The sequence below is a fragment of the Ylistrum balloti genome, unplaced genomic scaffold (genome assembly GCF_031769215.1).
Source record: "Ylistrum balloti isolate Yb309-2 unplaced genomic scaffold, AGI_CSIRO_Ybal_v1 Utg369858, whole genome shotgun sequence".
NCBI classification, from domain to species: Eukaryota; Metazoa; Mollusca; class Bivalvia; order Pectinida; family Pectinidae; genus Ylistrum; species Ylistrum balloti.
Window position 1 is genome coordinate 274,748 of NW_026782007.1, and position 121,896 is coordinate 396,643.

At 35.5% G+C, this 121,896-nt stretch overlaps 5 protein-coding genes and 1 long non-coding RNA gene across 6 annotated transcripts; 3 read left to right on the top strand and 3 right to left on the bottom strand.

The window, feature by feature from the left end:
- Positions 1-28,157: 28,157 nt before the first annotated feature.
- LOC132545829 (glutathione reductase, mitochondrial-like) lies at positions 28,158-38,170 on the bottom strand. The gene is made up of 11 exons (XM_060209497.1): positions 37,996-38,170; positions 36,378-36,493; positions 35,825-35,894; positions 35,278-35,410; positions 34,557-34,611; positions 34,139-34,238; positions 33,073-33,294; positions 31,579-31,690; positions 30,613-30,744; positions 29,714-29,847; positions 28,158-29,401 (listed from the first exon to the last, which is right to left on the bottom strand). The coding sequence occupies exons 1-11, from the start codon at positions 38,161-38,163 to the stop codon at positions 29,252-29,254; spliced, it is 1,392 nt and encodes a 463-aa protein (XP_060065480.1). The 5' UTR covers positions 38,164-38,170; the 3' UTR covers positions 28,158-29,251.
- Positions 38,171-51,040: 12,870 nt separating this feature from the next.
- LOC132545843 (uncharacterized) lies at positions 51,041-60,342 on the top strand. The gene is made up of 8 exons (XM_060209513.1): positions 51,041-51,170; positions 53,347-53,434; positions 53,559-53,704; positions 54,373-54,682; positions 55,055-55,153; positions 57,217-57,317; positions 58,613-59,205; positions 60,232-60,342. Exons 1-8 carry the CDS (start codon positions 51,041-51,043, stop codon positions 60,286-60,288), a joined length of 1,524 nt encoding a protein of 507 aa, XP_060065496.1. The 3' UTR covers positions 60,289-60,342.
- A 3,280-nt stretch (positions 60,343-63,622) lies between these two features.
- Positions 63,623-91,812, bottom strand: LOC132545850 (uncharacterized). The gene is made up of 11 exons (XM_060209521.1): positions 91,780-91,812; positions 88,112-89,510; positions 84,713-85,133; positions 84,205-84,511; positions 83,549-84,063; positions 82,914-83,279; positions 82,298-82,526; positions 80,086-82,041; positions 70,748-72,137; positions 67,740-67,765; positions 63,623-65,023 (listed from the first exon to the last, which is right to left on the bottom strand). The coding sequence occupies exons 1-11, from the start codon at positions 91,810-91,812 to the stop codon at positions 63,623-63,625; spliced, it is 8,043 nt and encodes a 2,680-aa protein (XP_060065504.1).
- Positions 91,813-94,447: 2,635 nt separating this feature from the next.
- LOC132545852 (uncharacterized) lies at positions 94,448-96,163 on the top strand. Its single transcript, XM_060209523.1, has 2 exons — positions 94,448-94,462; positions 94,751-96,163. The coding sequence occupies exons 1-2, from the start codon at positions 94,448-94,450 to the stop codon at positions 96,161-96,163; spliced, it is 1,428 nt and encodes a 475-aa protein (XP_060065506.1).
- A 7,450-nt stretch (positions 96,164-103,613) lies between these two features.
- On the top strand, positions 103,614-104,673 carry LOC132545828 (uncharacterized). The gene is made up of 3 exons (XR_009554050.1): positions 103,614-103,676; positions 103,969-104,066; positions 104,547-104,673. It is a non-coding gene; the product is annotated as an uncharacterized LOC132545828 (long non-coding RNA).
- A 10,565-nt stretch (positions 104,674-115,238) lies between these two features.
- Positions 115,239-117,521, bottom strand: LOC132545853 (uncharacterized). Its single transcript, XM_060209524.1, has 2 exons — positions 115,502-117,521; positions 115,239-115,342 (listed from the first exon to the last, which is right to left on the bottom strand). Exons 1-2 carry the CDS (start codon positions 117,519-117,521, stop codon positions 115,239-115,241), a joined length of 2,124 nt encoding a protein of 707 aa, XP_060065507.1.
- Between the last annotated feature and the right edge of the window lie 4,375 nt (positions 117,522-121,896).

Genomic DNA, 121,896 nt, shown 5'->3' on the forward strand with positions numbered 1-121,896 from the left:
CATACATACTTTGAAAAAATATCTATATCATGCATTTCGATGAAACAGAATTAGGGTATACATGTAATGCCATGTACACGTACATTGTCTAGTAATATTAAGAATGTGTAACGATATGTAGAACTGCCCCCCTTCCGCCACAATTTTTACAATATCCATGCTCAATATATAGTTTGAAGAAAAATACTGAAAACTTTCTGAATTTGGAAAATCTATCTATATGAGATTGTTTATAGTTAAAATAAATAGTGACTAGGATTTGGTTTCGGACTCTCAGCTTTACATATGATTTTCATGTCCTTATGTACTCTAGTTTAATCAGACCCAATAATTTCATATCGATCATTGTCAAACACGCACATCAAACAAAAAAGTTCGTGGATTAAGCACATGCCAGCCCTAGTGTCATGTTTGAAGGTCGATCCTCCCATTGATCAATAGAACGTGCTAACGTAATATTAGTGGCTCTTTTTAGTCCGGGTAAACGTTTTACCCTGACTATGATGGTGATGACTTTTAACCATGTTAACGCTTCAAATTACATTACAACGATGAGACGACAAATGTCACTGACTGAAGAGATTAAATGGTATTCATTATCGACACTTAACAGAGACCTAGAGACATAAAAATGAAACAATCTGTAATACGTTACCTATCACACATAGGTTACACAAGGCTCATCATTCTTCTACGCAGTCAGAAATGAACATGATATATCCTGTCATTCTAGATTAGAAATGATCTAATTACACGCCTATCACCAGTTAACATCTAACATTACAGTTATGGCGTTTTATGGCTGGTATCAATACTGCTTTCGTTTTTCAGAAGTGAAAAATAATACGACTATTGCTCTGACTGGTAAAAAAGCATGCATGTATTTTTTTTTTAGAAGGAAGGCTCGGAACAGAGCAAAGGAAACGGTATAATGGTTAATTCATGTATGTGTATTTAGACATTTTACGTTAATTTTCAAAGATTGTTTTTCTAACATGAAATAATAGTCAGCTGCACAGTATGTACATGTACTAATACAACCCCTAAATCAATAGGATGTTATAATACTTTGTATTGATCTCTGTTCCAGAAAGCTTCAGATCTGATCGGTAGTGATCATCTCATGCCATGTCGCTCATTCTGTTACTCTATCGATATTCGTGTGATGAAATTGAATTGTTGAATTATTCCAATTATAGAATGAATTGAGCTTAACATATTATCAAGGTTAATTCAATATAATCGACTGGCAATGCCTACATACAATGATTCCCTTAGTTCAATATTCAGTGTATATAAATATTGTATCTATGTGGTGATAGGACATGCTGGTACTAAAGAAAGAGTCGATTTCAGTGTAATTGCTTTGGGAGGCGTAGTATCATCCTGATAAAACAGAGGAAAAATGATTATATATACATGCACCTATTCATAGGCGCAGATGGATTGCTATGAATTTCTGTAGATGTTGAATGGTTTCTAGCAAAGGTCAGGATTGTCTCAATGATGTCATAATTATCCCTACACGGAGAATAAATGTGAACAGCATTTCAATGCAAAAATGTATAAAAAAAATATCTACAAATGTACACACTGTATATTGTCTTGTGAGTATTGAAAAGCGGTTCATGTTAGGCATATTGATACGTCAAAACCAGATCTAATCATACATATTTTCCTCTCTAAAAACTATGGGTTCGAGACGACACTGAAGTCAACAAACTCGACCTATCTTTATTGTGCAAATAGAAAAAGAATACAGTAAGCGAAATACTGCTAAACCAATACGGTATACATCTTTAATTTTGTATTCATCATCTTAAGATAAAATGTTACTTATCTTAATAACCTTTAGCTGCAGTCACATTTCGGATCGCCGATTTCTCGCATTCGTTATCATAGTGTGATGTTAAGTATGTTTCTGTAAGTATTTGTCTCGAGAAAGAAGCAGATCGTTATAAAACTTTAACAATGAACTATATCCGCACAGTTATTATTTTCACCCGTTACTATTGGTGAAGAATTAAATTATCATTTGATAGTATAACTATAGTTGAATCAATGCATACTAGTCCCATTTACATCATACATGCTTATTTCTTTGAGAACTGATATAGCAAGGCCTCATTGTCTTACTAGATCAGCAGAACAAGTTCCTGCTATTATTCAATACCCTATAAATCAACTATAGATCTGCTTATTTACATATATACTGTATAACATAAAATGTTCGTGTTTATTTTCTTTCGTGGTTGGAAGCTATTCTGGCATTTCATGGATAGAAACTTTCGTGGTTGGTCCATATGACGAAAACTTTCGTGGTCAGCCAAGGCCAAAGAAATATCATATGCTTTGAGCTTCCAAGAGGGGCACGGCGTGCTTAAATAGCATTGACCTGTTCTAATGACAATGTGTTTACGATCGTGATGTAATTTTGATTCCAATAAAGTGTATAAATTTCCAATGTTTGTCGTTTAGTTTCTTTCGTGTGACAAATACTTATTATATTTATATTCATGGTTCCAACCTTACCACGAAAACAACGAAAATCTCTTCACAACGAACACTTCAGGTTATCCAGTATGCAACAATAATAATAAAACGTTTTCCACTTCAGTCTCCGCAATTCTGTTTGTATCATAGTCTATGATCTTGATATAGTATATTATGTCACAGGTTGTATGAAAATCATGTGTTGTCATCAATAACATGACAATATTTATTATATAGAGAAGATTGTACAAAAAGACGCACAATTGAATAACACCTTTTAATATAACTTTAGAGTAAGATACGATAGAGCCATACAAAGAAATAAACTACATCATACAGCTGTTTCGTCTTTCTAGGACTTGTCAGTAATGCTACATCATACAGCTGTTTCGTCCTTCTAGGACTCGTCAGTGATGCTACATCATACAGCTGTTTCGTCTTTCTAGGACTTGTCAGTAATGCTACATCATACAGCTGTTTCGTCTTTCAAGGACTTGTCAGTAATGCTACATCATACAGCTGTTTCGTCTTTCTAGGACTTGTCAGTAATGCTACATCATACAGCTGTTTCGTCTTTCTAGGACTTGTCAGTAATGCTACATCATACAGCTGTTTCGTCTTTCTAGGACTTGTCAGTAATACCATTGGCCAAAATGATGAAACTTAGGAGGCGAGTAAGGAAAATTCAAAGTGATCGAAAAAAGTTAAACCCCAGATAAGGAGATACAGTCGCCCCATAATTAATATATTACGAACAGGTGTTTCGTTCTTTTAGGACTCGTTCGTGATGCTAATGGCCTTATTATATATTATACACTTACTATCTCTTTAAAATGAAATTTAATATTTTCATATATGTTTAACGTTATTCTTTAGACTTGGCTGGAGGTCTATCTAAAAAAGATTACCATGGCTGTCAACCTAACTAGGGTCTGACACCTGAGTCAATTGTTATAAGAGAAGACGATGTGTTGTTCGATAAACTGGCTCCACTGAAAAAGAAATCAATTGATGAGTGAAAGCCTACATAAATATATCTGGGTATTAGATTTACTCTGGTAGTGTCTTGTGATATCCTAGCATCAATATTAATCTTTGACAAACATGATAGATGGTCTTTCACTTTAACAACACACATTACAAGATTACTTTAAAATACCAAAGGTTGTTTTGCCGTCTCTACAGCTTTGTCGAAAGTCAACAAATGTGTATTGATTTTATTAAAGATGCCTCCGCCGTGAAATCCCACGGAAATCCCCCTCATGTTACTGACTGACCCCCAAATAATATATCAGCTTAAACCATTGTATAGTATTTGTGTACCCGTGTTGACACATATTGATGTAAGATTATGTTGTCAATCGACGAAAGACAGCTTAAAGTTGAAATGATCACATTGTTGAAAGTGAAGATCAAGTTCTTAAAGGAACATTTTGATAAATACTTAATTTATGGTCACACTGAATGTCTATATCCATTGTCTGCTGTTTATACCTAGCAAACTTCTAAGTGAAATTGAAGAGTTATAATTATAGGTATTCCAGTTCTCGTTGGATCTTTGATGTGCCTTTCTATGAACTTTTGATTTATAATGAATGGTATACATACGAAAACTAGGCAATGGTTTGCAATTTTCTCCTATGTTTATACATTGATATTAAGGTGAGATTTATGGTTCACAAACAAAATGCAATCGTCACCATGAATGTACCGACAGTGTATGAATAATTTCAGCCTTAATCTTAATTTTGATAGTGATCTTTTTTTTTTAATTAGAGTTTTTATATATTGACGTTAACCAACAGAAAAATTAATTGCTGGCTTAAAAGTTCCTACGATAAACTGTACAGAAATAAATATATTAATATATAACTTTGGTGGTTTTATCGAGATTTTTACTTGCAAAAGCTCTGATACAGTACAAATATGATTACAGAAAGCAACTAAACGTTTGATAAATAAATTGCCTTATGTAAAATTGTGTGTTGACTCAAAATGAATTTCGTTGTTCCATTATACATTCGAATACTTTTTGAATATCACAAACTGAAGGTCTCGTTTGTCAAACAATTACAGTCACATGTTTTGTAAAGATTTACATTCCAATTTGTCATTCTTACAATTTAGCAAAATCGATATTACCATTAACGTTTTGAAGACATATCTGTTGAGCAACACTTTTTTGTTTAACATTTAACTAAACCACTCCATATCATGTTATAACGAGTGACTACCATTACTGACTGGATGATTCTCACGTCCCTCCGTGTGGCATATCACGACAATCATTTGAGGAAAACCATTAAATGATGTGAGAATTAAAGTCTTCCTCACTTTTTCATCAATGTAAGGAATTAAAAATGATCGGCACTAAAGTGTAAAATTTAAGAAGATTGTGAAACATAAAAAAACTCATATCTTTCATGAAAAGTGGTGTATCCGAATATAGAATAATATTCTGGTTCATAAAAGATTTTACAATAGACACACTAGTGAAAAACATATATTAATAATTTAGAGTAGAGCCAAACAAATTATAAAGTACATATTTTGCTGACTAATACATTCTAAGATATCTTAAGTCCTCTAAATTATATCTAACGTTTCTTTACCAATCATTAACATACGTGCAGACATGAAAAGCAGAATTTATAACATTGTGAAACACTGTCAACTAAAAGATTTCTGTCGAAAATTTATTGAACTGGACCGAACAACTCATGTAAACGAATCAAACAGGGCTTTGATTTCCGCAAAGTGGAGTGTAAATAAATCGTGAAATGTATTTTCCTATATCGGTAGTTGAAGAGAGCTATTTGTCATTTCTCAGGTACAGTTTTATATCAGTCTTCTATTTTATTGTCAAAGCAAACGAAACGGTATTATTTGCTTTAAGATATTTGAACAAGCAGCGAATAGTAATACGTACTGACACTGAAGGGGTTTACCAAACATTGTATATTATATATCAAGACATCGCGTACCTACAGTCCTGGTTATATTATTTTATGGCATATAAGTGTGAAAACGCAGGGCAATAAAGTATGAACCAATCCAGCGATAGATTGTCGCCGGGACACAGGTTATGTAAAGATAATTTTGCTCTTTCTTAATGGGTTTTTTCTCTACCAAGATCAACACGAATACACAATACACATCTCCATGTTCTTGTTTCCTGAGTGAAAGTTATCAGTGTAGATCTGACAATCTTCAAAGAAAGTTTACATAAATAAGCAATCTTTATATGGAGTTGAACCATTGGATATTTATCTCTAATACTTTATTTCGTACTAATACCGATAAGTATATTTTTCTTCATCGTATACGATGAGAATGATTCATTTTTAAAATATTCAGTAATAATTCGTACGTCTTTTAAACCGGCCACGACATTTTGGGCAAACTCTAGACGAAATGATGTCATGAAATAATCATGGCAATGACCTTGACGTTACCACAAAGAAAATGAAAAAATAAATCATTTAGTTCTGGATGAAGCTCCAAAACATGTCATCATTACAATTTGTCTTACAGAGGACAGTCATCGTTATGAGTTAAACGTTACACTTTTCTGTAGGAACTACGCATTGTTTGCCTATTTAATGGGGTTATTGCCCCTTGAGCAGCCAGTCATTTTAAGAGGCCATGGACTAGGCCTTCCACATGTTGACCAAAGCAAATGTTATAGAGTATATCGCCCGGGAACACCTCCACGAAAGAGTAGAACGATTCATAATCTCGCCTTCCTCTGGCTAAGGATCAAACCATACACTTTGGATCTTCACCACAGATTGCAAAGTCTGATTCACTAGCAATTGGATTATTGTTGTCTGCTTGTGGTTTTCATACAGCCCTTGACTCTACATTACCGTATCATAACACGTCTCGTGATTCCCACAAGCAAATACAATTTGATATGTTTATACTTTGTAGACCAAATTTCGATACATCAACGACTTGAACAACTACTCTATTTTCATTCTAATAGAAAATGAACTTTAAAATGACGTGATCATTACGCGATTTTGAATAATTTCCCGATTTGAACGCATAGGTATGATATTCATTATACGTATTTTGTTAAAACCCACACATGTTAATGAATAAATTTATAACTTGGGCTGTGACTTGAAAGGAAGCATTAATGAGATATTCTAATCACTTACTGATTATTAATTAAGTCTTTAGAATAGAATAAGCTCTCGTCCGACCCTTTCACCACGAAGCCGATATTTCCTTTTCATATTCTAACAGTAAAGAAAACTACCCAATAATCGGTCGAATAGAACCATATTAAACCAGATATAAAAATATCGAAAATCATTATATAACAAAATAACAAATTTCTTTTACTACTTTTCAATCGTCTCACTTCTTTCAGTGAAAATCTGAGCAGAGTAGAATTGGAACGCCTATGAATATTTTTGATCTAATTCGAAATGTTCTTTGAAGAATCCAATTAATGTTACAACATGAAATGACACGAACAGATCCATATACAAAAAAAAAATCTTTAAAAGAAAAAATTATATATAAATTTTGCAACTGAAGTGGACTTCGGTCATACGACTACTGGCCAGGACTGACAAAGCGTATCTATGGACTTGATACCTGTATAAATGATGAACAAGGTAAATGAATTGGAAAACTATACTGCTGTATGTTTATTGAATTGTCGCGTATAATTGTTTCTAATTTACCACAGTTTAAGGATAGAATTAAATCGCGGAAACTATAGATATTATGAAAATAAGATATCTAACAAAACATTTGGGTATCAGAATATGTTTAAAGTTTGGTAAACATGCACAAATTTGAACCATTTAAACAGCGTTTACAGTGAAATTCTGGTTAATAAATATCAGAAGATGTGCTTCGTAAGGCAGAGAAACAATGAGATGATTGAAAATCTTCCCGAAATATCTGTTCTCGCTAATGTTCCTTAAATGGGAAATTAACAATACAGATCATTAGTGAAGATCGTACGTCAGCACAAAGTTAGAATCTAATAGGATTGTTCAATCATGTGCTCATTATATTCAGGAGAGTTTTAAATGATATCAAAAGTACGTTATATACCTAAGCATTGAAGTACTTATTTTCTAACGCATGGTTAGCTTAGCAATATTTTTATCTTGATCTGCGTTATATTATTTGGAGGATAATAACGTAAATTTCCCATTAAATAGTAAACGTGCACATCTGTAGAAGCCCATTAATACCGCAAGTTAATTAATGTAAATGAGCATTTGTATTTTTTAAAGACGTTGATAGTCGTGAGCAATAACAATTTAACATTTCTTTGTAAGCCTTGCTCGAATAAATCTGATGGACTTGGGCCTGGCGAAGAAACTTATTTGCACACTACCTTGTCAGCTTAACGTACGCCCATTTGTATGTGTAAACTCTGTTCCTACCAAGAAATGTTAAACATAATTCCTTAAAAAATATTTGTAAATTCAAAATTATGATCGTGTCAGTTTAATCATACTCTATGATTTCATTTTCGTTATAATTAAGGATTATATTAATCAAAGTAAGTTACTTGACAAATAATTCATGGACTGACCTTACTTGGAATTATTTGTCCTAAACGACGGACATGGGCAGGTAGGAATGTAAGTTATTCAATGTAAATATATAAGAAAGCTTTCACACGTAATGTTGAAAGAGATTTTATAAACAGTTTGTTCGGAGGTAAAATCGACACCTTTCCCACTTAGCGAAGGTAAACATAGTTCATACATAAGATGTGGTATGTGTAAGAATAGTCTCAGTCTTCGACACAACAGCGGAAATCGTCATACCTCCATATAAAAGTTTCTGTTTTGAAGTTTTCAGCTAAAACTCCCAATTACCCCTCTTCCATAAATATATATTTTACACATCTAAGAGTATAAAACTATCAACAATAAATTCAATATTTCAAATAACTTTATGTTTTTCTGTTATTTCGGATACCATTCACCATATGACGTCAGAACTAAACTAACGACAGAACTCTCACGTGACGTTCGTATCGCCAGACAGAAGTAGTAGCCACAGACCACGCATCCCTTTGATGAAACTATGTTAACTACCATCATAATACATATTGGACGGGTCCTTTAAAGTCACGTTCCTTCTCTTGACAGAAAAAAACACTTAAAGACCTACATCGAAAATATCATTAGGAATCAATTTATGACCAGTCATGATAAATGCCATGTTGCCTCACTTTAAGTACGCACAGGTCACGTTTTATAGCCATTTTGAACGTTAATTTGAGTTCATATATCTCAGTGCACCTGAAATGAGTCGACAAATTGAATTAGAATACAAAATGTATTGACACATGTTTGTATACCTCAAACATCATTATCATAGATGTTACGCCCTCGAAATTGCAGAGTTATGATCACTACCTGTCTCTTCAACTCTAGAGCATGTCATGTACAGATGATTAGTAATCGTAACCCCTGGAGTTTGGAAATAAGTTGTTACATTGTAGGTAAACCGTAGTTATGGCTTGATAACACTGAGACCACTTAAATTAAAAACGGAATTCTTGTTTCTCATAGAATAACTTTATATATGTATTAAAGACACGTATTTGATATTCTATATTTAATTTAATGTACGATTAACTCACTGTCATCAGATTTTTTCATGTACAAATCGTTTTTACAATATTCATTTTCCTATGCTGAAAAGCTATTATCACGTGACCAAGATGTTTAAAACGGATACGTCTACAATAAAAATCACTGATCAAAAAGAAGACAAATAAATAATTACTTTCATTTAGTTGTAATTACTGTATTTGAAGTTCTGAAATTTTGTTATTTGTAAAAAAAAAAAAAAAACATCTTATAAAGAACTTCAATCTACTACTAAAAGAGGAAATAAATTCGGTTCCGGAAGAGTGAGAAATAAGAGGTTCTCAAGCATTCCAAATCAAACCCGTACACACGTATGCATGCCTTTAATATGTAGACATCAGACTCACTGAAAAATACACCGTATTAGAAAGATATAGAAACACAAAGATAACACACCGGTAGGCATGCAGAATGAAATGTGGATGAAAGGGAGATACAAGCAACAAAGACAGTAATGTATATCAAAAAGAAATTGCTTAGAGAACCAGCAACAAAAAATTTTAAAAAGTTGAATTCTTAGAAAGGTAGGAAAATAAAACTTATATTTTCCTAATCTAACACAACTTGTCAAGTTTTAAATAAAGTTTGAGACGTTTTAGGTTTGCAAAAGATTATTTTTTTTAAAAAAAATGTACATGTGAATTATTTTGTATTATCTTAAAATGTGACATTCTGATGAAATACTCGCGCTTTCTTGAAAATATCCCGAAAGATAGTAGAATCTTGCGCCTTTCTCAGCAAGTAGATCGGTATGAAATGTGTGTCAAACTAAACAGTATAACTGTACATTATAATGTAATTACTATACCAGTCTCGTTAAATTCCACATGATAATTTACCTTAATTGACAGGACGCGTGTTTATCTAATTAAGCGTGGTAGTAATAAATCCAATAAAACGGTTAAAGGGATTTTAAAACTCCAATGCTTCGTGATAGGTCGATACGAGTGACTTACTAATCTTGCTTTAAAAATCTATGGCCATCTATCATTGATTTCATGTAAGTGTTTTGGGGATTTACCAACACATATATTCATATTATTAAATATGAGGTTACACAACAATTATAAGAATAGCTTCGATATATGACTTACTACCATTATATACCAATGTAAGTTATCAGGTTTAATGGGCAAAGTGATATGAAGTGTGTTTCTATGAATAGATACAAATGAAAATATAAGTACATATGTAACGCAAACGAACAGCAATGTTGATCTTTCGAAGGTCAAGAGAAGTTGGATTTTAAAATTTTGCCGTCATGACAAAAATAAATAAAAAAAAATGGTAATGTTGTTTTATCAATGAAATTTCAGAATTGCCATCTTTTTCGAATTTAAGGAATTCATTTTTACAACTCAAGAAAATGATTTGTATAGAATTTTCCTGTTACAAAATCACTGATGTATTTGAAATGGATACAGAAAAATATAATTGAATCTAACAGTCAAATACAGATACCCTTGGAGATATCACAGAGTATCGTATTATAATACTTTAAGTGGGATAGATAAACCTGGGATAAAAATATCGAATGTACGATAAGATACGAGATAAAAGGGGTCTGGGTTTTCCGAAGTGTGCATGGCAGAAATGTGTGACACATTAGATACAATCAGGTGTCAAGTCCAGAGCCGCTAAAATAACCGAGTGATTGAATCAGGAATGACTCGCGCAATATTTCTTTAAAACATATACCGAAATGTCAAGGTGGGTGGGTAGGGTTAAGTGCAATGATTAACCCAGGTTAGCGATTAGATATGAAAATGATAATAGAAGTTTTAAAGTGATATGTGTAGGTTACAAATACATTTCTATTATAATAACGTTCATTCATGTATGAACGCGCCCTTTAAGGGCCAGTCATGTTTCGTAAAATGAAAAGAAATTGGTGACCAATTTTATTAGTGACAGAAAATGTTTAATGTATCTAGAGGAATTACAACTTGTTGAAACATTGCTATCTACGAAGTTTTTTAAAATAATGTCATCAAAAACTTTGGACACGATCAGTCTTATTCTGTATAATCCTACAATTAAGTAGGGGTCGATACGGTGTCGTATTATGAGAACATTAGCGGTATTGCGTGTTTTGTCTTCAAAATAGGACTGTAGATCTTTTTTGTTCTATCCGGTTATTCAAATGAATGTACATCCTGTTCATGGGTGTTTACGTTACGTTGTAAATTGTACAACCACAAATGAAGGAAACATGTGTGGTGTGATGTGGTGTGGTGAGTGATGGGTGGTAATTATTATATCCTACAAAGGTGCTGCCATTGTCGAAATAAACCTACCACATATAGTTTTGTTGTATTCAGGAGTGACGGAAAACAACTGTAATGTAGCACATGCATTAATTCTACGGAATTACTTTATGATTTACTTCGCTAAAAGATTTTAAATATAAATAACTGTTAAAATAAGCGACTTTATTTGTTGTAAGAAAACAGTTTATTTATGAAACTTCATAAAATTGCTTCTTATAACTATTTGAGTGTGGAACTATATTCCCGCGCGGAATAATTAATTTTGACGTGCGTCATCAACCGCAATCAACGTCAGGTAAACAAAGATTGATAAGAACTAACAAGCTGTTGAAATTTCGATAGTCCGAATTTCATTAAGGATAAACAGAAAACATGGCCAGTGTCTTAAATTATAAGCTACATTTTGGCTCGGGACAAAAAGACAAAATGGCTCGCCAAAGACTCGCCACGTTTGTGTTCTTCGCCCTCGCCAAAGTACATATTATATCTTAAGACATTGACCATTTATTCACAATGTGTGAGACTAAACCAAAGGCCCCAACTCTGACAGTTCTCTTACTTTCAGGAAAGAAAGTGATATATATTTCTGTGGGGAAGAAAAGATGTGTACATGTAAAGTAGGTACGACCTCAGAAATTGAACCATATTACATTGCATATAGATTACCTAAACATTTGATTTTCTCCTTGACATCAAACAAACAGAATTGGCTATGTTAGACAAGTATTCGGGGTTTCTTGAGTATGAACATGAGTAATAGGTGCAGTGATAGAAACGGAAAGGAAAAGAAAACGAGACATATCAAAATAAAAAAAGTGTGCAGACTAAAATAAACTTACCATTGTGTTGTAGAATATCAATCTGTGTCCTAGAAAAACATGCAAGTGAAATATTATAATTGTAAACCTACCACAGAAGGCTAATCTACAAAACAGCAGCTTTGTCTATAAGTACCACATATAGTGAATACATTCCTGAAATACATGTAATTCTCTAGGTTGTAAATACTCTATATCAACATCTTGTCGAGGTTGAGCACTGAAGGCAATACGGTTAAATCACTTCTATTGGGCATGCAAAATGTATCTTACCAGCATTCCTTCTTAGCTGAAAATTGTCAATGCTGTCATTTTCAATAGGTTTATATTTTTTTTTCTTGGGATATAGAAGAAAATTTCGAAAAAAACTACTGTTTTAACACGCAAAAAATTGAACCGTCGATAAATTAAGATATTGTGTTTAATGACAGATTCATCTATACATATGTACAAGTCATATTGGATAATATATCAAACACTTTGCGATGTAGAACCGACTATTGGTAAATCAGCAGGCCAGAAACAACTGCGTGTCACAGTTGATTCGATATTCAAGCGCCTCTTCCCATTATCACGATTTTCGTGCAGGTAGTCGTTAATTGGCGGGAAAATTCGTAACACGTGGTTTCCAAAGATACAGGTTATGGGGAAGTTACGTTGCTTACTTGGATTGACCAAGGTTTACATGGCGGGTGTCGTCGATGAAGCAGAAGACGCTTACTCTTCCGGAAAACCTGGTCTTATTCTCCTGGTACTTTTTCAGGAGTCTCCGGGAAATCCTTTCTTTTGTTCACATTAGGCGCTAATGTTTTGAATTTGAGTTTGTATAATGATTTTATTGACAATCGGTATGTTTATTTTATTTTTTAAACCTTGCTTCCTCTTGTATGAGTTGAATATCAGACTTTCTATAAAATAAAGACTCGTACTCGTCAAGTGTGTTTTATAGGCTTGATGCCTATAATCTGTCTTATTGACGGTTATATCTGTATTGTGACGTGTCCAGCAGTTTACATTGATATATTGTAGTACACGGGTACGTTCCTATTATATGTTAGTGGGAGGACCTTGGTATACCAATATTCTTATAAATAGACTCTGATTCACGATAACTGAATTATCTATTTGTAAAAAACTAGCAAACTTAATTATCATATACAAAAATAGATGTAATGAAAGAGATAAATATCGTTTGTACGCATTAAGACCCCTACGTTCTGACGCCAGACAATATCTTCTCATCAAACTGTTAACTAAATTTGACTGCATTATATACATAGTTCTATCACATAAACGTGAAGTGGACTCACTATTCTGAAGAAAAAAAACTATAAGAAAAAATGAAAAAAATCACTTTATTCAGTTTTTCAACTTAACTCTACTCAATAAGAAATATTCATCCTGGTGGTGATTACATGCAAATGTTTTTAGTCATCTACCTTCAAGTAAGAAGCCATGCGTAAACTAAAACAACAGACCTTGAACCTGTTTAACTTTAAAGAAGAATTTTCGACCTGTTAAAAGGAAGAACATGATGACAATAGTCTCTCTAGAAAGGAGGCCTTCAAACAGATCAATTTGATAGATTGGATAGTTTGTTAATGTTTAACCAATCGCAACATTGTTGTTAAAATAATTACACTCCAATTACAAATTATGTCCTTTTAAATCGATTATGTCTGACAATATCCTGAAACCCATAGCGTTCTAGACAGTCCGATCACCATTTGTGTAGACCTGTAAGTTTTGATACTTTATTAGGTTAGACTATCCTGACCCCCCGGGTAGATGTCTTCTCATAGAACACACAGCGGTAGATTCTATAGTGTTGATGAAATAACGGAGTATTTTGAAATTGAATGAGAAAAATACTATCAATTAAATAAAGAATTAGACCAAAGTGTCGTAAAATGGACAGATATGTAGATATACGTAGATAAAAAAACAATGTACAAATGTTGAGAGAGGACACCGATATAGATGGAAATTTAAAGCAGAAGTTTTGATTGTAGTCGATGTTTTGTCAATCACATATCGAAGATATCAATGGATATGTGTAAGAAAAACAACAGTGATGTCAATCGATTTCCTTGATTCTTACATTGAGAGGAAAATGTCTTCTGACTCTTGAAAAAATGTTAATATGCTTGTTAGTTATCTGTTTATCATTTACATATATGTCTCGATAGAGAGATAAAGCATGCGTATCATACATGTAGGAACACCCCCCCCCAAAAAAAAAAAAAACAACAAAAAAAACAAAAACAAAAAACAAAAAAAAACAAAAAAAACATAAATTGTTGACAGAAGTGGCAAAACTTGATAAATGAGGCAATTTATATGTTATCTAAATAGATAAGAAAAGACTTTTTTTTCTTGAATGTCAAGATGTCCACATGGGTAGTTTTGTCACAAAAATTATATAATTCGATACGACCTATAAACAGTAATGTTTGTATATATCTACACGTCTTTTTTCTATTTTATATACAGTTACTGATAAGATCATAGTTATTATAAAAAAAATACACATAATTAAAAAGGGGATATATATATATAAGTATTGTATAGACATAATGACCTACTCCTTAGACCCAGAGAGCAGGGGACGATTAGAAAACAACAGTACAATGTATAGAATCTTAAAACATGCCAAGACTGTAGAAGAAATAGCAAACTGGGTATTATTTCTTATGAAAACTAATTGGTGTGCCTGGAGTCGAGTTTAAGAAGGCATACCTAGCTCATGTTCTAGACATTTAACACAGCTGTTGAGGCGTGAAATACGACTCAATTGGGATCATTTAACATAAACGATATCATAATTGGAGCGGCTATATTTAACACACTATGGAGTTATCATACCGATAGAATGAATATATATCTACTTAATAAAATATCTATCTATCTCTACCAGTTAGATCGGTACATGTTTACTGAACCCGATATTGAATGGTGCGGTATTTCTGAAGCCTCTTGTGTTTAGTTAGTTTTGTGAATGTATGAAAAAACTCATTTTATACTGAAAACCTTTTGACTCCCTGACAACTAGATATTTCACAGGTACTTCTATCAATAACATCATTATTCATACAAAAGACACAAAAGTGAATACCATCTTTCAACCCAAAATAAAAGTTATATACAGTAAAAGTCACTAATGAATTAAACATTTAAACCGTTTTCGTCCTTCTAGGACTCGGTGGCCTAAAGTGTTGAAACCAAAGTCGGTCAAAATCAAGGTTGAGATACTGTAGATGCACTAACACCATGGTCATAATTCAATACTATTTTCACAATATTTATAATTTGAATGTCATAATAAATCAATACTATCAAAGAACAAAAATTTACTTTTTGCGACAGAAGAATACTTCATTCTCTCATACTATATAAGCATCTCGATGTTGACACAAATTTATACATATTTGTCTGATTTTTTTTTCAATAACGCTAGGGTTCAAATCTGAAATTCAAGAGGACTTGATATATAAGAAAGACACATGTATAACCTAAGTTAAGTTAAAGAACACGCTTTTGTTTTTCGAGTTGTGTTATTATCAAGAATTAACTTATATTTTGCATATAAAACGGGATGAGGTATGTACCAACAACTGAGGCGACATCAAAACAAGAGAAAACTATTTCACGAATTAAGGAAACACCAAAACAAAAGGGAAAACTACATCACGAACTAAGGAAACACCAAAACAAAAGGGAAAACTACATCACGAACTAAGGAAACACCAAAACAAAAGGGAAAACTACATTACGAACTAAGGAAACACCAAAACAAAAGGTAAAACCAAATCATGAACTAAGGAAACACCAAAACAAAAGGTAAAACTATATCATGAACTAAGGAAACACCAAAACAAAAGGGAAAACTACATCCATCACGAACTAAGGAAACACCAAAACAAAAGGTAAAACCAAATCATGAACTAAGGAAACACCAAAATAAAAGGGAAAACTAAAACACGAACTAAGGAAACACCAAAACAAAAGGGAAAACTACATCACGAACTAAGGAAACACCAAAACAAAAGGGAAAACTAAAACACGAACTAAGGAAACACCAAAACAAAAGGTAAAACTACATCACGAACTAAGGAAACACCAAAACAAAAGGGAAAACTAAAACACGAACTAAGGTAACACCAAAACAAAAGGGAAAACTAAAACACGAACTAAGGAAACACCAAAACAAAAGGGAAAACTAAAACACGAACTAAGGAAACACCAAAACAAAAGGTAAAACTACATCACGAACTAAGGAAACACCAAAACAAAAGGGAAAACTAAAACACGAACTAAGGTAACACCAAAACAAAAGGGAAAACTAAAACACGAACTATTGAAACACCAAAACAAAAGGGAAAACTAAAACACGAACTAAGGAAACACCAAAACAAAAGGGAAGATATCAACCGGAACTGAGGTGATCCTAAAAACGAAAATACAAAACCGAAATCACGAAAACAGACTCCGATCTCAGGAGAGATATGACGTCAGGTCCCCAGCATGTTGATCAGATTAGAGTATACAGAGATGGCCAATGATAATAGAATGCATTCAAATCAGAATGAAAATTAGCTGATAGGGTCAAACACATTAAGACCATGTGTAAACATTGATGTAGCCATTTTCCTGTCCATAGAACCACTGATCGCGCCCATATAAACAAATTATTTCCGCGAGCTGTACAATGATCATTAGTATTGTATCTTTAACGACAAACAGTGGTTCGACAACGGAAATATACTTCTTATCTATATGTTTAATATTCTGTCGATAAGGAAATATTAAAGAAACACTTATATATATCCTTCCTAAATGTCCGTTTTTGACTGCGCTGTACTTGAATTCAGCACATATCTATAAACAATAACACAAGTTTACTTGATGATGAAGTTGTCGACGCCCTTCATTTTCTCTAAATATCCCTTTCACAAATACACTAAACAAACTATGAATGTATATCTAGTTTTAAATATTTAGATAATTTGTTCTCTGACCATGGACGAGTGTATCCTTGCCTTTACTCGGGAGGGGTAGAAGTGGGTTTTCCCTGTCAGGACAATAAAAGGACGTCATGACAACGATTCAATGACGTCACGTCAATCTTACAGAAACCCAGAAGAGTAACGGAAAATAATCTTCCCCTTCAGTGTGAGATTGGGTGATCTCAACCCATAGGAAAAGGCAGTCAAAACGCCATGTTTTTACCACTTTAAGAATATTGACACTCAAACTTGAGAACCTACCTCGACCTAAAGGAGGTGAAAGTCAAATGATTTTCATCAATTCAGTGAAAAACTATAACTACCGAGCTCATGTGCTAACCCAGGTGACTAAAGATAAGTCCTTTAAATCTTCCTATAACTTCAACAGGTTCAATTGTGTATAGCAGATTTTAGTATACAAATGTACCTTACACTTGGAATGAAAAATTAATAAGAATGACTATGGAAAATAAGTCACTTTGTTATCGCTTGTAAGCACTAAAATGAAGGGAAACTCCCACCAACCTAGACTACCGATGTGATCTGCAATCCGAGTTTCTGCAATAAACATACAGGTAGTTTTCAAAGTTCTGTGTATTTGTTCCCAACACTGCGATATAGAACAAGTATACACACACTAATTCCAAACTTAATTTCAATACGGCTGATTAACGGATGATAAATTTTCAAAGCAGGCTCTTTCAAGGGCTCTATTCGCGACGATAAACCATCGTAAAATTTTATTTACCTTTATCTAACCTTTTAAGTGGATTATTTCGAATTCCACAAAATCTACGGACAACGAACATGTATGTTATCGTCCGAATAATATGGTCCGTATACTTACTGCCTTTACTACTTCTACAATGGCGATTTAGATTGTACATACTGACCAAAATGATAGCGGAATTCGAGAACAAGTTCTCGATAGATTATCGTAAAAGTAATATACATTCTTACTAACTGTTTAGTTATTCATTGATATTAATGAGGCTCCGCCCTTTTTAAACGTCACAATCATTCGATAATTTAACCTATTTTAGTGGAACAGTCTAGGTAAAACTTTTCGTTCCTAATAACACCTCTCTGAATTTTGAAGTTATTTGAACATAATGTTTTGTCATGTCATATCGGGTGTTTCATAAGCGCAAAAAACAAACGTGAAACTTCTAAAAGTAAAATGTTATGGTACTGATAATTTCTTCAGTGTTGTTTGAATGAAAATAACTTTATAATCACGTATTTGATAAAAGAACAGAAATATACATGACCATGGATTCGACCATATATGTTTAAGGAAGTCTATACATATACAACATTTTATTGGATGCGTCACATTAGCAATAAAAACGTGGCTCAGATGGACAATGTACATGATTTCTTTCTTTCTTTTTTTTTTTTTAAACAGCCGTTGCTCCATTATAGTCAGTAAATAAACATTGCACTACATCGATATTACGCACGTGTATGTCAATATCAACTTCATTTTTAAACCTGTCGATTGATTTCTCCCACATTGCACTAATCCACTAGTATTGACTATGTACATGTATAATCAGGCCCACAGGGACGTCCTTAAGTCTCCGATACATGTACCACAGGCCAGGATTTCCTGGTGACCCCAATTCATTGTCATTTTTATCAATATCAGTATTACCGCAGCGATCACACGAATATTACGAGAATATCGGTGTGAGCTTAAAATTGGTCATCTACTTTCTGGTTTAACAGGAGCCAAGAGCATTGTCTTGAAAATTTACTGTATATATTTACTGTATCTACAATTTAATTCCATTCCACTCATTTTGTTATTGTAACCCTTCGACCAGGACGTGAACACAAACTCGTGTGTAAACAGTTTTCACAGTGGCAAAACTGCACTTGCTTAAAACATATAACAAATATATAGCCACTCTGAAGATGGACCCAAGTCTGAAGTAAATATCGAGGATATTGCGTCGACATGCAGAAAAGTTTAAGCATGTATTGTTAGTCAAGACATGATATCTGTACAGTTTTACATAATGAAGACACGTAAAGGTTTAAAATACGTAAACACATGTCTGACAATCTGCCGTACAAAGATATTTAATTTAAATGTCCTGTGCATTGTCCATTTCTCTTACTAGCAACAATATAATGGTACGAAGGTATATACTATAGTACAATATATGTACAACCACTGTACTAGGCCTGTTAAGGATTAACAGATAACATACATGTAATTGATTACAATACGTAAAAATGTCTTACCTGTTAAAGATGAAACTGGTGTTTATCCAGGTAAACTTCCATACACTGTCCAAAACTTATTTCAGCATTTCATTAACAGTACAAATTGACACTGGTATAAATTTCCACCGGTATGATTCGGTATAGCTTGTCGTAACTAAGGCAGGTAATATCGAGTTCTATTTATAGATCGTAATACGAGTATAGTATTTATGTGTACCTAGCTCAGGTAAGACTTCTGGACGCGTAAATAATGATATACAAAACTATCAAAAGTCTACAGGACGATAAGTATTCAATATCTACACACTTACCTATACAGGTGTATGAAGTGGCTTCGACGTATAGGTTTTCTTTAACTTTGTGATTCGTTTCTTGAAAAAGAAAGATCGTATCGTCTGTTTAATTACACTCTTCAAGTTTACTTGGTTTAAACATACTGAGTTCATTTATTACTTTAAATTTGTTATTTAGTATCTTTAAATATGTTTTCAACACTGAAGTTATAATACATATCAATAAATATTCTTTCGAAATCAAACTTCGAAATTTATTTCAAATTCGAAAAGATATTTAATGGTTAACATTGTTTTTTAAGTTAATGAGCGAGCCCTACTACCAAAAGCGGCGTGTACTCTATCAGCCAAATAGCAAGATAAATGATAACACAAAAGATAAAAATTGCAATATTTTTTTTATATCTATAATGAACTCTTTACTTTGATAATTTCTTAACCAGCTGTATTGACCAATCAAATTTAATGTTACAAAACAATGTCATTTTTGATGTTTAGATATTTCGGAGAGGTTTACATAACAATACTAGAAATCACACACCGGCCTAGAATTAACGTCAATAAATTCCTTTCTCGCCGGGAATTTGCTCCACTTTTTTAGATTTGTGTTTCATAAAATGCAAATCGGTACCAACGAAAAACACACACACAGAACAGAATGTTTTATACAGCGGGTTTACTTTCTAATTAAATGTAAATACACCACAACGAAGACCTCTCCAAACACAGAAGATAAAATATGGTCATTTCGTCATAATTTCACATTTTTCAGAGACAAACTTTGAATGCTAGGTGTTGTCAGTGATGCAGAAGAAGCTTACCCTCCGGAACACCTGGTCTAATTCTCATAGTACTTTTTATAGGTCTTCGTGAATACAAGTATGTTTCGTATTTGTCCTCGTTTCATCATACTTGAGGTTGAATTAATATTCTCGTTGACATATCGGTATTTACTATATTGTTTTAATATGTCAACTTGGACTAGGTTCAGGAGAATAAAGTTTTGGTGTGCAGTTTACTAATACTAATCAGGTATTCAAACGTATACAACACGCGCTTAGATGATAGACGTAATTATCATCATGTTATGATAAATATATATTATGAACATACAATGTAAAATGAAGAGATAGAATTGAAGTTGTATATTTCCCAGCTATTCAACAAATGACATACATGATTATAATTAGATCTTAGGTTGGATAACTGACGAAAGCACTTACTATAGGAAATATTTAGTTCTGGTGTTGTCGGAGCTCTAGTTCTAACGCGAAACGGCCTGAGTTTTAGTTCCCAATACTGCACGGATAAGGAGTTTCAGTTCTGACGTGATACGGTTTCAGTATGTTTTAGTTCTGGGGCGAAACTGTTTCAATAAGTTTTAATTCTGACGCGATACTCTGTTAATGTGGAATCTTACTTCTGACGCGATACTCTGCCGATGTTGAGTTTTATCTCTGACGCGATCCTCTCTGATTGAGTCGTTTTACCTCTGACGCGATACTCTCTGAATGTGGAGTTTACCTCTGACGCGATACTCCCTGAATGTGGAGTTTACCTCTGACGCGATACTCTCTGAATGAGGAGTTTACCTCTGACGCGATACTCTCTGAATGTGGAGTTTACCTCTGACGCGATACTCTGTTATTGTAGAGTTTTACCTCTGACGCGATACTCTCTGAATGAGGAGTTTACCTCTGACGCGATACTCCCTGAATGTGGAGTTTACCTCTGACGCGATATTCTGTTATTGTAGAGTTTTACCTCTGACGCGATCCTCTCTGAATGAGGAGTGTTTGAGACTATGATATCTCGTTAAAGATACCCCTTAAATTCCAACTTCTCACAAGCAAATGGTTTTATGGTCATTATTGCGGGCAACCGAACATAAAGTCTCGACTAATCTTCATAAATGAATGTTTTAAAAAAGTCAAACAAATAGAAATAATAACTCCATTATTGTGACAACATCAACACCTTCAGGAGCTAGAAAATGGTGTGAGTCATAAGATTTTGACAAAATTAAAGGGGGAGGGGTGGAATTTAGAATCCAATTAACAGCCACAAAAAATAAGAACTACGGTGGTTGCAAGCGTTCAGTTTCTGTGATGAAAACCATACGAATTCAATTCAATATTTATTGATGGAGAAAATTTTCATAGGATACTTCTAATCAATCTCTATGTGTGTTCGAAAAAGGTAAAGACTGACTCCTAATATAAGGGAGATTCCCGAGATTTGTTTTACGCCGCAACGTGCCAGTACTACATATGTGTATTTTTGTCAATGATCCGTTTGCCATCTCGTCACACATTTTCGACTTACGTGTACATAGTATTATAGCACCGCCGAAAAGTTGATCGATTTCGTACCATCTCGGACAGTGCTATTACACTCCACACTGGTCATTTGTCTAATGAAGGTGATCGTGTAGTTATTGAAACGTCACACGTTTATCTTCAACTGGTTGTGTTATAAGAACTTCAATTCTATAGATTCTCGAGATTTAATACGAGACCTACACCTACACTTTAGGAATATTATATACCTAGGTTTTAATATCGAGAAAGCGACCACACATCACCATAAAATTAAAGACCAATAACATGAGAAGTTTCAGATATTTATAAATATTATGCATGGTACATTTAACCCCTTCGAACGACCCGCAGTGCATCAATGCACACGGATATCTTGTCAAACTATGCTGATACAGGCAAGTAAATGAACCGGATTTTAAACCCAATTGATGTACCTCGAGAATATCCATCTTATATTTTTATGATATGGTACAAAACGTTCATGTATACTACCATCAAATTCATCGTATTTTTGTAACAAAACGAAGCTAACTTGACACAGTCATTCTTCCTCGAATACACAGTTCCCGGGGTTAAAACCGATTCGACCAGATCTTGTTTCAAACCCGTTTTGATAACTCCACCATTTAACGTTTGTCGATTCCAGATCTCGTTTATTTTTTCGTAAAAGAATGAATAAAGAAATAAAATTGTCATTTACCAATTGGGATAGTGTATCACACTTGTGCACGAGCCAATTATGTTTTAAATATCTTAACAAAATTTATCCTTCATTTTAGAATTAATACATCTTAAATCTTTACCGCACATTCATTTGCAATGTATAAGTACACTCAAAGTCGGGTACACTCAAAGTCGTTCAAATTACATTGAAGGGAATATCTGAATTCAAATCTCCGCTACGTCATTCGTAAAAGAAATAGCCTAGAATGCTAAAAGTATTTTAGTATGGTTTTTAAAGATACAAAATGCCAGTATGTACGTTGTACCCTTTTTTTACGAGAAAGTTTTCATTTTAAATCCTGACTATTCACGTGTCAAAGACTAAATAAATAATTCCACAATCTATCGGGTACACCACACTGAGATATCTTTACGTCAATGGGCGTGCAGGAAACTGTTACCCGGAAGATGAATCATGCAGAAAGCAATAACGCTGACAGTTCCTATAAGGACGGTGAAATTTATCAAAATCTTAAAGACATTTACAATTACAAACATTCTGTAGCTGTGCAGGTTTCTGACACGATGAGACGTTGTGCAGTGGGGGTTTGGGGATAATTCTTTCACCGTAAGATTTTTTATTTTTTGGAAACAATCGTCAGCCCCTCCCCTTTTCCTTATCGTGTTTATCCCCATCCCAATACCGTCTTTATTCATTATCCTGGATCCATCTGTTTAAAGAAGGATCACCTTAGCTAAGGGCATGTACATTGAAAAAATGAGAAAATTATATCATCCTGCATATGTGATCGTGAACCCTCCATACTTGTTCTAGTGCAATTAAGATTAAGATAAGAGTCAATTCAGGAGGATGTCAAATGTATCACCAAAACACATACATCCAGGTTACCTGTGTCAAGTATAGTAATAGATATTGATGTGGTACAGAACCCATTACAAGTACTTCACACTTAGGCTATTCCACAAAGATGCACTGTAAACATGTGGTGTAGTACTTCACACTACTCCACAAAGATACACTGTAAACATGTGGTGTAGTATTTCACACTACTCCACAAAGATGCACTGTAGACATGTGGTGTAGTACTTCACACTACTCCACAAAGATACACTGTAAACATGTGGTGTATTACTTCACACTTAGGCTACTCCACAAAGATACACTGTAAACATGTGGTGTAGTACTTCACACTTAGGCTACTCCACAAAGATACACGGTAAACATGTGGTGTAGTACTTCACACTACTCCACAAAGATACACTGTAAACATGTGGTGTAGTACTTCATACTTAGACTACTCCACAAAGATACACTGTAAACATGTGGTGTAGTACTTCACACTTAGGCTACTCCACAAAGATACACTGTAAACATGGTGTAGTACTTCACACTTAGACTACTCCACAAAGACACACTGTAAACATATGGTGTAGTACTTCACTCTACTCCACAAAGATACACTGTAAACATGGTGTAGTACTTCACACTTTGGCTTCTCCACAAAGATACACTGTAAACATGGTGTACTACTTCACACTTTGGCTACTCCACAAAGATACACTGTAAACATGTGGTGTAATACTTCACACTTAGGCTACTCCACAAAAATACACTGTAAACATGGTGTAGTACTTCACACTTAGACTACTCCACAAAGACACACTGTAAACATATGGTGTAGTACTTCACACTTAGGCTACTCCACAAAGATACACAGTAGACATGTGGTGTAGTACTTCACACTACTCCACAAAGATACACAGTAAACATGTGGTGTAGTATTTCACACTTAGACTACTCCACAAAGATACACTGTAAACATGGTGTAGTACTTCACACTTAGGCTACTCCACAAAGATACACTGTAAACATGTGGTGTAGTACTTCACACTTAGGCTACTCCACAAAGATACACTGTAAACATGTGGTGTAATACTTCACACTACTCCACAAAGATACACTGTAAACATGTGATGTAGTACTTCATACTTAGACTACTCCACAAAGATACACTGTAAACATGTGATGTAGTACTTCACACTACTCCACAAAGATACACGGTAAACATGTGGTGTAGTACTTCACACTACTCCACAAAGATACACTGTAAACATGGTGTAGTACTTCACACTTACGCTACTCCACAAAGATACACTGTAAACATGTGGTGTAGTACTTCACACTTAGGCTACTCCACAAAGATACACTGTAAACATGGTGTAGTACTTCACACTTAGGCTACTCCACAAAGATACACTGTAAACATGGTGTAGTACTTCACACTACTCCACAAAGATACACTGTAAACATGGTGTACTACTTCACACTTGGGCTACTCCACAAAGATACACTGTAAACATGGTGTAGTACTTCACACTTAGGCTACTCCACAAAGATACACTGTAAACATGTGGTGTAGTACTTCACACTTAGACTACTCCACAAAGATACACTGTAAACATGTGGTGTAGTACTTCACACTTTGGCTACTCCACAAAGATACACTGTAAACATGATGTACTACTTCACACTTAGGCTACTCCACAAAGATACACTGTAAACATGATGTACTACTTCACACTTAGGCTACTCCACAAAGATACACTGTAAACATGTGGTGTAGTACTTCACACTTAGGCTACTCCACAAAGATACACTGTAAACATGGTGTAGTACTTCACACTTGGGCTACTCCACAAAGATACACTGTAAACATGGTGTAGTACTTCACACTTGGGCTACTCCACAAAGATACACGGTAAACATGGTGTAGTACTTCATACTTAGACTACTCCACAAAGATACACTGTAAACATGGTGTAGTACTTCACTCTACTCCACAAAGATACACTGTAAACATGGTGTAGTACTTCACACTTAGACTACTCCACAAAGATACACTGCAAACATGTGGTGTAGTACTTCACACTTAGACTACTCCACAAAGACACACTGTAAACATATGGTGTAGTACTTCACTCTACTCCACAAAGATACACTGTAAACATGGTGTAGTACTTCACACTTGGGCTACTCCACAAAGATACACGGTAAACATGGTGTAGTACTTCACACTTGGGCTACTCCACAAAGATACACGGTAAACATGGTGTAGTACTTCATACTTAGACTACTCCACAAAGATACACTGTAAACATGTGGTGTAGTACTTCAAACTTAGACTACTCCACAAAGATACACTGTAAACATGTGGTGTAGTACTTCATACTTAGACTACTCCACAAAGATACACTGTAAACATGTGGTGTACTTCACACTTGGGCTACTCCACAAAGATACACTGTAAACATGGTGTAGTACTTCACACTTAGGCTACTCCACAAAGATACACAGTAAACATGTGGTGTAGTACTTCATACTTAGACTACTCCACAAAGATACACTGTAAACATGGTGTAGTACTTCACACTTAGGCTACTCCACAAAGATACACTGTAAACATGTGGTGTAGTACTTCACACTTAGGCTACTCCACAAAGATACACTGTAAACATGTGGTGTAGTACTTCACACTTAGGCTACTCCACAAAGATACACTGTAAACATGTGGTGTAGTACTTCACACTTAGGCTACTCCACAAAGATACACTGTAAACATGTGGTGTAGTACTTCACACTTTGGCTACTCCACAAAGATACACTGTAAACATGTGGTGTAGTACTTCACACTTAGGCTACTCCACAAAGATACACTGTAAACATGTGGTGTAGTACTTCACACTTAGACTACTCCACAAAGATACACTGTAAACATGGTGTAGTACTTCACACTTAGTCCACAAAGATACACTGTGGTGTAGTACTTCACAAGATACACTGTAAACATGTGGTGTAGTACTTCACACTTCGGCTACTCCACAAAGATACACTGTAAACACGTGGTGTAGTACTTCATACTTCGGCTACTCCACAAAGATACACTGTAAACATGGTGTAGTACTTCACACTTCGGCTACTCCACAAAGATACACTGTAAACATGTGGTGTAGTACTTAGACTACTCCACAAAGATACACTGTAAACATGGTGTAGTACTTCACACTAAGACTACTCCACAAAGATACACTGTAAACATGTGGTGTAGTACTTCACACTTAGACTACTCCACAAAGATACACTGTAAATATGTGGTGTAGTACTTCACTCTACTCCACAAAGATACACTGTAAACACGTGGTGTAGTACTTCACACTTAGACTACTCCACAAAGATACACTGTAAACATGTGGTGTACTACTTCATACTTAGGCTACTCCACAAAGATACACGGTAAACATGGTGTAGTACTTCACACTTAGGCTACTCCACAAAGATACACTGTATACATGGTGTAGTACTTCACACTACTCCACAAAGATACACTGTAAACATGTGGTGTAGTACTTCACACTTAGGCTACTCCACAAAGATACACTGTAAACATGTGGTGTAGTACTTCACACTTAGGCTACTACTCCACAAAGATACACTGTAAACATGTGGTGTATAACTTCACACTTAGGCTACTCCACAAAGATACACTGTAAACTGTATATTACAACATGGTGTAGACTACTCCACAAAGATACACTGTAAACATGTGGTGTAGTACTTCACACTTAGACTACTCCACAAAGATACACTGTAAACATGTGGTGTAGTACTTCACACTTAGACTACTCCACAAAGATACACTGTAAACATGTGGTGTAGTACTTCATACTTAGGCTACTCCACAAAGATACACTGTAAACATGGTGTAGTACTTCACACTTAGGCTACTCCACAAAGATACACTGTAAACATGATGTAGTACTTCACACTTAGGCTACTCCACAAAGATACACTGTAAACATGGTGTAGTACTTCACAAATCTGACTATCATGCTTCACCATTTGTGGAGACCTTACTCAAAGTTTTACTGATCCACACAAATAAGTCTTAGTTGATACACTCCTGTAAGTAATAATAAAGAGATATGTCAGTGTTTCCTATTCATTAAGATCAAATTAATTCTCCTTGAACGTCATTTTCTGCAACTCATTAAGTGAAATTATATATGAGAGATATGATTTTGTTATTGGTACATGAAGCTTGTACATATATTCATTCTAAAGTTAATAACGCAATGACCTTGCTAATACTAAAACACTGAATTCATATTAAATAAAGACACAGACATGACCAGTAAATTAAAGTAAGATTTATTTGTAAAATGTTTAAATTATTCGTAAATTTTATATTAATGATATTAAACCACAAAATTAAAATGTCATGATACAAATTTAAAGTCGTTGGATATATCAGGGTAGATAACCATTTATAGCCTTGTCCTCACAGACACATGATGCCAGCCAAGTCATTCCAAATATAACAAGACGTAACATTTATGCGTAAAATATGAATTTTCATTTAATCACAGATTCTATAATAACTAAGTATTAATATAAAAAATATCAACACTACAGAAATTGCCACATATAATGGTTACAAGTGTAGAAAATGAGTGAGTACACATGAATTAAGGCACAGATTGGACACAGTTTTTACTACTGGGAGTATAAAATTTGTGTACATTTTTACACTGAATCCAAACAACAGCCAAAATTCGTTTTAATGTTGTTATGAAATGGCGGGACTGACAAGTTATATAGGACACTAATTCTGGGGTGTATTTATCAGTATACGTGTATATACGTTGGCTACAACAAAAACTTGAGATTCCTCTGGCCTTAACTCACTAGATTTAAGACATTTGTCTAACAACTTATGTTAGCGACAACTCTAGTTTTTCAGACATATAATGTATGTACCTACAGCCTGTATGTGGTGGGACTAAGAACCATGAGTTGCTAGTGGATTATCACAATTTGGATAAATCATTCACATTGTCAATTAAAATCTCAATCATTAGTATTTTTCTGATATTTAATTCTATAATAATATAACACATGATTCTGTGTTTGAAGTTTGATAATATATAAACTTATTGAACATTTTCTTTAATCTTGTTAAATTGCTATAACAGAATATCTTAAATGCATCTGTTGAGGTGAAACATGAAGTTAAAGGGGGATAATACATCTCTTTGGTAACAAATATACATCAAGCTTCCTTCATATAAAACCAGTGAAGGGACTTATATATACAAACAAATTGTCTAATGCCTATACACAACAGATATGTAACTTTATATAACAAAAGACTGTCACAACTAATAATTAATTACCTGGTATACATAAATAAAACAAATATACCAAATATACTGATTACTATTTTTTACTGATTAATAGTTTTTATATACTTTTTTTTAGAAAAATACATCTCTTTTTAAGATAACAATACATGTATTGAATATTGAAAACTAAATTTTGAATCATGTGATGAAAGTAAAATACAATAAGTATTGCAAAGAACTTGATTTATTCATGTACATTCTAAAAAGTATATAGCAGTGTGTCAGATTCAAGTTTGTAGTATTACAAGTTTCATCTCATGGTGACAAGCTCTTCAGCAGATGTCGGGTGGATTGCGACTGTATCATCAAACTGTTTCTTAGTGGCACCCATTTTGATGGCAACTGAAAATCCCTGAAGCATCTCGTCGACACCTTGTCCCACCATGTGTAACCCAATCACCTTGATAAAACATCAAAAATATAATAATGACGAGTGGATTTACACTGATTTTTACACTCACACAGAACCCTATCCAGGAGATCTAAATAGCTACACAAGTCTCTGATTATCCTTTATATATATAATATAATCATGTCGTAATAATACACAGAAAGCTGACAAAACTTACTATAGGTATCTGGTATGTTTTAGTGTACATGTCTGTGTAGTTCAAAAATCATTTTATCAACAGACAATATTTCAATATATTGACAGTTTTCAAATCAAAAGTAAGCATGTTAATAAAACAGATCTACTGAGAAGATAGCTTACCTTTTCTTCAGGTAAAAGACAGACAAGCTTCATGCTACACTTGTGTTTGGTCTGTGTAACTGCGTAGTACATTGGAGTAAAGACAGATGAGTAGATTTTGATTTTGTCATCACCATACTTGGTACGAGCTTCCTCTGAAATGAACAAATGGTGTTGAGATATTTTGGAATACCAGCCAAAATAAAATTTTAAGGAATTGCCTTCTCTTTTATGAGATAACATATTAGAGATGCTCAGATAATAATGCACTTTTGAGCAAAATGGGTGAAATCATGCTTTTAGAGACTTCGATATAGAAAAGTAAAAAAAAAAAAATGGAAAATGCCCAAAATACATGGATGCCTAAACTCCTATGCTAATAAAAATCTGATCAGTTGTAGAATTTCATGACATGGTACTATGGGGTTAATATGAACTAAATCTGTAGAGAAGTTCTTAAGATATATGACAATAATTAGGACCATGACATAGTGGGATGTGATGTGATGTGACACAATACAACAGGCAATCATTACACTTTTACATGACCTTAAGTATGACCTATCATGGTCAGTACACTGTTTTCAAAATCAACTTTACTATTTCAGGCATTCACATGTGACCTTTGTATACATCCTTTAATTGACAGATTACAAACTAATAGGATCACTTTATGTATTAAGTAAGTAATTACCAAATAAGTTACTTGTGAAGTTTTACAAGAGATGGGAAAAAATGTCTTTATCATCCAGAGTAGAATTTGGACTCAGGAGACATTTTTAATGTTCGAAGTTAAAATTTCACAGCTTCCACTAAATTTTTTCCACTTTAAATTTACAAATGACAGATCTAACATTTTTTCCAATAACAGCTGTTGCCTGTATACTTTCTGTTGTTCATGGTAAAACGTATACACTTACCCTCTGTGAGTCCAATGGTACCAGTAGGAGGATGAGAGAACACTACCGTAGCTATATTGTTATAGTCAAGCTTTAAGTCAGGTTTGTTGTCAAACAATCTGTGAGCTAATCGTCGACCAGCTGCTATGGCAACTGAAAACACAAACCATAGCAATTATATAATTACTTAAATCTTTTCTGAATAATCAAATGATATTGTGACACTATTTACAGTGATACTAAAAATAAAAAATTAAAAATACAGATGGAGTTCATTTGTGATCTTTTTATCATAATTTTTTAAAATTGAAAGAATTGAACTAAGGCAGCAAAACGTCATACATGATTATTTGTTGCATAACATTTGAATTTGCAATTAAATTCCTTTATAGGTCAATTATCCCAATACAATTCAATAAATCATCTCAGATCAACCTTATCTGGCTTTATAATCAGATAATTAGTGCTTTCTAAAAGGGATTTCTTATTCCCTCCATAAGTGGTTAAAACAATTGTTTTATATATAAAGTTCTCTGTAACAACCATTATCATCTTAAGATGGTGTCTTGCACTAGCTGATGGCTACCTCATTGAACATAATACCAGAGGCCCATCACGTGCTAACTGAAATTAAATTGCCCAAGGATATAACAACAATGGTACAAGATGGTTGGCTTTCTCAGCTTCCTAAGGTAAACAAACCAAGTGTGGAGCGTGTCAACCAGATACCTCAGATCTTCTCCTCAGGTTGTGTATAGGTCAGTGGTCTGACTGAGCTATTGCAGTCAACACCATTGTAGCTAAATATGTTATAATGAGGTTGTGTTTTACTTATACCTAACCAAATACACTGTAACTCACTTAACACAGTTATTTTATGATGAAAGCAATCAGGAAGGCATGTCCAAGCCATTTTTTCTATGTCTATAATAAAGATTATTATACAGGTGTAATCTTGATTTTGAATTTGTGCAAATTTATGTTTACCTGGAGTGAGAAGAGCTTTGCCACAGACATCCCCAAGAGCATAGATATTTTTGGCGTCTGTGTTCTGGAATGCATCCACAATGATGTGACCCTTGCTGTCTAACTTGACCCCCTGTAATACAAAGAACACAAAATACACTATCAAATATTCTCTTCATCATCATTATGCAAAATTTGACATAACTTTTATCAACCCCTCTTTGCTAGCCAAGGGTGTTCAATGGGATACTTTCTGTGAAGAGGAAGGTACAGGTTCGTAACCTTTGGTAAGTGAAGATATCAACGTGAGTGATGTAACTCTCCAAGGCAATATATACAGTTAAATACAGATATGCACAATTCAAACTAAGTCAAACAGAATGCATCATTAAAAAAATCATCACATCAAAAAAAGGAGAAGTTTTATATGTAATTATTATATGTCTTGTGATAATTGTTCAGCTAACTTATGTCTTCACTTCCCAAATACCAACTTTCCAAATTAATTTTAATTATCAATATGTAAACACCACAAATAAATCATTGTCATGTTCAAATACTGATACATTATAAAACATAAAATAAAAATTTGGTAAATTCTTCATTTCTCAAAATTCCCTCAATTATGACATTTACCTTAAAAATATGAAATATTGACTGATATTTTACAGTACTTTTTTCAATATGACTAAAAACTAAATCTGAAGTGAATAGAGCAAGCCATAAAGACTTTGGAGTCATCTCTCTAAAATTAGAATTTATAGTCCCCTAAAAACACCAAATACAACGTACACAACACAACAAAAGGAAATAGATAAAATTCATTTGTTTGATGGATTTAGATGTCCATACTATATGATAACTACATCCAAGGTTGAATTACTTTTACAAAGTCATTGAAACAAATCTAACTGTTTCCTTTATTATATACCATTTAGTTCTTTTGAAATTTGGGTTGTTTTGTTGTAGATTAGCAACATCAGTGACATACAAAGTTGTCATCAATGAAATAATGTTCTTCACACATGTATCACACTCAGATCACACATTTTTACACACCTTCACACATGAAATGATGTTCTTTACACATCTAAATTAAGAAGAGTTTATTTTGATTTTTTAAAACTGATTATTTAAACAAAATATTTGCAGTAAAACAGGTGTATTCACTTAAACAATCAAATTAAGTCTATACTGGATTTACTCTTATGTGAAAAAAAACCAAACAGTTGCTACAGCATTATAAAATATCTAACAAAATTTCAAACTGTGTTCACTATTAATTTTATCATCATAATGTAAATTATTTTCTACCTCAGTGTACATATTAAGACTTAAATTACAGTAGAAAAGTCTTGTCTCATAACCATCTCTCACACTGTATACAAATCAGATCATACACAATTCACTGATTATTAATCAGATGAAGGTCATCCAAATGCCACACACTTTTCTAACTGACTGTGACCGAATGATACAAAAAATATCATTAATGTTTCATCAATCCTATTTTACCTGTTTTTCAAGGTTCAGTCCCTGTGTATTTGGATTTCGACCAATGGCAAATAAGAGACAGTTGACATCTTTAATTTGACCTCCAGTGGTCTCCAAGGTTAAAGTTCCATTTTCCTCTTTCTTCACAGATGTAGTTTGTGTCCTTCTAATGACCTTCACCCCATCATCTTCCATGTTTTTGGTGACTGAATCACTGACCATCGAATCAAAAGTCCTCAGAACCTAAAAGTAACAATAAGACAAATAGCCTGAACCATAAGGTGCAAGTTATTTCCTGTATTGTCAAAGATGACCTTTGACCTTTAAGCAATGTCCATCTTGTTGGCATGCTGCTATAGTGTGCCTGTGTGAGGACTGTCCGCACTCACACATAAAAGATCTCTCTGTGGCTTTTGGGAAAAAGAGTAGGTGTGATAAACCAGTCCAGTGGTTTAGGGATAGTGTTTGATCATTTTTAAGGCATTTGCAGCGACCAACTCCAAAATTACCCGAACCTATACAAAATCTATATAAGCTCCTTTCAGTTCACTTCTGGACATGTTTCAGATAATTAGAATTAGGATAAGACATCATTAGGCCCTGGAGTCATCTTCTACAACTATCATAATCAAACACACACTGCAACAGACCATTCCATCCCTCTGTGGGGGACGCAGGTCGTCCCCTCATGTCACCAAAACATGGGCATTCATCGGTGAGACAATGCCTGGCAACAGGAGTCTCAGACACAAAAAACTTGTCAACCAACCAACAAAACAAGCTGACATAGTGTGAATGACCCATAGGGGTTCAGCAAGCAGAGATGTACAGGCAAAAGTAATTCCTTTATACCTCCTTACTTAGTGTATGGGAGGGGAATGGAGGGGACAGAGAGGATTACAGGTACAGCATCATAAAAGTCTTCAGAAAAAAGTTCTTTTATACAATCAGGACTTTAAATTGTCTTCCTGCTACTCCAATCATTTCTGCTTTAAAAGTAACCATATCTTTAAGATAATCCATTTCCTGTGCTTCGATTCCAAGTCAGACAAAGTTAGATTAACATTGATGTGAAATAATTGTATACCTTGTCATAACGGATCATTATTGAAGTGTCCGATCCAAGAGCGTTGAATATTCCAGCTAACTCAACAGCGATGTACCCTGCACCAATCACCACCACCTTCCTGTATGGGGAATAACAACATAATAGACAATGATAATTCACCAAAATTATTGACAGTGACATGTATTGTACTTTAACAATAGAATGAGTGAGGTTTTTATCTATATTTATTTTCCCTGTCTGGGTCAGCAGTCTTTATACTACAGTTACATGGGTTATACCAAGATGGTATCAATTCCCTTTCAGATATGCCGAGATGCAAATTTTGTCTTACAGTTTTTTCTAATTTCAAATTCACGCGATAACATTTCATACATGTTCTTGATACAAAATATTCACTGTGGAAAATCCACTCATTTACAATCATTTCACTTCTTACTTGGGTAACTCCTCCAATTCAAAGAAACCATCACTTGATATACCATGCTCAGAACCTGCAACACCCAAATAAAATTTTCCAAAGTACAGAATGATCAAATCGTAATCTTTTATGGTAAATATGGTTGTCATTGAAAGTCCATTATCAATATCAGGGATAAATCAAAGCAATTGTCAGGGAGTGATGAGCAACATTTTCACTTTAATGGTGATCAATACATTGAGTTTTTACAGTATATCACAGAAATAAATGAAAAAAATTAAATCAAGAAAAAAAATTCTATAAAATAATCACTGACATTCTTAGGATGTTAAGTAAGAATTAAGGAATGAACATCTGTGAATATAACTAAAGATGATGCACCACTGTATTTATAAATACATGTGTAGGACTGCTACCTGATACGACACTTAAACATATCAGGAATACAATTTGATTAAGAGATAAACAGAATGTAGCCCACACAGTAAATGTGATTATTTATCTATCATCTAAATTGTATTTGTATTGAATATACATTACATCTACCAATTTGTAACAGTTATTTACTTATATAATATCGTATGAACATTTATGTATCATTTTCGTAATCTGAAACAAAACTTGAATTTAAATTTCTAATTGAGCTGTATACTGATGTCAGTAGGCTCACCTCTGAGAACAAAATAACATAGTTCCTCGTGTAATCATAAACATCCTCTTTGTGTTTTTGTGTGTTTACCTGGGATATTGGGGATGAAGGGATAACCACCAGTAGCCACCATTATATGATCAGCACTGTATTTCTGACCATTTACATCCACACATCCATCATCTGTGAACGTGGCTTTCCCAACTATAGTGTCAACTTTCGACTAAAAATAAAAACAAACTTTATCATATTCCACATCTTAATAAATGTAATTATAAAGTCAAGAACATCAATACATCAATCATAAACATATACACGTCTAAACTACACAAATTGACTGACTGATTGATTAATTAATTGATTCAATTTTTTTAATTTAAAAGAATATCAACATCTATTGGTCATGTAAAGTCAAGATATAGGTTAAAGAAAGACCTGAAAAGAACCAAAATTCAAAAAAGATTAAGGGGGTCTATAGATAAATTAACCCTGAAAGCAGAATTATCAGGATGAACAGTGCTTTAACGATCATATCAGAGTCAGTTTATGTCCCACTGACACTATGCCTGTAACTTTATTTCAGAAGAGAGTAAAGAAAAAACGAGTTTCACAGTGTATATATTACAATCAAACTTACCTTGGCTAAGTTAGATTCATATATACCATTGAGTCTTTTTATATACTCATCTCTACTCTTCTTGACAACTCTGAAATGAAATTATATATATTCAACAAAAGCATTATAAACATTGTAATGCAATTCAAAAGTGATTTAAACATTTGTCTTTTACATTTATATCATCGATAATCAATTGCTGACTGATTATGGGAATTAAATATCACTAAATCTGCTGAATTGGTCATAACATTAAAAAACAATAAAATCATTAACAATAGCCAAGCAGCTCACACAAATGTTTCATGCTACACTATGGGCTAACATGTATAATGTCTAAAAGCAGTCTTCAACTTTAATACACTTTCTTGAGGCTGAAATCTGAACTACATAACTCATAGTGACTTGTTAACATCATCAAGTATAATGTGATATTGGTAGCTTAATGTATGTTTCTAACACCTGTCACCATTACAATATGGTTCTATTCCTAAGTTATGGTGATTCAGAAACAAAACATGAAGTAGGATTCCTTAGATATGTACACGATGGAAATAAAACACAAATACTGTACCCCCAGTCAAATCCATTGCACTTGACGTCAAACCCGTAGTCTTTATGTTCCTTCATCATCTCTGCATGCATCGCTGTGTTGAACATAACCTTTTTGGGAACACATCCAACATTGACCTAAAAAAAAATGAAACTGTTTTTTAATAGTATATATTTATGGTTCAAATATTGATTCCAAAAAAGTGAAGGTAAATTTCATCAAGCCATAAAAATATCAAAGATCATGAAGTCTCCAAGTTTTACATGAACAAAATACCTTTCACTTGGAAATTGTTTCTGATTTTAGGCAAATGCATATACATGTAGAATCTATTTTATTTTACTTTTTTATTGACATTTTTTTTCAAAGATCAAATTTAATTGATACTTCATTCAGAGGCAAAAATATGTTGAAGAGATTGATCCTAGATGATAGATAAAAAGTACATGTATCTATATTAGGCTATGAGGGTTTAAAACAGTTATAATAAGGGACCTTTGCGGGTTTAGAAAATAGTGAATAATCAGGGACCTGTGACCAAGACAAAAATAAAAAAGCGGACTACCTAACACTATTTTCTTATTAAATCCTTCCCCCTTCAGGTCTCCTCCTGACATGAACTATCATCTTTTGTCTGAATTTCGGATTGAAAAGACTTTATATAGTCATGTATTTGACCAATTTTGTAGCTTACTTTTATCGTTGTGAAGAGCAAATAATGGTGAAGGGAATGAAGTTATCGGTGGGAGGTAATTCATTAAAAGAACAAATAAGACTGGACCCAGTACACTTCCCTGGGGAATATCCCTAATTACACAATGTAATTCAGATGATTCTACGTTGAGCAATACAGGTTCTCATGCATGTCTTTTTCTGGAAGTCTTCAACCCAATTTACAACATGTATGCCAGTTCTGTTACCTGATACTTCTTTGATAAGGCGTTGGCAAGGCATCTTTTCAAAGGCCTTCATAAAGTCGCTATATACTAGCTAAATTCTCCATTGTCAAATGGTCTTTATATATATATATACAGGGTTTTCCATAATTTTGCTAGTAGTAGGCTGCGTAGTCAAAGTAGGAGGCTGGCCTGCCGTGTACGTGTAGTCGTGTAGAGAACATTATTACGGAACTGGATTGGTGTAGGCGACCAAATGATCAAAGTAGCTGGTCAAATTGGCTAGCGACTGGCTCTTATGGAAAACCCTGTATATATATATATATATATATATCTAAGTCCGTGGTTGTCAAAGGCATTAAGTCCATCCCTGTTTTTATTTGTTTGTTTTTGCATTTGACTAGAGGGATCTTTAAACCTTTAGCTTTTTTTTTAGCTCAAACGACACTCCCTGCTCAACTAGTCATACAAACTGCATGTTAAACTTCTATCTTCATTTTCTTGGAAGTTATTTTGCATGTGTTGTAGGAGTGTTGTGCATTGCCCTTATTGGAAGTCCTTCACACACTACCTTTTTGTGCGAGTTGTCTCCCGTGGTATACGCTCACTTGTAAATAAACCAATAAAAAAAACCTCTAATACACGTAATTAACAGTTCTATGAATCTTATATCATTGATATCCGGCTCAAGTTGCCAAACCCAACATGCAGTATAAGTGTAATATAAAAAGTAAATTACTTACACACGTGCCTCCCCATCTCGCTTGTTCAACTAATCCGACCTTGACACCAAATTCAGCTGCCCTCCTCGCGCTGGCTATCCCCCCAGAACCCCCTCCGATCACCAAGTAATCGAAATTCTTTACAACGGGCGGCATTACTCTTGCCAGTAAGAGCTGAGTGAATCGCATGAATGAACGGTAAAAAACAGCACGCACCGGAGTAGAAACTAAAACGGTGTCAACCAAATTTCCCTACCTTCAATAATAAGTCCGGGTTAAATGTTTATCGTAGCCGACACGAATATTCTAGGGGAAAGCTTGGGAATTTCAAACACTTGGTCTAAAAACATGCATTTATACAAACAGCATTACAACACACAAAGCAAGAAAAATGAAATGTGCGACGGGGACTTTTTTAGTATGTAAAATGAATCTGTTTGTGCGGTCGGGAGAAAACTGACGCCAAAATATTATTACAAGAATAAACTCATTCCTTCATATACATGTACCAAAATGTGGGAATTAAACACATTTCTGGGGAAATTACAATTCTAGAAAGCAAATACTGGTACTTACAAATGCATGAATACATGTATAACATGATATGTTTTTAAAGACTATTAAAGAAAAGAAGACAGAATCTCTCTCTCTCTCTCTCTCTCTCTCTCTCTCTCTCTCTCTCTCTCTCTCTCTCTCTCTCTCTCTCTCTCTCTCTCTCTCTCTTTTCGAGAAAGAGGGAACTTAGATGGCACAACAAAATATTAATATGAATATATGAAAAACCGATCATATAATAGAAAAGAAGTTCTTATAATACAACCAGTAGAAGATTAGAGCGTGACGTTTCGATGACTATACGGTCACCTTTATCAGACAAATGACGTACGTAACGTACGAGATTTTACGGAATCGACCAACTTTTCCGACTGTACTATAATCCTATGTACACTACTTAGGTCTAAAATAGTGTGACGAGATGATAAACAGATTAGAGACCACCACCCCATCCGCTATTAGGTTCTGGCCGCCGCGGCGTATCTATATGGGCTTCCTTAACCAACCGCCTAAAAAGGTCGATTTCCCTGTCCACTATTTTGGAATTTTTCCAGTCAATGATATGATTTTGATTGGTGGAATGATCTGTAAGTGCAGATTTAATTATCTGGGACTGGGAATGTTTTCGCTCTGATCTAGTGATCTGGGAGGGGGGGGGGGGGGGTGTTGGGGGATTGCGTTCTTGGGGTTCCGCGTCTTTCTGATGTTCATTGTGTCGGACACCGAATCTTCTACCTGTCACTCCGATATATGATGCGTCGCAGTTCTTGCACCGGTTTTGTATACGCATTCTGCGGCGATTTCTTTGTGTGTTTTATCCTCAGGGTGGACTAGGATATTTCGGAGTGTCTTGTGAGGTTTTACCGCTGCTGCAATGTCATGACCATGCTTAATCCCCTGAATGGTTTCTGACAGGCCTTTGATGTAAGGGATGGCAATTTGTCCTTTCGTTTTGTTCTTTTCCTTGATGTTTCGTCTATAAATCTTTTTGCTACATTGTTAACTTTCTGGATTGCACAATCAGGGTATCCACAATGTTTTCATGCTGCTGAGATTTTGTTCTTGCTTCTTGTCCTTGTCTCTTTTGACAATAGTTTCACATCTGTTGAGCAAGGCTCGACCAACGCCCAACGTCACACTCTAATCTTCTACTGGTTGTGTTAAAAGATCTCCTATTCTATTGACATTACCAACCTGAGAAAAATGTTTCAAAATAACCGATCACGTAAATTTCGGCCATGTTACTGCTGTGTATGTTGGTGGCAAACTTTTAAATGACCGAATTCGTATTTGTAGATCAGTGAATTATGCAAGATTTCGGAGTGGAATTTAGTTTAGTTAACATAGTGACTTTAACAAAAGACAGAAAGGGTTGGTCATTTATGAGCATATTCCCTGCAGATCGAATATCTGTTTGGTTATCTACATAAAATACATGTAGCCAGAATGTATGTCTTTTTGAGTTCTGTTAATTAGATACGTTGTAATTTACATGTTTTCACATACAAATGTTAAGGATATCACATAAACGAAGGGCTATACAATATATTGTATAAGAAATTTCAAATACTGGTAGCTGCGTTAATATTCTAGATCGTATCGATATTATGGTATTGTATCGGCGCCGAAAACACCCATTACCGTTCAGTCAACATTTTAAAGTTACCCCATATACATATTTAATCAAGAAAACATTTACATGCTGGTACAGGGTTTTATTTGTAAAGAAACAGAGTTATTTAGAATAGATCCGTGTAAAAGTGATGGGCGAATAAAAAGAGGGCGAAACGAAAATCTATAAACAAAATCTCTGTTGTCAACAATACTTTTGTATTTTCTGCCAGTTGCACGAGAAAAGAATTGGCATCCGCTTTCCAGGGGTGGTCATCTCTGTAACGTCATACCACTACAGATAGCCGTCTGCTCTGTGTTAACGATACACTGGCTACTAACCCCTTATAGAATTTTCATTAAGAGCTGCTTAGCTGAATTCTTATTCTGGCTTATCTCCCCCTAGTTTGAGAATTAGGGACGGTATCCCAGACACCAAGATTGTAAAGCTCTATTCATTTGTAATTTTATTATTCTAGAGACAAGTGTCAGTCTACTTTAACGTCTACATTTGGAGGATCAAAACTTTTGAATTTTCGAATAGATAGTTAACTCAAAAGAGTAAGGACCGCGTCGATCCGTCTTTTACTTTTACTCTGTGTGAGGAGTGCCTTCTCCCATCTTTACTTCTAATAAAAAGTAACTGATAATTTTTGACCCTCTTTATAAAAAGTGAGTGATTTCAATCTGATATTAGCTATTATATATTCACCTCAAATACCCACACTCCGTCACAGTTCAGAGTTCGGCACTTTGACGCTCAGAGTTCGGCACTTTGACGTTCACAAAAGTAATTAACTCACTCCGCCACGCACATGTATACACTAATACTTGGTGAACAGCTTTTGAATCAAGCTGTTATGTACAATACGCGCTTTGATATTCACACGACGTGAACAGCTATGTGTAGGCTTTTGACTCACTTTTGGATATTCACACGTGAGCAGTCATCATTGAGCGATCTCACTTTGTCATCCATACAGCTTGACCAGTAATAAATTCACCCTAACATCCCGACTACGTGAACACTTGTGGACTCATGTGCACCAGTCTGGTTTCACAATTAATGTACAGTGAATATCTCAGTCTTGACTCAATTTGACATTCAATCGCTAACACGAAAACTCACTCCGATACTCAAACTTCTTACACAACGATTTACTCACTCAGGTTTTCCCACCATGTGAACAGTTATCGACTCATCCTGACATTCACAATCCGTGAACAGTGTTTGGCTCGCTGTGTAACACACCCGTAAAGTGACCAACAACTGATTCACTTTGAAAATCAAAATACATGGACAGTTATTGACTGAATATGATATCCATAGTATATAAATTTTTGTTTCTTGAGGAGGGTCCGCTAGTTAAAACCATTGTTAAACATTGAGAGTAGTATTCATAGTGTCTATAGTAATACACACGTATTATGTTTTAACATCGATTAAGGGCTTCCTCTACACACATCAACATTAACGAAATGGCATTAGACCTTTAAATCTGCATTGTACTTTAAAATTAGAAAATTGGTTTAGAATATTTCTAATTACCATTTTAATTTAAATAGACATATAAGTATGTTTTTCATCATATTTGTTGTCTATAAAATATCCAGATATTATTTGTAAACAGGCTGTAGAGTGATATTATAATTTCATTCAATGTGCTCGGCTGATGATATAAAATTTTTACTGACCTCTATGAAAAGAAATCTCCCGATAAGAAGATTATATATCTCCATATAAATGGTTTTTAATACTATGTGAGATAACGGTATAATAATATCCAATGACTGTTTAATGTTTGGAATAACGTAGTTCCGGAGACGTGGGTGTGATATCTGAATATATACCTGTACATTATTGATATTGGACTCACCGTCCTAGGCCCACGGAGACCCTTTACATGTCCCTGTATAAACACCCATATCCATTGTACACTCATGGACCCTGTAAAACCCTGTACCTAACCGTGTATCAGTACTTCATGAAACACTCACTGACCCTGTAAAACCAATGTCCCAAACCGTGCATTAACACCCATATCTATGATAAATTCATAAACCTGTAAAAACCCTTTAACTTACCGTGTATAAACACCCATATACATGATACACCCATAAACCTTGTAGCATTAACACCCATATCCATGATATACTGTAAAAACCCTGTACCTTACCGTGTTTAAACACCCATATCCATTGTACACTCATGGACCTTGTAAAAACCATGTACCTATCCTTGTATCAACACCCATATACATGATACACTCATAAACCCTGTAGCATTAACACCCATATCCATGATACACTGTAAAAACCCTGTACCTTACCGTGTTTAAACACCCATATCCATTGTACACTCATGGACCCTGTGAAAACCATTAACCTATCCTTGTATAAACACCCATATACATGATACACTCATAAACCCTGTAGCATTAACACCCATATCCATGATATACTGTAAAAACCCTGTACCTTACCGTGTTTAAACACCCATATCAATTGTACACTCATGAACCCTGTAAAAACCCTGTACCTATCCTTGTATAAACACCCATATACATGATACACGTATAAACCCTGTAGCATTAACACCCATATCCATGATACACTGTAAAAACCCTGTACCTTACCGTGTTTAAACATCCATATCAATTGTACACTCATGAACCCTGTAAAAACCCTTTAACTTACCGTGTATAAACACCCATATACATGATACACTCATAAACCCTGTAGCATTAACACCCATATCCATGATATACTGTAAAAACCCTGTACCTTACCGTGTTTAAACACCCATATCAATTGTACACTCATGAACCCTGTAAAAACCCTGTACCTATCCTTGTATAAACACCCATATACATAATACACTTATAAACCCTGTGGCATTAACACCCATATCCATAATATACTGTAAAAACCCTGTACCTTACCGTGTTTAAACACCCATATCCATTGTACACTCATGGACCCTGTAAAAACCCTGTACTTATCATTGTATAAACACCCATATCCATGATACACGCATAGACCCTGTAAAAACCCTGTAGATATCGGTGTTAAAATACCCATATCCATGATACACTCATGGATAATTTATAATGTCCATCGGAAATCTTTGTTTTATTCTTATTTCGGTAATGTATATAAATGAAGATTTTCTTCATCAATTAATTTTCGCCCAATTTGCGAGATAAATACATTTGTACTCAATCAATGAAAATTACAAGTTTTACAACAGCAAGCTGAGACATCCTTGTAAAGTCGTGTTAAAAACCATTTGGTTACAGAAAACAAGTCATTTGTTACTAATGCTAATGGACCCCACTGCCAGTCTGACGTCGTTGCAAGTTTTCCCGCTAACTTATAAAAAAGAAAGGAAATATTAGTCTGTCGACATAATCACATTCCAAACTCCCTTTCAAAAAAAACTAGGTAAAGTATAAACAAAAAGGATATTTACACGACGTCTTCTAAAATAGTACAAGGAGAATAAGACCAGGCGTTCCGGAAGTAATCACAGAGATATATAACAACGAAAGTTGATGGAAATATATATAAGGATTTATTATCAATTTCGTTTTACGGTCCCGCAACCTACAAGGTCATATGGAGACGATGTACACATGTCTAAAAAAAAACTGCTCGGGTCAAGGCGACAACGATGAACGTCCTATACAGCGTAGATTGTGGCGTCCTTGGCAGACAGCAGCGACTACATCCGAGAGCAACAGTTAATGGAGGCTACGCCCTTAAGAGTAAGCTTCGTTACAAGAAGCTAGCGGTAATGTTGTAGACGGATGAGTTTCGGGATTGTTCAGGGAAATGTATCAATATTGGTGAATTGCGAAAAAGACGAAACATCTTTCACCGTCTAGCAAATTTAATGTTCTAATGCGTATAATGATCAGCTTAACTTCGAAAACAGATGACTTATTAACTCGATACTTGAAAACCTAAGATATATGATTCTTATTACGAAAAGCGCATCCATTTGCAACCTGTAATGTTTTTAAAACGTGAAAAAAGTACCTACACAATTCACATTCCGCGGACGTTACACTGCGCGTTTATTTCTGTAGATATGAGCGTACTGGATGCTGGTTTACTTAGCTATTTTATCGCAGATCTGGTCATGTGTAGCGAAATGTTTCACCACACACTGAGTGACACCGACCCCCTATGGTGGTCACAACGTCACAACTCAGTGCATCAGCTGACTGTTCGATTAATAACTCTCTGTTCTAAATTGCTTGTCACGAGAGGTGTTGAAGGGCATTGACAAAGATAATGGAACTGACACCACAAACAATTCTTTGTTGTTGTGTTAGACCGGGGCATTACCTGCAGCACTACAATAACGACAGACCGGAAATTGTTCCAAATAAAGCGTGTCTGTTTCAACATTTAAATCCAAACATCGTGTGATCAGAGCAGTCGCAATGTCCTCTTACTACATGGTCAGGGATGACATGACATCGTCTACAACAGGAATGAGATTAATACCTATATGAACTCATTTCTAATAGAATATATATTGCTATATTGGTATTACATACAAAAAACAACATTAGTTTGAAATGTTGGAAATCGACAGAAATATACACATGTACATCCCTTTTAAAAACAAAAACATTACATGATTAACATGAAAGGTTTTTAGAACCAGATTTAAAAAAAGACAAACAAATAACAACAAGCACCGGCATGATTAAGAAACTCAAACTCAATGAAACTCCAGAAATTTCGGAAGGATAAGCGTCATCTGCTTCGTCGACGACACTCACCATGAAAATATTTATCCAAGTAAGTAATGCCACAGATCTTATCACCAAACGCGACGAAGATATTGCCAGAATTCGATAACTTTTATAAAATACACAAACAATAAACGTTATGTACCTCAAGGAAAGATTGAAGAAAACATTAAGATTATAAAGGTATGCTCTGATGTTTAATGGTTTGGCGCCGAAACGTAAGAAATTAATAAGCTTTTTTAGGAAGCTTCGTAAGCCAATCGAAAGCCATGCAACGAATACCCAAGTAACATGCTATGTCATTTGATGGAAGCATATGGTGATTGACAATAGGAATGCTTACATTAATCTGCACTGAAAAAAAATCCCAATATTACTGTAGATATCTAGCATGTCAGGATTATATAACTAAATATTACCTATATACCTACATACCTAAATAATACATTCGTAATAAAGATTTCCACACGCTATACTTTTCTACTTTTGCCTCATTAATTACGATTTAGACTCGTGTCATAATAAAATAACTGACGGTCACACACAAATACAGACATTGAAACACGGGAATAAGAATCATTTGACTTATTAGCGAATACATTTTGTTGTTATGTTGATAAAGGAAATCAATTTCACTTTTTATTATATGGAAGCAACACGTTTACATAACACCCAGACTTTAACATTATTCGAAGACATACGAGTTTTATTTTGGAGAACTGACAACAGCAGTAACGTAGAATATACGGTGTGATGTAATGCTCGGGACAGTTATCGTTCTTAACATATCTGGTAATGATTATCCTGGTTTGGTTTATGTGTGCTGTTGTACAATCCAACTGAATGTTCGGTGTAAATGCATAAAAATCATATTATAACACATCACTGCTTATACAAAGAGCTATTGTATATGTTGGCGGTTTTACAGTAGAATCTAATTACGTTAGCGTTTATATAACACGGTAATAAGGACCTAGACATTAGAAAATAACAGCTTCAAGTTTACGTCATAAATAAGGTAAACAATTGGGAGAGATCGGTAACATCGGTCCGTGTATGTATATCGTTAATAGTTTAATGAGAAAATAATATTTAAAAACTAAAAACCGCCAATGTGTTGTTGGTCGTGTTAGTGTCTGCTGAAAGTGATTGCTTTAGTTGACATCATGTGTAAACCTGCAGACTGTAAACATAACGAGAAATTAATGCGAGGTTTTGGCAGCGTGAAGCTGGCTCCCAATACCGATAGTTTGATATTGCAGAATATATTGAAGGCGAACGTTTTCTTTGTGCATGGATTATCTATTGTAACAACTTCTTCAAAGGTATGTAAATCTAACAAACGATAAAAATGGGTGATTTACAGGGTTCAAACATTACAACCAAATGTTTAACGCGTGTGATACAGAACACCTACCTAAAATCAGTTGTTAACTTAGACTACAAAACTAGTAGAATTTGGTATTACTTTGAGATTTCTGTTACAGGTACAATACAACGAACAGAGTATTTTGGGCAACTAAAATGTAAAATCACATACAACACACCTTTTACTGCATTTTTGTGTGTTTGAAGATGTTCTTTTCGCACGGAACACACATGAAATGTCACGTTACTGTAATAAGGTAAGGTCATTTCAGCGTGATGACACTATAAAAATGTTCTCAAGTGATCCCATCATTCCTTGACACCTAAATCAGAACGAAACAATGGATGTCATATATGCAACCTAAACGAGGTAGCATGATACTCCCAGCAGGTCACGATGTCTTTTGGCCATAATGTACTGACGATAGGATAGCTAACCACTAGCCAGTTAAATCTGATTGCCCAGAAGCGAACATTATTTACCATTTTTGATGTGCATTGATTTTCCTCTTACAGTCACAGAACTTTTGACCTTCCTCGCTTTTGCAAACACTTGATGCTGAGGAAGATGGGTGTTTTCCCCTCTATTGTGACCTGGTAAAAAACATGATTGGCTGTTTCAACTTCTGTTGACATTAACAAAATTCGGTACATTTCAGATCCCACGCAGAAGTAAAATGCTGATCATATTCCATATCGCGATGTAGTAATACTTTAATGACTTGGATTTTCTATTTCACTGTAATGACACGGTAAAAGCGACCCGCATTCTTAGGACACTATTTTCATTTTACACGATAGACTCTTCACATCAGCCGCTTAGTTCGATCTTTTCCAATAACGAAACCATACATGGGCAGCTTTCTACAAAACTCGATTATTCAATTTCCCTATCGTGAATTTTCTATTTCTGGTTAGCAATATCCTTGCATCCCCAACCTACGGTATTTGCAGGTCACAGTTGATCCGATATTCATGGGCCTGTTCCTATTATCAGGATTTCGTGAATGACGGACAAGCTTTTAACACGTTTGTAAAGATGCAGGTTGTTGAAAATTATGGGGGAAGTCTTATGATCGTCATAGTGATCTCATTTAGAAATATTGTATTTCTTGGTGCGACATGAAGCTGGTCGTGTTTGATGCTTGTTAGTTTGCCTGCTGGTTACGTTATTCTATACCGTGTTCTCATTTGAGAAATACAATACTTACTTGAATTGACCAAAAATTACGCATGGCGTGTGTCGTCGATGAATTCTTCTGGAACACCTGGTCTTATTCTCCTTGTACATTTCCTGGAGTCTCCGTATAAATCTTTCTTTTGTTCATTCCTTCCTCAGGATTTATACAATTATGATTTGGATTATGATTATGTGAAGATGTTGGTATTTTTTATACCTATCCTAGAAATATAAGTACTGCAAGCAAACCGTGTGTCTTATATTGAAAAATGGATTACATCGATGTGGGCACAAATTGATGAAGATAAATGACATATCTTATCAAGTGATACTATGCGTAGTCTCCTGCAGGACCAGCCTGATAATATCGGAATTTTCAGATGTAAACAAACTGAAATGTTTTATTGATGTTCATCAGAACAGAAACTGATTTCTGTTCTGTAGTAAAATGTTATAAATATGTGATAAAAAACAAAGAAGTCTTTTTCGTCTTAAGTATGTATACACGGTTTGGCACCATCGCCCCATACTGCGCTAATGTACTCGTGTGTACAGGTAGTGAATTTCAAAATCAATATTATTAAAAGGCTATCGGTATTATGTTTTAATTCAACAATCAAAAAATCTTAAAATTTAAACTGCCTTCGTGTAATCAGATAGTGCCTTAATAAATAAACTCTCCGAATAAATAAATAATTATTATAAAAATCACTAATGGACATCGAGACTATTTATGAATACATTTTTGTCTGTTTCCTCTGTACAAATACCATTGTATAACGGATAAATACCGTATGAGATGGCCTTCCAGATTTAAGTTATTTGGGCTTGTAGATACTGCAATATAAAACCTATTTAAAGAAAGGATGTCTGTGTTATTTACCGTGCTTACGAACTTTCGATTGAACTCTTTATAGTATATCACCAGACCCGGTCAACCGAACAAATTTAAAGCCCCATTGATTTCATTATCAACGTTTATGGGAAATCAGAAAAAGAACATATATCATTAAAACCAGGGTCGATTTAACTACCGTCGAGACTTCTAGCATCAATAACATGACTACGATATACAAGTACATATGAGAGGTGTTGTGAGTGGTCGTAAATAATGGTTTAGTTTATTTGACCAAACCTACATATCATTTGATATTCAAAGTGCAATTGGATCAGTTTGGTGGTGGCAAATAACGTAACAGTTTGCTATATAACAGTGAGAAGGGAATGTCTTTCACCACATTTCAAACGTGGACGTCTTACTGATATATCGGATATATTTCCCGATCATTCTTGTTTTAAAGAAAAATATCGATCTTTTGCATTTGGATCTGTTACAGTGAGATGATGATTGAAACACATTTCTACAGTCACAAAGGTAAGTGAAGCAAAGCGACGAAGTGTAATCCCTTCGTATATCCATTTACGTGTTGAAAAACCTTTCCAAACATTCATTGTACAATTGTTTACTCCTTCAGATAGGCAATAAGTTCGATTGGACAAATTTAACGACCAGTTTCATCAATAGACGTAGTACGTAGATATACCGTTTGTATAAGACACACTAATGGTCACCTAATTGTAATTCGAATGGAGATTTTAAATATATCGTAAAATCCTTGTGTTTGTAGGTTTTCAATAACTGGTATTGTAACAATTACAATGGTCAATCTGTGACGTAGAAGTCTCTGCGTGTTACTCGAATATATGATCTAGATAGGTCATACATTATCGGTACATCTGAAGAAAAGGATACCAATGAAGTTTCCATAATGAAAGCTTCAAAGTATTAAGATTATTTTAATATGAATTATCTGTCAAGAGTTATATTGGTGATTATTTATTTAGTATTTACACATCAGGGAAAGGATATGAAAGAGTTGGTTTTGAGTCTGCAGTTTGGAAGAATTGGAAGCTTCAAATGTAACTGTTTTGTCTGAAATATCTGTGTAAGATATATTTCTAGTTTGGCTCGAGGTTAAGCTAACGATACATTTTAAATCAATAGCTTGATTCAGAGGCTTTCATGTAAACAGCGCATTTCTTATTAAAGGGAATAGTTTTCAAAGACAAACAAAAACGCTGCAGGAGCTGATTGCAAAATAAATCAATGTTTAATCGCAATATGGATATAAACATGTAGCTTAATATATATATATATAGACTCTGGATTTTGCCGGGTTGGACCTTACTGATACCAGAAATTTCAACGATTTGAATCAAAACACTATTGTCAAAATGTAAAATTGCCAACATTATGACGAAAGTACGAAAAGATTACACAAATATGGAAACATTTTCGAAACATATATGTAACATATTTAAATTCAAATGATTGCCTTACAGTAACAGGTTTTATATATACTAATTGATGGTGAGCAAGTACCGGAAGAACAGGTCGTAGAATTCTATCAATTATTCAGCTTTGTGGCGGACCTTTCAGATTTTGCTAACCATTGATACCGAGTTGTTGGTATTCTGTGTACTTGGAATTGATGGAACAAGCAACATGATTAGATATTAACTATTCAATAAAAAAAACATTGCTTCATGTGGTTTCCTATTGTGTGTTAGATGGTTATAAAAGGACTTTTGATTTGCGGTGTACACAACAACCTCGGAAGGATGGTTTGTTTGCTATCGATTTATAGAAGTTTTATTCTGACTTATTCCCTGAGTGATGTTTGTTTGTTGAACATGTAGCCGTACATTAAGGACGATATTCGTTATTATCAAAACTAGTTAATTCGTTGGACACAGTTAAGCTCTTACCTGGATAAGTAAAACGCGGTTTTGGATTGGACAAATGAAACGAAGTTTCCCACTGGACAATTCAGAAATACATTACACTGGAAAAGCAAGACGTAGTTAGACTGGAAATGGAGACGTAAGGTAGCCAGAAGAGGTTTTATACTGGATAAACTACTCTTGTAATCAATAAATACATACTAGCTTCCAATGGACAGGTTTTATGTCCGAAAATTTGAAATCCCAACATTAGATTTCATAAATTGTTAATGAAAAATTCCAACGCATCTTGATTCTTCGCAGTATCGACTATTGGTAGTGAAAAAAGTAAAGAAAGTAAATATTTTTCATATCATATTGGTTATATTGGTCCACATATTGTTGAATGCAATTTAATCATCGTTTATTTAATGTTGCAGTTTATTGATCCGAGACGACAGTGGCGAAGATTTATACTGACATGTCAGGATCTACTCTCGCAAAGAGACATCCAGAGATATCCCCATAGCGATCAACTGTGACGTGAGGGAACTGCTACAATACCTGTCTGTGTAATGGACCTGGCCCTACGTTGGGTCCATTTCACCATGAAGTACTTATAAAATACCAAAACTTCAGTGTGTGTTTATTATCAAAAAGAATGTTAACTTAATCATAAGCCAATTGCGTGATATCAATATATCACCAACATAATTTTAAAGGCACTTAAACAGGACATATTATTCTATATGTTATTGAGTATCCACCTAATGCGTCACATCACTGATTGTCTTTCCGATTAAGACTGGGTCGCTAAGTGCACTTATTTGACATCGTTTGCTAGTTTTTTCAACAAGACAATATGCCTTCATTGTACGAGAAGGTAGTTTCAGTAATTGAAAAAAGTCCTGATCAAAGGACAGATTTCGATTGTCAGGAACTCATAGGATGGTTCAGGAATAAGTCACCACTTTTTCTGTCTCTCAAGCCAGGTAAGTCGTTTTCAATTAGATTTCGATTTGTAATATTAATTTATATCTTTAACATTTAAATGTTTCACGTGAAGTATATTTCGTTATGAAATTCATTTCGTGATGTTCGAATCTTAAACTTTGTATATAAATTTTGATTTTTCATACAAAATGTTATATCAAACTCTTAAAAAGTCAGTAGATCCAACGTCTTAACGAAATGCGATTACTGAAACGAGAGTACATATTACAAAAAGACAAAGGAAAGATTTATACGAAAACTTCATAACATCTACATAGCGTTTCAGACAACATATTACTTAATGTGAAGTGTCCTCTGATTCAATACAACAGATTTAGATAAAACTCTAAAATACACTACAGTTTATAAATGAAATAAAATAATTTACGCTCGACAAACCACTTTGTGGCGAGTTTTATAATCAATTAATTCGACCGTTTTACGTTCAGGAGGTGAGAAAATGTTAACGGATGCTTCAGGACTTGAATCATATATTTTTGCTTTCTTACATGATATTTAGGTTCACATTCAAGGCGACCTGTTTAGTTGAATACAATTAAAAATTAATTTATCTTATAATTAATGAATATAGTGTTACAATACTAAAATTGTGAAGCATTTCATCTGACGTAACAACGACACATACATCACAACTAGTGCTGAAACAAACACCGATAACAAAGACAAAATCCAACGGACTCCGATCCACGGAGACCAGTGAACTATTTACTTTTGGTTGGTAATCGTGACCGAGAATTGATTGTACAGACCAATACTACGTTTTCTGTCCTGAATCCATCTAAAACTAGTATAATATGAATAGCCGATTATACATCATTTCCCAAAAGAGTTTTTCTTTATTGATCAATGGATCAGTTGGATGAATTCATATCGGTATCTGATTTGATTATTGATAAGTATTGTGTAGAAGACACGTCAGTGAATAACACGTTTGATATCACTTTTTGATAAGCCATAGCTAATTTTCTTTCCGTTGATTAAAAGAGATTAAAAAAACAACGTTCAAGCTTAAAGTTGTAGAACGCACGTGTTTTAGTGTATGTATGATATTGATATAACATCGTCTTTTATAGAATTAAAAATAAGTATTTAGTTAATCCATCGTTGCTTAGGTTGGGACGACATAACTAAGCACAGCCCTCTATTGGTAAAGTTAATCAAACCACCCATCCGTTCACTTCATGTTGATTTCTAGTATGAATGTAAAATACATTACCATTTATCGAAATGTTTGAAATCGATTGCTATTTAATTCCTGTCATGTTATTGACATGCTTATCACGTGTTGACAACCTTACCTCATACGGCGGTGTTGTGAAAAGACCTAAGCACTCTTTCATTCAACTTTCGTATACAGCTTTAAATATAATATCGGATAAAACTTCTGTGTTCTCAGATGAAGGGACATTTCAATAAATGTTCTATTGAAATGTGAACTCAACAAACTCTATTTTTCTTTTTCCTTCTAAGTTTTCAATGACGCGGTTAAAATAATTCAGTACTCGTAAGCTTATTTGTAGAGCAGGATTAAATATTTTGATTAACGGTGTGTCTGCTCTGAATCTTGACTGCATTTAATAATTTTTTATCAAAGACAAAACATGCCTTTTTACTATTTTTTTTCTATCTATATGATAATATCACGAATCTGAAAATACATTTTCGTTTTTATTAATTGAATTCAACTGTCAAGGGATCAGACAAATATATACGGATCTGAATTGTATATTAACTTAAGTGCAGTTTGTGCAGACGTCCCATACATGTAAATCTATATTAAAATTTATTCGAAAAACGTCACAACAAATTCAATTCAACTTTTGATCGCAAAATCCAATTACAGAACGTAGTTTGATATACACAAAATTATAATTGATTATAACCAATTGTCATTAAAATGTTCCAAGGAGTACGCCTTCAAAACAATACAACTGTGTGACTTTCCTGTGTCCGCATTATCTTCCATAGGAAGATGATCTATTAATATAATAAGCAGGCTGTTACCAATCCTATGATACCGTCACTGTATTTATGTTAAGGAAAGACATTTGTATGTCTTTAAGTATCAATCTCACGCTCAAATGTTATTATTTCATTTGAAGACCTTTAATGATGCTAATTTCATGCGAGATTCCATTTCAAATGTGCTTGCAGATATTGTCAAGGATGTCATACGCCATTGTGTGTTCGAGAAGAAAGTGCGAGATGACGTTATCATCAAGCAGGGTGAGGATGGAGAAAGGTAGGTTGAAATGCATGGAACAGACGTGTTGGTATTGGTTTTCATTTCATTTTGATTTTTTTGTTCGATGATTTTTACACTGCTTGTTAAGGTATTATCTGGATTTATTTCGGTACTATTCCAGGTTATACATTATTTTGAAAGGGAAGCTATCAATTTACGTTTATCACGACAAGGAAAATGAGCAGGAAATACGACAACATGTGGAGAGGGTATGTTCCAAGGCCAAGCTGGACAGGTCAGCCCTTGGACAACATGTGTGGACATCAGGTCAGTTTTTTAAATGACAAAATAAATGATGAAATCCTTCTTAATTTATTGATTATTACAAAAGTAATGAATTTTGACATACATTACACAATCATAATAATGATTTAAAGAAAATTTGATTTTCGCCGAACAATTTCTACAAATTATTTGGGAACCATGGCAGATATCATTTGAAAAAATCGCCATAGTTAGCAGTATTACAACCCATTCGCTTCACTCTCACTCAGAATTTATCATTCTGAATAGTTTCCTGTAAATTAAAACTTAAACACAAGACTTTCTGTAAAACATTTTACTTTTTTTATTTTTTTATCTTTTTTCTGATATATAATATTTTTATGAACCCTCTTACTGACAGATCAAAATTCGCCTTGAAAGATCAATAACTCTCTCAAAACTCTTCTGATGTATATTTAAGAATCAAATATTGCCTTTCAAGATGTATCTCTCTAAATATGTAATTAAGTAGCTAGCTTGCTTGGTGAAACGTTGGTTGGTCTACTCTTAAAACGTAGAATAACGTTTCTACCTATTCCATTCCCAATATCGTTGAACCTGCTGTTATGTTATTTATTTAATTATTCTATTTGGGATATGTCGTAAAATAAATAGATTTAGTCAGATGTGATTTAATCTTTACTATTGATCTTATTGTTGAACCATTAAAGGAGACGGACAGACTGTCGGAGAGATTGCCCTGATAAAAGAAGATTGTATCCGAACTGCAAGTGTGGTGGTTGACGCTAATTCGGAACTTCTTGTCATCGACCGAGCGTTATACAATAGATCAGTCCGGGACGTGTTAGAAAAGGAGTTCCGAGAAAAGACAGAATTCGTGGAGAAAAATCCACTTTTTGAGCATTGGACGTCACGGCAGAAAAAATCCATGGCTATTTCGTTAAAGAGGGATACGTTTCATTACGGCTGTCGCCTCACCAAGCAGGGACAGGAAGTGGACAATGTTTACTTCATCAGAAGGTTTGATATGTTCAATAATACAAATCCTTCTCACCGGAACCGAAGTGACATGGGCTTAATATGTTAGGACTACGTAGGGAAAGCCCACTTGGTTGAACAGATGGCCCCCATACCACATCCATTCGATAGGTTAAGTCAAGCCAGGTCGTATTTCTGGCTAGCGAGTTTTTACTTACACCATAAGATGTTCCCTTATTCGCTATTCCTATTGCGCAAGTGTACCTCGCCAACTAGAGCTTGACTTCTTTATCAATTTGGATTTTCCTCAGTCACCCTCGAGGTTTTAAAATAAAGACCCTTAGTACATTCACTTTAAAAAACGTTAACATGTTTAATTGAAACAATTAAAATAAACCTTGATTTCTTTTGTAGTGGAGAAGCGGAAGTGATCATCGATCAGGGTAGTCATCGAAGTCAATATCAAGATCTGTGGGCGGAAATGGTTCGGCTCTTACCGGAACTGCTACCACCGTAAGTATAGATGCCTTATAAATCAGTAAGGTGGTAGGGGCTGTCCACGACTCATTGTCTACCTGTAAACAATTCAAAGTCTCTTTTACATTTTGGTCAAATAAAACCCGAATTCGTTTGATGTCCATTTTATACGAGCTGTGGTATTTTGATATTGATTGGGAATTTTACTGGTAGTTTAACACCTTTACAGACCCTGTCGGCCAAACTAATACAAAACATGGTGTTTGGAGATAAAAACAGAATTAAAAGTAAGGTCATACACAGGTCTTGTGTTTATGGGATATTTCAGTGTATATGGAGACAGTAGATAATAGACAAATACTTTCCTATCAAAATAAAAGTGTTTCAACACGTGCTATTTAATTGTTTACGAATCAAGCGACACTAACAGTAGGGGCATGATAATATCATCTTAAGAATCAAGAATCAACGTCCAAGTTATCGTTTTATGAGTAAAGTTAGTACATTGTGTTTATCTTTTATAACAGGTAAAAATTGATTTTGTTCCTCAGTGCAAATATTCTTTATTCTTGTGTCCACTGTATAGACAAAATTAAGTGCATTATACCAAATTGTTGTCAACATTGTCAAACTCTCTAAAATCACGATGAAAGCTGCCTAGGAGACCATACAAATAAGAGAACCTAGACTACTGTCAATATGCCCTTTAGCTATCCAAGTGTCTGTTACTGCGTTAAAATCTGTCTTGTCATTGTCAAATATTCCAAAGTGGGTCAAAATTAACTGTCCTCATTTGAGACATTACTGACAAAGATTTGCATGGTGGATGTCGACGAAGATTAAAAGACTCTTACCGTTCCGGAACTTCTTATCTTATTTTTCTTTCTTTTTTTTTTTCGGTGGTCTTCGTGTAAATCATTTCGTTGTTCATTGTTTTCGTCGGCAACACAATCGTCAGAATCTGTCAACACTTCTCAAGATACATCTAGATTGATCCAAAAGTCCATTTTACGATATGTTTGCTTCACCACATTTCAATTAAATTGTCACATGTGACATGAGAATAAACGAGTGTATAGTTTTTGCGTAATTTGCAAGTTCGATATTTCTTTAAAAATCCATGACATTAAATGAAACGCTTCAAATACGAGAAAGGATTAACGTCTCGGTGGTAGTTCCTGCAATTACCTACACCAGATATACGACGTTCATTGATTATTGTCTTCATATAAGGCAAAGGATTCTCTACAAACAAACTACATATTTAAATGGGTGTTCATCATGATAATACAGAGGATTTACTAATTGCGATATGCAGTAAGATATATTCTTTACTATGTCTAGTTGTGTCATTTCTAGGAGTCCTATCACTTTGTTCGTGGGTATCTGACACACAATTAAAAAGAGGGGCGACGAATTCCCTTTATCGTCACAGACGAAATGATTGCATTTCGCTACTGATATTTCAGAACCTGCTTCAGACATTAATGTAACCCCTGTACCAATGGAATATTTTCCTCTTTCTAATGAACTCGTTTATGATGCTGTTATCATCTGTTTACATTTGTGTACGTGTTATATTGATGTCTGAAGTAGACCGATAACGAAAATATTTCATTTTCGGCGATTTCTGGAATTTAACGTCGGTTTTCAGAAGGAATCAAAATCTCATCAATAAGTAAGTTCTTCTCGCTTTCTAACAGCCTACGGCATCTGTCTACTATGTAAAAGTTTTGATATAGGTGGAGAATAAAATGGGTAGTGACAGGAACACTTACTCTCCTGGAATCTTGGTCTAACTTTACAAGTTAAGAGGTTGTCAATTTCTTTTTGTAGTACATGTAAATCAGTCCTTTTCTTATTACATCAACCCTATGTTTTGTTTAAAGGGCATGACGATAATATTCAAATGTTTTGCTTCAACATATGAAATAAATAATTTCCTTTGCAAAATCACTTAGAATTTACCTGGTCCAAACAGATGCAACATTAGAAATTCTACAATTCACGGATAATGTATACGTATCTAAACGAGCACTTTGCTTTATCATTAGTAATTTCACCTCCTCTGTTGCATATATGATTTTCATCATTTCCAGAAATTACGGTATGAACTACACACCATATGAAACCCTGAAAAGAAAAAGAATTGCACACAGACAGTTCCCTATGTGTCTTCTAGGAGCCAATGAAATGGTCGGTAAGTTTTTACAGATATCCAATGAAATTGTTCGATAGTTACATATCACATCGTGAACAGTCAATATTGCGCCAAGAAGAAGAGGGTCGTTAAGCTATATGTTTATTATCCCCATCCAGCTGTGGTCGATGATCGAAAAAGAATATTTTAATACTGCTGAACATGTCCGTGCGCCATTCTGTTATTCCATCCGTCCGTCCGCGTAACCATTTCCAGACACTCTCAGATGAACCATTCTAACCCAAACTTCACAAACGCTTTTCTTATTGGAAGGTCAAAAGGTCAAATGTAAAAGTCACTGTTACTGTAAATAGAATTACGGGTTTGGTTACCATTTCTAGTTTCTGCATTTATATCCAGAATACTTGCTTATGGTAGCTTTTCCAGTAAATAACTAATTCCTTTTGTGTTGAACGAAATCGAACGTCACACGTTTCTTCGCTGACGACGAGGTTAATGATGTGAAAATCAAAGGTAATGATGACTGTTATCATAAATGAAAATAACTAACTTTATTTCCAATGAGTCGTCTTGACCCAGACTCCACATAATTATACGACTGTGGATTGCCTTTACAATGTAACAATGTCATTGTTACTATAAATAGAACATTTATTCCGAGACAAAAATTCGAGCTCTTCTAGACTGAACAATCTCAAATATACAAATCAATACTTGACAATCAACTATTTATTTATGGTTTGAGGTAATTACATTCTCGGTCCCAATCTTCTGTCAATCTTATCGCTATACTGACAGAATGAAACGAAGGGCAGTAACATTGAGAGATCAAAATGGGTGATTACAACAGAGCAGGATTCGTGTGTAGACTTCTACTAATTGAAATCTAATCATCGCATAGACATTTGCTATTCTGTTTCACTGCAAAGAACAGAAGTACTAACAGCATTTATAATGTCTCCATGTGTCCATCAACAAAGCAATAGTCCTTAAAGCCGTTCATTAATGATGGAACATCTAAAAATCGATATTAGAATGACATAACACTGCAGTGTCATAACCTGGACTTACAAACATGTCATATCACCAGGTTACAGTATAATAATTACTGGCAAACCTGTTGATACCACTCTTGTGAAGCGGGACGTCAAACTGAGATCAGCATGTATCAGTTTTATAGATTTCGGGGTGTCTTAGAAATAGAATCCAGAACTGGTTGAGTTCATCAAGGTTTCGTTAAGTGTTGTCGAAACAGAAAAGAAAAGAAAAAGAAGAAAACTTACTGATATGTTCACATTTCATACGTTTTTACATTCATTATCCCTTTTTCACAGGAGCTTTGGAGCTTGTCGTTGGACTTCCTACGTTTATAGAGACATGTACAGTGACGAGAAGTTCCGAAATACTAGTTCTCAGTAAGGCCAATTATCAGCGCCTATTTCATCGTAGGTCCGCATCACGTGCTGTTGAGATGTTGAAACAGACTTTATGCATGCGGCTATTTTTGTACATACACCGAGCACAGTTATCGGATACCTATGCACCTTTTCTGAAATATCTCACAATTAAATTACGTGATAAGGAGTCATTAAAACTCTTGAAGTCTAAGCACAAAAAACGTACTGGGAACAATGAGTATCTGTATTACGGCTTCTATGAATACACACGACTAGAAAAACATGATCAGGGCCTAGTAAAGTTAATGAAAGTGTTAGATATACATTATATGGGTCTAGATAGCTATCTCCCAGAATTGGAAACAAGTACTCGGGTTTTGATGGAACTTGAGAAGCAAATGACGGAGTGGAAACACAGGAGCCAGGGAGGGGGAGATAGCATGGAAGGAGATTCAACAGAGTCACAGCACAAGCGGAGAGCGCAGACTGCCAGGAACGGTACAAGGCAAAAGAAAAAGTACATGGTCGAGGTAATGAAAGCTGGCACCATACAATATGTATGTACTTGGCATAATATTATTCGGTTATGAAGAAGAATAATTACAGTTTGTTACATTTCACGCGATATCTTGTACAAAAATGTGAAATATCATGCTTTACAATTTGTCAAAGATTGTTGGATTCAAGTTAAAATATTTTTTGTATTCTCTCTTTTTTTATTTTTGTTTACATTACCATATAGAAAAGGTAAAAAACACTGGTGTGAAGATTGGTACCAGAATACATATTTATTACTATACATATCTCGAATGTAATGTTATAAGTTATCCGTAAGTCTGTATTTGATACCAGGTCATATGATCAGAACGGTAACAGAATGGACGGTCTTCATGATAAATTATCTGATCATTTGTGTGTTTTGATATACACCCGAGATATGTAATTCAGTAAAGATGAAAAAAATCACACAATTATCGAAATCGTGAATTGTTCAATTGCTGATATCATTGCAATCTAGCACATTTACATTATTATATGTACTATGTTATTTCTTCAGAAGGGTATTACATTAGAATGCATTTCTATTATGTTATTACGATATGATAAATCTACATTACAATGTAACTATTAAGATTATTATAACAATGACATGCTTACATTTACGTATCAATGCAATTATTACGATGAATTTCATCAGTCGAGTTACCAAGGCAATGTTATTGTTGTGAGCACAGAACGGTGACTGCCCACCGTCAAACTTGCTGTTCTACCTGACATATTTAAGTTAAATCGGATTATTATCGGCATAAGACGTAAAGATGCATTGGAAATGTAAATATAAGAATTGGGCTGACATTTATTATCTGTGTAAATGACTTGCAAACACCATACTGCTAATATAGTGTTTTTTTTCTGCAAAACTTTTGTCATAAGTAATGACAATAAATGTCATTTAGCGTTCAATACTGATATAATTATATACGTTTCAAATTTGAAGTCGCAATCATCTAATCTATATTTAGTCATTTTTGTTTCTTATCGTTCTATCGTCCCAGGCGCTGAATGAACCACCGAAATTAGAGGCCTTTCTGCGTTCCAAGACGACGTTATGACCAGAGGGAAATGATGGGATGTAGAATATGATGTTGTCAACATGAATGGTAATAATGGACTGCTTTGATTTTCGTCAACGAAGATTAAAAGTGACTATGCTGCAATGACGTATTTTTATGATCTTTTAAAAGAAAACGAAATAAAGATTTAACGGCAGTAAGTTTTCTTGTAAAAAAAAATACTTTCAACCATCGTCAGATTTTTAACACAAAGCCCATTTGTACGGATTGAAGGTTTCGGACTGATATGCATTTACACACACAATATCAGATGAAAGAGACATATATTCCTGAAAAGTGAGCGCTTTCTTCTAAAAGAACAAGATTTACCATGTAAATCGTTGCCATGGCGGATTGCATAACAGACACACTTTCACTTTAATGTATGTCTACCAGTAGGTTGTAAGTGGGACAGTGTTGGCATTGTTAGAATTGATGACTTGCATCCAGATTTTCTTGTTTTAAAATTTTCTACTACAAAAATAAACTATGAAGTGACCATCTGACTTAAGTCACCGACCATTACCCGATAAATGATAGAATTAGTCTATATGAGTCGCCTCCAAAATGATTCTACCAATCTCTCCTTCTACAGTCTACACAGTGTTATACAGTTAATTCGATATTTTAAGGACCTACTACCAATAAAATTATGTGAAACGTGTGTTTATCTGATACCACATATTGATTCGGCAGACGTTATTTGTTGGAAAATGTAGAAATGTTTTGTGGTCGGTACAATGATATAATGAAAATATTTCACTTCCTTATGTGATATGAAGTTAAATGATTTTAATGCCCGTTAATGTTCCTGGTGGTTCCTGATCTGATATGAATTTAAATGATTTCGATGCCCGTTAGTGTTCCTGGTGGTTCCTTATCTGATATGAAGTTAAATGATTTCGATGCCCGTTAGTGTTCCTGGTGGTTCCTTATGTGATATGAAGTTAAATGATCTTGATGTCCTAAGTTAAATGATTTTGATGCCCGTTAGTGTTCCTGGTGGTTCCTTATGTGATATGAAGTTAAATGATTTTGATGCCCGTTAGTGTTCCTGGTGGTTCCTTATGTGATATGAAGTTAAATGATTTTGATGCCCGTTAGTGTTCCTGGTGGTTCCTTATCTGATATGAAGTTAAATGATTTTGATGCCCGTTAGTGTTCCTGGTGGTTCCTTATGTGATATGAAGTTAAATGATTTTGATGCCCGTTAGTGTTCCTGGTGGTTCCTTATCTGATATGAAGTTAAATGATTTTGATGCCCGTTAGTGTTCCTGGTGTTTCCTTATGTGATATGAAATTAAATGATTTCGATGCCCGTTAGTGTTCCTGGTGGTTCATTATCTGATATGAAGTTAAATGATTTCGATGCCCGTTAGTGTTCCTGGTGTTTCCTTATGTGATATGAAGTTAAATGATTTTGATGCCCGTTAGTGTTCCTGGTGGTTCCTTATGTGATATGAAGTTAAATGATTTTGATGCCCGTTAGTGTTCCTGGTGGTTCCTTATGTGATATGAAGTTAAATGATTTTGATGCCCGTTAGTGTTCCTGGTGTTTCCTTATGTGATATGAAGTTAAATGATTTTGATGCCCGTTAGTGTTCCTGGTGGTTCCTTATGTGATATGAAGTTAAATGATTTTGATGCCCGTTAGTGTTCCTGGTGGTTCCTTATGTGATATGAAGTTAAATGATTTTGATGCCCGTTAGTGTTCCTGGTGTTTCCTTATGTGATATGAAGTTAAATGATTTTGATGCCCGTTAGTGTTCCTGGTGGTTCCTTATGTGATATGAAGTTAAATGATTTTGATGCCCGTTAGTGTTCCTGGTGTTTCCTTATGTGATATGAAGTTAAATGATTTCGATGCCCGTTACTGTGCCTGGTGTTTTCTTATGTGATATGAAGTTAAATAATTTTGATGTCCTTTAGTGTGCCTGGTGTTTCCTTATGTGATATGAAGTTAAATGATTTTGATGCCCGTTAGTGTGCCTGATGGTTCCTTATGTGATATGAAGTTAAATGATTTTGATGCCCGTTAGTGTGCCTGATGGTTCCTTATGTGATATGAAGTTAAATGATTTTGATGCCCGTTAGTGTGCCTGATGGTTCCTTATGTGATATGAAGTTAAATGATTTTGATGTCCGTTAGTGTTCCTGGTGGTTCCTTATGTGATATGAAGTTAAATGATTTTGATGCCCGATAGTGTGCCTGGTTGTTCATTTTTTGTTAACGGTGCTCTCATTTGCGAACGTGTACGTAAACCGTTACCAGGAACTCCACTTTACAAAGCGAGTATTTACTGTTTTTTAACCGGATGGTATGTAGAATTACAGTGTCTATGTCGGCTATGTCAACATTCTTGAGTGGACTCATTAGCCATAATTATCATCTTCCTATCGCAAAAACCTCAAACTATCAAAAACGGCAAACCAGATATGTATTTTACAGTTGTATTTTACCAAAAGTTTTACTCAGAGTTGCTGATCCTTTATCGATAATCACAGTGATATATCAGTGATGCATTATCGCTGGATTTTACAATTTTTTGCACAATATTTCGATGTCAGGTAATAAATAATCTTATCTTAACATATAACACTTAGAAAATGTAGTTTAATTTTATTGTATGGTGCAAATACCATAAAATGATTTTGCAAAAGTCAGATTAACCGACACCGCTTAAAATGATGATATAAATCTGAAGGATTCATCTCGAACATACTGATCTTTCCCATTCTCTAGAATCGATAGTGATTGATTTATAAGAGTAAGACGACACGGCCGACAGACCAGTACAATCACAATCACCAATACCTCCGTGTGATATGGACTGAGTTATCCCAACTTGGGGATTATATTTTGTTAAGTTTAGCATCAGCCGTTGAATCTTTATGTCAAAACAACTTATTTTGAAGCCTTACATTTTCTTACATCAAATTTCGAGTAAACGTTCCAAATCACGTGACAGCATCGAAATCAGGAATAATGAAAAAGTATTCTCTTCGTTCGTCCTCAAAATATACTGTTCTATCATTGTTAAAAAGATGTATCCCTCATTACGAAAACATGTAATGAGTATCTACTGTAGGAAACATGAGAATTTAATCTTTTATTTTCTTAATTCATTGTAACCGACATATTTCCGGATATCACTACGCCATGTATTAAAGAAACTATGCTTCAACACTAAAGCTAATACTTTCCATTTATTTTGACAAAGCAAGTTAATTACAAGCTTAGGTACACATGTACTTGTCTGTGAGTGTATATCTTAAACTTCTTTTTCAAAATCATCTCTTTAATTCCCGTGGAAGGATATGTCTGATGCCTGCTTCATGAGGTGAAACAACTGTCGAACTCGGGACAGTCGGGTAAGGTGTTTTCCATGTATTCTTGCAGGGAGCTTTGTATAGTAACACATTCACCAAGAATGTTTAGTTTATGATTTAATTCGCTTGTCCCACCAGTTCGCCAGTTGTATAACCATCGGAGTGCGCATGTGCACTCGATCACGTTGTCTCGGAAATCAAGGGTGAGATCATGATTAGAGAGTTTTAAGACCTTAACGCCACACGGGATTTTAGTGAGAGAAGTATTCCGCAGTTCCACCAAGTCGATATTTGCAGACTTCGTAAAGGCGTTGTCGGAAAGGTATACTATAGGGTTGTCATTCATTTTCAGCTCTTTTAGATTAACGAGTTCCTGCAAGTCTTTACGTTCGATAGTATGGATACCGTTGTTTGATAGGTCAATGGATTCTAGTGAATTGATGTACTGAAGTGTACCCGGGATTCGCGTAATTCCTGAATTACGAAGACTTAGATGTGTGATCTTTTGTATCGCTTTTGCAGATACTTCACTCACGAATTTAAGGTTATTCCCGTCCATGGAAATTTCTTTAAGATTCCGGAACTTTCCAAGGATATCTGGGAACGTTGTTATATTGTCGTCGTCAAGTGAAATCTTGGAAAGGTGTGTGAGAAATTTATCAGTTATTGGAACATTCATCCCGAAATCTCCAATTAGATGGTTCTGATTCAGTGACAGCTCTGTCAGGTACTTCAGTCGACCAAAAGCTAGAGGTACGGAGTAAAGTAGTGTGTCCTTAATGCTCAGCTTCTTTAGAGAGTTCTCGTAACCATAAAATGAATCAATTGACATCAGAGAAAAATCGCCGCCAGTACAATTCAGCTCTTCAAGTCTTGGGAAATGTTTCAGCGATGTTGGCCAGCTGGCAATGTCATCTCTCGAACCAAATGAAAATCGTAACAGTGAATCGCCTATCTGCGACATGGTTTCAATCTGTTCAGGATCGTCAAAGCCTGGAATACCGTTCCCTGAAACATCCAGTCCTTTTAAATATGTGAGATGTCGTACAGCAATTGGGATTGTCGCAAGATGGTTGTTGTTTAGGTCAAGGTCATTAACAGTTAAACCGCCAAACGCATTCTCTTCAAAATCACTGTTTCTAAGTCTAGAATGTGAAATGGTTAACCTATTCACTGTCAGATCTTGGAAGGTGTTGTTATGGATGACTAGCCCACGACTGTTTGTTATGGTGAGAACATTCAGTTCTAGTGGTGATGGTAGCTGGGGCCAGATTGTCAGATTTTGGCAAAGAAGGTCGCCTTTTACACAGGAACATTTGGCGGATGGATACATAGAGTCGTCATTTGGAGGGCAGATATCCACAGCGCCCTCTACAGATGTAGAAAAGCACGTAACCACCAATAACTGAAATGTATATTTTAAAAATTACATAACATATATATTGTATCATGTAATACAGGATGTTTGTAGATTCAAATGAAAAGAGGTCACAGATATTTGATTAAAATATTAGGAAGTAAATATATGCATTGACTCTTTTTCATATATGTGATTTTATTCATTCTAACACAAAATATAATATTGAGGGGACAATGACCATCAATGTGAAAAAATCGTGTCAGTGAATAATAGCTCTTCTGCGTTATAATCTGTGGTCATGTGGCAGATGATCATGTGTGTCTTGCCGTTCAATATGGCGGCGATTAAGTTTGATGAAAAGCGACCTATTTTTGTAAAAGCAAATATGTGAAGGCTTATTCTTACTCTCCGAATCGTGATTTTGATTTGATATATATTGTGGAATCTTCGGTAGCTTAGCTTAAAGCGGAAACGCTGCAACAATCTCTTAAGGTTTATGTGTTTGTTTCTGAATTGCGACATGTGATGACCATAAAAATAACTTATGTGGTTATATGACGATAAATACGTCAACACCACCACTATTTCTCTAAATGTTGATAATTGTCTATCAGTGAAATGTTGGACAAAGAAAATAGAAAAATACATTAAATTAGTATAGAATATACATATTTGTGATTGAATAACTATCTATCTGTGACTGCTACAAATCCGTATTTCTATATTTTTTTCTTTCCTTTACTTAAGACACTTCTTTTCACTTCTTTTCACTCTTACTTTCATTGCTCAATAATAATTAACCTTTTTGTAAACAGCTTTCTAACATTTTCTAACTGATATCCGGTTAAGGAAGAACAAGTGCATTTGAAAAGAAGAAGACTCTTATGGCACTAAAGCTCTGCAAAACAAAACCAAGGTGTATTGGTTGTGGGATTTATGCCAGACACCCAACATTGAAAATAAAACTGGCGGCGTTATGGGGATCGATGTACAAAGAATATTAAAAAAAACTGCAACTGTTTTGCTTTGTTGTGTGTGTCCCCGTTTGTGTTTTACGCGTGGTTTGTTGCTGTTAATATGTAGTTGTATAATTGTAGAGCGTAGAACAAATCACCAGGATAAAAAAAAAACAAATCGAACGGTTTGTGGTAAGAAATGTTTTCACCAGGCGTATGTTTTACATCAGAATTCCTATATTTGCTGCAGTAAGTGATCGCACCATTATTGTGACGTTAACGTACTGAGTGTTTGTGTATGTATTGGACGTCATGATATTGGTTATCCTATACTCTTTTATTATATTAGATACAAGGAAAACTCTAATCACAATCATATAAACATTAAAAAAACGTCAAAATTAGTATATTCGGACAATCTGGGATGACTTTTACAATATACGGGTGTCAAATCACTTATATTTCATTTTGGTTTCAAGATTATACTCCCAGTAACAGCAGGAAATATGTTTCTATTAACGATTTCCAAAGGTTACACACGGAAAGAGAGTCAATTCATTGAATGTGGCGTATCCAAGCTTTTATAGAGCGATACTCCTATAAATACAAAACGTTAAAATATCATATCGTGTTAGTAACGGGATTTAACTTATGGCCTAGGTGTTAGTAGGGAACGTCGAACTCGTGTACGTTTACCAACAAATCAAGTTGGTGTTTAGAGTACCAAGAAAATACGTTTACAAAAGAAAACAAAGACCCAAAAAACAAAACAAAAAACCCAATAAATAAATAAAATAAACAAGAAAAAAAAAGAACAGAGAGAGAAAGAAAGATGTAGACAAAAGCAACGAGAAATTCGACCAAAACAAACAAAGAACACACGATACTTATGGTTGGACAATATCTTATTGCATATAATAATAATAGTCAGAGAGAAAATAGGTAAAACAGATGTTGCTTTATCAAAAATTGTACAATCAGAGAGGAAATGATCCTCCTCTTCAATTTGATCAGCCACAAATATTACACAGACTGTATTCCACTGGAGTGTTCGTGTAACGACCTGTCTCATAATTAGAACATAATTTTGAAATCAATATTGCACAAAATAGATGTTTTGGTTTCCAAAGCGAGTAACACTAGAGAGAGAGAGAGAGAGACAGACAGACAGACAGACAGACAGACAGAGAGAGACAGAGAGACACATTACCATGACACGTATGTGTGGCAGGATCGACTTTTAATATAATGTGAATTGTATTGTCTCTAATTGTTAATTCTTGTTGATTAGTTCACGTCTATACTGTATCTTGTTCATTAGTCACGTGCATACATATGTGGTTGGTCTCGATTTTGTATATTGTCGCACGGTCATTGGTCAGTTAAATTTTGTCTTACGTCACAGTTTTATCATCTTGTTTTATTGGTTCGTTTGATTTCGCGTTTTTGTTTTTGTTGTTGTTTTTTTTTTTTTTTTGTTTTTTTGTTTTTGTTGTTGTTTTTTTTTTTATGTTTTTTTTTAAGTTCCGGTCATTGTTTGACTGACCGACGGATAGAGCGGACGGTTTGGTAAAAGTAATCCTGAAAATACCTGCGAACCATTAACACTTATTTTTTATGACCGTCAGTATCAAAAATGTAGACGAACTTTGTGCTACACATAAAATCTATACTCTTTTGGTTCGACAGTAAACTTTGGTCAGAACTCTCAACAGGTTTCGTGTCTTTGTTTGAACATAGTATAGACAACATATAACACAATATTAGAAAAGACGGTTTATATTTCAAATCGTTTTTCTACTTACGTATAGAAGTACCTTCATGGCAAAATGGTGAAACAGTTACTGAAAAAGAAGATATTTTTTTAAATAAAATGTTTCATAAAATATATAGAAGTTGTTAAAACTTCCTATGTTGTACTAACTCTATGATAGCAATTTCGTAAAGAGAAGAAAGATGCATTTTTGCACATTCTGTTTGTCTCCGATTATAAATGCAAACCCCTGTACTAAATACATATACACCATGTCAGTTCTCCCAATCGCTCATCATTTCTATCTAACTATCTCTTCCTTTGTTGTTTTTTTTTCATTTCATTAATCTCTTAATCATCTTAAATCCCCTGAACCTAACCCTCCTTCACCCCCTAAAACATCTGAAGTTTCATACATACGTGTATACTGTCTCGCTTTCCAACTAGCTAGCTGGACTGTCAGGTAGACTAAAGGGAAAGCAGATAAAGAGTACGACATGTCGTGTCATAAAGGTCACAACGAAGTTCAATCTCCAACAAATACCGGAAGTTTTACGATATTGGTTAAAAGCTATCTCAGAAAGTTGTTCAGTGTTTGGTATTGGACGTGGCAAAGTTAAACTGCTATGAATGTAACGGCAAAGAGAGAAACATAAGAAGTGAATAGATATATGGATAATAGACAGATTGAAACACAGACAGATAGACAGCACAATACGCAATGTAAACATGAGAGTTAGGAAAGCAAATGATGTTAATTACGACTCTTTATCATGATCTGAAAATCCCAAAATGACTTTATGCATTAACCAATTGAAATTTTACATAGAAATATAAGATTTAATTTAAAAGGACGAAACGTGAGCGAGTTATGTCCCTTTAAATGATTAGTTAAGATATAGCAACAGCACAGTTTATACCTACAATGCATGAAGATATTAAGATGATTTTGAATACTTTTATCAACCATCAATGATATGTAATAACTATAAGTTTATCAAATGATTCACCTGTAATCTAGTGAATTCGACTTCATATTTTTTGCATCTTTCAATAATGTAAAATACCTTGAAGCGGTTTTCATTGGCTGTGCCAGTCAGAAATCGATTTTGACGTCATCACGGCGCTATAAAATGTCTGCCACCGCTTGATTTTGTCCGATACATTTTTACTTTAAAACTTTTCGAAACCTCATGATATCTAATGAGGAACACCATAAAGATGTTATCGTTTCAGATGATTTTTTTTTTCGAAACTCGTCTCTAAGTTTTATTTTTACATCAGTTCACACTAGGTTGTATACATACGTCACTACACTTCACTTTTGACCTTAAGTTGAGCATTCGGACTGCAATGTACTTTTTATTTCTGCCCTTTGGCATTTTTGTAACTTAAAATTTAATAAGCACCATTCCTTGTTAACGTTAAGTATTATAGCAGTGACTGGTTTCTCCGTTGTCAGTATAATGTGTCCCCGGAAATTCTGAGAATCGGCTACCATCTTTGAAGTCAAGATCATAACTCTGTGATACGTACATGTGTTTTCTTCAATAGCGAGACTTGAAGATTGTTTATCAATCTGATAAAACAAAGGAATACCAAACTTGTTTTAATGAATGATACTGACCCAATTTCAAGTTCACACGCGTCAACTACATTTGTATGTCGAAATCTTAAAACGACTTCTTTTGAATAACCGAGATGCCAAGTACCTCATATTTGGCAATTAAAGCAGGCTTGAAGAGTTACCAAGTGTGATCAATGAATGACATTGGTCTATATTTAAGGTGACAAGGACCAAATGACCTAAAATCTTCTTAAATCCAAAAACGCCAGGAAATCTGATATGGGTCTTCTTTGAAAAAATCACATTGCTTGAAACTTGACCTACTTTGACCTTGACCCATACTGTAGGTTACAATTGCAATATGAATTTGCAAACAGCATTAGGTGACAAGTCAGCATACAGGACCATTTGGTCTATTTTTCAAACATAATTTACTTACAAATTTTTAGCTGTAGAGTTAGAGATTAATTCTTCTGTGTATAAAACTGATATTCATCGTGTGATATTTTGCCACAACATTATACCCAATCGACCTTCCCGTTCCAAGGTATAGATTTATTTAATCCGTGTACATGACCTTTCCTCCTCTTACCGGTGATTTTTACTTCTGCAGACATGATATTTTAATCATTACAAGTAGAGGGAAGGGAGGCAACTCTTACTTTACTCCACTTTAATGTATTGATCCTGGCCAATCTGAAATAAACTTTTTAATTTTTTTTTTTTGATGGCTTCTGTACCATATTTAGAGCTGTATTATATGACGAAATAATAATAAATGAACTTGTAATAGACAAAGCGACAAGTTTAAATTAACACAAATGAAAGCCGAAAAACAATAACAATATATAGATTAATCCTTTGTCCATTCTCATTTTTTTACCTTGGAAAGTGTTCCAACCTACACTCATAGAGCAAACTTGTCAAAATGCAGTGTCTATCTTGTTGGGGAAAACTTGAAAACAAACACGTTATCTATTGCAGAAGCAAAACTTTAATTAAAAGTTATCAAAACTATTTACAAATTAGTATAATTACAAATGCGTATTTCTTCGTGAGTGTAAAAATTGTTCTGAATGATAAGATTGAACTTGTGGAAAGTTAGATGCTGTGAGAGAAAGAAATAAGATTTCTATATCTCAGTGAATATATAGTTTTGTACATTTTTGTTGAAAAGTAGAAGTTTATTTTCAAGTTCAAAAAGAGGTGCTTGACCTACACGTAACATAAATCGAAGCCATGAACAACAACACTTAAATTCAAATTCACTAATTTCCCGCGCTACAAAAAAAAAAAAAAAAAAGAAGAAGAAAAATAATTCTTAGCCATACATCACTTGAGATTAAAATTGTTCAGTAATTTCAGGACTGGTTCATGTCTAGTTCCACAGTATTTTGTTATGACTTTCTGAATCCAGGTTTTGTGCGATTTGTTTCCATGGTGAAATGTCAAGATAAAAAAATCATTGTGAGCTCTTCAGACGAAATCTTTACAGTTTGGATACCCAGTTGTATGATAATTAGGACATGCTGGTATGGTGGTCTCGAGATATTCGGTCAGTTCAACACTGACTGTCTCGCAATCGCCGTGGACATGGAATGAATGATCTTTGTAGTACTTTTGGAAGCAAGCTAATTCACAGATACATTCCACATCTGTGTTCTTTAGGTTGATATCGAGTCCTCGTCTCCCCACATTGGTCACCGCCATTGGAATCACTTTGAGGCTGGTATTACTAAAATCAATAAAGGCCAAACTAGGGAGGTTTCGGAACGCCAATGTCGACACATAAGCAAGAGGGTTTTCGCTGAAGGACACATTTTGCAGATTTCGTAAATCGTGCAGGTCATTCCGATCAATGCTTTGAATCTTGTTGTTCGACAAATCGAGTACTCTGATATTCTGAAGGTAGGTTCCACTATCGTCTGCCATAGCTCCCGGAACTCTGTCGAGATGGCAGCCACGGAGAGATAGGGTTTCAATGTTGCTTTCATTTACCATGTTCAGAGCGTTTTCGCGTATATATAACAGTTTGTTGTCATCTAGAATAAGCGTTTGAAGTCTGTCTTTAAGATTGTTGACGATAGCGGGGAATGATGTCAAACTGTCATTTTTCAGTGACAGTAGGGTCAAACTATTCAAGCCACTGAAAGCTTCGGATAGCAATCCGTAATCGGACACAGGGTTCCCCTCGAAGTAAAGTTCTTCTAAGTTACGAAGGCGTCTTAGCGTCAGGGGGACGGAACTGAGATGTGTGTTCCGAATGTATAGGTGTTTGAGGACCAACTCAAACGCTGAAAATGCATTTGGCCCCAAATTGCTGAAACCATAATCGGCACCATTGATTTCAAAAGTCTCGAGCTTGGGAAGATGGCTGCTTATAGTGTCGGGAAACGACTTGAATGTCGTTGGATGTCCGACATGAAGGGATGTGAGATTGGTTCCGAGTTGTCGGAAGATACTTACTGGAAATCCAGTGCTGGAAGACGGGATAGGGTTCGATACCACATTTAGATTGTGTAGAGCAGGAAGTAGACTCAGCGTTGGTACAACAGTAAGCCCGTTCCCACTTAGGTCAAGGGATTCCATCTCTGGCCTTCGTTTGTCGATACTTATTACGGTGATCCTATTATTGGAAAGGTCTAGGATTTTTATAGAGTCCGGAACACGGGCGAACGTTGGGTTTGTGATGCCGTTTTTAGCGAGTCGCATTTCTGTGTAGTGTAGGACCTCATGCGGTGCACAAATCGGTACATCAACTAGGGACTTGGATTCACAAGTAACCACATTGTCCTCGCAATCGCAAATATCCGAGCAACAAGGAGTGCCTAGAGCTGATCCTAAACACAGAATCAGCAACAGGCACAGCGTCAACATCGCAACCTGGAAACAAAGAAGGGAGATAACTAAGATTAAGACACATTTTTTTGGTCTTTGAAAGGCAGTTTTGAATAAAGACAATATATCTTCTATTGAAGCTGTATCAATTTGATAACGGAAATAATTTATGGGGAAAAATCGTCACTCAAATCAAATGAGCCCAATATGTACAAATATATTGATACAAAATTTGTTCGAGCTAGCGGCATATTTTGAAAATTAAAATTTATCATCTTGATGAGAAATAGACTTCAATAAAAATCATAGGTAACGTAACATCTTCTACATATGCTTAAAAGTTAGGAACTATATACATGAGTACGTTTCTATTTGTTTATTGGTCCATCGCATGTTATACGGTTAAAGAGCCAGACCCACTCCGCTATAGATATTTTTCATATTTTATTGACTGGAAATGTTGTTGTATACTAACAGATAATATATAAATAAAGACCTGTATAAAGTTTCGAACTTGAAATTGAAAGGGTATTGGAGATATCGGTGCCGGAATCAGTCTCATTAATCAACACCTGGATATGAATATTGATGAGGAAAAGGCACGTGATACGTTCAGACGCGGTCAGAACCAAAACCAAAATGGAGGAAGAGGCGAGTAGTACGTCAATGTGAAATCGCTTGTAAAGATATTTTACCGATAAATGCGATCAATACTATATATATCCTGTATGGAAATCATCTAACGTATGTATTGATCACATCTTTCAATGCTTAGATATGACACAAAAACGTGCAGATTACGAGAAAAACTACGAGTAATTGCAAAGAGGCCCTCAAATGGGGGCTGCGATACGGCAACGAACATGTAGAACATCACGAAATGGATCTATCTAAAGCGAATATTCGATGATAAGAGTATTTATAAATATGATTTTAGAGTAATACTACACGAGAGAACCAAACAGAGAGCGATACAGAGTATGAACCAGTCATCTTCCTTCTTTTCGCCCAAGAGTCCGTCAAAACACGTTTTCTTCCCCGCTTCCCTCGCATGCTTTCTGCCATGTTGGAAGACGGCAGATTTATTTTACAGTTCTTTGCGCATGCGTCAGAGGGCAAGACTTCCCGCATAATTGTGAATTAGCACTGAGTCGTTTCGAATTGTTTTTTAAAACTATTTATTACGTTAGATTGATAGCGATTTACTTTAAAATTGCGGTATTACAGGGTTAGTCAGAACTTTTGCTACCCGAGAAAAATAGAAAATGATGATTTTTTTTGTGATGCTGCTGCTGAACGACTACAAAATTTAAGAATGTATACCGTAGATGTGGAATAATGGTTTGAACTGCGTCAAACAATTCACCTGTTTTGTCTGTGGCTAGTTTGCGATGCAGTATGTCCAGAGCGTCTCTAGAAAACGATTTAGCTAAATCAAAACGTTTGTCCGATCACCATTTTATTTATTTGATATGATAAAAATATGCTTTAAAAATCAAAACAGAGCGGAAAATGAAACAGTAGATAGAATTTACATTCAGAAACTTACAAAAGCTAAAACAGTTTTAGAGTTTTTTTTGTTTTTTTTTTATTACTTATTAACAATTTTCCAGATGTTTTGTTTAAGGATCGTCACAAGTTATTTTTTTTCATATATGCTTAGAGGACCTATGCACTGGGCGGATATATAATGCTATAATGTATTAGACACGGAGATTGTTCTTACACAATGCAAACAATTGTTCCATCAATATTCATATTTTGATTGTTTGTACATACTAGAAAACACTTCAAGCATTTCTAATGCAAATTCATGTCAATGAAAATATTTTGACATCTCACTACAGAGAATTTTTTATATACATTTATCGCAGAACATTATAAAGATTACTAAATGTAGATAAGATGCGGTAGGAAAAGACAATAAAGCAGTGAAGTTGACTATACATTTATAGAAATAACTAAATCGTTTACACGTTTTTCATGTACACAGAATTTGTTGCTATCTTTTTATTTTTGAAACTCCAAATCAATTTAATTATTTAAATTATTCGCTTGAATTTTAATCATAATTTACTATTGGTTTAAAAAGCAGATTTAAAAATGAAGCAAATAACATTACAATGTAGATATAAAAGGTCTAGAAGAAGTATGTGGGACTCTGAAAACTTACGGTTTTTGGTGCCTTGTCGTGTAGAATATCCCCGGACACTTGTTATCAGGACAAGAGCTCGCCTGACGAATGTGGCGGGTACCCGCTGTTTGCGTTATATATAAGCAAGATACCCCGATACGACACGACTAAAAAACTCATAAATTTGATTTGTTTTATTTCTGCGGACTTACCTTTTATATTTGATACAGAATTACACGCTACTGAAATAGAGTTAATGTTATGGAATACAATCACAAAATAAATAAAAGGATAAAATCACACATACAACAAAGCTATAATCCGTCTCATGGCCCCCGTGAATGATACATGATATTTCTTTTGCTTTTGTTTCAATAAAAACATGAACAATTTACGATATCTTAATTACAAACACTTGTCAAAGACAATATAATTTACAAATGCAATTTATATTCCTCTAAAAAATAATTGACTATTTTTGTAAAAAAATATTTTTGAAAATTATTGAGAAAGAAAATTAAAAAAAAAAAAAAATAGAATTAGTAAAGTGTTATCAAAATGCCATGAGTTCGTTTTCTTTTTCTACATATATTCCAAAAACTGCAAATGGTAACGCGAAAATGTAAAACCGCTTGAAAAATACTGTTTTGGTATATATAATTGGTATGGTGAATAGCACTTGTATTGTCCTGATGTTAAAGATGTGTACATTTCTGCACCACAAACAAACTCAAGATCATCATATGCATATTCATTATGTTTATTTATAGTTAATTGGAATAGTTATCAACATTTTGTTGTTTTATGGAGAAACCTGTTCTTTAGATCAATTTGTATGTGTGTGAAAGGTGTTATGTAAAACCGTTTTTCAGACAAACGTTACTGATTTTGTACAGCAATGTCACAAAGTACACGCTGGTAATCAAAAACCTGCAGGTGTCCTTGACAAAATGTATTTCGCAACAACTTGTTTGCACTAACCAATCACGTGCGCTGCTGATCAAGATGTTTATGTTCCCAAGCTCAAAATTAATAACATGAAAATGACCTCAAAATGTCGGCAGAACAGCTTATCAGTGGGTTTTTTTTCTTCAAAAAGGCCCATGAGTGGTAGGAAAGATATGGAGCTATCACCTCCATGCCGACCATCTGTAAAACATACACTGTACCTTGTCGCGAGAATTTAATAATGTAACAAAATTTAACTTCGGAGACGTTTTACTTTACAAATTTTCAGGGATGGAATACAATCACAAAATAAATAAATGGATAAAATCACACATACAACAAAGGTATAATCCGTCTCATGGCGCCCGTGAATGATACATGATATTTCTTTTGCTTTTGTTTCAATAAAAACATGAACAATCTAAAGAATAATTTACGATAACTTAATTACAAACACTTGTCAAAGACAATATAATTTACAAATGCAATTTACATTCCTCTAAAAAATAATTGACTATTTTTGTAATTTGGTAGGGATATCTCAATATTTTCTCCTTTTCCTAAATTAAGGCTTTGGGTGAGTCCGCCCAGGTTAGAAAGACTTTGAGCTGTATCCGTGAGTCGTAAAAAAATAGTAATAATGATACTTTTTAGTTCTTCCTTTTAGTCAGAGTTGTATAAGTGACAGATCAGGGTGTCATACTTCCGTGTCAGGATTATGATATTTCAGTGTGACAGAACTATAAAAATGTGAACTACGTCTTCGTAAGACCTTGGTTGTTGCGAGGACGTAAAATTAAAAAACAAAACCCCACAAAATATCGTTAATGTTTCTAAATCATCCTCCAATAATAGATTTTAGTGCAATTAATGGAATATCGCATTTCATCAATAACAACACATAATACAAAAACAAATAAATGAATTTCTGCTTCTCCAATCGATGTTGCTTACATTTTAGAGTTGATCCGATATTTATGGGTCTGTTTCCAGTGTCTTTATTTCTGTGAACGTTATCGGCAACTGTCAGGCAAGCTCACAATACAGGTTATGGAGAGATCAGGGTTGCTGATTTTTTTTGAGATCGTCATAACGATCTCATTAACGAAATGGTAGTTGGATGTATTTGATACTCATTAATATGCCTGGTGGATCCGTTGTTTCTTAGGGAACGTGACATTACTTACTTCGATCGACCAAGATTTTGAATCAGAAGACGCGTATCCTCTCGGGACACCTGGGCCCGTATTCATGAAACCTTTCTCATGCTCAAGCATCGAATTTGTACTCAAGATAACTTTTTCATAATTCACCTAAATCATATCCAATAACACAAATATAAAATATAAACACTGAATATAGCACGTGGCTTGAAGTTGTTTCAAAATATTTTCAAATCTTTGACAAAATCAGCCTTTTTTATTGATTTTTAACTAAAACAAGATATAAGACTTGAGCACAAAACTCATGCTTGAGTATGAGAACGGTTTCGTTAATACGGTTCCTGAGGGTCATCGAGTGAGGATTTCTTTAGTTCACACTTTTCTCTCGATCCACCGAATTTGAATTTGAATTAAAATGATGTTGACATGTAAATTTTTTTATTTTTGTTTTTTTTTATCGCAAGAGGAAAGAGAATATTTCCAAGGAAGATTATGACTATGATTGTTATGTTCAATCTTGACATACCCACGATTAAAAGTGAATATCTTAATGTGTATAAGGGTTTCAGGAAAGTCACTTAAATTACAAGATCAAGAAATGACGAAACGAAGCATTTACTTATTCACTAAACTGAATCAGATTTATACATTTTCAAGTAACTTACGAGATGGTAAGATATTATGCATGTATTCTAAAAATTGAAGTCAGCTTCTTAACTGAAATGTTTTATTCTATGCTGGCTACGATGGTGCTAATTATGACGATGACAGATGAAATGATGAAATAAAAGACCCAGAGCATGGTTTGAATATATCATTAAAAGATAAATGGATTTAGAACATAATGACATCACGTGATCAGAATGATGGTAGAACATGTAAACATCACTGTAATGTTTCAAGAAAATATATAACGATGGTTCAGGGATGATACTGACGATAATATATAAAATGGGATGATTTTGAAAGGACAGATGGTAAGAATGTCGATGATTTTAAAAAGGATAGATGTAAGAATGTCGATGATTTTAAAAAGGATAGATGTAAGAATGTCGATGATTTTAAAAAGGATAGATGTAAGAATGTCGATGATTTTAAAAAGGATGGATGTAAGAATGTCGATGATTTTAAAAAGGATGGATGTAAGAATGTCGATGATTTTAAAAAGAATAGATGTAAGAATGTCGATGATTTTAAAAAGGATAGATGTAAGAATGTCGATGATTTTAAAAAGGATGGATGTAAGAATGTCGATGATTTTAAAAAGGATAGATGTAAGAATGTCGATGATTTTAAAAAGGATAGATGTAAGAATGTCGATGATTTTAAAAAGGAAGATGTAAAAATGTCGATGATTTTAAAAAGGATGGATGTAACAATGTCGATGATTTTAAAAAGGATAGATGTAAGAATGTCGATGATTTTCAAAAGGATAGATGTAAGAATGTCGATGATTTTAAAAAAGATAGATGTAAGAATGTCGATAATTTTAAAAAGTATAGATGTAAGAATATCGTTGATTTTCAAAAGGATAGATGTAAGAATGTCGATGATTTTAAGAAAATAAAGATAGATGTAAGAATGCCGATGATTTTAAAAAGGATAGATGTAAGAATGTCGATGATTTTAAAAAGGATAGATGTAAGAATGTCGATGATTTTAAAAAGGATGGATGTAAGAACGTCGGTGATTTTAAGAAGGATAGATGTAAGAATGTCGATGATTTTAAAAAGGATGGATGTAAGAATGTCGATGATTTTAAAAAGGATAGATGAAAGAATATTTATGATTTTAAAAGAAAGTTGACAAAGAAAGAATGCAGGTATATGCAATATATTACAGAAAGTTTTTCTCTATCCGTTCACACGGACCAGGAACATAAACACCAGGTGGTCCCCACGCCTTCCCTACTGATAACTGAGAATCAAGAGAGATTATCAACAAGGAAGAAAATTTAAACCGCATTGTTTCATCTAAATAGGACACGTTGACGTAATTACACACTATCGTTTCACCTTGTCCGGCCTCCGATGACAAGGTTATCTGTCATCCGGCAGCATCTTAAAACCCATTCAAAACAACAGAGCACCACTCCTGATTATGATATGACAAACTTCGCGGAAATCATTGATACTTTTATCGGTCACATTGATCTAGGTCAGTGCATTCTTTAACATTGAATCTCGTTGAAAACAATGTCGAATAGTTTTTATCTTTATCGTTATTTTCCATACAGAATAGATAAACCGACAAGAAGGTAAACAAGGTTTGGGGGTTTATTTAATTAGCATGGTGATCTCAATCATCTTGCCAATATAATCATTTAAGAAGTATCGCTGGAGAAAAGGAAATACCTGGCAATAAGAAATATCAGCTATTCTTTCGAATAAGAAACGACAACTCTGCTAGAAGGAAATAACATTAATGCTTAAAATTTACTTTCAAATAAGAAAAGATCAGTTATACTTTCCAGAAGGCAGGGATTGGCAATGCGTGCCAGTAGGTAAACATCTGCATTGCTTCCAGTACGCATAGTTAAGCTATGATTTCCAAAGTGAAACGATCGAAAATGCTTCTTGTAGGGAATATCAGCAATGCTTTCCAGTAGACAACAGTCAACATTACTAAAGACTTAAGACTTTTAGACTAAGCATTATTTCCAATACTAAAAAGTTAAAAAAAAAAAAAAAACCAATATTTCCCAATAAGGAAGATAAACAATATTTTCAAAAAAGCAAAAAGAAGTTATGCTATTAGTAGGCAAAAGATTTCATCTCTTGTAGTAGTGTAGTCACAGATTAACAGTACAAGCAAATAAGGAAAAATTAGCAATGTTTTTTTCAAAATGGAATGAGCATCAATGCTTAAAGAAGATCACAAATGTTCCAATAGAAATGTATAAGCAATGCTTTTCTAAAGGGAATCATCTTCAAGAAGGAAAACAGATTTTTGCTTTAAAGTAGGAAGAGGTAAGCATTTTTTCAGTATGGAAGTATCAGCAATGCTTTCCAGCAGTTGAAGATCAAGAATGTTTTCAGAGGTTTAATATATGCAACGATTCGTTTTCTGTAGGGAATAAATGCTTTCCAGAATGTTTCTAGAAGAACAAGATAGGCAATGTTTTTAAGTAGGGAAGTATCAACAATGCTTTTTAGTGGTTTAAAATATGCAACGATTGGCCATCAGCCATGCGATTCCAGAGAGGAACGGTCGCGATTCTTTCCAAGAAGAAAATATTAACAATGCTTTCCAGTGGGCAAGATTGTTAGTAAGCAAATGGCATCGATGATTTCCACTAGAAGAAAAGCAATACGTTTCAGAAGGCAAAGATCAGAACCACTTTCGAGTCGGCAAGACCAGATATGTACTTAAGTAGGAATGATCAGCAATGTCTTGCAGTGTGTAGAAAGAAGGAGAGGCAATGCATTCAAGTAGGCAAAGATCAGCAGAGTCTTGCAATGGGCAAAGATCAGCAGAGCCTTGCAGTAGGCAAAGATCAGCAGAGCCTTGCAGTGGGCAAAGCTCAGGAGAGCCTTGCAGTGGGCAAAGATCAACAAGACCTTTCAGTGGGCAAAGATCAGAAGAGCCCTGCAGTGGGCAAATATCAGGAGAGCCTTGCAGTGGGCAAAGATCAACAGGACCTTGCAGTGGGCAAAGATCAGGAGAGCCTTGCAGTGGGCAAAGATCAGGAGAGCCCTGCAGTTGCAAATATCAGGAGAGCCTTGCAGTGGGCAAAGATCAGCAAGACCTTGCAGTTGGCAAAGATCAGGAGATCCTTGCAGTGGGCAAAGATCAGGAGAGCCTTGCAGTGGGCAAAGATCAGGAGAGCCTTCAGCAGAGCCCTGCAGTGGGCAAAGATCAGCAGAGCCTTACAGTGGGCAAAGATCAGAAGAGCCTTGCAGTGGGCAAAGATCAGAAGAGCCTTGCAGTGGGCAAAGCTCAGGAGAGCCTTGCAGTGGGTAAATATCAGGAGAGCCTTGCAATGGGCAAAGATCAGGAGATCCTTGCAGTGGGCAAATATCAGGAGAGCCTTGCAATGGGCAAAGATCAGGAGAACCTTCAGCAGAGCCCTGCAGTGGGCAAAGATCAGCAGAGCATTGCAGTGGGCAAAGATCAGGAGAGCCTTACAGTGGGCAAAGATCAGCAGAGCCTTGCAGTGGGCAAAGATCAACAAGACCTTGCAGTGGGCAAAGATCAACAAGACCTTGCAGTGGGCAAAGATCAGGAGAGCCTTGCAGTGGGCAAAGATCAGGAGAGCCCTGCAGTGGGCAAATATCAGGAGAGCCTTGCAGTGGGCAAAGATCAGCAAGACCTTGCAGTTGGCAAAGATCAGAAGAGCCTTGCAGTGGGCAAAGCTCAGGAGAGCCTTGCAGTGGGTAAATATCAGGAGAGCCTTGCAATGGGCAAAGATCAGGAGATCCTTGCAGTGGGCAAATATCAGGAGAGCCTTGCAATGGGCAAATATCAGGAGAACCTTCAGCAGAGCCCTGCAGTGGGCAAAGATCAGCAGAGCATTGCAGTGGGCAAAGATCAGGAGAGCCTTACAGTGGGCAAAGATCAGCAGAGCCTTGCAGTGGGCAAAGATCAGCAGAGCCTTACAGTGGGCAAAGATCAGAAGAGCCTTGCAGTGGGCAAAGATCAGAAGAGCCTTGCAGTGGGCAAAGCTCAGGAGAGCCTTGCAGTGGGTAAATATCAGGAGAGCCTTGCAATGGGCAAAGATCAGGAGAACCTTCAGCAGAGCCCTGCAGTGGGCAAAGATCAGCAGAGCATTGCAGTGGGCAAAGATCAGGAGAGCCTTCAGCAGAGCCCTGCAGTGGGCAAAGATCAGAAGAGCCTTGCAGTGGGCAAAGATCAGAAGAGCCTTGCAGTGGGCAAAGCTCAGGAGAGCCTTGCAGTGGGTAAATATCAGGAGAGCCTTGCAATGGGCAAAGATCAGGAGATCCTTGCAGTGGGCAAATATCAGGAGAGCCTTGCAATGGGCAAAGATCAGGAGAACCTTCAGCAGAGCCCTGCAGTGGGCAAAGATCAGCAGAGCATTGCAGTGGGCAAAGATCAGGAGAGCCTTACAGTGGGCAAAGATCAGCAGAGCCTTGCAGTGGGCAAAGATCAGCAGAGCCTTACAGTGGGCAAAGATCAGAAGAGCCTTGCAGTGGGCAAAGATCAGAAGAGCCTTGCAGTGGGCAAAGCTCAGGAGAGCCTGCAGTGGGCAAATATCAGGAGAGCCTTGCAATGGGCAAAGATCAGGAGATCCTTGCAGTGGGCAAATATCAGGAGAGCCTTGCAATGGGCAAAGATCAGGAGAACCTTCAGCAGAGCCCTGCAGTGGGCAAAGATCAGCAGAGCATTGCAGTGGGCAAAGATCAGGAGACCTGCAGTGGGCAAAGATCAGCAGAGCATTGCAGTGGGCAAAGATCAGGAGAGCCTTGCAGTGGGCAAAGATCAGGAGAGCCTTCAGCAGAGCCCTGCAGTGGGCAAAGATCAGCAGAGCCTTACAGTGGGCAAAGATCAGCAGAGCATTGCAGTGGGCAAAGATCAGGAGAGCCTTACAGTGGGCAAAGATCAGCAGAGCCTTGCAGTGGGCAAAGATCAACAAGACCTTGCAGTGGGCAAAGATCAGGAGAGCCCTGCAGTGGGCAAATATCAGGAGAGCCTTGCAGTGGGCAAAGATCAGCAAGACCTTGCAGTTGGCAAAGATCAGGAGATCCTTGCAGTGGGGAAAAAAACAGGAGAGCCTTGCAGTGGGCAAAGATCAGCAGAGCCCTGCAGCGGGCAAAGATCATCAGAGCCTTACAGTGGGCAAATATCAGGAGAGCCTTGCAATGGGCAAAGATCAGGAGAACCTTCAGCAGAGCCCTGCAGTGGGCAAAGATCAGCAGAGCATTGCAGTGGGCAAAGATCAGGAGAGCCTTGCAGTGGGCAAAGATCAGGAGAGCCTTGCAGTGGGCAAAGATCAACAAGACCTTGCAGTGGGCAAAGATCAGCAGATCCTTCCAGTGGGCAAAGATCAGGAGAGCCTTGCAGTGGGCAAAGATCAGGAGAGCCCTGCAGTGGGCAAATATCAGGAGAGCCTTGCAGTGGGCAAAGATCAGCAAGACCTTGCAGTTGGCAAAGATCAGGAGATCCTTGCAGTGGGCAAAGATCAGGAGAGCCTTGCAGTGGGCAAAGATCAGGAGAACAATACTGAGCGCCCTTCACAGTGAGGAAAGGCGCATAGCAGATCAGTGGGCAAAGATCAGGAGAGCCTTGCAGTGGGCAAAGATCAGGAGAGCCTTGCAGTGGGCAAATATCAGGAGAGCCTTGCAATGGGCAAAGATCAGGAGATCCTTGCAGTGGGCAAATATCAGGAGAGCCTTGCAATGGGCAAAGATCAGGAGATCCTTGCAGTGGGCAGAGAGCCTTGCAGTGGGCAAAGATCAGCAAGAGCCTTGCAGTGGGCAAAGATCAGGAGAGCCTTGCAGTGGGCAAAGATCAGCAAGCCTTGCAGTGGGCAAAGATCAGGAGACCTTGCAGTGGGCAAAGATCAGGAGAGCCCTGCAGTGGGCAAATATCAGGAGAGCCTTGCAGTCAGATCAAGACCTTGCAGTTGGGCAAAGATCAGGAGAGCCTTGCAGTGGGCAAAGATCAGGAGAACCTTGCAATGGGCAAAGATCAGGAGAGCCTTGCAGTGGGCAAATATCAGCAAGACCTTGCAGTGGGCAAAGATCAGGAGAGCCTTGCAGTTGGCAAAAGATCAGGAGAGCCTTGCAGTGGGCAAAGATCAGGAGAGCCTTGCAGTGGGCAAATATCAGCAAGACCTTGCAGTGGGCAAAAATCAGGAAAGCCTTGCAGTGGGCAAATATCAGGAGAGCCTTGCAATGGGCAAAGATTGGGAGATCCTTGCAGTGGGCAAATATCAGGAGAGCCTTGCAATGGGCAAAGATCAGGAGAACCTTCAGCAGAGCCCTGCAGTGGGCAAAGATCAGCAGAGCATTTCAGTGGGCAAAGATCAGGAGATCCTTGCAGTGGGCAAATATCAGGAGAGCCTTGCAATGGGCAAAGATCGGGAGATCCTTGCAGTGGGCAAATATCAGGAGAGCCTTGCAATGGGCAAAGATCGGGAGATCCTTGCAGTGGGCAAATATCAGGAGAGCCTTGCAATGGGCAAAGATCAGGAGAGCCTTGCAGTGGGCAAAGATCAGCAAGACCTTGCAGTGGGCAAAGATCAGGAGAGCCTTGCAGTTGGCAAAAGATCAGGAGAGCCTTGCAGTGGGCAAAGATCAGGAGAGCCCTGCAGTGGGCAAAGATCGGGAGATCCTTGCAGTGGGCAAAGATCAGGAGAGCCTTGCAGTGGGCAAAGATCAGGAGAGCCATGCAGTGGGCAAATATCAGGAGAGCCTTGCAATGGGCAAAGATCATGAGAGCCCTGCAGTGGGTAAATATCAGCAAGACCTTGCAGTGGGCAAAGATCAGGAGAGCCTTGCAGTTGGCAAAAGATCAGGAGAGCCTTGCAGTGGGCAAAGATCAGCAAGACCTTGCAGTGGGCAAAAATCAGGAGAGCCTTGCAGTGGGCAAAGATCAGGAGAGCCTTGCAGTGGGCAAAGATCAGGAGAGCCTTGCAGTGGACAAAGATCAGCAAGACCTTGCAGTGGGCAAAAATCAGGAGAGCCTTGCAGTGGGCAAAGATCAGGAGAGCCTTGCAGTGGGCAAATATCAGCAAGACCTTGCAGTGGGCAAAGATCAGGAGAGCCTTGCAGTTGGCAAAAGATCAGGAGAGCCTTGCAGTGGGCAAAGATCAGGAGAACCTTGCAATGGGCAAAGATCAGGAGAGCCTTGCAGTGGGCAAATATCAGCAAGACCTTGCAGTGGGCAAAGATCAGGAGAGCCTTGCAGTTGGCAAAAGATCAGGAGATCCTTGCAGTGGGCAAAGATCAGGAGAGCCTTGCAGTGGGCAAATATCAGCAAGACCTTGCAGTGGGCAAAAATCAGGAAAGCCTTGCAGTGGGCAAAGATCAGGAGAGCCTTGCAGTGGGCAAATATCAGCAAGACCTTGCAGTGGGCAAAGATCAGGAGAGCCTTGCAGTTGGCAAAAGATCAGGAGAGCCTTGCAGTGGGCAAAGATCAGCAAGACCTTGCAGTGGGCAAAAATCAGGAGAGCCTTGCAGTGGGCAAAGATCAGGAGAACCTTCATCAGAGTCCTGCAGTGGGCAAAGATCAGCTTCAATCCTGTCCATTCTGTGACATTGTCTTCCCATCTCTTCTTCTGTCTTGCTCTCTTTCTGACTGTTCCCTGGAGCACTGTCTTGCCAAGCCTCTCTCCTCTTTTTACGTGGCCGAACCATTATAGTTTGCGCCTCTTGGATGTGGTGAGAAGATCTTTATAGGGACCAATGGCTTGCCTTATTCTGTTTTTGACTTCCTCATTGGTTATATGGTCTTTGTATGAGATGCCAAGCAGTCTTCTGAAACATCTCATTTCTGAGGCCTGAATCCTCTTCTCTAATGCTGCTGTCAGGGTCCATGTTTCACAAGCATACAAGAAAACTGAGTGGACAAGGGAACGCATGATTCTTATCTTTGAGCTGATCTTGATTGCCTTGTCCTTCCAGATGATGTTCAACTTACCTAGTGTTGCAGCTGTCATTTCAACTCTGGCTAGTACTTCTGGCTTAGACCCCTCATCTGAAACTATTGCTCCAAGGTATTGGAATTTCTTCAAGGTTTCAATCTTTTCTCCGTTGGCAGTGATGTCAGTTTGGATTCCATGGTCATTATTTGTCATCAGTTTTGTTTTGTTTGCGCTGATTTCCATGCCGTAAGCTGTAGAGGATCTGTCTAATTGCCTGACCAGGTTCTCCCGTCTATATCATCAGCAAAACGCAGGTTTGTGATTGTTCTGCCACCGATACTGACTGTTCTGTCATCTGTCATAATTCTCTCAAGGAAAACATTGAAGAGTGTCGGCGAGAGCAAACATCCTTGTCTCACTCCAACTTTTGTTTTGGAACCAGTCTCCAATGTCCCCGTTGAGGTAAACGGCACTGCTGGTTTTGTCGTATAGGTTTTGTATGACGCGGATATTGTTAGCGTTGATATTGTAGTAGTTCGTGGTCGCTCAGAGTGAACTACTACAACATCAACGCTATTATATCGGTATATAATTTCAGGAAATAATCTATCTGAACCTAACGGAAATGGTTCTTCGTGTAAATATAATCCAAATAAGTATTTTAAAAATGTCACTCACATTAACAATATGAGCAAGTTCAGGATTTGTAGAGGGGATGTTAATGTGATGCCATCACTTCGCAATTACCTTTGCATAAAGAGCATCATGATTTTACTTACATGAATCGTAAAGAGGAAAATATCTTGTAACCCAACCCCTCACCTGGCATTAACAAACTCTTGCTTTTTGTGTAGAGTGTACAGATTGTCTTAACCTATTGGTTATGTCCTCGGTCTCTAACAAACCTGTCTATAAAATGAGTACGTGCAGCTTTCTGCTTGACCATCAGTTTTACATACGGTTGTGGGATCGCACAACATTACGTGATGTGCGATGTGCGCACAATAGGAAAATTGGACGAAATAAGCTGTCGCACGTTGTCGGCCCTTTCACACGAATGTGCGATTCTATAGTGGCTGATATAATTTTAGAAATTATTTATAGATGAAGAAGTGTGGGATAGTGTTTATTATTTTCTAAATGTTTAAGAATATATCTAATTGTATTTCCTAATTAAATCATTAATAGTCAGATACACACTGAACTGTTAGATAAAGACGTAATTTTAAGTGTTTTGTTTACAAAGAGCCACACATGACCAGCCTTAGTGTATGGACACACATTATATGTATTATATATATAAACATTAAATGGATGTCTCTTAATGCCACAGCATTATCTCATTCCGTCAGAAAGAAAAAAATATTTCATTACTTCTGTATTACTCTCATTTTTCATTCATTATGTAAACAAAAGCTATATGCTCTTAAGCGTTGTGTTTGTTATAAGGGCGACCCAGACGGACCTTTCACGTATATACCCGTATACTGGTAAACTTTTGTTGCCCGAAGCACCACTACTCGCCACCTTCTGAGGTTTGAAACTATGTACAGTAAGACTAATTTATGCAGATCCAGTTTTATTTCGAAAACTGTCGAATTAAAATGATTTCTATGATCAACTATCAATATCAATGTTAATGTGATCGCTATATAGTAATAACTTCACAATTGTTCCGTTTAATCTTCAATCCGTAATATTAGCCAACCATTTTTACCAAACCGGACAAAATATGCCTTGCTATCCTACAGTTGTGCGCATGATACTGTGTCGTGCGTGTGTGCAAACGATGTACGTACGAAGGTTTTGGTGCGTCGTGCGTTATTACAACTGTATAATATGATCAGGCTGGTTGCCAGGGTAACGTATCAAAGTGATGACGTTTCAATGTAATGGTGTCACAAAATCCGCAAGAATGAAAATTTATTCCAGGGAAGACAACAATTTCTGGAAAGTTTGCTGTTAAAAGGACGCAAAACAATTTCGTTATATTGTAATAATGACAAAATAGTTTTTATTCCCGCTTCTAATATCTTTAAACCGTGAATTCTTAGATTAATACAATGCAGGCAGCGTTTACTATGATGATCCTGTCCTGTCCCAGAAGGACTAAACAGTTATACGATGCAGTTAGCTTCGGCTCTACTTGTCAATGATCGTAAATTACCAGACATATGAAAATAAAACTACGACATTTTCCCAATTACTGCACCTCTCAATCTCAATTTCAGTTTTTTCTCGATCCATTTTGATTTTCCTCATAATCCTACGACGTGTGAAAAATTAAGCCCTTAGCATCACTATCGAATCTTAGAAGGACGAAACAACCGTGTGATGCAGTTTAATTCATATTTGGCTTCACAGTACTATAAAGATAAAATATATTCTGTAAATCTTTTCGCATGCTCCCGATTCTCTTGTACATTAATAACTAGTCTAGTAGGTTGAGATCGGGGCGACATTTACATATTGCTTTGAAGCACTACTTGTCCTGGTTTAAAACCAAAGTCTGTCAGAAATATTCCTAGCAAGCATGTTTGTTTTGCAGTCATGAATGCTTCGTCTTTACCTACATGTAAGTTCCTTGGTGGGTTTTATCATTTTAACACCAGTTTCGGCTGCCTTTTTAATCGCAGCACATCAGACTCATAGCATTGCGAACGAATTATTATGCGATTTACCAGTGCTTAAGTATACAGTGTGCGCTTTATCTATTCCAAACTTTGCAATTAAATCTATTATTTACACCTGAGTGTCTTTCTTACAGTTCTTTATTGATAATGAAAGTTCAAGACACCCTAAAGGTAAACCAACATTATCTGATAAATGGAAATTACGAAATATATTTATTTACGTGATTAGTGTACCTTCCTATCTAGATTTTAACCTTTCTTTTGACATTTGGGATTTTCTTCAGTAGACTTCTTATTCTAGTCCTAAAAAAACGAAACAGTTTGATATTCTAACAAAGCTCTAATTTTGTATGAAAATGTGCAATTCACTTGTGCATGTTTTATACAATCTTCAAACCCCTAGGTTCAAGGATAAAGAATGCTTCACTTTGGTGTATTTCAAGTTATAGATGTGCAATTAAATCTAAGCTTATAAATCCTGCTCAACAATGACCAGAAGTATACATTCTTTATTAATAAAACAGTGGCTGTTTTACATAGAAATCGTTTATATTTGATGTTTTACAAATATTAGAGTGTCTCAATATCACTTTAACATCCAGGATCCGCATGTGGCAAGTGGTTTCGAAGACTGAGTTCCGCTGTAGGTTGCAATCCAAAAATTTCAATGTATTCAGGGCAGAGTGGGACGTAATAGGTGATATAATCATCAATAGATTCCCTGATATTGTCACAACAACCTGCGAAATTGTTGACGATTGTGCTCACCCAAACGTAACTGCACATACAATCGATGCTGCTACCCTCAAGACTGATGGTGTTGACGTGGGTGGTGTTAAAGGCCTCGGGAATAGTATTGAGGTTAGTATAGCTGATGTCAACTTCATTTAATGTTTCATGACTACCAAATGCGGTATCCGAGATAAATTTAATTGGATTGTGTGCAAGGGTAAGATTGGTTACATGAGGAATGTTTTCGATATCATTGTTTTCTATCGTCACCAAGTTGTTGTGAGACATGTCCAATTGGTTGAGTGATGTCAGATGGAACAAGGCACCCGGAATTCTGTCAAGATTGCAATTATGCATCGTCAAATGGCTGATACGTAGGTTCTCAATCGATTGGTCACTGATAAATTCCAGACGATTGTTACTCATGTCTAAATTAAGAAGGCTTGGAATGTACGCGAGGGCACGTGGAAAGCTAGTTAGGTTATCGTTGATGAGACTGAGGGTTTTCAATGTACCAGTGTTGCCTGGTCGAACAAACGCTTGAGCAACGACTCCTTCATTACCCACCCTTTTATTATTATCAAAATGGAACTCATCAATCCGACGAAGGGTACTTACACCGAGCGGAACGGAAACAAGTTCAGTATTCGTGATGGTTAACACCAATAATGTGCTCCGGAATGAGTGGAAAGCCAAGGGTGGTATGACCTTGAGCTGATCACTTGAGCGGTCCAAGGTCAAGTCCTGTAAGTCCTGAAAGTGACTAATAGTCTCCGGCCATTCGTCAAGGTCGCGATGCCCAAACTTGAATGTCTGGATAGTGTCACCCATTTCCTTCATAATGCTGTTAGTTAAGGCGATGGGGATGTATCCAGAATCAGGATTGTTCCTGACGTCAAGTGAATTAATCATAGGAAGACGACTTAATGCGAGCGGCAACTCAGTAAGTTCGTTTCCATGAAGATCAAGACCTTTCAGATTCTTTGTGTTCTCAAAAGCCCTTTCATCTATTGTCGTTATGTCGTTTTCACTAAGGTCAATTAGTTCGGCTGTTGTGCCTGTAAAATCTGTCAGTCTCATATGTGTTAATTTGTTTTTTGAAAGGATGATTTCGTATACGTTGCCTTGGTTTCTTACACCTTCGGGAACCGTTGTGTAGTTACGTCCGCTACAGTCTATCACGTCTTGTCCATCTCTATCAAAGCACGTGCATCCAGTGCATGAGTCGAATGATTGTACTACTGGTAACGCAATCGACAAAACCTGCAACAAATAAACATATCGATATCCTAAGAAATCATTATCATGTATAAATGTATCTATTTCATACCGACTTAGTGTCAATCCACTTCCCAATGAAATAATTTAAGATTTATTTTCTTGATGAAATTGTTTGCTATGCTGTTTTAAAAGACAGTATTACTTATCCTTAACACCAATAAACTGAATAAACTGAATAGTTACCTACCTGGACATATGCATCTTTAATTGATTTTGTCAGTACTCTTTTTCCATGGACTTATCTGTCCAGGAACTATCAAATATATTTTTCTTGAATTATCAAGAATCAGGGCCCGTATTAATGAAACTATTCTCATGCTCAAGCATAGATGTTGTGCTCAAGCAAACATTTTATATTTAGCTTTGTCTTTTCAAAATTGTTTTTAAATCTTCGGCAAAATCAGCCTTATTTATTAATTTTTAACTTAAACAAGACAGCATTGTGAGTTTTACAGAAAGATACCTTGACGAGCAACTTTTAAACGACCTATAAAATATTCCCATTTTCACTCTTTCCATAATGAATGATGAATGATAGAAACGTTTTTTGAGGTAGTGTCCTTTTATATGTAAGAAAATGGAAATTTGTATCTACTGCATGGATATGGACTAAAGTAAAGTCTTACAATAAAATTATCATGCTTGAATATTTTGATCGATCGTCTCATTCTATTTATGATTTGATCGTAATTTAGACTTGATATTTCAATCTGTGTGTGATTCTGGTTCAGAAATAGTTGAGCTTGATGACATTTGTGCTGTCTTCGGTCGTCCTAATTTGCATCTTGATACTAGCTTGTGAATTGTACGAAATACACACACATGAATACAAGATTTTAAGACAATTTTAATGTTAGATACAGTAAAGCCAAACAATTTGCAGTGACGCTAATGGCATAATTTCTGAAACCTCGGAGACGACTTAGGATTATCCGAAGTGATCGAAAGAAAAGTGAAATATATATGGTGAGGTGCGCTAGCCGCATAATTCAATACGGTTCAGAATGTTCAGATATCGACTTTTTAATCACAATGTCATATATATTTGTATGTTCTGAAGCGAATCATTATTCGAATGAATCAAAAGGTAGGATGCAGGTTACGGCAAAACTCGCTGACAAAAAGTCTAACAGCAGTGTCTACTACTGGCGATCTCGAAATTACCACATTCGTTTTGGAAACCACTCATGCTACACCTGTCTCAGTCACAACACTAGACCCAACGTTTTGTTTAATAATATTAAATGCATCGTTAGTGGTGGTTTTGAGATGGATATCGTGATAGGCTGTCATTAAGCAATAATTTGGCATTACGCCTGGGTTTTGAACAGTTAAATAATTCGATCACCAAAGTTAATTGGCAAAAAAATGCATCTGATCCTTTCTTCATAAGGCATTTTCTTAATTTAGTTTATGTATTCAAATTCATAAAGTAAGCATTCCTGGGTAAGTTGATACGACTTTCAAAAAACTAAAAAAGTATCATTTAAATATCAGGAATCTAGAAATGGAGTCAAGAGGTAATCAACCCCATATAGCATCACGTTTATTATATTTCAAACTTCATTTCAATAGTCAAACATATTACACCAACTCATAACTGTATTGACGTACCGAAGATGTCCTATAGTAGAATATATTTAGAACACAAAGATTGCGTCATCATAGTGCCAACACAAATTCAATAAAGCTATGGCACACTATGATTTAGAGAATGACTTACACGGATACTCAAGAAAAAGTACAAGGAGAAAAGACCTGGTGTTTTCGTACACATTGGATATCACGCAAGAATGTTGTCATCCTTGTAATCTTCATATTCAATGTTTTATTATTTTAATTTCAAAAAAGCTATTTTGATACTATTGATTACGGAAAGCGTCTGTCTGGTTTTGACCTTTTATACTATTAATTGAAAACAAAACATTTTTAAATGTTTGTAATTTACAACCAATTTAGATATGTTTTTTTTTTTTCAGAAAAGATAAAATACAGTCTCATGTTTTGTCCCCTGAAGAGATGAAATGAAACAACGTCGAGATTTTTTGGCCTATGTAATAGGCATTTTTTTACAAAGATAACATCATTAAGTCATAACCCGCACATAGTAGTTTCTACTAAGAATCACCCAAATCTTAGTGTAAGGAATTACGATGCCGATCAATGTTTCAATATATTTGCCAAAATACATTTCTTTGTGAGTCTACAAGAATTGTGTTCTTGTTTACCATTTAGTCTAAAACTAACTTACCAGAACTCCCAGCAAGATCGTTGAAGGCACCATATTGACCCTCGATAGGTGTAATGATTACAACAATACAACACTTTCTAAGTCTAGGACCACGAACGCTTATCTGCAAGACGTGTAAAGAATTTCTAGAACCAATAGGTGCGGTCTCATGATAGACACCAAAGTAATGGCCAATCCGATTTTTGCATACATTGTGTTAAACACAACAGGATGTTAATCTCCATGTGATCTCTTTTTTGTTATATGCATGCGACTATCAGTTTCTCAAGCAATGCTAATCGTTTTAGAGCAATAATTTGAAATATGATATAATTTTGAGCATATAAATACGTATTGATATGACTCAAATTACGTCATTAATGAGGCGACTAACATGAATTAACTATACAAATACCAATGATAACTTTGATTAAAAATATCTACAATAAGGTACAATATATAATCACATAACATCTGTATGTAAATACGTCAAATGCATTATTTCAGAGAGGCAAAGAACGAAATTCAATGTGCTGGTCATGATATATTCTCATCAACCATGAAACCATGAGGCGCCCGAGCAAAATTTGCAATGCCAAAAATAAATGTCCCAAACCCAAACCCAAATTTCTTTCTTTTTTTTTTTTTTTTTTTTGGGGGGGGGGGGGGAGGGGGGAGGGGGGCAGGGAGGGGGTATCAACTCGAATATTCAACTTACCGGAAATATTGAATAGTTGGCAATTGAATTAAATCAAAATGCAACAGAATACAAAATTATGTTATTGCCTATGCAATCGCCATTACAAGGTATATAATAAATTCGGTTATATTTCACTTCAAGATCGCCAGATGTAATATACAAGGTATGTATGCGGGAAGGATGCATTCACCGTTTAGTAAACATACATTTTAATTTCGGAATCATTTGCAGTGCAAGGTAATTATGCCGTTTATTTTTTTTTCTTTTGACCTTTCACTTACGCTTTGTAATAAAAGAATAAAAACTATTTGTCATAACTTGGCTTTTTTACATTTTTCACAATTTTCGATTTGTAATAAAAAAAATTACTTAATTAAGCGTTTATATACAAATATGTATATAAAAGACAGGGTTGTAGTACATATTATTTTGAAACTGCATGCAACTGTACTCGCAGAACCAAGTCTGTCCAAACTATCGATACAAATGATATTGTCGGCAGTTAGGTCCTACGACGTGATAAGAATCTAAAAACACATCTGTTACAATTCTGCTGAACATTTAAACACGTTCTGTTGATCTATTGCGTCAGTCTACAAAGGAAATTTATCGTGCGAAGGTATGTAACATAATCATAATTGATGTTGATGGTTGTCTGACCGTTTAAGTAATCACTGATATCTGATATTATTTTGAAGTTAACTGTGAGCACAGGGGTATATAGTATGGGTTGGCACTTCAAATGATTGAAATTTGCCTTTTATCTTTATAAACAGATACATGGGGAACCAGTTTATCGTTAAATGGAAATGTGTATGTGTTGTCAATGATAGTTAATTATTGAAAACCGAAAAACTAACAAAATATTTTTTCTATCAATACTACAGTTTTATTATATAAAACTAAGAAAACGAAATTTCTCAATAGTGCCGTTTTATTTTATAGAATTTACGAAACGAAACCTTTTATCAATACCGCAGTTTTATTTTATAAAACTAACGAAATAAACATTAATCAATACTGCAATTTTATTATATCAAAGTAACGAAACAAACCTTCTATCAATACTGCAGTTTTATTTTATAAAATTTACGAAACGAAAGCTTTTATCAATACTGCAGTTTTATTTTATAAAACTTACGAAACGAAAACTTTTATCAATACTGCAGTTTTATTTTATAAAACTTACGAAACGAAATTTTTTATCAATACCTCAGTTTTATTATATAAAACTAGCGAAACGAAACTTTTATGAACGCTACAGTTGTTGTATAAAATATTTTAGACTGTTCATAACTTCTTTTTTTTTTTGAAAACCGCGGCTGCTTCCCTTCAAATGTATATGAAGCAATTATTAAATAAAATAAGTTCGTTAGTTGTTTATAAACAGACAAGACAAAGGTAGCATATTAGATAATGGAGTGAAGAATTAGGGTTCTAACTATGCCATATTTGAACTCATAAGCCTAAGAAATGTTTGATTAGGATTGAAATAAATTTGGAAATTTAAATGTCGATGTCTATTGGAAAAATAATTGAACAGCCTACGAGATTCTACACAAATAATTTTTATAGTTATATATCTACATAGTTTCGCCCTTGTACAATTACACACGAATTCCCCTCATGTTCATTGCGCTGTCTCAGGATTCTATAAAAAAATTTCGACCTATCTTTAATTTGTTTTCCCTGTTCGCGGACGAAAAGGACGAAAATTAACGGGAGCGAACACTTCCCGGTTGTTTGTATTTTTCCAAGGATGTCCATGCAAGTCTTTCTTTTATTCATGCTTTGCCCTGGTGCCATATAATTTGAGTTTGCATTAAAATGTGCCGGTATTTTCATTTCCTTTACGATATGGTGAAATTCAGTTCGTTATATTGATAACACTAAAACAAACGTGAGTGATTATCCTCTTAAACATGCTTTTTACTTCTTTTGAATTTCTATACAGATTCCACTTGGGTCTCACCAAATTAGAACTTCAGTATGTATGTTCTGTGGGTAAGTACGTCTTTTTATAAATAATGCTGATGATGTCATTTTTTATGGCACGAATCTTACAAATTTCATGTAATTTTGAGTCTACGAATGAAAAAGTGTGGTTAGATATTAAGATACGAATGCTTAGTTTTGTCTACTAATATCAGATCGTTTTCAATCTTTTTTTTTTCTTTTGTTACCTTTTCATATTATTCATATATAATGAATGTCAATGCTTTTATATTGATATGTTCATTTGAATTATTACCTTCAAAATGCTGAATGAATTTATTTTACTATCTGGTACAGGCTTGTATTGTGGGTCTTTCCCTAATCGGCCGTTCCCATCAGCAGTCCGTTCATTGTCTCCCTACAGAATTCTCCAGTCACAACTGTTCCTGTATAGACAATGATATCCTCTGCCAGGGCATCGTAGTGCTAGCCTCTCTCATCAATCCTGTTGCAATGAACTCACTCAGCATATATAACAGTCCAAATCTACAACTCCCAAATAACACTTTCGAACACCTTACTTTGACGAGGCTATCTCTAGCAAACAATGATTTAACTGATAGTGAGTTTCATTTCAACACATTTAAAGGTCTTACTGTTGAAGACCTAGATCTGAGTAACAACAGACTGACGGAGATTCCCGAAGCCGTCATCAATGTTGAAAACATCAGAGGTTTGAGCGTGTCTGGAAATCCTCTTGAAAACTTCCATGATCAAACAACAAAAATGAAGGAAATTGGAAACACTTTACTTCGGTTTTCGTTTGGAAGTGATGAGTTCGACTCCAAATGGCCTATTGAGTTGAAATACTTTCCTCGTCTGGAGGAACTCAATGTGACGGGTGGAGGGTTTTCATTAATGCCTATTGAAGCTTTTTATGGTTTTGAAAAAACACTTAGGAAATTATCGATGTCACACACGAACTTGAAATCTGTACCCCTTGCTTTCGCCAGGCTGGACTACATGACCGAGCTTCGTTTCGATCACAATCAAGAAGTAGGGGACTTTGGAATGAACGTGCCGCTGGTTCACGGTATACTAAAGCATATTGGACTGGTAACCCTGAAAGATGACAATATTACTACCTTTCCCAAGATCTTAGGAAAGTTTGATAACCTTACTAAACTAGAAATGGGTGAAAATTTGTTGAAATTTGTCAGCGACCAGTCGGCCAATTCCATCAAACGTGTTACAAGTCTGAGTCTACACAATTCGAACATATCGCGAATACCTGGAGCACTTCAGGATATGACAACATTGAAGGAGATTGATCTGTCCTTAAATGGAATACACAGCATACAACGACAAGATCTGGAAAAGCTGACGAATCTACAGGTTCTCAACTTGAATGACAATCCTTTAGAATATGTTTCTGACAATGCTTTCAAGATGTCGCAACAGCTATCCAGGGTGGAATTCCGTAACACTCACCTGAAGATTGTACCCTGTGCCATAAAGTATCTTCCTCTGCGTTCTATGAATATCACTATTGATTTGACTGGCAATGATATTGAATGCACTTGCTCTCTGCAGTGGCTGTACAGTTGGGGAAGTCATGACATAACTAGCAACAGGAATCAGCATCTTAGTATCCTTGGCAACTGTTTGACTATCGACAGCACCATTCAAGACTACTTTGATAAAACACTGCATACTTGTCCCAATTCCTATCTGTGTGACAACGTTAACCCTGCAGCGTCAAGTCATTGAAACTTAATTGTCTTTGGATGCGTGTATATGTCCGTGTAATATGAAAGACACTATCTTATTGTTTTTGATTTCATTATTGAATTATTGAAATAGTCAAAACTATAAAATTAATTGAGACTGACAATAAACATCATAATTACATCTTGTTTTGTGTCGTTTGGTGTTGGGTTATGATATCTTTAGAATATTAGCTGTAATTCAAGCGTCATGGTTTGTTTGTTTTCTACCTGGTTCTAGGATTATTGTGCAAGACTTCATTTGGTTATAGTCTAATCTCACCTCCGATTTGACGTCCTATTCAATAAAAATTTTTCCCATGATCTGTCATATTTTATCTTTCAAATACACATATACATTTCGTGTAAAGATATTTCCTGTGTATGTATTATGTCGAAACCATGTTGAAACAATTACGGAGACATGAAAATATTTCAGTTAGGGTTATTAGCAATAATCCTTTAATTCAAAAGCACCGAGTTACTATGACACATTTATTAATTCAGATGAATATCTTCCTCTGGTGATATTTTTAACAATTGTCAGTTACAGTTTACAAGGATGATTGTGTGGAACGTCCTCTAACTTAAGGTGTATATTTTGGTCATATTTTTTTTACGCAAAGAATAATTCTCTCTATTTTACGTTATCATAATCACACCACCGAAATTGATCATGATAATATTTGATATTGTAATTATCGTAATATCATTCATTGCCAACAGTGTTAAGCCATTGAAATACATTCCAAAATTAACTAAGGAATTTAATAAAGTTTTTATAATTCAATTTATTGTTATAACTAATATTCAACTCATTTCAAAATCATATATTTTGTATTGTTTGGAATGGTGTTTTAATGATTTTGTTAATAAACCACTACATGTTTTACACCAATTTCAACCTTGTTGTTTTCGTATGATAATTCATTCTCGCGAGGAATTTATTTTCCTTGATTTCATTAAACTCCTGTTCAACGGATACGTTTTCAAATGCATCAATTTCAAATAAAAATCAAAATAACTATTTGTTGCGTAAAATTCATCAACGAAAGCACGTGCTTACGCAATAAATTTCCTTTATGACCCATGAACTTTGGTTTTTGAAGTTAACACAATACAACACTTACAAAATATATCAAACCTATATTGTATATGTTACATGGACTATAGATGCTTCAATGTTACACAGCTTTAAAACAAAATAAAAAATAGCTGTATTGTTTTACCAATCTAGACATATCAACATCAACGCCAATGAAAGAGTTACCCCCAACGTCATCCTCCTGCGAATTTATGTCTGCAATTTGGAAGAAGATAACTGATTACCTGTGCATTATGTAAACCGATTATAAACTAAGTTAACATCCAAGATAAACACATCCGTTTATACATCATTGTATGTATTCGCTTACTTCGCAGATGCGTTTCTTTTTAAAGTTTCGGTAAGAAAAATCTTATTAACATACCGAGGGAGAACAACTCAAAGAGTGCCTTTACATGGAAAACGTTATCGATCATGTTAAGATCACCTATGAATTAACATTGTATCGTCATTGTAAATGCACCATGTGTATTGCATTTATAACTATTCATAATTAAAAGACAAAGGGAGAATATGGAGTGAAAATGATTATCTTCTCTGTGTTATGCAAACAGAAAAAAATATTTACATTCAGGGTCAGATGTTTGTCGTTCAACACGCGATAGAGCCGCCTATGATTCTTCCTCAAAGATCGTGGTTTATCTGTCCACATGATACAGAAGTAAAATATGATGTCACCCACATGGTAAACACACATGAAAACAACAGAGAATTTTACAAATAAGATTTTTTCTTCATAACATTTTATGATCCATGAATAGATACGACGGAGCAACATGTATGGTAAAAACAAGCAAAAATCACTAAATTAAGAACGACAGAGAGGTCGAAGATGTCACAGGAATTAGCAATGAGTCAGAAAGATGACTGGCATTTACCCTTATCAGAAATCAAAAATGATACCACGTGATCCTCAAGGGTGTTCATTTCTTATGTAATTGTGTGTTTTTTTTTCTATTTTTTCGTATGTTTTTCTAAATGTAACGGCAATGACATTTATGGCATTAGATAATGGTCTTAAATAAAAAGCAACCTAATGTTTTCAACGTTGGATGTATAACTTTGATAATTTTGTCATTAGATTTTGTCCTGTTTACAAACCAATATACAAACCGTCACCTTTTTGCTGCATTACAAGCATGATAGTTTGTTTGTTGTTTCCGTTGTTGTATCCCTTGTTCTTTTTTAAATTGACCACGGTTTACATGGCGGGCGTCGTCTTCGCGGAAGACGCTTACTGTTCAGAAACACCTGATATTTTTTGCAGTTTTTTTTTTTGTCTAACCTACTTTTAAAACGTCTTTCCAAAATGAAATTTTACAGTTTTGTGGACAGTTTTTCATATAGTCATTACCACAGTTTTTTTTTCTAAAATATCCTTATTTACATATCTGTTAAAGAATACGTGACATTTTCCATCTGTTGTATATAGTGTACGTATCTAGGTCTTGATGATATCTCTTATTATTTCATCTGACTTACCATTCCATAAAAAAATTTAAAGTTCTGTATTTAGAATTTTTTTTATAAAAGATCCGTCCGGATTTGGCAAGGACATGAAAACATTTTTGAATTGAGATATGAGGAGGGACTTAATCATAAGTATTCTTCCAAGAGGTGTAAGAATCCTTCCATTCCAAGTGGTGTAGGTCCACACCAAATACAATAACTAATACTGTAAGTTTTTGTGAAACCCCATTGTAAATTACGTAAGCATGTGTACTATATCTTTACTTAGTTTTATTGAATTTGAGTTTTGATTATTATTTTTTTGTTGTCAATAAGTCATTCTATTCATATCATAAGTAATCCTAATCACAATCCTACATTTAGTGTGTCAAAGAAGACATTCTTAAGATCAACTTGCTGCATGTTATTACAGAAGTAACCATGCCAGTAGTTATTAAAGATAAACAAATTGATAACGTCGTCAAATGAATATTGAAAAAAAAAATAGTGACGTTAAATAAACATGTCAGGTGATAAATGTAGCGTCTGTACTATCACGTGAAAACAGGTTATGCACACATTGGGTCAATATTAAACTTACCTAGTACATAAGCTATTGATGGTAGATGGCACTGCCGGTCCGTTGGAGTCGTCAACCGAGTCCGTCCTTCACTGAATGTTTCAACCCCTAATTCGGAGCACTGTGGATGGTGGGTGAACATATCAGTCATTGTGCTCAAACACGGCTTCCTGGCACTATCCTTCTTCATCCACACCCAACTGGAGGCACGTTCAGCTGCTTGGTCGAGCCTTTTTACTACTACTTTTCTTTCCTTCCCCATAACTCCTAGTGGGCTAAACATTCTCCATACTGATTGTACAGTGATATCCCTCTTCTCAACTTCTACAGGGAAGTTCCATGTCTGCCATCCCTGCTCCGGACACTCTTTCAACAGGTCCTCGTACTTGGCACTTTTCCTCTCATTGCCGACATCTCTACTCCCAAGCACAGTCAGCCACACCAGTATCAATTTCTTCCTCTCTTTAAACAGTACAATATTTGGTCTGATAGTTATCTTGACACTGTCTACTGCAGACGATCTCCCAATCAGATTCACTTACATTTTCCACTTGTCTGTCATTTCCAATAGTCCTTTTAGTTCCCGGAACAGGGGTACTATATCCTTCCTATACAAGGCTGATGGTAAAACCCTTCTGTTTGCCTACTTTCCGTTTGGCTTTCCTTTCCTTTTCCAAGGTATCTGTAAATTCACATTATGTACTTCGTTATGTCTCCATGTGTAACGGCCCTGACAGTTTGTCATGGTCCAACGTCCCTCTTTTGTCACACAGAGCACAAGTCGGATCTGGTACCAGTCCACATCTGTGAAGATTGACTAGTGATGGTAAGTCATCATATACTGAATGCAATTGAAACTACAAGAACTTGTCAATATAGCACTAGCTTCTTTCCAAAACTCATGAATGAATGGAATGGCCCATCTTGTCTGTATCCCTCATTAACTTCTATTTATGCGATAAAAAAAACTTTTTTTATCACAGCAAGCTACCATTCCTCCTTTCCACTGTAATGATACTTTCAAATATAAAGGACAAAGAAAAGCTAACATAATTTTATGTCAACTAAGAAACTCTGCAAGTAATCTGAATTTTGATTTATTCAATTCCCACCTTAAAGATAACCCTGCCTGTAACTGTGGCCACCCAGTTGAAGATTGTACTCATTTCTTTTTCCACTGTCCCTTCTTTACTAACCAGAGACAACTCCTCTTTAATTCCCTTTCTGACCTTAGTGATTCTATACCTCCTACAATTGATACATTTCTTAAAGGTTCTCCTATACTTGATGCAAACATGAATAAATCTATTCTTGATATAGTTCAGAGATTCATAACTGACACTGGTCGCCTGTTTTAGCAAATGTACATCTCATTCTATACTTCTATCTTTTCTATCTTTCATTTGTATTTGATGTCTCAAGTGTGGGTACGCCTGTCCATTTTAGGGACTCAGCTCAGGATTGTGTGCAAATGGACTGTTTGAACCTGCAGCCTGTCCCACCACAAATGGACATATTTTGACCCAGTCTTGTAATATCTTGTGATACCTAATTGTACTTTTTAGTTTATGTTACTGCTCTGGAACTCAATAATACAAATGATGGTGATGCCAATTTTGCATTTCTGTTATATAATCATCCATTTGAATCTATCTTCTACATTATTATTCCTAATATTATTATTATCTGTTATCTTTAATTTTGATTGATGTGTCTGTATACTTGTTTATGCACTGTAAGGAGAGGGCTTTCATAGGCCCTGCCTGTTGCCCAATTCCTATTGTCAATGCCACCAAGACAATAAAATATTCTGAAATCAAAAAAACTGAAACTATGGATATCGCCAGATGTCCTTCCAAGTTAGTAGCCTCTGCTCTGTGTCCCAACTTGTCCACGTGCCCTCGCAGCTCATCTTCACTCCTTTCCTCCACTCCTTGAACTCTGATCTCACTGTGCACCAGTTCTCGTTTTTTCTCTCTATAGTTGACTGATTTCCACAGTTGTCTGTGTGTTGTTCTCAGACCCCGTATTCCACTACAAATTGTTTCCACTGTCTTTGTGACTGAGTCTGCATTCTGCGTCCTCTACAGCCTTACTTACTGACCACTTTTTCCCAGAACGCCTGCCTGCCAGACTTATTCACCCATTTGGTGTTTCAGCGTCATGACAAGTATGGCCTTTCCTACCTTGTATTTCTCCACCACAGAATTAATTGGTAACTTTAGTTTCGACGTCCTGTTGTAGAAAACAACGCTTGAAAAGATGATGGAACTCCAAGCCATGGCCACAAATATCTGTTGATAATTCTTTCTAAGCCTTCTACTGTTGTGATCTCCATTTCATATAGCGCTCAACGTCATACGGGAACGCAGACCATGCTGAAATATCCAGGCCTCGAAGTTGCCACATAGACCCGTCTTGTCGATTTTGCTCATTCCCTCAACCGTTTGCTGTTCTAGTCGCCTGATGCTGTTGGTGTCGCGAAAACTCGCATCATATCACTTTCCCAGACATTTGATAGGGTTGCCAACTATCAATGGTATAGTTTCTCGTTGTGCTGTCAGCTAGACTGTTTGGTTATTTTTCTCTTCCTGGCGATAAGATATCTTGACTTCTGCTGTTTGAAACGCATCCTTGCCCATGTTCCTCTCTCCTCCAAAGCATTCAGGACCCATCGAGCTTGGACATGGGTTCCTGTCGTGTGGTCAGATCGTCCATAAAACCTGTGCAGAGTGGTTGTCTGATGTTGGTATTCGTCTTTGGGCCTCTAGTCTCCCTTTATCCTGCCTTTATCAGCATGTTCATCCCCATTGCGAAGAAGGTGACTGATATAGTGCAGCCTGCCACGGTTCACTTCTATAATTTCTGCAAGGAAGTCGCGAAATATCAAAAATAGAATCTTAATTGTACGCCACTGGAGTGGTTGCTGATTATTCTCTGTATAAAGCCTGGTATACTGTTATGCTTCAATGCCTTCTCTATCAGTTTGTGGGGATTTATCCCATGCGCATTTGCTAGGTAAAACCAGATGACAGTCAGATCTTCTCTGTTCACCCTTCTTATCCTATGAGTTTGCTGATGATGCTAGTATGTTCAATGCATACAGAAAAGTTTGGGACTCATCCTTTTTGAACTTACATGTCCACATACTGTTTAAACGTCATGAATGTTACTAAATGCCTTCCAGCACCGAGAAGTATATTTTCCCGTCCACATTGAGCAGAGATATCGCCCGATGCCCTTGTAGTTTTCGTCTTTAGATACAAAAACTCCACCAGCTGTCTTCCGACACTCCTATCCTCCAGGTCACTCTCAACAACAGCCACACCCTTTATTTGTTGGCATCTGGTCTCTTCCGTTGTTCCCTTCATTATTTTTTGTCTGTGAAGCTGTTTCGTTCCCATAATAACCGTCATCATCTCTCTCTCTCTCTCTCTCTCTCTCTCTCTCTCTCTCTCTCTCTCTCTCTCTCTCTCTCTCTCTCTCTCTCTCTCTCTCTCTAAAAAAAAAAGGGAACGTACATATTACGGATGTCATTGATGGTAGTTGGCATTGCCGATCCGTTGGATTCGTCAGCCGAGTTCGTCCTTTACTGAATGTTTCAACCCTCTACATGATAGCATGTCGTGAAATAATTGTCCTTAGCGTGAGTTATCGCCCCTGTTCTAAATCATGTGACCTAATAGAAAAAAGAAGATGGAGTTACTGGCGGGGTTGCGACGAGATCCTAAAATTTGCACAAAAGACGGCCGACAGGTCAGTAATTACATGTAAGTTTCGTTTTTATTGTAATCAATGATGTTATTATTTAACAGTTTATCCCTCCCACTAGACTCGGTTGTTAATTCAGCACCATTCGATTGAAAGTTTACCTTTTTATTCCGATTGATGCAGTGACTGCCAGTTACATACCCCAGGAAATACTGCCCGGCCTGAGGGAGAGGTTTCCCGTAATAGGTATTGTTTGCGGAACGTCTCTTCTGTGGGACTACTGAGTCCTGACAATGAAAGATTACCTCAAGCCGACACCACCACCCCAATGGCCACCCCTAAAAATATATTGAAAATCCTACCTTTACCTGGGTCCAGGGATCTGACATGGGGATCCACGCCCATGTCGCAGTAATTATATATAATACATCTTGTAGAGCACTTTAGACCTAGCCTCGCCTTTCCTATTGTTTTAACATGTGTATTCATGTAAGTGATTAAAATAAAGGTGTTACTGATTTCATTTTTTTCCCTTAAGTGAACTTGGTAAAGGTGAGAAGGCAACAAGTTCAAGATCTGGAACATCTGGAATAAAGACAAAGTCAAGCGATATCTACTATCCAGTGACGATATTACAGCAAAATGACCAACGAAGTAGAGTCCACTATATAGGTAATCATAATGACATAAATCTGAAACAATTTTGAACTAGTGCTCTAGTAACAGAGTAAAAGTGTCCTTCCAGGTGTATATTTGTTATCAGAAAAATAATTTATATAAATATATTTATAAATCAGGATTTGATTATTTCTGTATATTGTCCAGTGGTAGTCTCTCTTATAGTACTTGATTTTGATTGTTTTAAATGATTGCTGCTGATATAAACACTTGCACCCGGTATTGATCTATCTCATGTGAGGGGTCAGATACAAAATGTGACTGATATTAATTCTTCTTTTTGTAGGATACTCCCACAAATTTGATGAGTGGTTAGAGCGGGATGCAATTAAGGAGAGCAGAAGTACATGTATGATAAACAGCTTTCTGCTACAGCAGCTGCAGGTACATCTACTGAGGGAGAAGCTATTTTAATGTAATATATAAAAGTGTCTAATTGAGTTGAAAGTATACCAAATTATAGGTTACTGTGACCCACGTTTTGACCTTTAACCTACATAAAAAGGCTTGTCCTGGCTATATCTCCTATATATTATAGTAAGTGTCACTGGAACTTCATACTTGTCTTCGGTTATGAGTTCACCTTGCCAAGCTCGTGCGTCATCTGTCAGAAGTAGGTCACTGTGAGCTCCTTTTGATGTTTGACCTACATTAAACAAATTCATTATATGCATATAAATTCATGCTCGTTGGAGGACTGTAATTTGTCAATTTTCTTTTTATTATTATTTGATTTTTACAATACTTAAAATTTGGAGAATATTATGGAGAGTCTTACACGGTGATTCTGAATAACCTTTGGTACATGGTACTTTTTCTTTTGAATCACAAATAGATAAATATTTCTTTTTTCCCCATTCGCAGATCCAAATTAAAGACCAGCTGTGCTCATGTGGAAAGAAAGACACCCATAAAGTTATAAGGATCCCTATCAACGAGCAAAGTCTAGAGGATGTTGGGATGTTAATATCAAAGGCAGTATTACACAAAGTGACCCATGGAAAGCGTGTTTACTGCATCAGAAATAGACATGCTTTGGAAAAGTTCCTTGGGGTTAGTTGGGACTTCAGGATTATAAATCAGCAAGGTGACAATTTCTATGTCATCACAGACACAGTGAGGTTTTGGGTCCATGAAAGAAAGCCGATGAAAGAATACATTTTGTATCCAGATTATGCAGAGGAAACCTACTTAAACAGAGGAATGACATTCTGTTTTGCTTTTGTTGTGAGCCCTGGAAACAAAGTTTTGTGGCCAGACTTGTTAAATGCTGATAAGTTATAGACATACCAGTCATTCTCTAGAGGTTTTTTTTTTAGTTCAGACTTTTAAGTTGGAGTTACAATAAGGATTAAATCCTTCACCATATACAAAAGATATGCTTATTCCAAAGAAAGTTCTTTTTAAAGTATTGAAAAGTGGAAAATTTTGGGGAAAATCTTTAGGAAAATGTATGGAAAGATATCAGGAAATGTTGGAAGATGAAATGAATATTTCATTTATAGCAAATAACAAGCAAAGACATCTTTTGAAAGTTGAACTTGATAGATTAAGGAACACAAGTATTCAGAAACACAAGAAGGGTGGAAGGCAGCACCAAGAGTTCATTAAGAAATTGGAAAATGCAATGTACCATTGGAATGTTGGGTTAGATAGACATAAAATACAAGCAAAATTGGAACAAAAAACAATTGAGAATGATAAAATTTTGTTAGAGAAAAGTAAGCTTGAAAACACAATTTCATATTTATCCACAGAAAATGAGAAGCTTATTGAAAAATTGAAAAAGCAGTCAGAGTCTGAAAAGAGCAATTTAACATCAACTCCAAGAGTAGGTTTGAAGAGAAAATTAAGCGATTGTACACCATCATACAAAAGTAAAGTTAGAAAATTTGAATCCCAAAAGTGTAAAACCTCTCTGTCATTTCTCAAAGAGTTTAATTGCCAACCCATATCTGTGAATGTAATGCGGGACAACGGTAGACCTAATGTCATAACACTAGTAGATTCTGACAAATCAGTAAAAGATGACACTACCTCTTTATCTGTTGATGAGATTGAAGAACTAAACATGCTCATATATGTTCTTGATTCTTTTAACATTTCAGGAAATGCTTATCATGAAATAAGCATGTTGTACCATTCCCTACCTCGTAGTTATAAGCTTTCCCAGTATATATCGCATCTAAACTCTGGGTTTGATATAAGAGATACACCAGATGGGTCAGGTGTACAACAGTCTCTGAAGGTCAGACTTGAAGCCGTTATCAGTGACATTGTTTCAGACAATCCTGAATTTGCCCCTGAAAATGTGCTGAAAATAAAAATATCTGGAGATGGAACTCGTGTTGGAAAACATATGAACTTTGTCAATTTTACATTTACTGTGATGAATGATTCGAAGTGTGTATCAGTTCAAGGAAATTATCCCTCGGCAATAGTAAAAACTAAAGAGGCATATGATGAGCTAAGACATGCATTGACAGATCTGAGAAATGAGGTCAGAGATCTTCAAGGTTTAAAGCTGGATATTGGAGAAAGATCTTTTCATGTGAAAATATATCTTGGAGGAGATTATAAATTTCTTTTAATGGCATTTGGGAATGTCTTCCATCCAAGCCAACTACATTTGTATTTACTGCAATTGTTCAAGAAATGAGCGCTGTGATTTGAGCAAATGTTGGTCTTTAACTGACAAGGAAAAGGGTGCTAGGGTAGAATATACATGTCAATTTGTATCTCGAGGAAAGCAGCATAAAAGGTCACAGGTCAAACCACGGCAATCATTTTCAGTTGTCAATCCCCAGAAATACCTCTTTGTGATGTTGTTGTTGACATACTTCATCTTTTTTTGAGAATTATGGATAAGCTTTTGGCATTGCTGATCACCGAGTTAAGAACTGTAGACAATGTTTCATCCCAAAGAAGTTTAAGCGCAGGTGTACTTGATAAAACAAAGTTGAAATGCATACCACAATTTGAAAATGTACTACAAAATATCGGAGTTAAGTTTGTGTTTTTTATCAATAAAAACAAAGAGTTTGAGTATACAGATTTACAGGGTCCAGATAAAGAAATTGTCTTAGGCAAGTTACAAATCAAAGACCTTGGATTGAGTGAAGAAAGATCTTCTCAGATTCAGGAGGTTTGGAATCAATTCAGTGTTATTAACACCATGCTCAAGTCTAGGTGTGATGTGAATGAACTTGTGGAAAAAGTTGATGCTTGGTGTTCTTTGTTTGTTACCAGTGCAGGGACATTACACCATACATTCACTTACTCAGGTACCACGTCCCAGAGCTCATAGAGATGCATGGAGGAATATCACAGTTTACCCAGCAGGGTTTAGAGAAAGCCAATGATGTTGTCACAAAACAATATTTCCGTAGTTCAAACCATAAAGGTAATGCAGCATTGAAACAAATAATGGAAAAGCAAAACAGAATCTTTGAACTAGAAAAACACAAAAGACTGAAAGTTAAATCCTATACATGTAGCATATGTGGTTCTGCACATAGGAAAACTAAATGCCCTAACAAAGAGAATGTTTTGCAGTAATGAGTACATTCATTCTGAAATGAACTATAATATGAGAGCCTGATTTCATTCATCAAAAATTTAGATTCTATTGTATAAGAGACATTTAATGTTCAATTCAATTTGTTGTGACTATTTAGAAAAAAAACTGCAGGAGTTTGGATACAAATACAAGTCATTCTTTGGATGATCGTCGGTTCTTCATTTATTTGTTTTCTTTATTGTATTACTGTAAAAAAACTTTCCAACATTTACCTTAAATATCAAAAGTTTCTTTCAAATTGATTAATTTTGAATTAATAAGTTTTTTTCTAACCATGGTACCAATATAACTTCTAGAGCATGTGTTAAGCTCATCTGTTGCGAATCAGTTGAATTAATGAATTTGATTGATTCATGCCATGTATACAAATGTGCATGTATATGTATTTCAATACGATTGCTATTACACATATACTAAACTTCCGTTAATTCCCTATTTACTATATATGCAGTGACAAGAAACCAAAAAGTGTGATAATTTTTTTATATAAATTGCTGTGTAAATTTCATTTAATCATTGTCAAGGCAGACATGTATTTTTATGTTTGTTAAATAAAATATATAAATATTTGAGCGAAGTTTGTTACTTTATCATCTCGTTTTGTTAGCTACATTGTATAACCAAGAGGAATTCTGTATGCTTGTGACCCTACATTATAAGGTAGAATCTTGAGGCATTCCGAATTGATTATAACTCAGAAAAAATTGGGCTTAATTTATGTCGACACCGGCAGTATTGGGCATCGCAATGAATATTAAAAAGACGGTATTTATTTTCATTGGCCATAGGAAAAAGCATTGCCGACAGCTTTGCATATAATTAACCTTATTTCCCACCAATGTTCAAGCTGATTGGTCGACCAACCAAAGCAATGCCCATAGATTCCTGGAGTTGTTCATAAAAGTTGCTACAAAATGGCGCTTGGATTCTGCCTGAATATGATGGAAAATGTTCATTTGACGAATGATTCTCGTCATTAAGCACGTCAATAGTAATATCTTAACCATCAGTGCAACATGATTAAGAAATTAACAAATGTTCAAACTTGTACAACATGGATCCATTCGGCAATATACACGAAATTGTGAAAATGTAAGTCCGCGGTCGATAAACTCGTACGTTGACAAAGGACAAGGGACATCACTCTAATTTTTGAAATTTAGTACAAATATTTCACAGTATGCCGAAACTGGAGACACGTTCAGCTGCTTGGACGAGTCTCTGTACTTCTCCTTTCCTTTCCTTCTCCAATAACTCCTAGCGCGCTGAATATTCTCCACGCTGATTGTGCAGATAAAGTCCAACACCCTAATTCAATTTTATTGCTGATGTGGATCCCTAACAACATCCACGGTGCAATGTCACAATTTCGGTTTCAGATCAGGACAGAGATCTGAATATAGAGGTCTGACGACAAGTGCCCATTAGACACTTATGTGCTATTTGTGTATGTAATTTAAAAAGCTATTATAACGACTATTATATACATCATAACACAGGCAAATATCGAATAAGAACAAATCACTTTTATAGAAAATAATAAATCAATCAATACGCTAAATGAAAATTAATTGACTGTAGAGAAAAGTTTCACTACGAATGAAAAGAAATTTCTCTGATACGAAACTTGCGAACTGAACATATTCAGGTAGAGGCTATATAATATCTACAACTGTTCGAGCCTGTGCTGTACATCTTGTGGATTATCGATGGACGTCCGACAACCTGAATTCTTGTAACACTAGGAAGTTGACACCATTAGGATAAATAATACAGTCTATCTAAACACTCGGTGACACTACAAGAGATCCGTGGCGAGCGAACAAATAGTACATTAGAAATCTGTTTTATTATCTTTTTATCAATAATATTTATGTTTATTAGAAAACACATCGTTTCATTTAAATATTTGTTTTTAACGTTTACACTCATATATATATATACATATACATTTGTAGTCTCTGAAAAAAATCGTACAAAATCTCAATAAATTACAATAACAAGAAACCGGAATATTTTAAGTTAATGAAATTTAAATATCTCTGAAGAACGTGTTCGAATGTAATGTTGTTCTACAGGAAGTAAATGGCCATGCATTTACATCATCTTAACCTTTACCCTTATAAATCGATGAAACGAGAGCACAATATATATGTAGACAAAACAAACAAACAAGCAAAACCCGAAACATGGGGTTTGGATTATGATTATGTTGACATTTCGGTAATTTATTTTTTTTTTCTTGAAAAGTAAACTTCTTTTGCTTCGTCTACAACACCATGAAGGATCTGCAATATCTAATATGTTATATCATGGAATTATTTCCTTAACAAGCATTGTTTTACATCCTTATTGTACAGAAATTCCACATGTCGTTTCATGAGGGTACAAAGACATATCACACCTACTTTAGATATTGTTTAATTCATTCTGACTAATGCGTACTAACACCAGCTATATATTTCCTGTGATTATGTTTAACATTTGTTGCAAAACACGACATTAATCCTTTCTTGTACGCTATATTTCTTTAGAGTTAAGGTATTTACTTGAATATCATACATAAACATACTTTCCTACTTCCATTTGCTTTCTAACTTGACTTATATATATGACTGTAAAGCGTATAACATATTCCTCATGAACAAATGAATTGCTGTTCATAAGATTATGTCATTCGAGTGTTTTGGGTTTTTTTTTAATATGGCTGGCGTAAATTCCTGTATAGCTAAGGTCATTCAAGCTGTTACACCCTTCAATAGCCGATTTAGATTTAAGCTCCAACGGCATATAATGGGCGTAACATTATTCTTCCATTCGTAGGTGATTAAACAAAACGATTTTTTATTTGTTGAGCCTTGGAGAATCTTTGCGTGCTCAATTCAAATTCAAATTCGGTCATTAATGTGCTATCATAAAAAGAATTGTAGGAATATGAGGAATATATTGTGTGTTATAAATGAAGTGCCAATATTTCTTGAAGTATTTTGTATAATATTAATAAATCATCTTAGTCATGTCATTAACATAAATATATTATCATTGTTAACTAGACCAAAAGGTCCTTTATAACAGAGGAAGATAATAGTAAAACTACATTGTCGAACAGAATATGTATTGATTAAGTGGAATTCATTAAATTTGCAATATATGTCGTATGACATAGATTTGCTGTGTGTAATCTTGTGGAAGATTGATCCTCGAAACCTTTTGTATTTATATGAGATTTTATTTTATAGCAGAAGATTATTAATATATCATTACAAGACACGGAAAATAGGATAATAATGTACCGTTTTCTAATTAGACATCTTAATTAAAAGGACATAAAAAGAAAATTATATACTTTGATTTTGGAGACACAGAATTAATACTAATATGAAGTGTTTAAGTCATCAATAATACTCAATCAAATATAGTAGTAATATATGTGCAATGGAAGAAGAAATACACATAACCATTTAAAACATGTACGTAAATGTTAAAACAAGTTTATCACGCACAATTTCGAAAAATATTTTTTTAGGTACTTTTGTTTTTGTTTATAATTTATTGATTGTTAGGTCTTGCAGATTATCATTCCCAATGTCAAATTAATCTTAAGAAAATTTAACAGTCTTCATTAGTTTTAGTTAGTACAAATATTTAAGTACAGACTCAAATAATGGATATGATGACAGCAATGTTCTTCATGTTTTATATAAGGGTTCATGGTAATAAAGCCTACACGATATTGCTGATCGCCTTCTCCAGTTCCTTTTCTTCGTCCAAATATACGATGTTGAATAGCGTATGTCTAGCTGTGCATCATTCAACATTCTGATTGTTAAAAATAGTATGTCGAGCTGAACAATATTCAAATTCTCAATATTCAATGTCAGTCAGGTAGGATAGACTTTCTTTTAACATCTGTCGGGAAACCCTACATTAACCCTAGTCAGCGGTCAAATTATAAATGATTTTTTATCCATTAATTTTAATACGCATTGCGAAAGGTAATAGACATCCATTCAAAACCCATCTTAAGTTATTTCTGAAAACTTAAATTAAATTAAAACATTCTAGACTCTTGTTGTATCCTCGTGAAACGCACACAGAGAATTACTAATAGTCTGGATTAACATCGGATAACGAAAATGTTAAAAGGGGAGCAACTCTAATGTAAATAATGAGGATTTTGAAGCATTTATCATCACACATCTTAGATTATTGTAAAAGACCAATTAAATTCTAATAAAAATTTCTTTCAAATTAGCAAGAACATTCGTAATGATAGCGCTCGTCGCCAAGGCAACGTCTTGAGGAAAAAAGAATCACGCAGACCAAACATTTGAAAAAGTCACCCAACCAATCAAACGGTCAAAAGCAAAGTCACATGACAACAATATTACAATTCGAAAATCGTCAATAAACTAGAGATCTATTCATGTCACCAATGACAGACAATCATAGAAATCATTGTAGATATTGTAATAAGAAGAATCCGGTCACATAGAACACCGTGTACCATCTCCATGGTGACTTAAATGTAAATAACACATTACCCAAAATATCTATGAAGTAGAGGTGGGTTGGAAACGTAGAAATCAATATTATCTTTTTCATTCATCAAACACTCATACTATATAATACTAAGTTTTCAAAAAGGATTACAAATATTTGTCTTTTATCCAAAATCCCATTCACATTTCACGACATAATTGAGAAGGCACTAGTATTCTTTACTCTTTACATGTACTGCTGTCAGTGGTTGTCCAAGAACAGGCGAGGCTACAGATTCGGACAGATGACTTTGTTTCCAGGATTACATGTACCTCCAAGAACATCAATTTGTCACTCATTATCGAACACCAATGTCTATGGTTCACCTGAATGTCTTTCAGGTTTTCGCAATGGCCCTGATGCAGGTTCATAAACCTTCATGTACAATCTTCCAATGCCTACAGTCTCAAACAAGTTACCTGATGCCCGTTGATGTCTGTGATGCCCTCCCGTCCAAACTTACTATTTGATATATACCCCTCATGCGACTATAGACCTTTATAGCAGAACGCGTGTTTGCAGTATAATTTTTCCAGTACTGTTGTAGACTAGAGAAGATAAAATATTTTATTCTTCCTCTTGTCCATTGAAGGAGAGCAGTATTTGAACAGGTTCAATTAAAGTAAATCAATTAAACACACATATATATATAGATACTCTTTATGTTTTTATTCTATACTGTTAATATAAAATATATATGAAAATCTGTATCAACATGGTAACGAAAATATATGTACAAAGGATAAAATATAATGTATTAAGATCAACATATTAAGTGATGACTTCAGTCTTAAAATTTAAATCCATTAAGTAAACATATGTATTAGTACAAAAAAAAACGTATATTATCTTGTTTTAAAATCAATCATTCCTATTGGTAAATTTTACCAGCCTAGTATGTTTCATTGATTTCTATTGGCTCGTACAACATATAAACCATCTATCTTTGATGATGTATTGAAAGCAGATTGGAATTAATCAATAAACAGTTAACAAAATATATGTATTCATGATGTGTAATAATAATAGCGAAATGACGAATTCCAGGAAAAACCTGATATCTAACTCCTGAATCTATACATGCAAATTGGATATCATAAAATATAGTTTAAGATGAGAAATTGTTTCTATACTACAATGCAGAAACTGTGTAAGTGCATAATTGATATCTTACTTAAAACATTTATGGTGTGTTGTGAATGGAGATGGAAAATACACAGTTAAACAACAGTAAAGTATGCGACAGACACTATATCATTTGACATCTAAGATCACAAAACCAAACAGGGATCAGTCACATTTTTCTATAATGATTTTTCGCTATACCTGAATTAATTGAAAATAGTCATCAAATGCTACAACCACTGACGCCAGAGTCAGCCACTGACGCAAGGTCCACCACTGACGCAAGGTCCACCACTGACGCCAGGGTCTGCCACTGACGCAAGGTCCACCACTGACGCAAGGTCCACCACTGACGCCAGGGTCTGCCACTGACGCAAGATCCACCACTGACGCAAGGTCCACCACTGACGCCAGGGTCTGCCACTGACGCCAGGATCTGCCACTGACGCAAGGTCCGCACTGACGGACGCTTTTATAGTATCAACTCACTGAAATGTCATAGTCTGGACATATTGTATGACATCCGACCCAGCCAAACAATAATGACAATTCAGTAACACAGTGATCAATGATCTACAATTAATGTAATGAAGCAATCAGATCTGACTTTTATGACCTTGATCACTCGACAAAGACACTGTGGTGACATAGTATACTTATTTTTAATGACCGCCCAAGTCCATAACACATCGATTAATAATAATATGACATGAAATTGTCTTTTTACGTCGAATGTGTGTCTAGTTCATTTCAAAGTTCTTGGAAAATATGTTGTCATAAATTTCAAGGGTTAAAAGTTTTTTAAAAAGGCATTTGATGTTATTTTGAGACTCCTAATTTAAAGTTACCTTTCCCTTCCTAGTCTCAAACCCCTCCCCTCAGTCATTAAGATGATCTTGAGATTTCAACTATCGCTAAATATCGCTATCAAGGCATATTGAGCAGATCATCTCCCAGGTTATAGTTAATATTTTTAAAAAGTCTCATTTTTGCGTTGTGGACACTATACAGGGAAACATGCTATCTACAGATGTACACGATAATATTTAATATTTTTCAGCGGAAACACTTTTACGTTCTTCAACAATGTGCATATTTGTAAATAAATCACTATAATAAAAATGAAAAAAATACCAAAAACAAATGTTAATAAGACCCTAAACCAAACTCCGAATAATGTCACGTTCTAAAAAGAGAGCCAGGTTTACAACACCGAACCCTCCAGGTAAACGTCAAAGTTATTTCATCTAAATACACAGTACTAAGTAATTAAGCTAATGAAAACTTTATCTTAAATCTGTCCATAAAGATATGTTCTCAGAGATACATATTACAAGATTCTTAAACGGTAAATTATGATTTTCCTGGTTATGTAAAATGGCCCACAATCTCTGTTCTATTCTGATGTTTTATAGGTACGATGACATAGCAAGGTTTCTGTGTAGTAATTTACCGGTCGTCTTTACTGATGTTTGGTCATCTTAGTGATGTAAATGTGCTATCCAATGTGTTCAATATTGAAATAACACATTTCTAAACTGTCCCCAAACCATTTTCAGTCTGATATACAATAACTGCTAATCATTAATTAGAACTCCTGCTGTTGAAGCGAAACTGTTTTGTTTCAATTGGTTTGGTATTACAAAGTGGCGTTCTTTACACAGAGCAGCATTATAAAAATCAATTGTTGCAATAAATTATTGCAATGTACATCAGAATAAATAATTGACACTAAATGATTTAACAAAAGTAATTGTATGTATCCCAGTGGGGAAATGGAGACAATAATGTATACTTATCTGTTATGTATTGTCTGTACGTGTTTAATGATTCACTTGTGTTGCCATCCAGAAGTTGCTGGGAGAAGACTTAAATAGGCAATGCCTGATGCCCTATCTCTTTGATCTTTTTGAGCAATAAAATTTGTTGAAATTGAAATAAGTGATGTAATATTCGAGAGTTATTATTTAGTGTTCTATTTTCGACAGTGGAATTGAACCGCGAAAGCAGATGATTGGGAATTTAATTTCGTCCAAATATATCTCCATTGTGTCAAGCTGTAGGCGAAAATCTTTTGAACCATCGGAGAAAAAAAAGGAATTTTATATTCATAGAGTGTTTCTGTAAGGCATTAAAATCTAAATTGAGTTTATTACAGAACATGAAAAACCTTTCTGGTATTCCCGTCAAAATTGTTCAGAAATTTGAAGGGAGCAAATGGTTCCATCATGTCGTGCATTTAGACACATTTTCGAAGTGGAATGTATGCTCATATCATGAAACACTTGGCAAACTTGTTTGCGCTTAGCTTAACAAAGGTACTTCCTCACCACGAAGATTATTCCAACGACTAATATGATTCCAACAATGGCAATAGCAATACCGACACCTATTCCTTCCCCAAATCCCAGTTCTGAAATAGATGGATCCATCATTAAGAACTGGCATTGCATGTAAACAAGTTTAGAAGCAAGACATAAATAAATCGATATAATCCTAAGAAAACTAAAAGGTCAACAAAGAAAAAAACTACGTTCCATATCAAATAATCAAAATATTTCAAAATACATACCCTTCTCGACAACCGTTTCTTCTTCCGCATTGAAATCGCCGCATACTGGAAAGTTATTAGGGATTTTTGGGTACATATTGGGAGATTCAATTATCACCATCCCCATACCGTTTGTATTGTGAAGGTCGATGTGACAGTGGAAGAACCAGGCACCTGGGTTGTCTGCCTTGAATCTGATGACGACGTAGCCGTGAGTAGGGACGATGACAGTATCTTTCTGTGCAGTATTTTCCAGCACTAGACCTGGAATATTACCACCATTCCAACTGGAATTTGCCCATACAGGGTTATTACAGTAACCTTTAGATCCTCGTGCACATGATATGTCAGGGGTTGAATCGACCAGGACGCCATTCGAATCGTACTGTCCGAACCCTATTTTCATTACGTAAAATGAATGTCCATGTAGATGTACCGGATGTGACCAACCTTTCCCGTTCCCGAGGTCAGTCAATATAAACTGGTACACTTTTCCATATTCTATCTCCTTTGTGTATGTACATCTACAAGTCGTGTCTTCGCAATCTTGATCACATGCAGTTATGCCATCATCTGGCTGTGAGTAAATAGGACCAACTGGAGGTACAAATTGGCGACCATTCACGGATCCTTCCATAAATCCACTTGGTCCCGGAAAAGCAAAATTAAAGAAGAACTCTTCATCTATATTCCTAACATCTTGTGGCCGAGAGTTGAAATCGTCTGTTCTAGCGTCATTATACGTCAAACAAATTTCACTTTCCCCTGCAGGTTGAAGATATGGGCAATTAAAAATAACACATTCGTTAGTCGAGGTACACTGTGGTTTGGTTCCCTTGGGCTGGTTTGGGTTCCTGGCGGTACCAATGTAATGAATTATGGCTTCCGCTACGTGGTATTCGCCTCTTTTTGCTATTTCACTTTCTACTTCTAGCGTCTGTGCAACCAGCAAGTAGTTAGCCATAGGCTGGTCTGTAAATAATACAAAGTCATATCTTTCTCCTGGATTGATGATGAATGACTCCACAACCATGGGTTTCAACGCAAATCCGTCGGAAGCAACAACAGTTATTTTGGGATGTCCTTCAACGTATACACGAAAAGGATATAGTGTAGCTGCACTGATCACTCTAAATGTGTAGTTTCTGTTTTGGGCCACGTCATATTCTGTCAGTGGCGCTCCGTTATGGGTTGTTGGGGTCTTGTAGTAACGACCTTTCCCATTTATCAGACCGGAATGGTATCTATATCTACTGTACATACCACCATCCACCGAGTACGTTGTGTTGTATGGTACTTTGTTCTCTTGATCATATATGCCATACAACATCCGCTGGTATAACGTGGATGCATCATCGTCGTGATTCCAGTCCTGCAACATGACAACATGTTCCTGTCTTGTTTCTGATGGAAGTTCTTTTTTTGGTTTAACGATGAGTGGTCCATACAAACCCATCGTTCTCTGATCACCTATGTGAGCATGGTAGAAGCTCGTGCCGTGTGGCTTTGCTGTGAATTTGTAGGTAAACTCCTGGCCATGTCCTAGCGGACACTGAGATACCATGGCAACGCCATCCGCATACGTTGATCCCTGTTGGTGCATACCATGCCAATGTACCGTAGTGCTATCTGTGTCCATCAAGTTTCGAACGTGGACAATCAAAGTTTGGTCTTCATACGCCTCGATCTTGGGACCAGGGAATCGCCGATTTATTGCAATAACTAATCGAGAGTTGTTACCATCAGCAGTCAAGATATACGGTATTTGGTCTGCCTTGATAATGGGACTCCCCGGTTTGTCATACTCGTAAAGCTGGCCTCCATTGGGAACCACCAGAGTCATCTCTTCTTCTATCATCATAGTAAGACGATGCTCAATCGTTAGGTAACATTCACAGACATCGTGATTTCTTCCACAAGTGTTATCACGGCATGGGTTTTCTCTTGTTAGAACCTGATCCCACGTACTACCACTGTTCTGTCCTACAGTCAATGTCGGCGCAAGAAAACATACTATGAAGACAACAGCAGCTACCTCCATCTGCAACAAAACAAAACCATGACTTCTCCCATGTACAAGCTTTACTGTCGACGAACGTACACTTTGTCATCTACATGTTTACATTTATCTCTTGCTGCTATATTTCAACACTTTAGGACCCTTAGCGGAAGAGACGAGTCCTAGAGGTGAACAACATATGTGTGATTCATGTTTAATCATTATTTGACTGTACCGTACCAAAAATAAGATGGAAAATAAAGACAAATTAACAGAATGTGAATTCAATCTCAAACTTAAACTATTGCTAAACATAATTGAACGGAGACTCCAGAAAACGTTTAAGGAGAATTGTACAAGAATGGTAAACGGCATCGTGTATCGACCACACCCACAATGTGACATGTTTTGAAAGTAATTCATGTGTTATTTACTATATGCGTGTCTGGATACATAATCTTTTATACAAAAAGGTTTTGTGATTGACAATACTAGTATTCATAGACATTAGATATTGTTCAGAAGTGAGGATGTTGCGATAATAAATAGTGTTCATAAGCAGTTCATTAGCTTGTAAATAAACAGTTAAGGAAGGTAGATGATTTAGATATGCCGCAATATATGTAAGATCTACGAGATATTTATACATAAAACATTTCGGTGAATTTTCCAATGAAGTCATAATTAATTGCTTTGCCTGATCTAATATTCTTTGATCAATCTGCAATAAGATTGAATTTGTTCGAGTGACACTATTAGGATTTATCCATGTCTCACTAAAGCCGACATTATCTAATTCTTCCTTAACAGAGTTGACCCAACTGAAAAATTTTCTGTTACACAGTTTTCACAAAAAATTGTATGATTTGGATACAATACAGTTATGAGAAAGTCTAATTTTAAACCAGTATTTTTTTCTATATTTTTTTTTCAAAACTTCCGAAGGAAACCGTCCCAATTAAGAATAAACGATACTGCTACACGCTGACTTCTTCACTTTTAACATCTTTAACAAAAATCCAGATGCACATGTTCCTAATCAGGCCCTTTACACGAACCCCAATGATTCGCGTGCATAATAAAGGATACTACCCACATAAGTATCAAATAAATTTAGCATGGTTTTTATATTAAGGCTTAAACAAGAGCACTTGGAAAGTAAACCAAACAAAGCTTTATGTCCTTGGACAGCCAGTTGCTTCTAGATACAAATTAATATTTATAGAATTGTTAGTAAAATACCTTAATATGATCAACACCAGAAATCATACAACTCTTGTAATACTGTTCCTCTTTACCATGTAATATTCCCCCTTTATGGAAAAATAATAATGTTAGTTTTATCTAGGTTTACAGACAGATTCCATTCATTACAATAGACATCTAGATTATCAAGCAAGACGACCTTCCGCAGATTCAGAAAATAAAACAAGGTCATCAGCATACAACAGTAGCTATAAGCTTAATTTTGTATCAGTTACAGATTAGACAAGCTGTATATAGTTTCCCTAGACACATATTTATACAATGTAACTTATAGTTATTATCAATGTATATCTATAACTAATACAGATGTATTGAATCGACCATCCTGTATTGTGTAGGTGACCTCGTTTAGCACATATATATGTGCCTGAGTGAAATAAAGGTATTTGATAACTTGAAATGACATAATAATGAATGACTTATTATAAATATACTACTAAGAGGTGTTACATGTAGTAATTTCTTGCTTTCATTATTGCTACAGTGTTTCAATTATTTAAGTAAAACACGAATTATCAAACGATACATTTTCCTTCCCAATGAAACATGATAAAACAGAGACATTTAGGCTTCAAATTTAACATGATAAACAGGCATTTTCCCCAGGGACATATTACGGAGGGTAGTAGATGTTTTTCTGGTATTAGGTTGTTGTTGAGCCGTGAAAATCGTCAATTAGCTGTTTACCTGTGCCCCGTTCAAAAGATATGCCGTCTTTGCATTCAACGGTCTGACAAGAGCCAATTTGGCGAACAGTGAAGAGGGAATATCATCTTCGTTACAGAAATAATATCAATGAATTGAAATGTCAAATCATAAAAATAGCATTGGTCTAACGGAAAATTGATGACATTATAGTGCCATAGTTTTATGAATTATTTTCTACGATATGGGATGATATGTCAGTTGTGAAAAGCTCAAACTCGCGTTTTGCTTTTAAAAGAATCTAAGTAAACAGAAAATATTTGTCACAAAAGTAAGCGAGATTAGTTTTAAGGTTGAGATTTCTACTATACCGTTTGTTTTTAAAAGATTTGTTTGGAGTTTTTTTTTAAGAAAAATGGAATATAAAGACAGCAACGCTTATTAACTATAATTGATACAGTATTTCGGATCAAAATATTCCATAATACAATCATTGTACAGATGATATCAATTTATACGTTATAATTAGTACGTTTCTAGATAATCATTATAATCAGATATCAAATTAGATACAGACATGCATTGTCTAGCATTTGAAATACCTAGGAAAAGTATGAATACGTTTCTGATTTTAACCTGACATAGTTGACTTTCAAGACTTGGTTAAAAAAATTGATTATGTTGTCGGGCTAGTATCGCATTGAGTTCATTGTATATCATTATATTGGCACGTCCTTTGAAATAACTGACCATATGCACTCATATGATAAAATCTGATTTTTTACTCAACAGATATTGTTGAACTAAATATTAAAAAAAATTATTTTTATAATCATCATTGAAGGTGGTTATTTTTCGTTTTGTGTTTTTGAGATATTTATGCTATCACGGATTCATATTCGATGAAAGCCCGACATGTTATATATCGTAATATTACGGACTAGTAGGTGTGCAACCTCTATGTAAGTATTTATTTATCTAACGGATTTTACGTCCACTATTACGGCCTTTCGGCCGTTCAGCGGACGAGAAACTATGTAGCCTACAAATTTATAAAACCATGACAGCACGGGTCTCCGAGTCCAAATCTGATAAAGTCACTCATCCATGAACTGATCTCATTCTACCTGTGCACTCACGCGTCTACGACTCTACTATCGCTAAGGGGACATAACCCATGGTATCCCGTAAAAAATTAATATAGTTGCAAATGAACCCAATACTTTCAAAATTTCGCCATATTTCAGCTTTTTTAGTGAAATTTTTGCTACATAATTTGTTATATTAAAAATAAATACCTCTCGATAGATTGGTTTTAATAGTTGCATTGAATTTTAAGTGAAATTGTGTACCATGTATGCAAATTAGTGTATATCCACACAGCCGATGTTGTGTACCCCATATAGCAAATACACAGACAGATGGATGGTGGGCGTTTCTCACTCCCAAAAGGAATCATTCAGCCAAATAATATCGCACCTTACAACAGTTTCGCCCTTATTACTCCCATCCGTAATATTTAAAGGCTAGATGTGTATTGACTCTTGTGATGTGTGGAATCATAATAGGACATAGCGAGTCAGACGATGAGGAACTAACCCATGAAAGAGAAGGTTATAGTTCACACCTGTACAGGGATTCTCAGTTCAGGATTAACTGGCACGTCCTTCGAAATAACTGACCATATGCACTCATATAATGGAATATGATGTTTTTATTCAACATATATTATTTAATTAAATTGTAACAGTATGATTTTTATAACAATAATTGAATGTAGTTAATTTTTGTTTGTGATTTTGAACTTGGATATTTATGCTATCTCGGATCTAAATTCAAAATGAGTCCGACTTGTACCGTATTATAACGCACTAACAGATGTGTAACATATATGTAGGCTACAACTGATACCTATATAACCATGAAACCACGGATCTACCGCGTTAAACGGTACTAACTAAGTTCGCATTGGTACAGAGCGTGATTTGTTAAAATCACTCATCCATGACTGGCCCTATTCTACATGTGGGCTCTCGTTCCTATGACGTAACCCATGGTATCCCGTAGAAATAGATGCATATGAGTGATCTCTACTCTCTATCCATTTATAGCAATATACATTCATAAGAAATCTCTTCTTTCTATCTATGTATATCTCTGTACAATGGTAAGTAATCTCTACTGTCTGTTTATGTATAACAATGTACAATGGTAAGTAATCTCTACTCTCTGTTTATGTATAACAATGTACATATGTAATCTCTACTCTCTGTGTCTGTATAACAATGTACATATGTAAGTCTCTACTGTCTGTTTATGTATAACAATGTACAATGGTAAGTAATCTCTACTCTCTGTTTATGTATAACAATGTACATATGTAATCTCTACTCTCTGTTTATGTATAACAATGTACATATGTAATCTCTACTGTCTCTTTATGTATAACAATGTACATATGTAATCTCTACTGTCTCTTTATGTATAACAATGTACATATGTAATC

What these genes read in the sequence shown, in the direction of transcription:
- LOC132545850 (XM_060209521.1), bottom strand. Translation starts at nt 91,812, where the DNA reads ATGGTGCCTTCAACGATCTTGCTGGGAGTTCTG. An exon ending in CTCCTGATCTTTTGCCAACT is followed by an intron (nt 84,064 to 84,204) that starts GCAAGGCTCTCC and finishes GCCAACTGCAAG; the next exon opens with GCTCTCCTGATCTTTGCCCA. An exon ending in TGATCTTTGCCAACTGCAAG is followed by an intron (nt 72,138 to 80,085) that starts GTCTTGCTGATC and finishes CTTTGTTTCCAG; the next exon opens with GTTGCGATGTTGACGCTGTG.
- LOC132545843 (XM_060209513.1), top strand. Translation starts at nt 51,041, where the DNA reads ATGCCTTCATTGTACGAGAAGGTAGTTTCAGTAATTGAAAAAAGTCCT. An exon ending in TTTTCTGTCTCTCAAGCCAG is followed by an intron (nt 51,171 to 53,346) that starts GTAAGTCGTTTT and finishes ATGTGCTTGCAG; the next exon opens with ATATTGTCAAGGATGTCATA. An exon ending in AGGAGCCAATGAAATGGTCG is followed by an intron (nt 57,318 to 58,612) that starts GTAAGTTTTTAC and finishes CCTTTTTCACAG; the next exon opens with GAGCTTTGGAGCTTGTCGTT.
- LOC132545853 (XM_060209524.1), bottom strand. Translation starts at nt 117,521, where the DNA reads ATGGAGGTAGCTGCTGTTGTCTTCATAGTATGTTTTCTTGCGCCGACA. An exon ending in AGAAACGGTTGTCGAGAAGG is followed by an intron (nt 115,343 to 115,501) that starts GTATGTATTTTG and finishes CATCTATTTCAG; the next exon opens with AACTGGGATTTGGGGAAGGA.
- LOC132545829 (XM_060209497.1), bottom strand. Translation starts at nt 38,163, where the DNA reads ATGCGATTCACTCAGCTCTTACTGGCAAGAGTAATGCCGCCCGTTGTA. An exon ending in CGAGATGGGGAGGCACGTGT is followed by an intron (nt 36,494 to 37,995) that starts GTAAGTAATTTA and finishes ATTTTTTTTTAG; the next exon opens with GTCAATGTTGGATGTGTTCC. An exon ending in GAATTGGAGGAGTTACCCAA is followed by an intron (nt 34,239 to 34,556) that starts GTAAGAAGTGAA and finishes TTCCCCATACAG; the next exon opens with GAAGGTGGTGGTGATTGGTG.